The following is a 144,179-nucleotide window of genomic DNA, read 5'->3' on the forward strand; positions in this document are numbered from 1 at the left end:
CTTTAGTGCAATCAAGGGGTACAATGTGCTGGTTTCGTATACAATCTGAAATATTCTTATCAAACTGTTCAACGCAGCCTTTATGGCATTTTCTTAGTTATTGTATGTAGACATTTATATTCTTCCTTTAGTAAGTTTCGCGTACCCATTCTAAGATGCACCATAGGTGTGGCCCCACCTATGACCCTCCCTCCACCCTAACCTCCACCATCCCTTCCCCTTCCTTGGCCCTTTCCCCATAGTCTTATGCTATAGTTGGGTTATAGCCTTCATGTGAAAGCTATAATTTAGCTTCATAGTAGGGCTAAGTACATTGGATACATTTTCTTCCATTCCTGAGATACTTTGCTAAGAAGAATATGTTCCAGCTCCATCCATGCAAACATGAAAGAGGTAAAGTCTCTATCTTTCTTTAAGGCTGCATAATATTCCATGGCATACATGTACCACAATTTGCTAGTCCATTCGTGGGTCGATGGGCACTTGGGCTTCTTCCATGACTTAGCAATTATGAATTGGGCTGCAATAAACATTCTGGTACAGATGTCTTTGTTATATTGTGATTTTTGGTCTTCTGGGTATAAACCTAGTAAAGGAATTATAGGATGGAATGGCAGGTCTATTTTAGATCTCTAAGTATTCTCCAACATCCTTCCAGAAGGAACATATTAGTGTGCATTCCCACCAGCAGTGTAGAAGTGTGCCCTTTTCTCCACATCCATGCCAACATCTCTGGTTTTAGGATTTTGTTATGTGGGCTACTCTTACTGGGGTTAGGTGATATCTCAAAGTGGTTTTGATTTGCATTTCTCTGATGATTAAGGATGATGAGCTTTTTTTCACGTGTTTGTAGATCATGCGTCTGTCTTCTGTAGAGAAGTTTCTCTTCAAGTCCCTTGCCCACCTGAGATGGGGTCACATGTTCTTTTCTTGCTAATAAGTTTGAGTCCTCTGTGGATTCTGGTTATTAGATCTTTATTGGAGGTATAACCTGCAAATATTTTCTCCCATTCTGAGGGCTGTCTGCTTACTTTACTTACTATGTTCTTGGCTGTGCAGAAGCTTTTTAGTTTGATCAGGTCCCAGTAGTGTATTTTTGATACTGCTTCAATTGCCTGGGGAGTCTTTCTCATAAAATATTCACCCAGGCTGATTCCTTCAAGAGTTTTCCCTGTACTTTCTTCAAGTATTTTTATAGTTTCATGTCTTAAGTTTAAATCTTTTATCCAGTGAGAGTCTATCTTAGTTAATGGTGAAAGGTGTGGGTCCAGTTTCAATCTTCTACAGGTTGCCAGCCAGTTCACCCAGCACCATTTGTTAAATAGGGAATCTTTTCCCCACTGAATGTTTTTAATTGGCTTGTCAAAGATCAAATAACGGTAAGTAGCTGGATTCATCTCTTGGTTCTCTATTCTGTTCCAGACATCTACTTCTCTGTTTTTGTGCCAATATCATGCTGTTTTGATCACTATTGATTTATAGTACAGTCTCAGGTCTGGTAGCATGATTCCTCCTGCTGTGTTTTTATTTCTGAGTAATGTTTTGGCTATTCGAGGTTTTTTCTGATTCCATATAAAACGAAGTATTATTTTTTCAAGATCTTTAAAATATGACAATGGAGCTTTAATAGGAATTGCATTAAAATTATATATTGCTTTGGGTAGTATAGACATTTTAACAATGTTGATTCTTCCCAGCCATGAGCATGGTATGTTTTTCCATTTGTTAACATCTTCAGCTATTTCTTTTCTTAAAGGTTCATAGTTCTCTTTGTAGAGATCTTTCATGTCCTTTGTCAGGTATACTCCCAAATATTTCATCTTCTTTGGCACTACTATGAAAGGAATAGAGTCCTTGACTGTTTTTTCGGCTTGGTTATTATTGGTATATATAAAGGCTACAGATTTATGGGTGTTGATTTTGTAGCCTGAGACATTGCTGTATTCCTTGATCACTTCTAAAAGTTTTGTAGTAGAATCCCTAGTGTTTTCCAAATATACGATCATATCATCTGCCAAGAGTGAAAGTTTGATCTCTTCTGACCCTATGTGGATTCCCTTGATCCTAATTGCAATGGCTAAAACTTCCATTACAGTGTTAAAGAGCAATGGAGACAATGGGCAACCTTGCCTGGTTCCTGATCTAAGTGGAAATGATTTCAATTTAACTCCATTCAATACGATACTGGCTGTGGGTTTGCTGTAAATGGCCTCTATTAGTTTAAGAAATGTCCCTTCTATACCAATTTTCTTAAGTGTTCTGATCATGAAGGGATGCTGGATATTATCAAAAGCTTTTTCTGCATCAATTGAGAGAACCATATGGTCATTATTTTTTAGTTTGTTTATGTGCTGAATTACATTTATAGATTTACGTATATTGAACCAGCCTTGAGACCCTGGGATAAATCCCACTTGGTCATGGTGTATAATTTTTTTGATGTGTTGTTGGATTCTGTTTGTTAGGATCTTATTGAGTATTTTAGCATCAATATTCATTAGTGATATTGGTCTATAATTTTCTTTTCTTGTTGGGTCTTTTCCTGGTTTGGGGATCGAGGTGATGTTTGCTTTGTAGGATGTGTTGGGTAATATTCCTTCTTTTTCTATATTTTGGAAGAGTTTAGTAGTACAGGTACTAGTTCTTCTTTAAAGGTTTGGTAGAATTCTGATGTAAAGCCATCTGGTCCTGGGCTTTTCTTTTTAGGGAGATTTTGTATAGTTGATGCTATTTCAGAACTTGATATGGGCCTGTTCAACATTTCCACTTTATTCTGGCTAAATTCTTGGTAGGTGGCGTACTTCCAGGTATTGGTCGATTTCTTTCAGATTTTCATATCTCTGAGAGTAGAGTTTCTTCTAGTATTCGTTAAGGATTTTTTGAATTTCTGAAGGGTCTGTTGTTATTTCATTGTTACCATTTCTGATTGATGAAATTAGAGATTTTACTCTTTTTTCTTGGTTAGGTTGGCCAACGGTTTATCCATTTTATTGATCTTTCCAAAAAAACAACTTTTGGATTTATTGATCTGTTCTTATTATTAAGACAGAGTCTCACTCTGTTGCCCAGGCTAGAGTGCCATGGCTCACAGCAACTTCAAACTTCTGAGTTCAAGTGATCCTCCTGCTTTAGCCTTTTGAGTAGTTGTGACTACAGGTGCCTGCTGTGACGCCCGGCTAATTTTTCTATTTTTAGTAGGGCCATGGTTTCACACTTGCTCAGGTTGGTCTTGAACTCCTGACTTCAAAGGATCTTCCTACCTTGGGCTCCTAAACTGCTAGGATTATAGGTGTGAGCCATTACACCCAGCCAATCTAGGGTTTTTAAAGGCAGGGGTACATTTCAGGAAACCAGAAGTTACAGGAAAAATTATAAATCAAAACATGAAGGTTATATATTAACTTGACTCAAGGGATGGGCTATCCCCCCTTTGGGGGGTGGACTTATGGGTCATAGGTGGATTTCAGAGATTCTTTGATTGGTGGGAAGGAATGTTATGAGCACAAGTCTCCCCAGGTCCCTTGAGGAGAAGGTTAGGACAAAGGGTGATCACAGTTCAATCCTCAGTTCCCCCTTACCTACATTTTCAATTTGGTAGTCGTAACTGAAAAACAACTCAAGAACCTAGGTTAAGACGTAATCTAAATTTTAGGCTTGGTGCCTGTAGCTCAGTGAGGAAAGTACCAGCCACAACACTGAAGCTGGTGGGTTCCAGGCCTGCTAAACAACAATGACAACTGCAACGATAAATGCCCCAGCCCACGAGGAATTCAACGGGGACTTGGGAAACAAAGGGGTCAGTCAAATGAGGGGACAAGAGACACGAAAGAATGAGAGCAAGTCAAGAGTCTGATCAAGCTCCGAAGAGTTTATTGTTTCAGCTGGGCTTATAAGCATTCAAACGAGGAAGTAACTAAGGGCTATTCCTAACAGGGTGGGGAGGGAGCTAGTTTCTGGAACATTACTAGGAGAAGGACCCTAAGGCAGGGGGTGCATTTTTGAGGAGATATGCAAGGGGAAAGTACCGTTGCTGTTTACGGTTGAATTCCTGAGAATAGCTTGCTCGTAAAATCAAAATAGCAAGGGGCATTTTTGTGATATGTTTTGGCTCCCGGCATCTCCTCCCTTTTAGTTTTTTAAATTGTTGGGGTCTGTCAGTTGTCGGTGTAGAAGAGAGGGCATTAACCTTTTGGGGGGAAGTATTGACCTGATTCCTCCCACGGGCATAATGACCGCATGAAAAGTTTGAGCGTCTTTTGGGGAGGAGAGGAGAAATTTTTATGACACTAACCTCTATGCAAATCAGGTTTGCTTCCACGGGACTCAGAGAGGCTGTTTATGCCTTCCCTCTGCAGTGTCTTTATTGCACCCCGTAAAAAGGTACCCAGGTTGTACTTACATATGATGGTGAGTCAACGTGCATAGCTCTGAGTGCTTATGCAGCTCCTGGAGGAATATCTTCGTTGTTAGGTTCGGTGAGACCCAGGTCTGCGAGGTCGAGTCTATGATAATGGACTTGAATGGGTTTTGATGCCAGGGAGTCAATCTGTGATTTGATAAAATTCATGATTTTGTTAAGAATAATGGGTCCAAGGGTGATTATTAATAGCAAGCTAATAAGAGGACCTGCAAGGGGCATGAGTAAGGAGTACATGGAGGATTTCCACCACTCGCTTGCCTCAGAAGAAAATTTTTGTTTTTGTGAATCTACAAGCGAAGGGCTTGGTGACCGCTGGAACAGGTTGGCCCAGTGCCGGGAGGTAGAAGATCAGGAGATAAGGCAGCATCATGGATGGAAATCCGTGGTTCTGGAAGGGAAAGGAGAAAGATAATCTCAGGAAGGTTTTTCTCCCTGGATTTTAGAATTGTTATCAATTTGTTTTACTAATCTTTCAGGCAGCCATCTGGCTGCATTTTCTTTGGTATCAAATAGGCATACGGATCCTCGGCCCCAGATAAGAACTGGGTCTGGGTCGTTCCATTTCGAAGTGAGTGGATCCTTCCATAGGACTGTGGCATAATTGTTATTTGTTTCTGGGTGCCAAAGGCGGTCAGCGGCAGACTTGCCTGGGCATCCATATTTAAAAAATTAAGGACAAATAGGGCATGATGAAGAATGTTTCTTGGGGATCCTTTCGTGGGGTATAATTCTCCCTTTTTTAATTTGTGAAAGGTATTTTTAAGGGTTTGATGAGCACGTTCAACAATGCCCTGTCGAATGTTGGTCAAGGAGGTAGTTGCCGATCCCTTGGGAGGGAGCTTTCTCCATGCTTTGAGGGCAGCATTCTGTATTTGGGCCAGGAGGCCGGGGGAAAATTTAGCTTGTGTAATGTTAGTATCATAGGGACTACGTCCCATGAGTTTATCCCTAGTCCATTTCTTGGAGGTCTTATTTTCAAGATTATGGGCTGCTGTTTCTTTGCAATTATCAGCATATTCGGTTCTCCAGAGGACATAATCACTTCCAGGCAGGGTGGCACAGGTTATAAAGAACCAGTCATTTGGGGTGAGCCACCGCTTGCTCAGAGATTCAACTATAGATATAGTGAAAGGGGCTGTGGGGCCATAGAGGGACACAGCAGTTTTTAATTCTTTAACATGCTTGAAATTCAAGTGATGATACTGCTGATCCGCAGTTTCAGCTTTTTCAGCATCTGAGTCGGAGGCCTCGTGGTCATTATCCGAGGCGTCATCTGCTGAGGGGTGTTTGTCCCCATCAGAGGGAGGTTTTGGTTCTGATTCGGGAGGGGAATTCCCTTTTATCTTAGTTACAGGAAAGGCATGCAGCGCCTTTAAAGGTTTTTGTTTTGAGCTATGTTTATGGAACGTTGGGGTGGGGGGGGGGGATTTTTAGCTCCAATTCTAAAGCACGTAACTCTTGAATGAGTTTTAAATGTTCCTTCCTTGTTTGGAGTAAGTCCTTAAGGGAGGAAACCTCTTGACATAATTTGCGTTTGACATTTTTAATTGGAGTGTCTACACCTAGAATTGGAGCACAAAATGGAGGGACAGAAGCATAGGAAGGGGGATGATTTAGGACGGAAGGGAAGGGAGGCCAGTCAGAATTGTGATACTTAGCAGCCTCCTCTTCCCGGGTGGTCATTTCTTCGGGGGAGAGGGAGTTGGGAGGGGGCTCCTCGAGGGAGGGGTATAGGGAATTAATAGGAGGTTTGGGAGGTTCAGGATTGGGGGGAGTGTCAGACTCAGGCATAGGAACAGAAACAGAAGGGCAGGCTGAGGGTGGTCTGGAGTGTTCTTTAAGCACCTTTTCTCCTTCTTTAACAACTTCTTGGATATCAGGCCATTGGTTGTAAGTTTTTAAAATATCATAGATCAAGTTCCAGTAGGAAAATGCCTGAATGGGGATTTTTTTTGGGCCGAATGTTCTATAATAATCTTTTAGACAATCACCGACTCTAGTCCATCTCAGAACATCAATAGTGCCTTCTTGGGGGAACCAAGGACAGATATCACCAATAAAAACAAAAAATTTATAGAGATCTTTTTTCTTTACCCAAATTCTTTGTGTCTTGAGGGACTCCTTGAGTCCCTGAATAAACAAGTCATGTTTACTTAACATTTGTCCCATAAACTTGTTGCTTTCTCTTACCTTGATGGATCAGACTCGCAGGTGGGCAATTCTGCAGCGATCGCGGTGCGGATCTTCACTCATGTCCTTCTTGTGGCGTGGCGATCACAGTGTGGATTTTCACTCACAACCTTCGTGTGATGATAAGGGTACCCTTACTGGCAGCAATGTTCGATGACACCTCCGTACCCTTGCCCCACGTTTGGGCGCCAATTGCCCCAGCCCGCGGGGAATTCAACAGGGACCTGGGAAACAAAGGGGTCAGTTGAATGAGGGGACAAGAGACACGAAAGAATGAGAGCAAGTCAAGAGTCTGATCAAGCTCCGAAGAGTTTATTGTTTCAGCTGGGCTTATAAGCATTCAAACGAGGAAGTAACTAAGGGCTATTCCTAACAGGGCGGGGAGGGAGCTAGTTTCTGGAACATTACTAGGAGAAGGACCCTAAGGCAGGGGGTGCATTTTTGAGGAGATATGCAAGGGGAAAGTACCGTTGCTGTTTACGGTTGAATTCCTGAGAATAGTTTGCTTGTAAAATCAAGATAGCAAGGGGCATTTTTGTGATATGTTTTGGCTCCCGGCAAATAAATAGCCAGGCGTTGTGGCAGGTGCCTGTAGTCCCAGCTACTCGGGAGGCTGAGGCAAGACAATTGCTTAAGCTCAAGAGTTTGAAGTTGCTGTGAGCTGTGATGCCATAGCACTCTATGGTGGGCGACATAGTGAGACTCTGTCTCAAAAAAAAAAAAGATGTAATTTAAATTTTAGTTTCCATAGGGAAACAAAAATACTTCGTGACTTTGTTGGAAGAGTACTGTTATTATTATCAGGTTATTTATATAGCTTTCAAGGCTAGATAGCTGCCTGGAATTTCCTTTGAAAAGACTCGAGATTTTTCCTTTCATTTCCATGCTTGGCAGGCCAGGCATGTCCCTAAGAGGAGTCCCAGTTCCCTCTCAGAAACAGAGTTGCTAGTGCCCGTTTGGCTCACACATGCCCTGATGCTGTCTTTACGGAGCTCAATGCACTGCAATGGCCAGAATCATGTGGTTTTATATATTCATTGCTTTTAAGACTGTTCATTTGTTCAACATACATTTAGCTTAAGTTTTTCTAGTATTGCTAATATAATTCTAAATAATATGCTTTTGTTTCTATTTTTAACATCATTTTTTCCCCACAGTATTTATTGTACTTTCAATGTGTCAGGGTCGGTACTATGGACTGAATTGTGTGCTTCCAAAATTTACGTGTTGAAGTCCTCACCCCCAACGTGCTGAATTTGGAGATAGAGCAGTGAAGCAGTGATTTACATTAAATGAGGTTATTTATTGGCTCTAAGCCAATAAAGCCCATGCCTTATAGAAAAGGGAAGGGAGACTAGAGAGCCATCTAAGGACACAAGGAGAAGGCAGCTATCTACAGGCCAGGAAGAGGGTCCTCACTGGGAAATAAATCTGCCTGCACCCTGATCTTGGACTTCCAGCCTCCAGAATTGTAAGGTGTTGTTTAAGCTCCCCAGTCTATGGCATTTTTTATGGCCATGGAAGCTAAGACCGTTGGGAAGCTGTGTGTACAAGAGGCTTGTTAGGCAGTAGAAGCCAACTGCAGAACTCCCTGAATAGTAAGTAATACTATTACTTACTATTACCATTACTATTACTTACTATTACTATTACTGAGCATAGGCATCCAGGGAATGAGGACGGAAGTGGTGCAGAAGAATTAGATGGGATAGGGGAGTAAAAGGGCTCTGGATGACATGTTAGATAGCCTGGATTTTACCTTGCAGCAATAGGTGAGTTGAAGCAGAGGAGACACACAATCAGTGTAGTGTCTTAAAGAAATTCCTCTGGAAACTAAATGGGAAAAGAACAGGGCTAGAGCTAGGAGACTGGTTGCACCGCTTGAGGCAACCAAACAGAAGGGAATGGAGAAGATGGGGTAGGCGTATAAGCTGTGGAGGAGGCAAGACCAATGGAACTTAGGGATTGATTAGATGCAAGGAAGAGAGGAGAGACATCCTGGTTGACATCTGGGTTTCCAGGTTCATAAAAGCATATTGTAAATTTGTTACTAAAAATCCCACCACTCTAGCCCATCTATGTTATTTCACAGCTGGCAGGACTAGCGGTAGATTTCCACTTTCAGATTTCCTATTGGTAGGCTTCAGTCTGACCAGTTTACACCACAATCCTATGTACCCATCTCTTTCATGACGACCACAGAAAGGAAGAAATTTATTCTCCCATTTTGCATTTTTTGAAAGACCAAGCAGAATATAATATTTAGCATCTGGGAGCTGCTGTGGACTGAAGCAATTCTTTGAATATTTCTTCCGTTAGAAAGTTTCTAGTGTCTTATTAAAGGGTTTGGGAGGAAGAACTGGCTCCTGAATACTTTCCTCTTTTTTTGTTTTTGTTCTTAGACACATTTAGAATGGCTTGGAGCTGAACGATTTTTTCTTGGACTTCTGGCTCATCCCATCTTGGTTCTTGGTGCACCATTTCCTTCCCAACCATGATCCTGGGGGATGCAGGTGCATTAGACACACTGGTGTGGACTCACAAGCTCTTTGTGGTCCATCTCAGGGATTCTCAAGGGGGCTATAGTTTTCTCAAACCTTCTAGACAATTCTGTATATGGGATCTAGGAAGCAGCATGTGTATCCAGTCAGTATTCTGAAGACCAAGTAAATAATGATTAGCACAGGTAAGTGCTGCTAACTTCCAAACCACAGGCAAGGCTTAGTAAATTGGAAGTCAGATATGCCTGATGAAATTCTGAGCCCAGCCTCCTTGGCTCCATCTGTATGTTGTTAAGTAAGTGCTAAAGAAGGAACAGATTGTGGTGTGTGTGTGTGTGTGTGTGTGTGTGTTCATGTGCGTGTGGGGAGAATGCAATGGCATGGTGACTGTTAGGTTGGCCAAGCTGACTACATCTTAGATCTGAAAAAAACCATTCTGTGAGACACTGTTATAGGTGGTCAACACTCAGATAAGAGAAACATGCTGTAGACTCATCATGTCCTCGCACTGGTCCAGTTACAAACCTGTAAGAAATATGCTCACACTGCAAGCCTCTGACACCCTGATAAGAGGAGCTGGCTGGTGAGTCCCAGTCAGGTTATGTCCTTGATGCCCTGAGAAGAAAGACTTGTCTGTAAAGCCAGCTGCTCTTCAGCCTGCCATAAAAACAACTGCCTCCCTCCCTAATGCTGCTGACGTCTCTTTAGATTTCAGCCCATTTGTATTCCAAGTATAAAATAAACTTCCCGGCACATTTGTTCCATTTGGTCTTATGTATTTTGACCCAGCCCTTGTATTACCTATCAGTGACCGCACCACAGAGTGGTCTCCAGTGGGGCAGCATGTGCTCAAGTATGATACAGACACAGGGTACAAACAGGGCTGTACTGGGGGGCTCCTGGCAGAGTAAGTCACTATAACAGAACTGTGTGATCTATTCATCATCATAGCCTGGAGCCAGGTTCAGTGGACAACTCAGAGCATGCTACCTGGGAGGTGGCTTTGGCAGAGCCCATGTGGCATCCATATGATGGAGCCTCCACTAAGCAGTGGGTGTCCAGAGCAGAGACCACTCTCAATTGGATGCGAGAATGGCAGGTAGAGTGAAGGAGGCCTGAGCAGATATGCAGGCTGGAGGTACCCCATGGAACTCCAGAAAGAGCCGAGTGGCTTCAGCAGTGAGGGTGTGGGTGTGGAGATGAGTCTGTAGCGTTCAAGGCACAAGAATCATTTGATCTGAGTTATGTGACATTATTAATACTCTCAGGCTTGGGAGGTCAGGGAAACTTGGCTTAGAGAAAGTATGTAGATCCTTTCATAAACCAAACACATATTCATCTAAAACCTTTACTGAATTAGTAGTGACTTTATCATTCTGCCTTCCTAAAGGGGTACTAAAAGAATAACTACAACTGTGTGGGGAATGGTGCACATTTTCCGTTTGATGCTCCAAACACACTCTCCATCCCTCTCCACCCCACGCTGTGCCCTGGGAGGTTGACCTACATGAATGGCTCCCTAGCCCTCTGGCTTCAAGTTAGTTTTTTGAGACACTCACTCTGTCACCCTGGGTAGAGTGCCTTGGCGTCATGATAGCTCACAGCAACCTTTAACTTCTGGGCTCTTGCAAAACTCCTTTCTTAGGTTTTCTATTTTTAGTAAAGATAGGGTCTTGCTCTATCACCTTAGGCTGGTCTTGAACTGCTGAGCTCAAGGGATCCTCCTGCCTCAGCCTCTCAGAGTTCTGGGATTACAGGTGTAAGCCACCACACCAGCCTTCCAGTTGGGTTTTTTTTTTTTTTTTTTTTAGACAGAGTCTCACTATGTCATCCTTGGTAGAGGGCCGTGGTGTCACAGCTCACAGCAACCTCAAAATCATGGGCTTAAGTGATTGTCTTGCCTCAGCCTCCCAAGTAGCTGGGACTACAGGTGCCCACCACAATGCACAGCTATTTTTTTGCTGCAGTTGTTTACCTGACTCGGTCTGGGTTCAAACCTGCCACCCTTGGTGTATGTGGCTGGAGCCATAACCACTGTGCTATAGGTGCTGAGCCCTTCAGTTGGTTTTGATAGTGGAAGCGCCAGCAGATGGAATAACAGAGGAAGGTATGTTCAGTGTGTTTATTCAAGTCATCCTCTCCATTCTACTATTCCCGTCTGCATCCTCCCATTGTATCCTTAGGCCCATGTGTGAGGGCTGCTGTAACAGAGTATCAGGACTGAGTGGTTTAAACAGAAATTTATTTTCTCATGGTTCTGGAGGCTGAAATCAGAGACTGCAGTGTCAGCAGGGTTGGTGTCTCCTTGTAGATGCCCATCTTCTCTCTGTGTCTTCATACAGAGTCTTTCTCTGTGTATATATCTGTATTTCTTCTTCTTAAAAAGACACCAGTCAGATTGGCTTATGGTCCAACCCCAATGATTTCATTTAACTCAACTACCTCTTTAAATGTCTTCAAATACAGTCACATTCTGGGGTTATGACTTCAGCATATGAATTCAGCCTATAAGAATTTAGCCCAGAATGTGCCATCCTGAGTTCTTTTCTTAAACCCTGCCCATAACTTTGTAAATATTATTAACTCTCCTCCACTTCTCCTTTTGAGTATACTTTTTCCTGTCCAGATTCTGACTGATATATTAAGGGTCTCCAAAATATTGCACTTTTTGAAAAAAGGGAACCTCAGGCTGGGTGAGATAATCCTAGCATTCTGGGAGGCTGAGGTGGGCAGATGGCTTGAGCTCACAGGTTCAAGACCAGCCTGAGCTAGAGTGAGAACTTGTCTCTAAAAATAGGTGGGCATTGTGGCTGGTGCCTGTAGTCTCAGCTACTTGGGAGGCTCAGGCAAGAGAATCGCTTTAGCCCAGGAGTCCGAGGTTGCTGTGAGCTATGGCGCCATGGCACTCTATCAGGGGGTGGCAAAGTGAGACTCCGTCTCAAAAAACAAACAAAAAAGGAACCTCATTTTCAAAATGGTAAGAACCACGATATATCTGCTTTTGCATTAAAGCATTAAAACAAATATCCTACCAACCGCCTTTCTATTATCAATACTTTATTCAAGGGATCTCCAGAATTCTTTTTCCTTTTTAAAAAACAAATTTTACAACTTTTTTTACAAGTTACATTTTTATGTGACATGACTCAATGCAGGTGTGATGCAGAGGTAAGAGGATGCTGTTACTGAGCATTAGTAATGTCCCCAACCCCTTTTTATGATTGTCCAACTTCCCTATCCAGACTTGGTGACTACCTGTAGTCACTCTACTCCCAGTGGACTTTTTGCTTTGAGGCCCTGGAACACCTCACCTCTCCCAACCCTGGAATCCCTGGGTTGAGAAGTTCCTGTTTGCCCTGTTTGGTATAGCCACCCCTCATCTCTGGCTGCTGCTTTTCTCCCATAAAGTTCAACTTCTTCTCTTTCTGAACCTATTTGAGAATATCTTTTATCTTTCTTCTTTAAATGTTCCAAGCTAGAATTCTTCTTCTTCATCTTTTTTTTTTTTTCTATTGAGATAAAGCCTCACTCTGTTGCCCAGGCTAGAGTGCGGTGATGTCAGCCTAGCTCACAGCAACCTCAAGCTCTTGGGCTGAAATGATCCTCCTGTCTCAGCCTCCAGAGTAGCTGGGACTTCAGGGGCTCACCATCACCACCAGTTAATTTTTCTATTTTGGTAGAGATGGGGTCTGGCTTTTGCTCAGGCTGGACTTCGAATTCCTGACCTCAATTGTTTCTACCTCCTTAGCCTCCCAGAATGCTAGGATTACAGGCCTGAGTCACCATGCCAGGCCCAAGATAAAATTCTTATCTGCCTCTGATATCTGTGGGCATATAATTAATGATTGGCTTAATGCAATCAAGGAATTTTTGCAAGCCTACTGTATATACCCTGGGTATGTGACAGAGGGGGAGGGGAACATAAATTATGATCTCTAGATCTCTAGTCTTCAAGTATTCACAGACCTTGCCAAAATCAAGAAAAGTGACAGGCCGAGCTTGTTGGCTTATGACTGTAATGCCAGCACCCTGAGAAGCTGAGGCAGGTGGATAGCTTGAGCTCAGGAGTTCGAGACCAGTCTGAGGAAAGGCAGACCCCCCTCTCTACTAAAATAGAAAAACTGAGGCAAGAGGATCGCTTGAGCCCAAGAGTTGGATGTTGTTGAGAGCTACGGTGCCACAGTACTCTACCCAAGGCAACAGCTTGAGACTCTGTCTCAAAAATAAATAAAAAAAGTGACAATGCTCACTCCACCTGGCTGTAGGCCAAAATGTGAGGCCCACTGCCTTCCCCAAGCTGACTTTCTCTTTAGGATTCATGGTTAACTGTAAGTATTTACATTCGCACCTCTCTGGAAATATCTTTTAATTGTTATAAGCGCCTTACTAGAGAGGTTATTTTTCACTCGGGGTGATGCGCCAGCACCAATCTACACAGTTGATTGTGGCCGTCACAACACTTCCACCAGCTAGCAAGCAAATTTCTTCAGCAAGGACAAAAGCTCCTCAATCGCCACAAACCACGTCGCTGGGCGGGCGCTTAAAAACAAACCCAGAAGCCTTGCGCATGCGCCAGTCTCACCGCACAAGTCCGAGCCGGAGTCGCTGTTGGGGGCGGCGCTTACGGCCGACCGACGGCGCATGCGTAAGGCCAGTCAAGCCGGGTTGTAAGGTGGCTGGCGGCGGCAGCTTGGTCTCTTTTTCCGTATGGGCGGCCGCGCGGCGCTGTGGTGAGTATTTGGGTGGCTCGGCTGAATTTCGGGTGGAAGGGTATCTGGGTCCGGCTCAGGGTACTCAGGCAGCTGCGACCCCCCGCCCTGGTCTCCGCCCGCGGTGAAAGAGCCAACCAGTGCGGGCAGTCGGGGGCTGATCCTGGGGCCAGGAGCGCGACTTCTGCGCGATTCACCTGCGACCGGAAGTAATGTCGCGGCGCGCGCTCACCTGGAGCGGCTGGAGCCTTGGTTGCTTCTCTGGCCCCGGCCCTGCGGTCTAGAGACCAAGCAGCAACTTTTCAGTCTTGTATTAGGTTCCTGCGCGCAGGCTCATCTGGGCCCAGTTTGATATCGGTTAAATATCGGAGTTGTTATTTGAAAGAGAGTATCGGAGTAAATATATTCCAGACGCTTTGGGCCTTGATACAGTCAGGTTGGATGGACTATGCGAAGGATTGAGCGGTCCACATGGCCTTGCGGTCCCATGAGTGCCCACGTAGGGTCCATCTTCACTGTTGTCATCTTGTTGCAAGCTTCCATCGTTTTTCTCCAGAACATATTCCATCATCTCATCGCACTGTTTCCTCCAATCCGTTGTCCATACAGTAGTATTTCAAGTCGTTTTTTACAAACATAAATTGGGTCATGTCAATCTTTTCCTTAAAACTCTGAAAAGTCATTGTATTGCAATCCATGCTCATTTTTAACCAGGCCTTGTGTGATCTGGCCCTTGCCCGCCCCTTCTCAGAACGGTGCTAGCGTAGGACCAACACTCCAAACCAGATCCAACTGGCTCCTGGCCACTCAAGTCCCAGCGCTCAACGGAGAGGACAAGGAAGATACTGGTTCCCAGATGATTAAACCTTGTGGTGTGTTAGACGATAACCTGCGAGATTTACGTAGTAAATGGAGTGAGTCCTTATTGGCTTTTTTTAACTCAAAAGTAAAGTATGAAATTCTCACTGTTCCATCCTTTTTCCACTTCCCCCAACGCACCAGCTCTTTCCAGCCTTAAAAATTACACATGTTGTTTCATTGCAATACTTTTGGCTTGATTAACTCCAGGCTCAGTCATCACTATCAGGGAGGCCTCAATTAGGTTTCTCTCATATTTTGGGAAGAGTCTTGTTTAATACTTTCCTCCTATAGCAGTCACCACAATTACAAATATGTGTGTGTTTTATATATATATATAACATTTTTAAAATGTCTGTCTTCCCCAAGAGATTAGGCTCTGTGGGGACAGGAATTAGTTAACTTAGTGTAATTTTGATTTTTTTTTTGAGACAGAGTATGCCGCCCTCAGTAGAGTGCTATGATGTCATAGCTCACAGCGATGTCAAATTCTTGGGCTTTAAGCGATTTTCTTGCCTCTGCCTCCCTGGTAGCTGGGACCACAGGTGCCCGAAACAAGGCCCAGCTGTTTATTTTTTCATTGCAGTTGTCGTCGTTGTTTCGTCAGCCTTGGTGTATGTTGCTGGCGCTGAGCCAGTGTAATTGATTTTTAGTAACTATTTGTGGAATGTATGATTTATTTTACTTTTGAAAATCTTCTTTGACCTTCTGGTGGGAGCCGTCTGGTTTTCAACTCTCACTCCTAGAAACTTGCTATTCTGACCACAGCTAGATTCCTAAATGGCTTCCTGACCCTTTTCTCCATCTTTAGCCCCCTTTTGGTGCCTTAAAAATTATTTTTTAACCTACCTGGTGTGAACCCCATGATCTGTTAGTTCAACTACTTTTCTCCTCAACATCTTTGATCTCATGACCTTTTGTTCTACCACTTATCTGAAAAACCTCAGTAGTGACATTTGCAGGACCAATGATGAGAGGAGGAAATTTTCCAGCCTTGGGATTGTTGGTAATTTATGGTTTTTTGGCGGGGGCAACCTCAGCTCAGTCCTATACACCCATCATCAGTGTTTGTTTTCCATCAACAACTCCTTTTGTCTTCTACAGAACATTTATTCCACACTCCTAACTCTTCTCCAGCCTATATCTTAACTTTGCTCCCAGACCAGGAAATGCCCAAACTTCTTACTTTATGGGAAATTTTCTCTGTAGTTCACTTCAGCTTCCCTCCTCTGCATCTACAAATTTAGGTTCACTAGGAGTCTTTCTGCCAGAGTAAGAGAAAGACGTTTTGTGCCTTCTTTTCATTTCTGCTCTGGACCTTTCTCTGCTGCTGTTTCTTGTGTAACTTTCTGTGTAAATTATTTCCCTCCTTTCCTTCTAGCTATTATATTCTCTAGTTTTTCTTGCCCTGATATTTCTGTCCACTCCCAGCCCATTATTAGTTTATCACTCCAGTTGTCTCCCTTCGTCACCAAGGATATGCCAGTCATTAAAGGAAAGGACACTCCCTGGTGGCCTCCATTTTCTCATGTGCTCATTTCATAATCCACTACGATCTGGTTTTTGTCCCCAAGCGTCACCTAAACTTCTTTTTTTTTTTTTTTGTAGAGACAGAGTCCCACTTTATGGCCCTCGGTAGAGTGCCGTGGCATCACACAGCTCACAGCAACCTCCAACTCCTGGGCTTACGCGATTCTCTTGCCTCAGCCTCCCGAGTAGTTGGGATCACAGGCGCCCGCCACAACGCCCAGCTATTTTTTGGTTGCAGTTCAGCCGGGCCGGGTTTGAACCCACCACCCTCGGTATATGGGGCCGGTGCCCTACCGACTGAGCCACAGGCGCCGCCCACCTAAACTTCTTTTACTAAGATAACCAAACCCCTGCTGGTATCCAAATTCACTGAACTCTTCCTGATTTCCTTATGTGAACTTACCTTGGCATCTTCTACTTTTAACTGTGCCTTTTCCCTTTATTATTGCTAGAAGTTTCCCCCAATCTTTATTATTCTTAACCTTGTCTTTGTACTACAACACTATTACTTAACATTTTTGGTTGAATTGACATCTTTTTTTTTTCTTAAAATATCCTTGTATGCATACAAATAAGAAAAATGAAAACAGAATTGTTTAATTCCAGCTAATGCAGAGGCTGTGAATCAGAATCCTGCCTCCTCTATTGGAAAGAGCTGAGCACCAAGCTGAACCTTTTTTCTTGAAAACAGAAGGCCCAAAGAGGAGGAAGGTCGTCCCTCTGTTGTTCACTTTTAACCTATTCATTGTTAGCCTCTTCATACCCTGGAAAAGGATATCTGGTACCTGTCATCCTTTGGAACTGGGGAGCTGCTTGTTTGCTGTGTGGAAGCATCCACATTGCCAGACTTTCCCTTGACCTCAGATTTGTATTTCTGACTGCATGTTGCACAGGGCACTGGTGACATAAATGCCTCCCTAGCCTTGCTGGCTGTTTCTCATGGCTGCCTTTTTTGAGAGCCTGATTTTTGTGACTAAATTCACTGGTAACTTAACTGTTCAGATCAAATTTTTCATTACTTTAGTTAGACTCCTCTTGAGCCTTACTTCCTTTCAACAGATATTAAGCATTTCTGATGTATCAGACTGGGAGGCAGGTGTTCAAATCTTAGTTCCTGCATGGTGTTTCTTGGGCTCTGGACATGAGTATTGTTCTAAGAGGTTCACGTGGCCTATTGTCCGTGTCGCCTCTGGCCTACCTGCTCTGCTGTGCTGTTATGGTATACTTCTCCAGTACAGTGTGAATCTCTCTGGGGCAGTTGGTGCTGAATTCTTTGCATCCCATTGCTTGCTTGGTGGGATTGTTTTATTTGATGGGAAAAGAGTGGGGCTAATTGGGCAAACTTATGGTCATTTCACAGAAATAGTTTCAGTGCTGAAAGAAACCTTAGTTTTTTTACAGTTAATTAAAAGCCAAGGCTGACTCCTGGTTATTGAGTTGCTTTTTAATGTGTTTATTAGATGTTATAGTTATGCTGGTAATATAGCGAAAATAACTCTTTTAAACAGCAGTTCCTGTGTGGAGTAGAAGGTGAAAGTTCCCCTGTCCTGCTGCCTCTCAGCTCTTGGCAGGTTTGGTATGTATCCTTCCAGATCTTTTTGTGTGTATTCCATACATGCAGATGCAGACGCACATTTCTTTCAACATAAATGTGTTCATACTATATCCCATGATTGTTTTTTAAACTTAATTGTTATTAAATCATAACTGTATACATTCATGGGGTACTATGTGATGATTTGATATTCAGTGTGAAATGCTTAAATCAAACTGATTAACATAACCATAACCTTACTTACTTACTTTTTGTGGTAAGATAAGAGGCTAGGGCACCAGCCACATACACTAGAGCTGGTGGGTTCGAATCCAGCTTGGGCCTGCCAAACAACAATGACAACTACAGCCAAAAAAAAAAATAAATAAATAAATAAAAATAAGCTGGGCATTGTGGCGGGTGCCTGTACTCCCAGCTACTTGGGAGGCTGAGGCAAAAGAATCACTTAAGCCCAAGAGGTTGAGGTTGCTGTGAGTTGTGATGCCACGGCACTCTACCCAGGATGACAGCTTGAGACTCTGTCTCAGAAAAAAGAAAAAAAGAAATGTACCCTTGCATTGTGCATATTAGGTGAGATCCCACCAAATACCCTCCCTCCACTCGCTCTCAGCCCATTCTTTCCCCTATCCCCTCCCCTGTCTCTCCTCTCCCCTCTTTTTCTGGACTATATTTGTATTTTATCATTTCTATGATGTGTGATTATATATATATTGGTTTCATAATAGTATTGAGTACATTGGATACTTTCTTGTTTTCCCCATTCTTGAGATACTTACTAAAAAGAATATGTTCCAGCTCCATCCAGGTAAACATAAAAGATGTAAAGTCTCAGCTTAGTGCCTATAGCTCAAGTAGCTAAGGCGCCAGCCACACACACCAGAGCTGGGGAATTCGAATCTGGCCTGGGCCTGCCAAACAACGGTGACAACTACAACCCCCCAAAAATATAGCCAGGCCTTGTGGCTGACTCCTATAGTCCCAGCTACTTGGGAGGCTGAGGCAAGAGAATTGCTTAAGCCCAGGAGTTGGAGGTTGCTGTGAGCTGTGATGCCATGGCACTCTACCCAGGGCCAGAGCTTGAGGCTCTGTCTCAAAAAAAAAAAAAAAAAAGATGTAAAGTCTCCATCGTTTTAATGCTGCATAGCATTCCATGGTAGACATATACCACAATTTGTTAATCTATTGGGTTGATGGGCATTTGGGCTGCTTCCACGACTTGGCAGTTATGAATTGGGCTGCAATATACATTCTATTGCAAATGTCTTTGTTGTAAAAAGATTTTTGTTCAACTGGGTAGATACCTAGTAAAGGAATTGCAGGATCAAATGGTACGTCAACTTTTAGTTCCTTGAGAATTCTCCGTACTTTTTTCCAAAAAAGCTGTATTAGTTTGCAAATCCCACCAGCAGTGTAGAAGTGTTCCCTTCTCTCTATATTTATGCCAACATCTGCAGTTTTGGGATTTTGTGATGTGGGCTAATCTTACTGGAGTTAGGTGATATCTCAAAGTGATTTTGATTTGCATTCTCTGATGATTAAGGATGATGAGCATTTTTTCATGTGTGTGTTGGCCATTTGCCTGTCATCGTCAGACAGGTTTCAGTTCAAGTCTCTTGCCCACAAAGAAATGGGGTTGTTTGTGCTTTTTTTTATTGATTAATTTGAGTTCTCTGTAGATTCTAGTTATCAGACCTTTTTGGAGTACAAAAGTCTTCTATTCCGAAGGCTGTCTGTTTGCTTTACTTGCACAGTGCCTTTAGCTGTGCAGAAGCTTTTTAGCTTGCTCAGATCCCAGTAATATATTTTTGGTATTGCTTCTGTTGCTGGGGGGTGGGAGGAGTCCTCATCGTAAAATACTTCCCAGGCCAGGGGAAGTATTCTCTCAAGCTTTTCTCTGCACTCTCTTTTAGGATTTTTATAGTTTCATGTCTTAAGTTTAAATCTTTTATCCAGTGAGAGTCAATTTTTGTTAGTGGTGAAAGGTGAGAGTCCAATTTCAGTCTTCTTCAGGTTGCTAGCCAGTTCTCCCAGCACCGTTTGTTAAATAGGGAATCTTTTCCTCAATGTATGTTTTTCTTAGGCTTATCAAAGATCAAATGACGGTATATGGCTGGGTTCATATATTCTAAATTCTTTACTCTGTTTCATAGACTTTTTTTTTTTAGACAGTCTCACTGTGTCACCCTTGGCAGAGTGCCGTGGTGTTACAGCTTACAGCAACCTCAAACTCTTGGGCTTAAGTGATTCTCTTGCCTTAGCCTCCCAAGTAGCTGGGACTACAGGCACCTGCCACAATGCCTGGCTATTTTTTGCTGCAGTTGTCATTGTTGTTTAGCTGGGGTGGGCTGGGTTCGAACCTGCCAGCCTCAGTGTATGTGGCTGGTGCTGTAACTACTGTGATATAGGCATCGAGCCATGTTTCATATATCTATATCTCTGTTTTTGTACCAGTACCATGCTGTTTTGATCACTATAGATTTGCAGTATAACCTGAAGTCTGGTAACATTCTTTCTGGTTAAATCTAGGAAGGTGGCATGTTTCCAGTATGGGTCTATTTCCTTTATATTTTCATATTTCTGAGAATAGAGTTTTTTGTAGTAATCATCGAAGATTCTTTGAATTTCTGTGGTATCTGTTATTATTTCTCCTTTATTGTTTCTGATTGACATTATTAGAGATTTTACTTTTTCTGGTTATGCTAGCCAAAGGTTTATTAATTTTATTAATCTTTTCAAAGAACCAGCCTTTTGTGTTTCATTGATCTTCTGACCAATTCTTTTGTTTTCAATTTCATTTAATTCTCTAATTTTGGTTATTTATTTTCTTCGCTGGTTTGGGGTTGGATCGTTCTTTCTTTTTCAGTTGTTTGAGATGATTCATTAGGTGGTGACTTTCTGTTTTTTGATGAGGGCTTCTAATGCTATAAATTTTCCTCTTGGGACTGCCTTTGCAATATCCCATAGGTTTTGATAATTTGTGTCTTCATTATCATTTTGTTCCAAAAATTTGATGATTTCCTAATCTCGTCTTAAACACAGCTATCATTCAGCCTAAGGTTATTCAGTTTCCATGACTTTGTTTAGAGTATGAAGATTTCTGTTGCTTCTGAGTTCAACTTTTATTCTATGATTGTCTGAGAAGATACAAGGAATAATTTCTGTTCTTTTAAATTTGTTGAGGTTAGACTTATGTCCTAAGATATGATCAATTTTGGAGGATGATCCATGGGCTGACAGAAGAATGTGTATTCAGTTTTATTAGGATGAAATGCTCTGTAGATGTCTGTTAAGTCCATTTGTTCTAGGGTCAAATTTAAGTCCATTATTTCCTTGTTTAGTTTCTTCTTGAAAGATCTATCTGGAAGTGACAAAGGGGTGTTAAAATTTCAACTATTTTAGTGCTGTTCATGTCCATTAGGGTTTGCTTTATAAATCGAGGAGCATTCAGGTAGGATGTGTCATTGTTAATCTTGTAGAAAGATTAGGAATTGTAGAAATCTCTTCATGTTGAGTGTTTCCCTTGACAAATATATAGTGTCCCTCCTAGTCTTTATCTTTGTTCTCCAAACATCTTTCCAAAAGGAAGGGATTAGTTTGCATTCCCACCAGCAGTGTAGAAGTGTTCCCTTTTCTCCACATCCAAGCCAACATCTCTGATTTGGGATTTTGTGATGTGGACTCATCTTACTGGAGTTAGATTATATCTCAAAGTAGTTTTGATTTGCATTTTTCTGATGATTAAGGATGATGAGCATTTTTTCATGTGTCTGTAGGCCATGTGCCTGTCTTCTTCAGAGAAGTTTCTCTTCAAGTCCCTTGCCCAGCCTGTGATGGGATCACTTGTTCTTTTCTTGCTAATAAGTTTGACAAGAATCTCTGTGGATTCTGGTTATTAAACCTTTGTCAGAGACATAATCGCCCAGGCTGATTTCTTCAAGAGTTTTCCCTGCACTTCTAGTATTTTTATAGTTTCATGTCTTAAGTTTAAATCTTTAATACAATGAGAGTCTATCTTAGTTAATGGTGGAAAGGTGTGGGTCCAGTTTCAGTCTTCTATAGGTCGCTTTAGCAGTTTTGGAGAACATTACATGGGTGTCACTCAGGATTTTGGTTGCTGGCTTTCTTAGCTGGTTGCCCAAATGTTCTTTGTTAATGATACTGCATTTCTTCCTTTTTTGGTCAATTTTTCTTACTTATTATCAGAACTCAAGAAAATATATGGAAATTAATATATGGAAACGTGAATTCATAAAATTGGAAGGATAGTACTTGATCTTTTAAAAAATCAGTCTACTTTAATTCTAAAATATTTAAGAAACTGTGTATGATCTATTCTGTGTAACCAATTGATAACCAGGCATATCAATTTTTTTTTCCTTTTACTCTGTAGAGGATGTCAAATGAGAGGATCCCCTACTCAAGTCCAACTCAGGAGCAAGATTGTTTACAAAGTCAACATGTCACTAATAATGAAGAAATGTCAGTTAATCAAGAAATTGGTGTTGGTGATGTGGATGTGATGGAGGAATGGCTCCGTTATTTCCCTGATGATGGGCCATCCACCTCTGCAGAGTGGTATATGTCAGAAGCTCCAAGGAGGGGACAGGCCATGCTACACATCGACAGACATCAGATTCAAGCAGTGGAGCCCAGCGCGCAGGCCCCTGAACTGCAGGGTTTGGGTGTGGATGTCTATGACCAGGAAGTGCTAGAACACTGTGTGCTTCAGCAAGTGGACAGTGCGATCCATGAGGCCAGCTGTGTGGCCCAGCTCGCTGATGCGGAGAAGGAGTATCGGTCAGTCCTGGATGACCTCACGTGAGTGTACCCCAGCTTCAGAATTTGTATTTAAATGTGTTGGGGGAAATTCAGTAATAAAGATCTCTAGTATTCCTGAAATTTAGGAGATTCGTAGAACCTCTTATCTGGAGGACAGAGTCAATAAGAGCAGTCTTCAATTTCATCTTGGAGCCCCAGCCCTTGCCCTTAGCAGCAGCATTGTAGGCAGAAGTAAGGGTCCCAGTGCAGCTCACAGAAGCTTCGTTCATGTGTAAGTGCCCTAGGACTCACCATCATGTGCAGAAATTGGTCTCAGCACAAGTACACCTTATAGCTAAGGTATTTCTTGCTCAATTTACTAGGAACACATCCCACCCCATCACGTTTTTCACCGTTTCATAGTTACTTTCCAGCTTGTTGTCCCCAAATCAAGTGTTCAGTCCTAGGCAAGTTTTCCAGATTTGCATTTCTGGAAGTAATGAAAAAGAGCTCCCTGGTTTTCCTTTCTTCAGAACTACTTTAGACTGTAAGGAAAGATGAAGTCTCATGAAGATGTCATTTGTGTTTTAGAGTAGAGATAGACTTGAGCTCTTTTGAGCATAGCACATTGCTTGGGAAGGGGGGAGGCCCTGGACCCGTGCCAGGGTTGGGAGGTGAGCAAAAGGGAGGGAAGGAGAAGAGGGAAGGGCTGAGCTCATTCATCACTGCTGATCTGTCCCCAGTTGGGCAGTGTTAGGTAGGTGAGAAATAGAAGGCAAGTGGAGTGGGTTGAGTGGAGGATGGAACAGTGTGGTGAGGGGCAGAGGCTGTTGTCATTTAGAGAACATGTTTTCAGCTAACAGTTCCCTGTTGTGTTCTTTTGGCCTCTTGAGTAGCAGGAGCTCTTGCATACTTGTAGTCTGCCTTTGAGTGTTGAGGACTTCAACTTGTAATGACACACTTTTTACATTTGATCTTGGAGATGTGGCCATAACCTACAGAGGAGAGTACTGTGGTGTCTCTAGATACCCTAGAGGGTGCCACTGGATGGCCAGTAGTGTGTGGTGCCTTTGATGCCTAGTAACTTGAGTCGTTTATCCTGAAAGCCACAAAGGACACAAATGGCAGATTACACAAGTGTTCTTAAAATTGGAAGCTATTATTCTATGGTGTCTATTTTAGGAGTAATTTATTTTACATTGATTTTGTTTTCTTTGGACCAGAAAGTTTAATGCTTCAGTAAATGAATCTTCCAGTTGTGAGAGAAAAATAACGTTATAGATGTATGATTTGTATAAGAAAGTGTTTAAGCAGTTTTAGGACTTTTCCAGACTTCAGAAGGCTTCCATATGGGTTTAAAAAACCCAGGTATACATTCTTTCATATTGAAGGCCAATTTATTGCACATTATTCTAGCACAGTATTTTGAATAACGTAGATACTTAAAAAATCCTTATAGAATAAATGAATCAGCTTACACATGATAATGAGCTGATTTAAATCAGCCAGATTTATTTAAAAAAAAACCACTGGTAGCCATCTCAAACCTGCTTGAAGTTCTTTTTGTGGCCAGTAAGACTATGCATTTTGGTTTACTTTCTTTTAGCTAATAATTAAAGGGGACAGTCTTTAGAATTTTTCTCTTTGTGTTATGCTATAAAAATATTATCAGAGTGGAAAAATAGAAAATTTATCTTATTTTTCAGGTCATGTACGACATCCCTAAGGCAAATCAGTAAAATTATTGAACAACTTAGTCCTCAAGCTGCCACCAACAGAGACATCAACAGGAAACTTGATTCTGTAAAACGACAGAAGTATAATAAGGTGATTCAAAATGACATATAAGTGTTGCATTTTTCTAAAAGTCATCATTTAGGTTCATTTAATAATTTAGGAAATATTCTAATGTACTTGTAAGATGTGAAGCAAAGATATTTATAATAGAGAAATTTTGAATTGCTTTTGTATGTTTAATCTCTCAGCTGTTTCCCTTTAATGTCTTCTGTTTTACAGCATTTTTAACAACACACAGGTACATAGACACACATAGCCATCCATCCATTTGCTGATACATGCATCCATACATAGGCAGATGCTTCTCAACTTACAGTGGTGCTACATCCTGAAATGTATGTACAGACATCGTAAGTTGAAAACACTGTAAGTCAAAAGTACATTTAATACCCCGATTTGCCCATTTTAAAGTCAAAAAGTCTTAAGCCATCATTAAGTCCAGAGGCTCTTTAGCATACTACAGGGTTATGTAGTATGTAGTATGCTAAAGAGAATTTGAGAATAAGTTATTTTTTGGCACTGCTTACCTCCTCACTCGTGTACTCCCTGTTCATCCTTGCTTCACCATTTCTTTCACCTAGCTCCTTCCTGTTGGGCACTCTGGCCTCTGACTCAGTCTTCTGGTCATGTATGAACTCATTTCTGCTCAGTCCTTGCTGCTGTTGTCTCCAGTCTTCCTTGCTGATGCACCCACCACCTCTCACACACTCCTGTTCGAGAGACTGGCCCTTCCTCCCCACTTGGGTATTACAGTCAGCACTCAGCTATACTGGGGCTATGCTTAGGGTTGGAGAACGTAAAGGTAGGGAATATCTGTTACTTAGGAAGTTATTTTTATGAGGTTTGTTTGGAATTGTTTAAAAGGATTTTTGTACAGCTTCATGAGGCTGAAACTTTTTTTTTGTTTTTTGAGACAGAGTCTCACTTTGTTACCCTTGGTAGAGTGCCCAGGCATCAGTGCCCACAGCAACCTCAAAACTCTTGGGTTGAGAATCAAACGATTCTCTTCCCTCAGCCTCCCAAGTAGCTGGGACTATAGGTGCCTGCCATAACTGCTGGCTGTTTTTTTAGAGACAGGGCCTTGTTCTTGCTCAGGCTGGTCTCAAACTCCTGAGCTCAAGCAGTCCACCCACCTTGGCTTCCCAGAGTGTTGAGATTACAGGCATGAACCTCCAGTGCCCAGCCTTGAAACATCTTTTAGGATTTATATACCCCTTTATTAAAAAATAGGAATGACTAGTTTTGATCATTTCAGTTCTGCCATCCAAAATGACTGACAGACGTCCTTGTGCTTATGATTGATTTATTGCAGTGAGTGGAGTCTTTGATCTTTTCTTTAAGCTCTCTTGGGGGTGTGTGTATAGACTCAGTTCATGTGGCACTCTTTCCACTTTTTTTTTTTTTTTGAGACAGAGTCTCAAGCCGTCACCCTGGGTAGAGTGCTGTGGTGTCATAGATCACTGCAACCTCTAACTTTTGGGCTCAAGTGATCCTCTTGCCTCAGTTTTTCTAACTTAGTAGAGATGTGGTCTTGCTTTTTGCTCAGGCTGTTTTCGAACTTGTGAGTTCAAGCAATCCACCCACCTTGGCCTCCCAGAGTGCTGGGATTACAGGTGTGAGCCACCACGCCTGGTCTCCACTCTCTGTTGTCTTCTCTTACTCACTTCTGAAATTAGCAGCCCTAAGATCAGAGCTAGGAGTAGCTAAAGGCAGCAGAGTCCCTCCCCACCAGAGAGGGGACATTTGACCTTTTGTGGAACTATGTGAAATTGATGTGCAGAGACCTTTTTTGACCTTGGGCTTCTGGTAGGCTGGGATTTCAGGGGCCCAATTTCATAGGCCTCTAAATTATACATTCCTATCTTTATTTAGTAGCTCCTTGATATTTAAGAGAGAAAGTGTTTTAAACAGAATTTTGTTGAAAGACTAAGAATAAAACCTGATTGCAAGTCACTGTGGTATGGTGTTTATGTCCAGGATTTCCTCTCACCTCATGCTCATATTTGGAGTTGAAATATTCCTGACCTTGGGAAGATGAACCAGGAACCATAAGCCCAGTTAATTAGGGAAGCCCTAGGAAGAGCCAGGTATCTAAGTTCTGGTGATATTGAAGGTAATGGGAGAAAGAGGAGTCTGGGGCGGGCAGAGTAAAGAGGTATAGCAAAATACACTTTTCTTATAAAGTTTGGTGATGGTAGAATATTGTAAAGGACCATCATAAATATGGTAGGTTCTCAAAAGGGACTGACTTTTCAACGGAACATTCATGTTTTTTTTACCCTCACCATCTGTTTGCCTCCATTAGCCCTTTGGGTGCTAAAGTCAGAGGCAGGTTTAGTGATTGACCTAGTGTGTGATGGGGAGCACTAAGTAGAATAGTTCTGCCTTGTGAGTCATTACACATGTACTTAAGTGCTTGGGCACATACAAAGCTGTCTGCTGCCCAGGCAGGAGAACCTATGGGGTAGGGCTGCCTGCCTGCTGGGAGTGTCTGAGGCACATTGTAGTTGTAGTTGCTAAAATAAGGTTCTCTCTAGTAATAGCAAGAATTTATGGGGTATCTTTATTTGACTTTTGACCAAAATTAAAAAATTTTATAATGCTTTTATATTTAACTATCACTTCATTGCTGTTTTCTGTATTCAATATTTACCATTAAAGGAGCAACAGCTAAAAAAGATTGCTGCAAAACAAAAACGTCTCCAGGCCATCCTTAGAGGAGCAGAGGTGAAAATTGAACTAGATCATGCCAGTCTGGAGGAGGAAGAGGATGCAGGTGAGGATGCTGTGAGCAGTTTCTCTGTGTTCCTGAATTGGTGCCTGATGGCTGTGGTCATCAGGGGGTTTCTCTTTAACCTTTGTCTGGGTTTTGAGAAAAATACATTTTTTTTGCCTTAGTATAAAAATAGATTCAGGAAAATTTTATACTCTATACCCTCAAAACCAAATTCTTCTCTATAAAGAGAATGAAAGTAAATTTTTAACTCAGTTGATTGGAGGCTGCTGGTGCACATTTATTATTACATTTAATAAAGTGGAAAACTTAAAACATTCTTACATATTTAATTTGATCAAGATAACTAACATCTTGATTGAATTACATGTTGGAAACCCAGCATCATCAATCTATATTCATAGAATTGCTTTCACATGTCTTTAAGGAGTGTATTTGGCAGGCTTTCCAAGCATCAATTGTGTTGTTTAAGAAAAGACATCTTCATTCAGGTTATACTGTGGCCATGATTTCATTTATATTATTGTCTGGGATGATTGTCTTTTGGAAAACCTTTTGGGAAAATGCATAAGTTCTACAACTAAAGAGCGTTGCAGTCATTCTGTGTGTGTGGATGGTGCATGCATGTGTGTGTTTAGAAATTGTTGGTAGCTGCTCATTTACTACTTGAAATACAGATTAAGGCTTCTTAATTTTTAAGCTTTTCTTGTCTTCCTTTTTTTTTTTTGAGACAGTCTTATTTTGTCACCCTTGGTAAAGTGCCATGGAGTCACAGCTCACAGCAATCTCAGACTCTTGAGCTCAAACGATTCTCTTGTATCAGCCTCCTGAGTAGCTGGGGACTACAGGCACCCACCACAACACCCAGCTATTTTTAGACACGAGGTCTTATTCTTGCTCAGCTGGTCTTGAACCTGTGAGTTCAGGGCAATCCACCCGCCTCAGCCTCCCAGAGTGGTAGGATTATAGGTGTGAGCCACTGCTCCCAGCACCCAATAAATATTTTCTACTAGCTCTAGAACTTTACTGAGTAAAACAAGAGAATTATTAAGAAGAACTTATTGAGAATAGAAAAAATATTACAGAATTATGTGCTTTTAAAGTTCAGTCTCTCAGAATTCATTAGCCCTATGACCAGTACTCAACAGATGTTTGTTCCTGGCTGGCTATTGCAAGCCTGCTGCTGTCTTGTTGCTAGTTTGGTAAAACTTTGCCCAGAGTTAATAGTTCACCTCCCCAAATCCAAAAGCCCCGTCTCACTCATACTCCATTTGGCCTGTCTGCAGCAGCTGATGCTTTTTGTGCTTTCTGGAATCACTGTCTGTCTCCTGGTTTCCTTTCTCCCTTTGACTACTTCTGTTTAGTTAGTTCTGCTAGCTTTCCTGGCCTTCCATTAAATGCTAATGTTTCTCAGGATTTCTTGCTGAGCCCTCTTCTTTTTCTACTACCTACCCTTGAATAATCTAATTCACTTGTGAATGGCTTTTGCAGCTACCTAGGTTCTAGTAGGGCCTTGCCCTTTTTTGAGCTTCTGGTTATTGCTACATTTCTACATCTCTCCAGGCAACACTTGAGACTTTTTTACTGTCCTCCCTCCTCTGTCAGTCTGGGGAGGTAGTATAGCAGTGTGCCCGAGAGCTCAGGCTTTGTGGGCCCAGTCTGCATTGCCTAGGTAAGGACCTTGGCTATGTTCTCTACCTTTCTGTTTGAGCCTGAGCAATAGGCATAAGTGCAGTAGCCTCCACTTCTCTCTTGCTTTCCCCTGGTCTCTATGTGGTAATCCATTTCATAAGGTGGTGATGTGAATTACCTAACAAAGAATCCTTCCCTGGAAGTAGGTGGGAAGAGGACAAATTACAAAGAAAATGAAACTTTTAGGCCGGGCATGGTGGCTCATGCCTGTAATCCCATTACTCTGGGAGGCCAAGGTGAGTGGATTGCCTGTCCTAACAGGTTCAAGACCAGCCTAAGCAAGAGCGAGACCATGTTGCTAAAAATAGCTGGGTGTTGTGGTGGGTGCCTGTAGTCCCAGCTACTCAGGAGGCTGAGAAGGGAATTGCTTGAGCCCAAGAATTTGAGGGTGCTGTGAGCTGTGATGCCATGGCACTCTACCAAGGGCGACATAGGGAGAATCTGCCTCAAAAAAAAAGAAAAGAAACTTTGGCTTCACCACTATAGTCTGGGAGGAGGTGAGGGTACTCACTATCACCTTTCCTATTCAGCATTGTACTGGATAGTCAAGTAACTGATGAGAAGAAATTAAAAGCACAAGGATTGAAAAGGAAAAATAAAATCATTATTTATAGAATACATGATAATTTATTTAGAAAATCCAAAAGACTTAGTGGACAATCTGTTGGAATTACTATGTGAATTTAGCAATATCATTGACTACAAGGTCAATATGTAAAACTCAGTCATATTTCTGTATGCCAGGAAAAAATTAATATAACAGAGATGTCAATTACAATCAATCAAATTCCTAGAAATAAATCTTAGCAAAAAACATTTTTCAGCAATGTTTTCCACATTAAGATCTTCCAAATGAGGCTGAGCGTGGTGGCTCACGCCTGTAATCCTAGCACTTGTTAGGCCAGGGCAGGTGAATTACCTGAGCTCACAGGTTTGAGACCAGCCTGAGCCAGAGCGAGACCTCATCTCTAAAAATACCCAGGCGTTGAGGCAGGTGCCTATAGACTCAGCTACTTGGGAGGCTGAGGCAAAAGGATTGCTTGAGCCCAAGAATTTTAGGTTGCTGTGAGCTGTGACATCACTGCACTCTACCGAGGGCGAGAAAGTGAGACAAATAAATAAAATTAAAAAAGGATCTTCAAGATGTTACTGAAAAGTTAAAGAAGAACTTAATCCACAGGAGGTATGCCAGGATTGTGGACTGGAAGATGCAGTATTATAAAGGTGTCAGTTCTATCCTGCTATGGTTTCAGTGCAACCCTTACATACATTTCAGGGTTTTTTTTTTTTTTATTTTTTTTGAGGGGAAAAGCTATAAGATAGAAAGTATAGGATGAAGATGGGAGGGCATTAAAGATGTATTGGGCCAAGAATAGCTAAGGTAACATTGAAGAAGAAGAAAATGCCAAATACTTACTTTTAAATTTGGGCAGTAAGACAGTGTGGTATCAGTGTAAGAATAGACACATAGACCAATTGTTGGAGTAAAAGGTCCAGCAAACAGACTCCTGTATGTGTCATTTGATTCATTTCAAGAGTAGTAAGCATAGAAACTTGGGAGATTGCTTCCTCTTGGCCTACTCCTCAGTCGATAAGGCAACAGTTAAATTTATTTATACTGTAATTTATATAGTAATAGGTCTGTCTTTGGATGTACAGAGTATATTTATAGCATGATATTTTGGAGAAAAGTTACTGAGAAATCGCCTTTTTGGACAAGAATCTATTAAATATGGTGTGATTAATGCTATAATAAATTTTACTCTGTCTTTTACTTGTAATATGCTTTAGTATACTGATGATGTGAGTTTTTTTTTATGAGTTATTTGTAGGTACCTGTAACTTATTGAACAAGTGAATATTTCTGGTGTGTTCTTGGAAGGTTTTATGCTGGTTTTATGCTGGCAGTGTCCTTACTCTTTCAGAACCGGGGCCGTCCTGTCTTGGCAGCATGCTCATGCCTGTCCAGGAGACTGCCTGGGAAGAGCTCATCCGCACTGGCCAGATGACACCTTTTGGTACCCAGATCCCTCAGAAGCAGGAGAAAAAGCCTAGAAAAATAATGCTTAATGAAGCATCAGGCTTTGAAAAGTATTTGGCAGATCAAGCAAAACTATCTTTTGAGAGGAAGAAGCAAGCTTGTCATAAACGAGCAGCTAGAAGAGCTGCAACCTCGGTCACCCCTGAGTTGAACCCAACACAAAATGAAAACAAACCAAAGAAGAAAACCCAAGTTCTTTCAAAAACAGATAAGCGCTTGAAAAAGAACATCAAGAAACTCCAGAAGAGGGCTCTGCAGTTCCAGGGGAAAATGAGATTGCCAAAGCCAAAAAAACTGTGGGAGTCAGATATGATGCCCAAGGCAGAAGGAGACTCTGAGTCTGAGTACTTCCCCACGGAGGAGGAGGAGGAGGAGGAGGAGCAGGAAGAGAAGGACGAGGCAGATTGGGCAGGGGCAGACCTGTCCAGAGACGGCAGTGACTATGAATTGAGGCCTGTGGTCAAGAAAAGGAAACGGCAGAAGCAAGTGTCAGTGCAGGAGATTGATGATGACTTTTTCCCAAGTTCTGGGGAAGAATCTGAGGCCACAGTGGAAGGAGGAGGAGGTCGGAAAGTAGCGAGGTGCCGAGATGATGGAGATGAAGATTATTATAAGCAGCGGTTAAGGTCAGTCTGCAGGGATTGTAAACAGATTGCACTGCTTGCTTTATTTTAGGCAGCAGGCTTGTTAATACTTAAGCATTCTAGATCCAGCTTAATGTGTTAGACCCCCATTTGGCCAGAGGGGGGACTTACCACAGCCTTAGCCTGCTGGAACCAGTGAGGCCCCTGAGTCCTTAACGGAGCTGGTCCTAAATGCTTGTACCTCTAGGCCCATGTAGGGGTATTTGTAGGCACATGTAAGATGAAAAGCATAAGGGAAGCTGGAGCAAGATGCATATACAGTGTACTGAGCATGAGGGGTGTGGCCTTTACACCCAGAGTAAGTGTCACCCTGGAGTAAACGTCAGGAAAAAGAAAATGATAAGATATATCCTGTGTATTGGGTAGGGGTCTTTGCTTTTCCTTTTGAAGTAGGAAAGTAATTTTAGAGAACTTACCTTTAAAAAAAGAGCTGAAGAAAAAAAAAAAAGCTGAAGCTTAAGCTTGCTTTCTTATTTATTTATTTATTTTTGCAGTTTTTGGCTGGGGCTGGGCTTAACCCGCCATCTTTGGCATAAGGGGCTGGTGCCCTACTCCTTTGAGCTACAGGCTCCGCCCTAATTTATTTACTTACTTATTTATTTATTTATTTATTATTTTTTATTTTTTTGCAGTTTTTGGCCGGGGCTGGGTTTGAGCCTACCACCTGCGGTATATGGGGCCGGCGCCCTACTCCTTTGAGCCACAGGCGCAGCCCTAAGCTTGCTTTCTTAAATGCCTCTTGTTTTGAAAAAAATAGTTATCCATATAGTTATAAATCACTGTTGTGCCAAAGGATACTTTGGTGTACTTTTCATTGTCATTTTTAATGCTGGAAGCTGACTTTGGCTTTTATCTCCATGAGTTTGTCAGTGTATGATGCAAGTGGGATAAAAGGGACGGTGAACTTGTGGAATGTGAAGTCAAGATCGTGTATCGCCACATATTGCTGTGAGCCAGCAAAAGCAATTCCTATACTGTGGGCTTCCCCAGAGTGTCCCATTGAGCACTCACTGCACTGCCACTGGTCTCAAGTCTGAGTTAGCTCACCAGGAACTCTCAGGAGAGAAGAAGGAATCTTATTACTTTGTAAATGCTTAATAGTGGGTGGCTTTTTCTTATTTCTCAAGGTGGGTACACCTAATTTGTTGTATTTACTGTAGCTTTCCCCTGGCCTGTGTAAGTGAAGGTTGATCTGATAATTTTTCTTTTCTTGTTTAAGAACTGCTCATGGCCCATATCCAGACTGCCAGACAGACCCATCTATAACTTTTTCAAAGTAGATGCACCAGAGAGCTCTTATAAAATAATTTGAGGCCCTGTGACTTATATCCATTCATTAGTGCTGTTACACTCAGAGTCTAGTAGCATAGCATGTTAGAATAATACATAGTGGAGGAGGGTCTTATATTTGTCATTTCTCACTGAAACTTTAGTCCCTATGCATACTTAACTATCTGTAAAGTTCCTCGAGGAATTAACTACTCCTGAAAAGTGAGCAGTGTCAGTCTTTTTCTTAACAAGTATAGAAAATTAATAAAAGCGTTAATCTCAACATATTGATTAGAGTGGAGCAATATAAATTCTTCCCATTAAACTGGATCAATATTAAATTTATTTTAAATATATCATATTTTGATCAAGAGCAATTTATTTTGATTGAATTTTAAACGTGGGTTTAGTTTAATTTCATGGCAATATGTTTTTCTTAATAATGTTAAGATTGTAAAACAATTTATTATTTCCAAAGCCATATCATAAGCCAGTACTTTGCTAAGTTACAGTAAAATCTTAAATGAATTTTAGAAATATCAATAACTTTTAATTGGTACCAAAATATGATAGCTCTTAAAATTTTATAGCTGTAGTTATTAAGGCTGTTAAACTGCAGATATCCACATTGAAGTGTATTACATCTCCTTTGGTGCTCTTTGGATTGGGGAGTGTTAAACAAAAATAAAATGCTCAGGTTTGAGAAGAACAGTAAGAACATTTTAAAACTGCCAGTCACTAGGTTTTGATATTTGTTGCTGATCTTTGTAGATGGATTGGAATTGTAATCGTATTCCGTCAAGGAAAGAAACAGACTTTTAGGAATGCTTGTCTTAGCAATAGTTTGATGATGGATGATCAGAATAAAGTTACATGGTTTACAACCTAGAAAATGAGTTTTTCTTGGTTAGAACCCAGGCTAGACTGTCTGACCTTTTACTGAGGTTATAGCCTGTTAGTTATAATGCTTTTAAAGTTGTGGGAGTGAGGATGGGTGACTCCTAAGACATCCCATCTGCTTTATTCTCTTAGCTGGAGAGTCACAGGCCTTTCATTGGCTCTAGATTTGTCCTGCCTAGTATCTTTGTTGGAGTTGATGCTTAGTGGGAATTTCCTACCAAACCTTTTCTGGAACTGGGCAGTAGCACTCAGGATCCTGTTTCTTTGATTTGGCCCAAGACTTCAGCTCTATCTTTGACGTTTTAGCCATTTTTCACACTGTATTTTCCCTTCTTGTATGTTTATTGTGCCTCCTCCTGTGTGTACATGGCGTGGGGAGGCCGGCTTGTCAGTTGATGTTCCTGATTTTCATACCTTTTCGTGTCACACAGGATGGATGAGCCCCTGCTGAGAAGTAAACATTCTGTTCTCATTCTTTCATGTCAGTCATATGCAGATCTTAGAAAATATACATTATTTTTTCATTTTAATTTTGTGTTACCAGGGTTTCCATTAGAGTATGGGTCTTGATAGTGGGGGTTAGTGCTTTCTTAAAATATATTGCTGCTTTAGAAATTGCTGGCCTGGGAGCTCCAGGAGCCAAATAAAGACTTAATAGAACTAATGTACCTTCCGTGTTTGAGTGATAGGTGTTCCTGGCCATCACCTGCATGCTCCTTACCTAGTCCAGTTTGTGCAGCCAGGACAGCCCAGAGTGCCCAGAAAGCTACACATTTCACTTACATGTTCCCCCTCAGGGTCATCAAGATCAAGATGTTTGTTGTCAGTCCTTGTCACCTCAGTGTTGTTGATTCACTTCCCAGTTGACATATGCTTGAGGTCAAGTCCTGTCACTTCAACTTTGCTTCCATGGCAGGAGTATGTGGAATGAGGGCTGGCTTCAAGGATTCCCAGCAAAGAATTGGCAGTCTGTCAGTGGACACAGACACAAATAGGACCTAAGCAAGTGTAAACGGAATAGTTAATTCAGACTGAAGTATTTGGGGGGAGATTTTAGAGGCGGAAGTTCACCCAATGCAGAGCCTTGTCTATTGGCCAGATTGATAGGGTTGGTAAAAACTTTGCTCATTTGCCGTAAAACTTTGGGTGCTTCATTGACAAGGAAATTGGTTTGGTTTGAAGGCGCATTATTTCCTCAAGAGTTTCTGGGTTGCCTCGGAGATTGGTATGGTGGCCATGGTGGTGCAGAGAGGCCCAGTTTTTAAGCTGTCCGTGTTATGACAGCTAGGGCATGTGGATTTCACCTCATCAGCCAGCTCTCATCCCTGGGGAGTCTGTTTGGGTTGGCTAGGAAAGTCTTGCCATGGTCCCTTTATGACGTCTGTTGTGGGGATGGGGTGGGTGGACCAGCAGCATTCATGTCAGGCATTTGCCAGCCCTGTCCTGAGCAAGTAAAACAAAAAGTATCACTGACTCTTGTCTCTTTCCCCAGCAGTGGCCAGCCCTGCGTGGTTAGGCTATGGGACATAGATCAGGTTGCATCCTGGGTGAGCAGTCACATGTGGAAAGAAGTTTTTGTCTCTCTTTAACGGCAATGCTGAGGTTAGCATTTATTATGTGATGTAAACCCATTCCCGCAGGCTCTTCTGTTTCCTTTTGCTTTGTGGGAGTTTAAAGTTGTGACCCTCACAGTCTGTGCTTTTGAGCAAAGACCGAAGCAGAGCTTCTCAGCCCACACTGATTCTATGTGATTACTGGGCTCCCCCCCGGGTTCAGGATGTCTAGCTGAGGGGCAGTACTTTTAACAGGTTTTCATAGGTGATTCAGACACCTGTCAGCAGCTATTGGATGTATATATATATAAGTCTCTTAAATGCTTTTTCTTTCTGAGGCTGTAGTTTGTGGCTGATTCAGTTTATTAGTTTCTTTAGACTCCTCTGCTATGTGGCCTGCACACAGTTGTGTTTACACAGGAGAGGACCTGGAGGGGGGCCTCACCTAGGTGCTGCAGGTCATAGATGGTCTGGTTTTTCTGGAAGACTATGCACCAGAATTCTCTTGGGGAACTTCTTCTGCACAGGTGCCTGGGCGTGGCCTGGAGAGCTGGAGGCACAGTCAGGGTTGGGAGAAGCCAGGGACTGCCCTGGAGCTGTGACTGAGCTCCCCTGTTCCTGAGGTGAAGTTGTCATAGGCCCCTGTTTGTAAAGAACTATGTTCCCATTCAGAAGACCTTTGGGGTGGTTCAGAAAATTGTTGGTAAGGAACATAATGCTTTTCCAAAGTCAGCAAATAATTGCCTCTGGGATAAATCCCCACCCCATCACTACCCCTAATCAGTAAAAAGCAGCAGAGGTTCAGAAGCAGACTCTTCAGTAGGTGGTGGCCGAGTCTCCTCAGGGGACCCTGGTATGTTGGACTAAGCTGCTGAGATCACAGCCTGAAATGGATTTGAGTTGGTGCTATTGAAAGGTTTGAAAGTTCTCCCTACCAACCCCATCTTTCAGCCTTCTGATGATTTCCTTTTTACTGTGAAAATATAATATTAAGATTAGAAATCCACCTCTGTTTTTTGTTACTATTATTCTCTATGGAATTCCAGTTTTTGATCCTAAGCATACATATCTTTACGTTGTTATAATCATGGCCCTTCCATGTTAATCAGCTTGCTCACCCTCTCATTGTTACGAGGTAGAGCTGAGTTTGAAGTCCTGCAGGGCTGTGTAGATGTGGGCTTAGGTGGTAGGTGCAATATCCAGGTGTGACCACGGGGTGGTGCCAAGAAACAACACATAGCTGCCTTCACCTTCTGAACTAAAAGCCAAACCAAAAACCCAATCCTGGGATCTGGGAATTGGATGAGGATTTGGGGAGTTGGTGGCTTAGGAGTCCAGGAGACCTCTTGATGCCTGTTGATGTACCCTGCACAATTGTTGTTTTTAATATACTTTTGATTCTGGCTGGTGCCATGGCTCACGCCTTGTAATCTTAGCACTCTGGGAGGCCGAGGTGGGTAGATTGCTTAAGCTCATGAGTTTGAGACCAGCCTGAGCAAGAGCAAGACCCCTGTCTCTAGTAAAATAGAAAAACTGAGACAAGAGGATCTCTTGAGCCCAAGTTGGAGGTTGCTGTGAGCTGTGACGCCATGACACTCTGCTCATGGTGACAGCTTGAGACTCTGTCTCAAAAAGAAAAAAAAAATACTTTTGATTCTAAACACTATTTTTTCTTGTGCCCCATTTTTTTGTTTATTAATTTACATGAATAACTGAGCTAAAGAGGGCTGATAAAGACTCCTTTCATTGTGTAAATCTTATGAAGTGTCTTTTAATAGTCTGTAAAGTCTGATCATGTGGGAAAATAATATTCTTCCTTGTCTTCCCCCTGAGCATTGGCCTTCTGTGGCCAGGGGCCATTTGGATCCTGGTTTGGAGGGTTTGGTTGCACACATGCACAGTTCTGTGAAGGGGTAGGCAGTTGGCATTTTCAGGTCCCGAGAGGGATCTGGCCTGGTAGGATAAATGTTGCAAAGAGTCTTGTGGGTTTGGAAAGTTGGAGGCCTCCATTTCCTGAGCAAGGGTGGCATCAGATAGGGGTCAGGAGGAGTGTATATACACAACAGTGATAGCTAACGTGTGTGGACACTTATCACTTGGTGGTGCTTTTCCTTATAAGGGTTAGTTGGTTTAATCCTCACACCCCGTAGTAGAGATGAAGTAATTTGCCCTTCTCCTAACTCTTCAGTGGAGAAGAATGGGTCTGAGTTGGCTCAGTGGCTCATGCCTATAATTGTAGCACTCTGGGAAGCTGAGGTGAGAGGATCCGTTAAGTCCAGCACTACAGCAAGAGGGAGACCCCCGTCTCTACTGAAAGTAGAAAAATTAGCTGGGTGTAGTAGTACATGCCTATAATTCCAGCTGCTTGGGAGGCTGAGGCAGGAGGATCACTTCAGCTTAGGAGTTTGAAGTTGCTGTGAGCTAGGCTGAGGCCATGGCACTCTAGCCTGGGGCAACAGAGTGGGACTGGGGCAGGTGGGAGTGATCTAGCAGCTTGTTTTGCCACAGTGGACTTAGGTGAGCCATTGCCTTTGTGAGTGGTTTTTCCCTTCCTTGAGGGAGGCCAACTCCATTCCATCTGGGGGGCCATTCCTAGCCTGCAATGCTAAAGGCTGTGCCCCCAGAACCACTGCTCTCCCAGCCTCTCCGTATCCGTTTTATTATCTTCCTGGAGCCTGTTTGTTGTGCTGGGATTGTTCCATCTGTCCTTCCATTGGATTTAGCAATTTTATGCCATCCTTAAGCAAAGGCCAACTTACATTGTGAAGTTTGATTTGCTTGTGCTTTTTTTTTTTAAGTGCCCCCCCCCCCAATTCCCCTGAAAATCTGAATTTAGTAAAAGTTTAATCTAGATTTGATCTAGAAACCTAAATAATAATTTGAAGAGTGTTCTTATGTCTTTCTGGGAGTTCATTTCCTTTTCTGTTGTTCTTTTTCTTCTTCTTTTTTTCTTCTAGAACTATGTATGTATGTATTTATTTTTGTTGCCCTCAGTGGAGTGCTGTGGTGTCATAGCGCACAGCAACCTCAAACTCTTGGGCTCAAGTGATGCTCTTATCTGACTTTCCCAAGTAGCTGGGACTACAGGCTCCAGCCACAATGCCTGGTTATTTTTTAGAGACAGGGTCTTGCTTTTGGTCAGGCTGGTCTCGAACTCATGAGCTCAAGCAATTCACCTGCCTCGGCCTCTCAGAGTGCTAGGAGTACAGGCATGAGTCACTGAGCCCAGCCTGGAATCTATATTTTAAATTGAAAAAAAATTTTTTACTCCCTTAAGGAGTTTTCTAAGAGAGCACATTGGGCTTCTTTTAAATGACAAAGCTGAGACACAGATGAAGACTAATTCTGCTTTCTGCTCTGCACACACCTTTCCTTCTCGGCTCCATGCATACATGCATAATTGTCAGCATCAGTCTTAATTTACTCTGTGAGATCTGCAGTCCTAACTGAGGCTATTTCATCTACTCAGATGTGCCAATTAAGTCCACCCAGATAGACCATAAAAAGGCAGATAGAAAAGTAAAACACCGAGCATCTCAATTTAGCAAATTAGACTAATCTATAAGGGATTCTTAGCTGTCTGAAATAGGAAACCTATTGCACTACAGAAATGCAAACTGTATTAAATACCCAGCTTGGTGCCTGAATGTATTTTTAAAAATCAAATTGTACTCATTGTGCTTTTCTTGTAGAATTTCTTTCATGGATATTACAATAAGTGGAGAATAATCCTGGTTGAAATTTTATTCTTTTTTTTTTTGAGGGGGGGGGCAGTTTTTGGCCGGGGCTGAGTTTGAACCTACCACCTCTGGTATATGGGGCCGGCGCCCTACTCCTTTGAGCCACATGCGCTGCCCTGAAATTTTACTCTTTATTAAGAATAACTGTATGATGTGTGGCTTTTCCCTTACAGACAGTGCACATTTAAACTGTTCCATGTTCAGTGGCCCTTGCCACATAAAAAGATAAAGACAAAGCCGTAAGGTCAGTTTTGAATTTTAAGCACTTGCGCATGTGACTTCCTTGAAATTTTGGGACGGGCATCTTTATTTTTTTAATATATGATCTCAGGCTACTAATATTTGACAATTCCCATTAATAGGTTTATTTTGTCCCCTTTGAAGGTTGGTATAGGCAGTTATGTACATCAATTTGTCTTATATTAAATGTATCTTATGTGATTGTTAGCTCAGATTATCTTTTGTTAAAAAATAGGGTCCTCAAACTATAGCCCGCGGGCCACATGAGGCAATGTGATTGTATTTGTTCCTGTTTTGTTTTTTTACTTCAAAATAAGATATGTGCAGTGTGCATAGGAATTTGTTTATAGTTTTTTTTTTTTTTTTTGAGACAGAGCCTCAAGGTGTCACCCTGGGTAGAGTGCCATGGCATCACAGCTCACAGCAACCTCCAACGCCTGGGCTCAAGCGATTCTCATGCCTCTGCCTCCCCAGTAGCTGGGACTACAGGCACCCACCACAATGCCTAGCTACTTTTGGGCTGCAGCCATCATTGTTGTTTGGTGGGCCTGGGCTGGATTCGAACCCACCAGCTTAGGTGTATGTGGCTGGCACCTTAGCTGCTTGAGCCACAGGCACTGAGCCCATAGTTTTATTTTTGAACCATAGTCCAGCCCTCCAACAGTCTGAGGGACAGTGAACTGACCCCCTGGTTAAAAAGTTTGAGGACCAAACTGTTCATGGAAAAGTTTGCAGGTGTCTAGTGGAGAGTGAGTTTTATCTTACCTGCTTGGTATTGATGGGAGGAAGGAATTGTTATAACAAAAAACAAAGGTAGTCTTTTTCCTCTTCAGAAACCTTAGCCCTGATATTTTCTTGGACAGAATTTGAATGAAAGTTTTAGAACTTGGTTTGCTCTTGTACAGTTGTTTTCATTATGTGGCAATTAAAGAGGTGATTTTTGACCCTTTGGCTGGAACTGTGAGAGAATGGGGGAGAGGTTCTAGGGAGTTTGGAAAATAACTTTTGAGAGACAGTATTTTGAAATAGGTAGGGTGGTAGGATTACAACACATAAAATAGGTAAGATGTTTGACATATATCAGGCATTCAATAAATGTTACCTCTTCTTGTAATTTATATGTCCACTAACTAAAACAGTCATGACAAAGATTTTGTCAAGCCAATAAAATGCTTAAAAAGAGGGTCAGTGGGAAACCATGAAACCTTGAAGAAGAGCCTATAATTAGTAACAAATATGAAAAGTGAACTGAACAATTCCTGAAAAAGGCAACTGAACAGTTGACATTGCAGGTTGACCATCTCTAAATCTGAAATGCTCTGAAATTTGAAAATTTTTGAGCACCAAGATAATGCCACAGGTGAAAAATACTACTTTTGACTTCACATGACAGATCTCAGTCAAAACACAATCAAAACTTTGTTTCATACATAAAAGTGTATGAAAAGTGTATACAAAATATATTGTATAAAATTACCTTAGAGCTCTGGGCATAATGTGTATATGAAACACAAATGAATTTGTGTTTAGACTTGATCTGATCCCTCAGATATCTCATTGTGTATATGCAAATATTCCAAAAAAATATGAAATACTTCCAGTCCCAAGCATTTCAGGTAAAGGATACTCAACCTATTATATGCATAGCCAGTGTCTGTATGAATATAAATTATCAAGTTTGGTGAGAAATAAAAAAAAATTATTTTTCCTTTGAATACACTAGGGGGCACTAGGAATCTTTCCAGGGGACAGACTTCTCAACCTGCTCCTTGGTTCTATGTACAGGGAGATCAAGGTTATGCTGTGGTTCCTCAGGGCCTATTCTCAGGTAGCTGTGCCAGATCCTTCTGTGCGCTTTTCCTGTGTTCTCTTAGGACCTGATTTCCAGACCTTTTCCTTGCTGCTCTGGATAGTAGGATGTCGTGACTAGAATGTCCTGTCAGTCTTGTCTAACCGGTAAGGCATGGAATAGCATGACAAGCAGTTGTGCTTTGGGATGGAGTGGAATTTCTACCTGCTCAACAGTGCAAGAGGTGTTTTGATATTTGTTATTTTTTATTCCACACTTAATCTACATTAGCTAATATTCCTCAATTTTACTTTTTTTGTGTAATCTCCTGCCAACAATTGTAAGATAGCACCTGATATTTGTGTAGTTTTCAAAGCCCGGTGTACATATCTCATTTAGTCCTCATAAGAACCCATTATTTGGCCCATTTTGTGGTCAAGGAGGTAAGTTCAGCAATCTTAAATGATGTTTTCTAAAGTTCAGGCCTCCCTTTACCAGTTACAGGGCTATAATGTACCTCTTCTGCCTGTCTCCAGTTTTTACTTTTCTTTGGGTATCTTACATGTGTGTTTATTGCTGGGTTTTTCTCCGGTGGCCACCACTGGAGCCTGACAGGGTCCTTAGGAGTTAGAATATGTCCAGGTGAATAACACACTCAATGCATTTTATTTGGTTGCAGCTGTGAGAATTAACACATATGCATTAAAGAAAGAAATGAAGGAGGAAACATGGAAAACATTATTTCCTTCCTAGTTAGTGTAAATATAGTTTAGGGCTAAATTGTTCCTGTCATAAGAATTCTTTCATAAGAAGTCAGATCTTTTCCCTTGCCTTTGCTGCCTGATCCTGGGGAAGCTTGCAGCCAAGCCCAGGGCTCCTGATTCTTCCTATCAGCTGGTATGCAAGAACCAGTCTCTTTACAAAGTGGACTCACTGGTGAACCAGAAAATGGAGCTCAGACATGGAAGTAACTTACATGATTTTTCTTTTCTTTTTTGAGATAGATGCTCACTATTTTGCCCTGTATAGAGTGCCATGGCATGATTGTAGCTCATGGCAACCTCAAACTCTTGGGCTTGAGCAATCCTCTTGCCTCAGCCTCCTCAGTAGTAGGGACTATATGCCCGGTTACTTTTCTATTTTTGTTTTTAGTAGAAACACTGTCTCATCTGGCTCTTGCTCAGGCTGATCTCAAACTCCTGAGCTCAAGCAATATACCTGATTCCCAGAGTGCTGGCATTACAGGTGTGAGCCACTGAGCCACTGTGCCTGGCAATTTACTTATTTTTAATTATCCAAAACAATGAGCTTATCTTCTTCTCTTTTATTTTATTATAAGATTCTAACAAAGAATCTGATGTAGTGTTTGCCTACTGTTGTAGGTCATTCTTTGCAGTGGACCATGACTATGTTTATCCAGTGGATAGACCTGAGATTAGTGCCTTAAAGTCACACAGATAGAAGGAGTAGGGAAATGCAGCAAGCGGCAGGCCTAAGTGAGACAGAACAGAATGCTGCTAGAACACATTTCCAGATAACCCACTAGGATGCCTTGTCAATGGAAGAACCCTAAGAATACACTCAAGATAGCTGCCACCATTTAAAGGTAATTTATTTTAGAAGAATTTCCAGTTTTCTAAGGATGTTCAAAATATCTAAGCTGAAAAACAAACCATGTTTTCAAACCGTGCTTCTCTGTCCCTGTGTCTTATCCCTAGCCCAATTCTGAACTTCCACAATGCATACATTCAGCACATACTGAGTGTCTGAATGGGCCCTTGAAAGACAGGATGCCTGAGGCTGGCTGGTCAGGGAAGGTTCCCCAAGTGGGCATCTCTTTGAGTGAAGGGTGGAGGGTCTGCTGAGCATGTGGATGTGTGTGTTGGGGAAGGCACTGGGGGGAGTGTGACCATGTGCCTAGAAAGGCACAGTGGTAGTAGGTAGCTGTGTTTTTCAGCTTAGATATTTTGAACATCCTTAGAAAACTGGAAATTCTTCCAAGATAAATTACCTTTAAATGGTGGCAGCTAGTTCTTAAATGTATTCTTAGGGTTCTCCCATTGACAAGGCATCCTAGTAGGTTACAGCTGGAGGAAGCATAGTTCCTGGTGCAGTTCAACTGTTTATGCTAGGTCCGTGTTGCTTCTGATAGATGATCATTGTAATATCAGCCCCAGGCCACACTGCCTGGGCCAGGTCCTCACTCCTGTATGAATGTAGGGAAGCTGGGAGTATTTTCTCTGCCTGCATCTGCCTGGAATTGTGGGTTTATGTTTGTTCCTGGCTTCTCTTGTAAGTGGCTGCCAGCAGAGTCAATGGCAGGCTGATTCTGGCAGTCGTGTGAGGAGTTGGAAACTCAGCCAGAGAACACCATGCTCACTTTGTTTTATGTGGCTGCAGCTGTGACTATTACGTGTGTGGATTTTTTTAATTGAGAGAATAGAGAATGTGAAAAATTTATTTCTTTTCTAAAAAGGTAAATGTTGGACTATTTAATGCCCCCTTGCGCCTTTTCTTAGTTAATGGGTCTATTTATGGAAATAACTGATTTTAAACATTTGGGGGCCATTTCTGATTTTTAAGATTTCAGTTCACTTGGGCCCAGATCTTAACTTTGACCCATTCCCAACCAATTTTAAATCATCTGTATCCATTTTTGTGGGTATCATATAAAAGTCTGCCATACTTCATGACAGTTTACTATTTACAGATTTGTGACAGAACTTTTAAATTGGGATATTCCAGCAGGTACTTTCTGAAGGCCAGGTGTCTTTATTCATATAGAGACAACCTTATTCATAATAATTTACTGAGTATCCATTTGAGAAACTGTCACAGTTTTTGTTCAAATATAAACGTGTGTGTGCCTCTGTTAAACATTGTGGTGTGCTGCGTCATCACCTGCAGGCCGTGTTGGGCCACATGCATGTTGTGTGTTTCCTCCTCTAATTTAAGTGAACATAGCAGTGGCACCTGCTATGGGGTGCAGGTGCCACAGGTTGTCAGGATTTCAGTAAATGTATGTGAGTATATATATAATACTGTATCCGTTAAGCATTTCTTATATTCTAGTTGATTCACTAAGTGCTTTACCTGGGGCATCTCATTTAATCTTCCCCCAAACCCAGTTTAGTAGGTGCTGCCCTTGCCCACATCTCACAGTGGAGGAAACTTAACGTGCTGACAGAGTTACTTGCTGAGGGTGAAAGAGCTCATAAATGGCACCAGATTGACGCTGGCTGGTCTGCGCCCAGACTTTTGTGCTTGGGCCTACACCTCTCTGTATGTCAAACCCAGTGTATTCATAGCACGGACTCCCCCTTTACCTCTGCTGGCCAGGCGGACTGCACAGCCCGCTAGGCTACAGGACAGACTGGCTGAACACACTACAGAGAGCACCTTTAAATCTATTGGCAGCAGGTAGGCTGGGAAGGCATGTTTCTGTGTGTGTGCAGGTGAACTCCCCTCTCCTCCATCTCCCTTGTGTCCTGTGTCCCTCATTCCTCTTGTCCACCAGCATCTTCCTGCTGCGCTGCTTCACTGGGGCTCTGTCAGATGGTCAGGTCGTTTGGCTCCAAGCCACATGAGGAAGTATTGCTTATGTAACAGGAGAATTTCTTAGCCGGAGCCCACATGCATGTGGTTTTACAACCCTAGTGTTTTCTGTCTTTATTATGTATATATGATTCTACTGGGGCAATTTGTCTTCACAATGATACACATACTCGTAGGCAATAATGATTTTTTTGTACCACCTTTAGTCATCCGTTAGCCAAACTGAATAAATGTTTGGTCCTTTTCATCTTTCTTTATGAAACGGAAGGCATTGGAATGCAATCATTTCTGTAGTGGCTTATGTGGTTTCCTACGCGCTGAGCTCTGTGGTAACACGACGCCTGTATATTTTAGGAGGGAGGGAGGAGGAGAAAGCTGAAATGACATCGATGGATGCAGTTTGAGGCCGTGGGAAGTTTAACAGCTTTAAAGATTTCCTGCCTAAGTCTAAGGAAATAACCATTGTCTATCAGTGAAGTTTAATATGTGATACTCCTGTCTGTGCCGTATTTTAAAGCCAATTTCTTCTGGTGTTTTTCTTTCTTTCCTTGTAAAATTACCTTTGGGAAATTGCAAAGATGAAGTGTTTTTAAATGGCCATGATAGTTTTTGTGATTCTTCCAAATTTCATGTTATATACAAATTTGCTGAATACATTATCCTTTGTTATGCAGACGTTTGGTTCTGAGTTCAGAGTGTGAGAATTTAGATACTGAAGAATATCTTATCTGAAACTGCTTGATTGCTAAATTTCAGAGTGAGTAAATCTGCATCATGAAAAATGTGTGTATCTTTTTAGTTTCTAAGTTCTGATAGTAAGGGATACCTGTATACCAGGATTTCTCAGCTTCAACACTATTAACATCTGAGACTAGAACTTTGCTGGGGGAAGGGGGCAGTCCTGTGTGTTGTAGGATATTTGTCAGCATCCCTGGACACCACCTACAAGATGCCAGTAGTAGTAATGTGACAACCAAGAACATCTCCAGGCATTATCGGGTTACCTGGGGTAACTTGTGGGGTGGGGTGTGGTGTGGGAGCAAAACAGCCACTGCTGTGTTTCATAAAATTTGTAAAACTCAGAAGACTGTTATGGCCACCTAGAGATAACTTCATTTTGTCCATTGTGTGGAGATAATTTTTAAGGGAGAAAAATAAATACTAGTAAAAGAGAAGAGATTGCCTTTAGAAGTTAAGTGCAAAAAGGACATTAAATTTTTATATATAAAGTATCACATATTAAACCTTAGGGTTAGATGATAGATAAGTCCTTAGACTTGGCCATATACTGACTCTTCCATTTGCTGTTCTCTGGAAATTACCAACAGTGCTTCATTGATTGTGTTTATGGGTTCTCTTACTACCCTGCAATGCACTTTCACATCACAAACTAGTGCTTTCTTATTGATCACAAGTAAATTTTAGCTGGCTCTTTCTTTTGTTAGTTTGAAGAGCAGAAATTTTCAACAAGGCAAGAATTTATCAGAGGCTATGTTTTAAGGTCCGTCAGCAGCTACTTAGATGGCATTGCCTGTTACTCTTGCACTGGCCTCTGCTGGTTTTGTAATGGATATTGGAAAATATACCATACCTCTAACCAGGCAGAGTATATAGTATTATTCTTTCATTTTCTCTCTTGCTTTCCCTCAGACATTCTCCATTCTTGCATAGAAAAAATGCCTTTTTCTGTATGCTGCTGCTCTCATTCCCTTCCCATGGTCTTTTAGTTTCAAGGCATTTATCTGTATTATTGTTTTATTTCTACCATTTTGCGCAGTTCAGAATCTCAGTTACATGCATGCTGAGAAAAGTTGTCCTTTTATTTTCAGAGTGAATAGAATTTGAGGCTATTGACTGGTAATTTTTTTTTAAACTTAAGACCTCAGGGTCCATTATAGTCCTATGCATGTGCTATGGTTAAATGGCAGCATCTTCCCCACAACCTTGGTGTGTTGCTAAGACTTTAAGATCTTTATACAGTTGACATTTCTTTTGTTAAACATACTTAATGACATCCTTCTGAAATATAAAATGTTCATCTGATTTTATATCTGAAAAGCATCACATTATTAAATTTGTAACTTAGACTTTATTCAGTGAACACGTTTTCTGAGTGATATAACTATTAGTATTTATATATTGTTGTGATCTCCCCCCATAGAATAAGGAGTGACATGATTCAAATACAGTGGTTTTGACCAAAAATTTGCTTTGTGTCCAAGATACTATGCTGCTTTATTCAGTGACTATCATATCTTTGGCACAGAAAGAGTAATTATAAGTAAAATCTATTTTTTGTTGTATTGTATGGTTTTGGAGATACATCAGTATGTTGAAATTTTTGCTGAATCTTTAGTAGAACTAAGTTCATATATCTTAGGAACTAGCAGAGAAATTTCTGCCTTGGGGCATGCCAGAAGAAGAGCAGGTAGTTTTGATAATGAAATGAGGCCTTACAGAAATATTGCTAGAGCAGCTATAATAATTCAAATAAGAAATGAATTAGGAAGGCAGGAAAAGAGAATTGTTTTTCTTTTTTGAGTATCTTTGCTTTGGATATAATGATAGCAGAAACCTGAAAGACTTATTCTTTTTTTTTTACGTTTTTTTTTTTTTTTTAATTAAATCATAGCTGTGTACATTAATGCAATTATGGGGTACAATGTGCTGGTTTTATATACAATTTGAAATACTTTCCTCTTCTAATTTACCTGTTTTTTTCTTGGGTATGATCTGGAACTATCTATTTTAATCTGTCTTATAACCAAAATAATGGAAATACGATTTTTATTTTCATTATAGGAGGTGGAATAAATTGAGACTGCAGGATAAAGAGAAGCATCTGAAATTGGGAGACGATTCTGAGGAAAGTGATGCTGAATTTGATGAAGGTTTTAAAGTGCCAGGTTTCCTGTTCAAAAAGCTTTTTAAGTACGTACCATGTGATCTGATCTTTATATTTGTCATAAGACATTATGTGCAAATTAATATTTTAGGAATTACACAGTAGTTACCTGTAGGCCCTTAAGGTACTTGGAGCAATTTATTGCAAAAATAGACACTGTCAAATGAAATTGTAGCCACATGCTGTTCATTAAAATTAGATGATAATAAATTGACTGAAGTGCACATCGGGTATGTTTGTGTACTGATGAATCTATATGGACCTATCTTGGCCTACTAAAAGCATCACATTTAAAAGCCATCTATGTTGAATTGGTGTTTTGTTCTTAGTCATCATAAGGTGCCAAACTTGTATATTAATATTGGTATTGGGGAGGGTTTTTTTTTTTTTTTTTTACTCCTGTGTGGAAGTAAAAAACTCAATTATTTTCTGAGAGTCTTACATTGTACCTGAGGGTATAATACTTTTTTGCTGACCAAATGTGTGTCTGAATTTTTTTTTTTTTTTTTGAGACAGAGTCTCACTATGTCACCCCTTGGTAGAGTGCTGTGGCATCACAGCTCACAGCAACCTCAAACTCTTGGGCTTAAGCGATTCTCTTGCTTCAGCCTCCCAAGTAGCTGGGACTACAGCCACTGCTCGCCACAATGCCTGGTTATTTTTTGTTGTTGTTGTTGCAGTTGGCATTGTTGCTTTAGCTGGCCCAGGCCGGGTTCAAACCCGCCAGCCTTGGTGTATGTGGCCGGCGCCCTAACAACTGAGCTACAGTTGCCGCTGAGCATCTAAATATTTTATGTAGATATCATTCTAATGTCAAAAGAGAAGATACAGGCAACACCTTGAGGATTAAGTTGCTATTTGAAGCTGCCCAAATATCGTGTGTAAAGCAGGCAAATGTTGCAGATGCCTGATGTTGCCTGATAGATGCTTGCTCATGGTCTATAATGGCTGGCCAGTCTCCTGTGATGAATGTGAATATGGAGGAACATTTCAGTCTCATCACTCCTGGGATTTACTTAACAAGATGCTTTACAAAGGCTTCTTAGATGAACGTAGGAAGTTAAACCATTAAATACCTTCTTTCTGACTTGGTATCATCAATTTGTAGTTGGGAGCAGGATGCAAACTTCATTCTTTGAGATGATTAAGTTTAATCTCCTTTATAGATTTCAGCTGTCAGCCCAGTCCTAAACTTGTGGAAGAAGTCTACTTAAAAACCGTGCGCTCTTTATATTTCCTCTCAAAGAGCTCACTGTATAGTTTTAATTTTTCTCTCTATGGAGAGGCTGGGGAGTGAAGAGTATTTTAACCCACTAAACACAGGAGAAGCCACATCCTAAAGATGTGAAGTGACTTGGTTAGATGCCATAACTGGACAGAGGAAGAGCTAACTATGGAGAAAGTAAAGTATGAATCTCTAGCAATTTTTGCAGAAAAAATAGCTCAGAGAGTTGTTTACCTTGTTTATTGCTTTTCCCAAATGAAAATTAACTATGACAAGGTAAATAAAGACAACATTTATTGGCAAGTCTTTTCATTTTCTCTAAGGTGATTGCTTATTAAGGAACAGGCAAATAGTATCAGTGTTGAACTAGCAAAAGTAATAACCAAATTATAGATTAAATTGATTTCACAAAGACAGGATATTTCTGCAAATACAATAAGTGATTTGGCAAATATCAAGAATTGAGTGTGCATTTGTGTATAAATGTCAGATTTTCTAGCAAAGAAATTTTGTAGTTCATAGAACCAAACTTGCTGTCTAAGAGTGTATAGTATTCAGTGTATTGACAATTAACTCTACAGTAGTTAATATAAATACTTTTTTTTTTTTTTTGCAGTTTTTTGGCTGGGGCTGGATTTGAACCTGCCACCTCCAGTATATGGGGCCGGCGCCCTACTCCTTTGAGCTTCAAGTGCCGCTCAATATAAATACATTTTTAAAAATCATTTTTTTTTTTTTGAGTCAGAATGTCACTCTCTTGCCCTGGGTAGAATGTCATGGTGTCATAGCTCTAAGCAACCTCAAACTCTTGGGCGTGAGCAGTCTTCTTGCCTCAGTCTCTTGAGTAGTTGGGACTATAGGTGTGTGCCACTGTGCCTGGCTTGTTTTTCTATTTTTAGTAGAGATTAGGTCATGCTCTTGCTCAGGCTAAAAATTAATCTTAACTGCACATTCCTGGAAAGTGTTTTGTTTTCATCTCTACAAAAACAGGATTTTTAAATACAATAGAACCTCTGTTAGTTGACCACCCAAGGGACCGTAACAAACTGGTCAACATACAGAGGTGGTAAACATAAGAATCTAGGCCCACTGGACTGCTGTGTACATGTGGTGTATGTCCAGTCTCTGAAAATTAGGTCAACTGAAGGAGGTGGTCGATTTAGGGAGGTTGGTCAACTATAGAGGTTCTACTGTATTTTATAAATGTCACAAAACTTACGTTCCTTTTCTTCTGATGTATGAAAAAAATTAATAGGATTGATAGAGTCTCTGTTTTTCTTTTATGATCAAGTTTTAGCCAATTTAATTTTGAACTGTAGATATAGTTTTTTTACTGTATTTACTGCTCTCTGTGGAATCAAATTAACAAGGTTTATGGTTATACACAAGAGAGTTAGAAGGTACAATTAGCCATTTAAGTGCTATTTTCTGCAAGATGATGTTTAACTTTTAAATTTGTTTTGAAAGTTTGCCCAGCAAATGCATTCATTTGTATAATTTAGCAATCAAATGACAAACTTCATTCCTTTGACCTTACTTTCAGTCACTCTAGTAAATGTGGTCTTTGGTTAGTAAAGCAATGCCAAAATACACCAATTATCTGTGGTCACATTGTGGTGCTTCATTTTCTGGGGATAACAGGATATAGTAATTTCCTTATTGTTGTATAATAGTTTGTACAAGTCTTTAACTTTTCCTAAGGAGAAATTTTTACATGCTTTTCAGTTTTTGAAAAGTAGATTCTGCAACATGTTTTCATTTAAACTATGTAATTGTTTTACAGTGTTTATTATTAGGAAAGTCAAAGTCAGTGGGTGGCACTACTAGAACCAGAGCTGTTCCTTCTCCATCAAAACATAGCTGTCGACAGGGTGGCTGGTGCTTTTGAGTGTGCCAGTGAATTTCCTTGATTGCAGTCTGAGGGCCTTCATGTGTTGTGGGTGGAAAGAAAGAGTCACTCTTTGCTTTTTTTGGACACTATCCCTAGTTGTTAGGGATTTTCCAGAGTATGGCCATGTAGAGATGTGACTTACAGGGCTGCTTAGTAAATATGTTTTAGAGATGAGACTTACAGGGCTGCTTAGTAGATATGTTTCCTTAAGTCATTTTTAGTGCTAATCATCTGCTTGTAAACACACAAACTTGTGCTGTTGGAAGCTAGTAGAGATTAGATTTGTAGATGAGGAGACACATAACATGCTGTTACTGACTGTCCTGGGTGGCACAGAATCCAGATGTCCTAATTCCCTCCCAAACTCTCCGGATACCATACTGATTGCCATTTCTTTCATAATTTCTCAATTGCTCCTTTCTAGTTTCTTTTCACTTTAATTAAGTGGCTGGGCTTCAAACAAAGAAAGTTGTTGGACCCACATTGAAAGAGGACAGTCAGACACAGTGGTAAAACACCAACCTGGTCACAGAGATTTTGGTCCCTGCCTGGAGGAAGTGGTCCCATGGTCATTCTGAACCCCAGTAATTGACTAGAATTTAGTAATGCTAGATACTGATTGCACATCAGTGATTTTTTGAGAATGTGTCTTTTTTAAAAGCTGAGATTATATAGTATGTAGTAATGGCAGTAGCAAGGTCAGACTTTTAAAATTTGTTTTGCAGAAGACTGGGGGAAAAGTTAATTATGATGTATTTATTGAGAGGAAATTAAAACCAGTTCAAACGCAAGAACTGAAGTCCAAAATGAGATTTTTAGATAGACATACCAGGTACCAAATAGTAAATATCTGGACTGCAAAACAATAAAACCACTTTTTAAAGTTGAGTTAAAGGGAAATTACCAAGGTAACTCAGCCTTGGTATTTTCTTTGGAAAAAAAATCTTTAGCTTTTGTTGGTGGTTTTTGCTTTAGATTTTTTGATTTGTCATATAATCTTCATACCATTGCATGATGGCTAAATATTTCTTTCACTTTCAGAAATGTTTTTTGCATTATTCCTTTTTTAACTTCATTTTTAGGTTATAAATTAAATACGCTATTGATGGAGAAAGGAAAATAACAACTCCTATTTTTTATAGGGAGAAGGAGATGTTATTTCTTTATTTAAAATCTTAGTAGCTCTGATCTTTTTGTACCTGTGATAAAAATCCCCTAATCAATTTCTGTTTTAAAATATTGAAAAGACTTTTTATATTATTGAGTTTTTAAGCTATTCCTTTTTGCATCAACTAATAATATTACAGAATCATCCATTATAGACTAACTTTGAGAGCAGTCCTATTATTTAGCCTTGTTTATGGCTTTAAAATGTAATTTAATTTTTCTTATAAAAAGATATGATTACCAAGTGACTTTTCAATAGTATAAGCTGTAAATTGTGGTGTTTTTCTTTGTTTGTTTTATGCAATTGAGATAAAAAAAGTGTTAATGCCTCTTTTTTATAGGAAAATTAATGGAACTTTATATGTTAAAAATATTTGGGATTATTTTTTCCCAGAAAGAGAGTGAATAAATGATACAAAGTTTATGCTTGTTTACCAAGCTATTTCTAATGTTGAAAAAGAAATGAGATAGTCCCTAATTACCCCATCTATCAGGTTAATTAGAAATGTGTTAACATTCTGTAAAGAAAAATTTGTGATTTTATGCCTAGGTGATCAAAAATGTATGACCTTATAAATAGAGTACTCATGTAAAACACACATCCGGCATGTTTCTCTGACTGGTACTAGAACCTAGCCAAATGCTTAATTCATGAGTACTTTCTGTTATGATCTGTATTATCCACCATTTGCCATTTTCTCTTTTCTTGTTGGTGTTTTTGTTGTAGGTACCAGCAGACAGGTGTTAGGTGGCTGTGGGAATTGCACTGCCAGCAGGCAGGAGGAATTCTGGGAGACGAAATGGGATTGGGCAAGACCATCCAGATAATTGCCTTCTTGGCAGGTCTGAGCTACAGCAAGATCAGGACTCGTGGTTCAAATTACAGGCAAGTGCTCCTCTGCAGACTGTCAGTCTGTGGAGCTCAATTAATATTTCATCAGATGTATTGCTGTGGAGGAGGGTCTTGTGAATTATTGATGACATTTCAATTACAATATTCCTTTAATTCTTTTAGTGGGGGACATCAAAGGAAAAATTTTACGAGACAATGGAGCTGTAGGGCAGGAGAAATTAAACATGTAACACTTTTAATGAATTCCAGGCATTGATGCTTCATTTTGCAGATGAGCCCCACTAGATATTTTGGGTCAATATGATGTCTAAGGTTAGCTTCTACAAATGGATTGTTTACAAACTCAATTATGTTAATATCAATAGTTTACACAATATAGAATTTTAAATTAGACATAATACCTTTAGTTCCATTTATTAAATTTTACATTAAAATATTTGTTCTGGCTGGAGACCAGGTAAGCATTACAGTAAATACGAAGTCTATTCCTGGGGAAAGTTGGAGCTTTGAAGAAGCCATTCTCCCTAATTTCCTTTATAATCATTGTGCATGATAGCATTTATAGACAGCTCTCATCTTTTTTTTTTTTTTTTCTGAATGAAGTTACTTGTCTGCTTATGGTGCTTTCTGCCCCCTTCCCATCTACAAATTTTATATGTATCCTAAGGCCAAAACCTAAATGACTGTCTAAAATGATAGAAAACTGTTATGTTTAGATTTTAATCTTTGTTCTCTTTAGAAATTTAAACTTACTAAGGCTTTAATAGTCTCAAAAAATAAGGATTAATCTGTTTGGTATGGTAAGATAGAAATAGTGTATCTTGAAAGAAATAACCATGAGCATATCCATATTTAAGCTGCAAATTGATAAAAATATTGCTAACTAAATTATGTGGGATGTTTTTAATTTTGAACCCAGATAATCCAAGAATTCCTTGTTCTTGGTTTATCTGATGAATAAGAGCAATATATTTTCAGGGGTCCTCAAACTGCGGCCTGCGGGCCACATGAGGCGGTGTGATTGTATTTGTTCCTGTTTTTGTTTTTTTATTTCAAAATAAGATATGTGCAGTGTGCATAAGAATTTGTTCATAGTTTTTTTTTTTTTAAACTATAGTCTGGCCCTCCAACAGTCTGAGGGACAGTGAACTGGCCCCCTGTTTAAAAAGTTTGAGGACCGCTGGGTTAAACTGTCCTGAAAATCTCAGACACACCATATGATTTGGAGATACCTTTAAAATGGTGTTGATGTAAATAAAAATAAATAATGACTAATAAAATAAAATAGGGTCAATTGGCCCAAAGTCAGCAACTGCAGAAAGTTTCTATCCTATGTTCCAATTGGTTGGCCAAGAAATGTTGAGTAGAGAGCCACATACAAATGGTAAACTATTGAGTCAAGAACTTTTTTTTAGTCTTCAGAGTTTATTGCTTTGTTTTTCTTTCTTTCTCTTTCATAAATTTAACAGAGCAACACTTCTCTATGTTGGAAGTTTTAGAATATTTTATAATCTCAGTTGCATTTATGTGGATGTAGGAAGGGGGAGGAATTTGGAGATTTTTAAGTGCTGAATGTTTTGTTGTTCTTGGTGTTATAAGAAAGTTGCATTGAAGCAGAGAATTTTCTTCAAATATGAGAGTTCTATTACATTTGGCCTGGAAGCATCTGAAAAAATTCCAGCCCAGGGTAAAAGTCAGAGTTGAAAATGGGCATTTAATGTTTTCTTATCTATGAATGTTAGTTTAGCATTAAATTAAATTAATTAATTAATTAATTAATTATTTTGAGATAGAGACTCAAGCTTTCGCCCTGGGTAGAGAGAGGGCTGTGGCATCACAGCTCACAACAACTTCAAACTCTTTAGCTCACAGCAACTTCAAACTCTTGGGCTTACGCGATTCTCTTTCCTCAGCCTCCCAAGTAGCTGGGATACAGGCGCCCACCACAATGCCCGGCTATTTTTTGGTTCTAGTTCTCGTTGTTTGGCAGGCGTGGGCTGGATTCTAACCCGCCAGCTTCGGTGTATGTGTCTGGTGCCCTAGCCGCTTGAGCTACAGGCACCAAGCCCGTTAATATTTTAAAACATGCTTTCCCTGTTCTTTTTTTTTCTTTCTTTCTGTATTCTAAATAAGTTCTTTGGTTGGCTTGGTCTCTAAGCTTCTTTCTGTATTCTAAATAAGCTCTTTGGTTGGCTTGGTGACTCTGGCGGATTTTTTGATGGCTAGGTTGCCCTAATCTGCCCCAAATGTTGTCTAGGACCATCTTTCTTTCCTTAAATGATTTCTGGTCTTTTCTTTTTTCCTGTCTCTTTTCTTCCCTTCTCTTCCTATAATCATAAAATTTATATGGAGTCTGATACTCTGGGCCTAGCAAACTTAAAATGATTCTTGCAGTGTAGTTTTGATCCAAAAAATTAAAACATGCTCTCTTGAGTGGTGGCGGTCCTACTTGGAGTTAAGTCAGGGCTAATAATGAGCAGCAGATGTAACCAATTAGCTATCAATGCTCATGTCCTTTTTTTCTATAATGAAATAGTGTGGCATATTGGACAATAGCCCAGATCCTCTTTATTAAAATAGTAGTGGTGGAAGTGGCTTTCAAGAATGTAATTTATCAGCCAAACAGTGTTCTGAAGCAAATTGGATAACATTTTTCTTTTTTTTTTTGAGAAGTTGTCTTGGGCTCAAATGATTCTCTTGCTTCAGCCTCCCAAGTAACTGGGACTACAGGTGGCCGCCACAACACCTGGTTATTTTTTAGAGACAGGGTCTGGCTCTGGCTCTGGCTCTGGCTCAGGCTGGTCTCGAACCTGTGAGCTCAGACAGTCCACCCGTTTCAGCCTCTCAGAGTGCTGGGATGAGATTTTTTTTAACAATTTTATAATATGAAACTAGATGAACTTGGGAGTCTATGTTTATGAGAAAAGTAATCAGCACTTGAGTTAGCACTTGAGCTGCTTTTGCTTCATTGGCTGTGTGCACTTCCTCTGAATGCTTACAAACTGTAGATCATTGGGCCCTAATTTGAGAAACTGAAGTAGTTTAATCTGTCTCTACAAAAAAACTTAATAGTAAAAGAAGTTTGGTTTGTTGTTTTCTAAAACATGTGTTGTATTTGTTTTTAAAAGAGAGAGCAAGAAATTACATGTGGTTAATAAAAATCTGTACTGATTGTTGTGTTCCCGGTTTGTAATGAATACCCAACCTTTTTTTACTTTGCTATGCATTTTACAATGATAGGCCCCTGAATTTTGTGATGGAGAGAAAATAAATTAACCTTTTAAATTTCAGTTAAAACTTTAAAGTCTTGTGGTTAGTTAATTTCTAATAATTAATATCCTGAAAAAGTTACTAAACTTTCAAGGGTCAAAATGTTACTTTATAAAAATTCCTGGTAAGTTCTAGATATAACTGGCAGGTTTCCAGTCCTGTAGGTTGAAATATTTGACCATGGAGCTATTGGCTTATCCTAAATTCATTAGGTAATCGATAATAATCAAAGATGAAAGGCATTGTAGTCTGTTTGGTAATTGATGCTAATCACTCTAGTACATTTAGCCATTTGTTAAGCTCATCTCACTGTTATTGAGGGTAGGAAAAGGGTGATTAAGTGAATGTGACTGTTAATGGATTTGATTGGGTTTGATTGCCCCTAGATTTCAACTCAGCATGAAAACCTCCATATTCTTCTAATAGAGGGAGAATGGCAGAAATTAAAGGGCATGGTAATGCCAGATAGACGTCAGCCAGTAGAACTTTATCTTTAGGTGACAAAGTATGATTCATCAGTGAAGCATTTTTGAGAAGAAAATGCTGTCTAACCTGAAAAAACTTATATATGTATTTATGTTTATATGAGTTTGTTTTCAATATTTTAGACAGCTTTTGATTGGTTGTTTTTTAATCCCTGCTAAGTGCCTATTGATAATGACTCTTTTTTTATTCCCCTTGGAGGACAGAAAGAAGCTGGTGCATTTAATCCTTTTAGAAAGGAATACTGTCTTGGAAAGGGCCAGAGCAGAGTCCTACTCTCCCTGGGGGACTTGAGGGGCACCTGTTACAGGTCATGCTCTTGGTGAGAAGCACAGCTTGGAAATTCTGTAGGAAGTGTCAGAGGCTGTTGTAGCCTCTGGCTTCTTATAGTCTAATCCTTTCCAACCCATTGAGGGCAGAGACAGTGACGGACTATAGCTAGAGGCAGGGAGGGTTTCAAAGTGGACAGAAGCATTTCATCCCATTAGCATGTAAGGGTTTAAGGTAGGCCTTGGCCATAATCTTGTTTTTCTCTGAGAACTACACATACAAATTATCTTTTAGTTATTTAGAAAATGATTTTTAACATTTCAAGTACTGTATGAAATGTTATTTATTTTTACTTATTTATAAAAATTGTTTTTAAGTATAAGAATCTTTTATTCAGCTATAACAGAAAAATAAAAATTTAAGATCCCCCAACTCAGAAATAGTCTCTTTTAGCATTTTGACGTATTTTCTACCTTTAAAAAAGTTTTCATTTAATAAAGCCAATATTAATAACTTGCTGTCAGCTAGGCATTGAGATCATTTGAAGAAGAGCTTATCCCTGTTCTCAGAGATCTCACAGAATTCTAAGAAGGGCGATACATATTACGCCAGGGTTGGTAGGGGGTGCACAAAGAAAGGGTTCTTAACTTGTCTGGAGAGAAAGGGAGGGACAAGGAAGCTAAGATCTGAAGAATAAGTAGAAGGTGGCTGAGAAGAGTAAGATGTTAAGTGGACAAGGTGAAGGTTGTAAGGTGAGAGGAGTATGAACCTTGTGGGATTTTTGTTAAATAATATTTGATTTTCTTTTATAGGTGTTATCTTTTAGTGTTTTCCCTTGATACTTGCATCCACTAATTGATGAATAGGATCCTGGAAATTTCACTTACTGGGTTTTAACCTCGATAGATTATTTTTTAAAGAAATATCACTACATTTCTATAGTTGGCATTTTCTTGTTCAAACCATTATACTTTGTGGTTCGAGTGGAATGTTTTTGGCTGTTGATCACTGTGTGCGCTTTCATGGTTGTGTTTTCTTCTTGGACATTTGGCTACAGGTTCGAGGGGTTGGGTCCAACTATAATTGTCTGTCCGACAACAGTGATGCACCAGTGGGTGAAAGAATTTCACACGTGGTGGCCCCCGTTCAGAGTGGCAATTCTACATGAAACCGGTTCCTATACTCACAAAAAGGTAACATTACAGTATTTCAGTACCTTTTTGTTTTGTTTTAAAGCCCTCCATTTTACATATTTGGTTTTCCTTTGATCTGTGTATTTTCTCAAATGTATGTTCCTGTTTCTTTCATGCATTTATTTTATTATTATTGACTCTGGAGCACTCTGTACTTTCAAAATAATGATGAATATATATACTTTTAATACACTAATAATCTGAGGTGGTGTTGTGACATGTTTGTTGCCAGTGAAATACAACTGGGCACAGACAGTACCCCAAGCCTGAAGGGTGAGTGGGATCATAAATCAGGTGGCTTTTGGAGCAATAACCTAGGGACTGGGGCATTGGCAGCAGTAGTTTTAGGAAGATGGCTACAAAAAGTGATATAATAGCTCTTAATTGGTAAGTGCATTTGTTAACATTCATTTAAAATGTTTTTGATGACTGACAGAAACACTCTGCCATTTTGAGAATTTTATAAGTATTGTTGCTTTTTAGTTGAATTTTGTTCCCTGAATCCTTGATTATCATGTACTGAAAGTTTTATTTCTTCACTTGCTTGTAGGTTTATTAATGGTCACATTATCAAAACGGGGCTTAATCCGTGCTCCTGTGGGTAGCATAGATAAGTTATATTCTGCTTTTTTTTCTTATCTGTCTTACCATTAGACAGTGAGTTTAGTAGAGTATGGACTGTATCTATTTTTGTATCCCCAGTATGCCATAAGCATTTGTTGAACAAACAGCAATCGCCTGGTTTCAGTGTAGGTTTGCAGGCTACATTATTGAAGTAGCAGTTTGTTAGGAGTTGATTCTGTCTTTTTTCCTGAGTCTTCTGAGCTCTTGGGTTAGCTCTCCTGCACCAGGAAAGCACTGCCAGCTACAAGGGCTGTGGAATGTCCACCTGGCTGAGACAGGCACACAGGAGCCACAGAACTCCAGAGTCTCCATGATCTTTCCCATACCCTTTTCCTTCAAATTCTTACTGTGTCCGTGATTGTGGGTAAGTAGAGCTTCTGATGAAAATGAATCAGGGATATCTGTGATTTGGTAGCTCAAGTAAGGTGAGATGGAGCCGTGCTCATATTATTGTAGTTGTTATTGCTAAAACCAACTGACTTTGCCCAGAATTGTAAATGATAAATGAAGACCGACTGAATTGAATGATAATTAATGAAGTAGAGTAAATGCTGTGGTTTTTAAAAAGGATTTTTAGCAGTGTGAAAATAACAGTATAGATTGTTTTTCTAGTCAGACTCTGAATTGTAACTATCCTGTCTTCACCCGTATTAAACATTCGTGATTCCTCTTTTCATTTTCATTATCTGTTGATATCTCTTAATGCTTTGTGTTGCAATATCCTGTAACAAGATTTATTAGTTGACCTTTGTCTTGAAGGGGAATTTTTCATGTTCTTTATCCTTTTATTTTCTTTTGGGGTAGTGAAGGGTATGTGTGTCACACCTTTACCTGGATCGTGGGTTACCTGCGGTCCCTTTGTTTTTACAACCTGAAGAACTACCTTCATGTAAACCAGATACATTAATTCATTAATGGAAATAGAATTGATAGTGAACTTATTGGCAAAACTTGCTTCCTTAACTGCTTTAGGGGGCAAAACCTGAAAGAAGAGATGTTTCTCTGGGTTACAGTGAGTGGCTCTGTCTTCTGAGGTTGCTCTGCATGCACAGAACACGTGCATCACACGGTTGATTCTAACTTTCTCAGTGCTTTACAGTTTACGAATGACTTTAACTTGAAGTCTCTTATTTAATTTTTGAGGAAAAGCAGTATTAAAGTTTCCCTCTGTTTTTAGTCAGATGCTTAACTTTCTACTATTTCTTTTCCATCATAAAGTATGTCATCTCTCAAGATGCAAGCAGTTATGCTAAAGATAGAAAAGATACACTTTTATATCTGTCAAACCACATTCTTGACTTAAAACAGTTTATTTTTGTTAATATTAATATCAATTTGTTATCTGATAAATAATAACACATTTAGGATATATTGACACATTGAGAATGTATTAATAGTTCTTTTGTATGGGCTTTGTTAGTGACATTTTAAAGATCATAACTTTGGCCTCTGGATTCAGGCACCCAAGTTGTATGTGATTCTTCTGCTGCTTCCTTTCCTTTCTGTGTATACCGATTTTTGTCACCACCCATGTATACTTACTGGCTCATAAATGTGTATTAGATTGTAATAGAGTCTGTATTTCTTACACAGATTTCCAATATTCTGTCGGTAATGCTAGTTTGTCTTCTAACTCAGTATCTAATGCCTGACTTCCTTTCCTTCCTTATCAGCAAAGATGTCTGTGCCCACTAGCTGTCTTGTCTACATTACAGTGACACTCTGACATAGGAATATTCAGTACTAGATAAAATAGGGAAGAGAAGAGAATTTCTCTTTAGAAATTTTTTTTTTTTTTTTTTTTTTTGTAGAGACAGAGTCTCACTTTATGGCCCTCGGTAGAGTGCCGTGGCATCACACGGCTCACAGCAACCTCCAACTCCTGGGCTTAAGCGATTCTCTTGCCTCAGCCTCCCGACAGAACAGGCGCCCACCACAACGCCCAGCTATTTTTTTGATTGCCGTTCAGCCGGGGCCGGGTTTCAACCCGCCACCCTCGGTATATGGGGCCGGTGCCTTACCGACTGAGCCACAGGCGCCGTCCTTTAGAAATGTTTTTAAAAGTAATAATGCCAGAATTGTTTTGCTTATTATTCAAATAGATTATTTTCCAAATGTTTTGTTGTAGCTGGTATGGCATAAAATTTTGAAAATGTTTTGATTAGAAAGCAGATATCAAATGATCAAATGACTTCTGCATTGAGTGCCTCTATCATTCTTCCCCAAATTGCCTTGTACAAAAAATTCTATATATCTGAGGCTGGGCACAGTGGCTCATGCCTATAATCCTAGCACTCTAGGAGGCTGAGGCGGGTGGAGTTTGAGACCAGCCTAAGCAAGAGCAAAACCCCATCTCAAAAAATTAGCTGGGCATTGTGGTAGGCGCCTGTAGTCCCAGCTACTTGGGAGGGTAAGGTAAGAGGATTACTTTAGCCCATGAGTTTGAGGTTGCTGTGATTCATGATGTCATAGCACTCTACCAAGGGTGACAAAGTGAGATTCTGTTGCCAAAAAAAAAATATATATATGTATATATATGTATATGTACATTTATATATTTAACTATATATAAAAATATATATATATATCTGATAGTTTCAACCAAGTGATCAAATCTTATAAAGAAATTTTCAGGCTTCTGAATGTCCTTTTTTTTTTCCTTTTATAGAGACAGAGTCTCACTTTACTGCCCTCGGTAGAGTGCCGTGGCGTCACACAGCTCACAGCAACCTCCAGCTCTTGGGCTTACATGATTCTGTTGCCTCAGCCTCCCGAGTAGCTGGGACTACAGGCGCCCGCCACAATGCCTGGCTATTTTTTTGTTGCAGTTTGGCCGGGGCTGGGTTTGAACCCGCCACCCTTGGCATATGGGGCCGGCGCCCTACTCACTGAGCCACAGGCGCCTCCTTGAATGTCCTTTAATTGCTTTAATTGTTAGTTGAAATCTCATTTAATAGGACTCAAAGTTTTCCTTTTTCTGTTATATTTTATTATCATCTTTTTCTAACTCAGAAAATTTTTATGTGAGTTGATTAGTATTTATTTATTGAACAGCTATAAATACCATATTCTAGGTGTTTAATGTTGTTAGGGTTGCAAAAAAATGGATATTATGTTTTAAACTAACTTTGACAACTAATTTTTTTTTTTAGAGACAGAGTCTCACTCTGTCGCCCTCGGTAGTGGGCCGTGGCATCACAGCTCACAGGAACCTCCAGCTCTTGGGCTTTAGGCGATTCTCTTGCCTCAGCCTCCCAAGTAACTGGACTACAGGCGCCCGCCACAATGCCCAGCTATTTTTTGTTGCACTTCGGCTGGGACTGGGTTTGAACCTGCCACCCTCGGTATTTGGGGCTAGCGCCCTACTCACTGAGCTACAGGTGCTGCCTGACAACTCTTTTCTTGAGGAAAGAAAATCAAACATATGAAGAGATAAAGAAAGAAAGGCATTCTTGTGATACTTACCCCGTAACTCACATCTTTAGCACTATGTTTTAAATTAAGGATCATTTTTTCGATTTCTTTGAAGATGTATAATGAAAAATTGCTTATATCCTGAAAGAGTTGTCACTTTGTCTGCTATGTAGGATCTAGTAATTCTGTAATATTTTAGATAATTTAAAGAGTTTTGTCTCATTTTGATCAGTTCATGCTATTTAGAGGCCTAAGAGTGGGAAAAGCAACAATAGCATATAGTTTAAGCGCATAGGTTTTGTGCTTACCAGACCAGGGTTTGAATCTTTGATCTGCCATTTGATAACTTAGCTTCTCTGACCTGGTTTGATGAGAGTACTATAAAATGAGTATTTTTTTGGTAGTTTTGTGAAGATTTACTGGGCTAATACGTATGCATGAAGAGTTTAATGTGGTCCCTGGTATTTTAATATTTACTTAGGCAATTCTTACTGTTGGGAACGAAGGGAGGTGTTGCTGATTGATTCAGGATGTGTTCTAGGTAGAGATACACACCTGTGTCATCAGAGTTCATGATCATTCAGTGTCTGGGCCTTTTTTTCTCATGTCCAGGTACATTTTGCTACAAATAAAGACAGTGAAATAGAATGTTAACATTCATTTTGGGAAGTGCAGAGTGTGTTTAATCAACAAAAAGCAAAAATGACACAAAAACGTGGCCACCTGATGAAACTGCCATCGTGTTCTTGAAAAGTCCTGTTTTCTGAAACACTATAGCAAAAAGACATGGCTTTTTAAAAAGCTAGAGGGAAGTAATAAACACATCCAATAAAAATAAAAGAGACTACATTGTCCCTCAAGCATCCTAAGTATTTCAGACCTATTCCAGGTACATGAATTATAATGCAAAATGATATAATTCCCATTAACTTTCTAGTCAGTGAATATACCCAATACAAGAAATGATAGATGCTGGGCTTGTTCCGTGAGGTATATTGTAAAATTATGTTGCCAGAGCCCGTTTTTCTTCATTGTCAGCACAAATCCTTGTTTATTAAAGATTTAGCTTGAAGGAAATTTTAATTAATTACAGGTGCAGTAAATCCTGCCTGGGAAGCTGCGTGCTGTGTTTCTCGTGAATGGCCTTCATGTGCCTGTGCTTCACTCAGCTCTCCCTGCTGCCTGACAGTGTGATTTATGGCTGTTGTTTTCTACCAGTCCACTGTTTGCCCTCTAGGAGGGATTGGTCTCCTGAGCCTCCATAATAACAGCAGCACTTTCACAGACATCTTTTAATGACAACAGCACTACATTCAGTAAGTCAGGCTAATTGCAGATGTACCCTATTAATTGCAAAAACTAGAAGAGGTTACATATTTTACAAGCTTTTAATTTGAAACCACCCGAGATGATTTGTCTTAAGTGTTTGGATAGAGATGTCCATAATATTCACCAATTCACCATTATTGAAACTTCAGTCTAGACAGTTACAGAAGTCTGGGATTGAATCAGGTGAAAACAAACGGTGTTAGATGTGTTTTTACCCAGTGGCTATTAAGTGGAGATTATATTTTCAATGGAGACATTTTGAACAATTGCTTGCTCTTTTTATAAAAGAATCATCTCAATTCTTGTTAATTGTTAAACATCTTTCTGAACACAGTAGAAATTCTGTATTTCTGTAGCTAACATTACAGAATTTTCCAAATAAACTTTAATCCTTAAACTAGCAAAAAAACAGCTACTCATGGTTCTAGTAGTATATATTCAAGAAGTTTGGCACATCATTGATCTAATGACAAAGAGATAGGAGTGGTAATGTGGGAGTAATGTCCAGAATTCACTTTTGGGTTGTATTTTTTTGGAATGACCAAGGCAAGTCTGTGCGTCCAAGAGTTAGGAATTCTGGGGTCCATGGGCAGATGGACCCATGTTTGCAGGGTTTGGCTCTAATACAGTGGAGATTTTATAAATGTGGGTGGTCATTGAACTTCTCTGTTTCCAGCCCAAACACTCAGTTGTTTTCCCTTTCTCTCTGGGTGACTCAGGCGTAGAGTGTCCCCTGTCTCAGTTTGCTGTCCTATCATGCTGCCATGGGCTTCTGGCAGCCACTTGCTCTCCTGGAGGGGAACATAGCGGCAGAATCAGGGTAGTTTTCCTGTCCAGAGACTCGGTAGAAAATTTAGGTATAGAGAAACTAAGGAAATCAACTGTGGCTGGGTAAGTTGTCGTAGAAAGTGCTGCTTTGGGCTGACTGCTTTTTTTCACTGGGCACCAGCAGCTGAGGTGGGAATGGTGGTGAAGGAGTGCACGTCTAGTCAAAGGAAAGTGAGGTATAGACAGGTCCGGAGAGAACCTGTACACGTGTTTGGAAGGCTGTGCACCCTGAGATGTTCACTGCCCTGTTCCCCTAAGGTCACACATCAGGAACTGGTTACATGACATGTGGCCTCAGTGTGGGATTGTGCTATCATTGAAATTAGTCACTGGGAGGATGGAAGAAGAGTAGCCATAATAATACAGCACTCACCTGTTGAATGCATAACAGGTCTCAGGCAGTGTGGTTATTTTTTATAGCAGTTTATTAAATCTTTGAATGTCAAATGTATTATGACATATAGAAGACAATTTCTCCCTTTTTATTTTGCTTCTTTAAAATTCTTTATCTTTTTTGTACCCTTTTATACTCTGTTGAATTAAAACTATTTTAATCCTAGTTCTTTAAGATGATATTGATGAAAGTATCATTTTGCAGATGTTGAATTTTATAAAATTTGTATAAGGTGATTATGATTGCATGAATTATGTTATTAGGCTTCCTAATATTTAGCTATTTGGTGAGGAACCTGCAGCTCTCTCATTTCAAGATTATTCTTTTTAAGCACCCAAGGAGGCAAGAAAAGCTGCTTCTTCTTTTTTTTTTTTTTTTTCTGAGACAGTCTTAAGCTGTCACCTTGGGTAGAGTACGTGGCGTCACAGCTCACAGCAACTTCAAACTCTTGGGCTTAAGCAATTCTCTTGCCTCAGCCTCCCAAATAGCTGGGACTTATAGGCACCTGCCACAATGCCCGGCTATTTTTTTTTTTTTTTTTTTTTGCAGGTATCAATGTTTTAGCAGGCCTCAGCTGGGTTCCAACCTGCCAGCCTTGGTGTATATGGCTGCGCCCTACACACTGAGCTACAGGTGCCACCTGCTTTTCTTTCATAAAAGGATTTGTTCTGTAAAATTTAGATTCACTCAAAAGATCACACTCAAGGATCCAGGAGGCCACAAGTTCCCCGCGCCATTAGATTTGTAACAGTTATTTGGAATGCAGCTTTTCCCTGTATTTTGGAATAATTTAAATAACAATTTATTCTTACTTTACTCTTGAAATCCTTTGGGTTGGATAGAGTTTTGGTGGGAAGAACATAAGATCTTTTCAATTATTACTGGTTTATTTGGTCTAATTTTTCTTGTGTCCGTTTTGGTGACCTATTTTTTTAAGAGATTTTTATGCCGTATTTCACAGTTTTGTTTTCTCTACACTTGTGATTGTGTTCCTTTAATGTCTCTAATGTTGTACATCTGAGTCTGTTCTTTGGGCTGACTTTTCAGAGGTTTGTTTGGTTTTCTTCAAAGACCCTTACTTTCCCTTTATCAGTTCCACCAAATTTTTCTCAAAGATTCACTAGTTTTTGTTTTTATCATATTCTCTTCATTTTTGGTTTTTAGCAGGTGAAGCTGACTGCTCCTTTTGATTCCAGCCTCTCTTAAGAGAGTATTTGTAAAGAATCAGTATTCTTTGTGTGGCCTAAAGCCCTGCTGATAGCTGTTAAAAGGATCTCTGATGCTGATACTCAAATCCGTTGTATTTCAGTTTTTAAACTGGTCCTTGTCTATAATCTTGTTCTCTGAGGGAGTCTGTGGTCCATTCTGCAGGTGGGCTGTGGGTGTGTCACTGTCCGACAGCTCTCAGGGCTTTGCTTTGGTTGCAGTGCTTTACGGAAGGCTTTTCTTAGTGTGTCGTCCCCTTTTAAATATGAAATATCCCTTTTCTTTCTGCTCATTTTTTTTTAGTCTCATATTTATAGTGCTATTCCTGCCCCTTTTTGGTTTATATTTTTTTGGTATATCTTTGATTATTTCCGTATTTCATTGTTATTGTATTTCAGTTCACTGTATTTCAGTTCACCATATCATATGGTGACTGACCCCTGATGTATTCAGTCTGAAGCCTGCTGTCTTATTTTCTCTTATTCTATTTTCATGATTTTTGCTATTTTCTATTACTTTTTCCCTCATAGGGGTTTGATAGTTCTACATTCTGCTTCATTTTTAATATTTATGTGAAAGTAGCAACTATTAATCAGTAATAGGGTTGAACTTTTGACAGGCATATCTTAATGTGTTTTTCTCTTATGGTTAAGAATTAAACATTCTCTACAACAGGGTAGGATTTTTAGTCCACTTTTGTTTTTTATTTTTCCCCTTATTTCAACTCCAAGTTTTATTACACAGGAATTACAGTAATTCTGATTACCTAGGTTACTTAAAAATATATGCCTTTTAATATTTTACATCATTTCTTAGTAGTTTCATTTATATTTTAAAGTGTTTAATATTTAGACTTAATTATTATGTTTTAATAATTTAACAAATGGTATGTCATTACCTATAATTTTTCCATTTATTTGTTTATTGTTTTTTGAGATAAGGTCTCAGACATCTGGTAAGATGTGCCTAAAGATCTATGTCTGTTTTCAGTGCTCCTGTCTGACATTTTGCTCTGTGGACTCAAGTCTTCCCTTAGTTTATGGGGTTTCTTTTTACTATCATTTTAAAAACCAGTGTCTTACAGTCTTTCCGCTCTTTTCTCGCAATTCGTGTCATACAATGTTAGAGCTCCTAGATTTGTCTTCCATGTCTCCTTGAATTTTCTCGTTTTTGTTTTAAAGTAATATATCCTTTTTCATCCACCTTGTTTTAAGTTTAACAAGGATGGACACACAAAATGTTTTGGAAAAATACTAGGTAAGTATTTACATGTTTTATTTCATTTTTTTTTGAGACCCCCGCCAGTAGTGGCTATGTTAATGTTTACAACCATTCAGGTTAATGACATGTAAAGTACACTTCCAGTCCTGATAATGTAGAATTAGGATTGTATGGATTATGCTTGTGTTTGTACATTTTTAAGACACGCTTTAGATTATGTCATGATTGACAAGGTATCATTTTAAGTCATGCTCATTTAATTTCACTTCTTATTGAAATTTGGCTTTATCCATTTTACTGTGGTTTTAGGAGAAACTAATTCGAGATATTGCTCATTGTCACGGGATTTTGATCACTTCTTACTCCTACATTCGACTGATGCAGGATGACATTAGTAGGTATGACTGGCACTATGTGATCTTGGACGAAGGACACAAAATTCGAAATCCAAATGCTGCTGTCACCCTTGCTTGCAAACAGGTATGGCCTCTCATAACAAGGGGGATTTCCAGGTAGAGAATGATATTTAATTCAGAATAAACTACCTGCTTTCAGTAGCACATTTATTAAATCTTTCCTTGTGTCTTTGCATAGAGAATTAAAAATACGTATTTTGCCTTAATGCAGAAAATTTTTCATTCTTGCCCATAATTATGTTTTTTTAACTGTGATTGTTCATATTACTTAATGTCTCTTTTAGGCATCAGTTGCTAAAATGTAACCAAATCCAATTATAATTCATAGTGTCAGCTTGAACGATAAACTTTTTCCCCATTTTTTTCATCTAAATGTAATTGAAGAGTTATATCTACATAAGGTATCTGTGTTTTAGAGAAGACCAAACTGTGCAGGAACTGAAATGATGAATGAATGTGTTAAGTAGCAGTATTGCATGGGAGTGCTTTGGGGTAGGGATGGTGATCATCTGTTAGAAAGCGAATTTAACAAAAAAGATATTTTCTTTCCTCAAATAGTTCCGTACTCCTCATCGGATCATCTTGTCTGGCTCACCAATGCAAAATAACCTCAGAGAGCTGTGGTCACTTTTTGACTTTGTCTTCCCTGGAAAGTTAGGCACATTGCCTGTGTTTATGGAGCAGTTCTCCGTCCCCATCACCATGGGGGGATATGCAAATGCTTCCCCAGTACAGGTAATGGATCAAGCAGATAATACTTTGGCATTTTAATATTTTAGACATTCTTATTAAATAATACATTTTTTAGCCAAGTCCTTCAGAATTTAAGGAAAATGTCCAGGCTTATAAGTTAGTATCTGGTAAAAAGCACAAAATTATTTTTAGATCGTATTTTTTTACTTAAAAAATCATGAGACATATTCACTTAAATGAAAGTCCTTGAATAATAACTTTTCCTTGTGTAATAGAAATTAATCAGTTTGTTGTTGGTTGTTCTTGGAATGTTTCAAACAGATAAATAAAAATAAAATGTCACGTGTGGTTGGAAGAGCAGTCAGAATATGAAACAAGTGAATCAGTTGTGGGCAGCATATAAATCAGTTCTGCAAAATGGGGTAGTGCACTTTCCTTTTAAAGTTTTGTGTGGTTTTTATAAGATCAAAACTTATTTCTCTTGACGGCATTTGGGGTAGGTATAGGGAGACTCAGGATACCACCCTCACCACCCCCCCTCAGTGTTTTTGGGCTTTTTCTGAGATGGGGATCTCACTTGGTAATCCAGTCTGGAGTGCACTGGTGTCACTATAACTCACAGCAACCTCAAACTCCTGGGCTGTATGGATCCTCCTGCTTCAGCCTCCCAAGTAGCTGAGACTATAGGTGTGTGCTGCCATGCCCAGCTAATTTTTTATGTTTGTTTGTTTTGTTTATTTTTTTTTTTTAGGGACAGGGCCTTGCTCTTGCTCAGGCTGATCATGAACTTCTAGCCTCAAGAAATCATTCTGCCCTGGCCTTCCAAAGTGCTAGGATTACAAATGTGAGCCACTGTGTCCCACTAGGTAGTGTATCTTACAAAGTTGTGGAGAAATTTAGAAAAGGGGACAGCAGGAATTGTTTAGGGAAAACTTAATGAGAAATGTGTCCTTTACCCTGATTCTGGGAAAATGGGCAATGAAAGTAAGGGCATTCTAGATTAGAGCAGCAGTGTGAATGTGGCCACCTTATGTGTCTGGGAACAGCGAAGAGACACACTTGATTGGCCTACAGATGCTGTGGGGGTGGTGAGCTTGCTGCCACTGGAATGGGGTTGTCACAGGCAGGAAGATGAGGAGATGAAGCCAGCCCAAGGGCAGTGTGTGGCATGTGTGGCAGGCTCCAGCCTCACAGGAGGCAGGGTGTGTGTATAGCCCTCAGGCAGACCTGCACCTGCCAGCCCTTGGCTGAGCCAGGGATCACGCCTTCCACCAGAATAGACAGACTCATTTTTTAGAATATTAGAAAAAGAATTTTAGACCTTTTAAATAACAGGATTGTCATAAACAATTTTAATATCTTTTACATTTTGATATTGATTTTTTTTTCTTTCTTTTTTAAGAAACAGAGTCTCATTTCATCACCCTTGGTAGAGCGTTGTGGCATCACAGCTCACAGCAACCTCTAGCTCTTGGACTTAGGCGATTCTCTTGCCTCAGCCTCCTGAGTAGCTGGGACTACAGGCGCCTGCCACAAAGCCCAGATGTTGTTGCAGTTTGGCCGGGGCCGGGTTTGAACCCGCCACCCTCGGTATATGGGGCCAGTGCCCTACTCACTAAGCCACAGGTGCCACCCTGAGATTGAATGATTTAAACAGTTCTTTATTTTTAGATAATTTCAAACTTAATGAAAGTTGCAAGAATTGTGAAAGAACTCCCATGTACGCTTTACCCAGATTTACTGATTGTTAATATTTTGCTAACATTTTGCCACATTTGTGTTATCATTCCTTCCCTCCCTCTCCCCTACTTCCCTGCATACATATATACAAATTAATGCTATTTTTCTGAATCATCTGAGAGTAAGTTGCAAATATGATTGGGTTGGAAGATTAGATTTCCCCCAAATTCTTCAGTGTATCTTCTTAAGAACAAGGACAACTCTGACACACCCATAGTTAAACTTCAAAATCATAAGAAAATTTAACATTGATGTATTTCTTTAATCTGTAGTCACATTTTTCCAGTGATTCTAGTAGTTTCCATGTCTCCCTAGCCTCCTTTAATCGGGAACAGCAGGTCTTCCAAGCTTTCTTTTGCCTTTCATGACCTTGACACTTGTGAAGACTACAGGCCTGCTAGTTTGTGCAGTGTGCCTCAGTGTAGTTCTTGTATATTCTTCATGGTTGGATTTGGGTTTTGCATCCTTGGCAGGAATATCACAGAAGTGGTCTTTCTTTCCCAGTGCACAGTATCAGGAGGCACATGCTGTCGGTTTGTCCTGTTATTAGTGCTATTAACTCTGATTACTCAGGTAAGGTAGTGTTGGCCAGATTTCAAAGCTCTGTGAAGTCACCACTTCTCCTTTGGAATTAATAAGTTGTTTGTGGAGAATTGCTTGGAGAACATGTCATTACGGTCTGTTTCTTCCTTGAAGTTCTTGTTTCAGGAGTTTGTGGTCTTATCTTTATTCTTTATCTAGATGGTAGGTCCTTGGAAGCAGAGGTGCTGGTTTCATTTGCTCATTTTTGTTTAAGACCGTGGTTGCCATGCATTATCAAATCTTTAGGAGATTGTCCACAGTGCCAGGCTTGGGCTAAAATGATGGGAGGGAGCCAGAACCAGAGCCTTCCCTTGACTAGTATTCCCAGTTGAGTGGGAGGGGTGGCCTGGGGGCGAGTAGTAAATAAACCTGCCTTCAATACAGGGTCCTCAGGACTATCCCCAGGAGAGATACTCAGTAGCAGAGCTTGTGGGGCTCAAACAAGGCTTTCTGGAGAAGGGAGACTAAGCCCAGGCCTGAAAGGCTGAGGAAGGTGAGGGGACAGCATTCGCAGACTGCTTCAGGGGCTGGTGTGCTCAGCTGGGGCAGCCAGTGTTGAGCTGAAAAGAATCTGTGGGGATATCTAGTTGAACCTTCTCATTTCATGCTCAAGGTTATTGAGACTCAGTGTTTTGGGGGCTTGCCTAAGGTCACTCTGCTCTGGAAGAGGCAGGGTACCATGTTTGGAGGAACAGAAGCAGCATGGGCAAGCTCAGCAAGGGGTCTGCTTTCCACAGCTTTGGGGGGGTTGGGGGTGAGAGAGAAATCCTAATGGATAGTCTCATGTTTTTACTGACAGAGAAAGAGACTCGGAGTCAGTGGGAATTAAATATAAGATCCTCATGAGGCAGGGAGCAGGAGACCAGCCACTGGGCTGTTTATTCCCCAGCTCAGCCCTGGTTTCATTGACCAGTTCCCCAACCAGTGGGCTCATTTTTGGGGGGGAGAGACAGTGGGTAGAGGGAGGGTGCAGGGACAGTTTCCTTAATGCATTACATATACTTGCTCCCTTGGTGGAACTATAATGTGGTGTTAAATTATGAAATTTCATTATCTCTGCATCAGAAGGTAATCTTAAAGGTAATTTTTATCAATGAATGCTACATTTAAGGGGTTATTTGTAATTAAAAGTTGATTAGTTGAGCTTTGTTACTATCTATTATTCCAAGAAAATGTGTTTTTTATATTTATGCACAAACATTCACACTACAATCACACATATGTACATACATGTGTACAGACTTGGGTGAGGTGTAGTTAGAGTCTTTGAAAATGTTTTTAACATGCTAATTTTTTTTTTTTTTTTTTGTAAAGACAGAGTCTCACCTTATCGCCTTCGGTAAAGTGCCATGGTGTCACACAGCTCACAACAACCTCCGAATCCTTGGGCTTAGGCGATTCTCTTGACTCAGCCTCCCAAGTAGCTGGGACTACAGGCGCCCGCCATAACGCCCAGCTATTTTTTTTGTTGTTGTTGCAGTTTGGCCTGGGCTGGGTTTGAACCTGCCACCCTTGGCATATGGGGCCGGCGCCCTACTCACTGAGCCACAGGCGCCACCCAACATGCTAATTTTTTTTAACTTGTGTTTTTCTATACGTATTGTGGTCAAGCTTTTTTACAGCTGATCATTTTACAGCTGATTTTCTTAAAGTTTGATTAGAATTGTTTTTCTTTGAAATAGCAATTTACTAAGTTGTTAAGGCTTAGTTTAGTTTTTTTCTAAGTATCAATAATTTATTGAATTCTTTGTTTGCCTGTAAGTGAATTGCAAATGGAGTGGTTTCCTGGGTGGTGTTTTTTTGCATACGGTTAGCCCCATCTCACACGGCTATCCTCCATTATGGAGCCAGATGCTCCATTTGAGGGCAGAGTGACCTTTGTTTCTGGGATCAGAGGGCTCTTCTTGAACTTACTCTCCTAAGTCTCCAGTGGGCAATAATCTCTCTTATTGGATGCTTGCTCCCCTTGTGGCAGCTTTTCCCCAGAGTTAGCTTTTGATCTTCAGTCTTGTGGAGTAAAAGTTTCTTTGTAGCTTTTGCAGAATACAAGATTATAAGCAAAGATTCATGTAAAAGCAGTTTTTCCCCTAGAGGGTGGTCAGAAACCAAATAAATGTCTACTTTAGGGTTTAACTATATAGTAATAATCAAAGCAAAGTATAGAATCAGGCACAACAGTATCAGGGTTTATTTTGTTGTTGTACATTTTGGTTAAATAGGTTAATTTTTATTTTGACTGATGATGTTATTGTGAAAGCTGCCACCCCCGGAATGGAACTTACACTAGATTTTCCAAATCATTTTCCTGTCATTTCCTACAATTTTGTACAATCATTGGTCATTCCTTTATTTTTTTAAGCAATCAGGTTGAGAGGGAAGAACATTCCTTAAATACACAGTAATGTTTCCCCTTTGCTCTTATTAAAGGTTAAAACTGCTTATAAGTGTGCATGTGTCTTACGAGATACAATAAATCCTTACCTGCTGCGGAGAATGAAGTCAGATGTCAAGATGAGCCTGTCTTTGCCGGATAAAAATGAACAGGTCTGTAAATCCAGGAGATAATGCAGCATTTCTAAAACACAGGCGTGCCTGCCCCATCACTGATTTTTCCTGTGCTTACGAGAGACACAGCTCACAGGTGTGGTCCTGGAGCTGTGGGCAGGCTGGTCTGTGGCTGGGTGCACCTATATGGGTGGTGGACTCTTTCTAGTCCACAGGCTTTTATCTGTCTCTTATTAATACATGGGTTCCTACAGCTGTTCTTTGTAAATCTCTCCATTTTCTTAAGTTCCATTTATTCACACTACACATTGTATTAGGGGCCACTCACATGCCTGATGTGATTCTAGGCTCTGGGATATAGCAGTTCTCATGGAACTCACATTTATTCTTGAGGGGGAGAGAGAGTCACAAATAAAACAAATGATGTCATGTGGTAGGGAGTGTGGAGAAAAATGAAGCAGAGCTGAAGGATAATCTGGGAATGCTGAGGTCAAGGATTTGAGGAATTGGGCCTTTTACAAGGTGGTCAGAGAAGACCTCTGATTAACTGACATTTGAGCAGAGGCCTGAAGGAGAAGAAGCAAGTCACACAGGTTCTGGGGGCAGAGCATTCTGGGAGGGGGACTGTGGCAGTGCAGGGGACATCCACAGACAGCAGAGAGGCCAGCGTGGCCAGGCCTGGGGCAGGGAGGAGGACGGCAGGTGAGGAAGTTGGATTACTTGTTGGAGGCCACATGCCAAGGTCACGTGCCACGGCCCACTGATCACACAGAGACTGGATTTTGCTCTGAGTGATGGGAAGGTACTGAGCAAGGGGGTAGGTGTTAAAGGGTTATCCTTTTCAGTTCCATCTTAGTGTACTGTAATCTCGATAGACAAGCACCCTGTTCTTAGTGCCTAAAAATAAATGGATTGTAGATTCTGAATGTCAGAACTGAAGGATCTGGAACATGTGTGTCATTCCCCTTCCTGCCTGTTCCTCAGGGCTGCCCTGTCCCTGACTCCAAATCAGCCAGGTGCTCCGGGTTCCGCATGTTCTTTTTCCTTCTCACGTGCGCGTCTGTTTCACATCGTGTGTCTTTCCTCATAAATGAGTGCAGTTGGTGTCTAGCCTCCCACTTGAGGCTCCCACTCCATTCAGTTCTGCACATTGGTTTTGGGTTATTTTATCCAAGGCTCGTCTTCCTGTCAACATACCTTTGCTGTTCCTCACCCCACTGCCTGCAAGAGAAGGCCATTTAGCTTATTTTTTACCATTTTAGTTGCACTGCAGCCTCTCCAAATGTCTTCTTGTATCCCGGGCTGTGTGTCCTAGCCATAGGCCACTTCTTTTCCCTTGGTATGTGATGTCCCCTCCACCTGGAGGCTTTCCCACAGCACACTCTGGACTTGCTGTGAAGATCCTGCTAGGAGCTCTCGGAGTTCGGGACGACTTACCTATCTAATAGTCCCTCTTAACACCTGATATGGTGATTTGCAGGGACTAGGCACCTGGTGAATAATTTATTCAGTTAACTTTGTGCTTGAGAGGAAAGACTTTCTCTCTGTTGCCATTGTAGTTAAAGGACTGTGATACAAATTTAAGAAATTAGGAATTAAAATCCTCTTCAAGTTTATATTTTAGAAAGAGTTCTCAGGCAGCGAGCGAAAGCATCGGCAGGCAAGGAGAGTGAGGCAAAGGCTGAGTTAGCTGGTCCTAGACAGTCCTTGGAGAGATGGGGTGGGCCTGGGCTAAGCCAGGACTGGGCCGGCAGGAGGGCCTGAGGGGCTTGGTGCCTCCCAGGAGTCTCCTTCGGATGCTGGGAGGGATCTGGCACAGTGGACGTTTCCAAAGGACATACAGCATGGAGGGGATGGCTGATGGGATTGTCTGAGGGTCTATTTAAGTGCCTGTGGGGCTTCCACTTGCCTGAAAGTCAGTTGCCCAAGGGCCTTGAGCTCTGAGGAGAGTTTTAGGCTGGGCCATGAGCAGGAAAGATGCTACAGTCCTGAGCAGGTGTAGATTTGCCCGAGGAGGATGTGTCAATTGAGCAGAAGTGTGCAGCCCAGGTAAGCAGGTGCAGCAGCATGTGAGGGGAGGGCAGAGGAAGAGGAATGTGCTGGGAGTTGGTTGGGGAGGGAGTGCTGAGGCCAAGGGACCGGGGGTGGTGAGGAGAGGCTGGGTGTCAAGAGTAAGGATAAGTGCAGTGGACTGTGAGGAGCCTGCTGTATGTGGCAGCCGGGAGCTTAGTGCCGTTGTCCAGAAGAGCTTCTGTGGCTTGAGTGCAGGTGCTTGTCAGCTGTGCATGGGTACAGGCTTTAGGAGTGACTGGTGGTAAGCAAGTGGAGTTGGGGACAACCCCAGCATCGACTTTTGGAGAGTCTGATGGCTGGGGCACTGCCCTGAGGAAGGTGGGCAGGTTTTCAGATTTGGCACAAAGGGAAAGGTTGCCCTTGATCTTGTACGGAAGCCTCTCCCTCTGGGAATAAAGGAAAATGAGGTGAGGTGATGGAGAAGAAGAGATATTTTTAGTTTTCCTTAGGGAAAACTAGGGAATCATGCCTGAATCTGGTAGTTTGAGGTTTGATTTTGGTTGTTTTGTTTTTATTAGTTTGATTGTTTTTCAGTAGAGATTGAGACAAAGGTGGGTGGGTGGTTTGGGCAGTGAGGAGTGTCTAACAGCAGGAGGGTTTGTGGAAGGCACTGGGGGACAGGGTGTGTGTGGAGGGGTGGGTGCTGGATCCTTTAGAACAAGAGTGGGCGGTGGCAGGATGCCGCCAAGTGGGGGCTGTCCTCCAGCAGTGCTCAGCGCTGACCACAGGAATGGAGAAGGCAGATGGTTGAGCTGATGCCCATTTGGAAGTTTACAGGTTCTGTGCGGGCAGTTGAAAAGGGTCTGCATGGGTGGCAGAGGGGTGGCTGAAGGAACATCTAGTGGGAATATGACTGGCCAAAGAAGAAAGTCAAGTCTTGATGGGGTGGTGGTGGACTTGGAGAAAGAGAGGGTTTAAGAGGCAGAGCATTAGAGAGCACCAAGGCACAGAGTGGTTTGTGCACTGGGGCTGGAGGGTCAGAGAGCTTAGAGCTCCAGGCAAGGGAGTGTTCTGCGTGAGGTTAAGGCTCCTGGTCTGGTCTGCGGAGTAGAGCACAGGTGAGCGTCACAGGAGGTGGGATGGTCCAAGCATATCGAGCCTAGCCTGGAGAATTAACTTGCTGGTGAGCAGGAAGCTAGTCTTCAGGCACAGGTGGAACGGTGGGGCGAATGGGTGATGGAGATGGGAGTGTTGAGCAGGGGTGGGGGGGGGTCTGTGCTCTGTGCAACTACCAGAGGTGGTGTTGTGTTTTGTTGTTTTAATAAGAGGTGCATTGTTAAAATCCCATACGTTAGTTATGCTCTTTTGGTGAGGAAATTTTATTGATATTTTAATTATTTTATTCTGTTAAATTATTTCTGAAATTATAGTTTCTTTGTCTTTTTTCTCTGTAGGTCTTATTTTGCCGGCTTACAGATGAGCAGCATAAAATCTACCAAAATTTTGTTGATTCCAAAGAAGTGTACGGGATTCTCAATGGAGAGATGCAGGTGGGCTAAAGAATAGAAGCTGCAGAAATGAATTGTGTGCCCAGGAAAGTGTGGGAAGAAAGGAAACTGGGATCTAGAATGTGCCAGGCCTTTCACATAATGTCATCTTGGTTCATTTATGGTAGATATGGGGTCAGCTTACAGTTTGGAGGTGTAAGATGCAGCGGAGTTGGTTGACTGGTGGCAGGTTGCAGAGCCATGAGCTATAAAGCTGGAACCCAGTTGCAGGTGTGACCACCAAGCTGTGTGTAGCCTGCTCCTCCTGAGGTTCCTGCCTTGCAGGTGGGTGGGTGTTAGGGTCTTTCCCAAAAATTATGACCAGAATCACATATTTGTGGAGAAGATCATAAGGATTCTTAAGTTTCATTAGCTTCTTAAAGGAACCCATACTTTGATAAATGTTTATGAACCACTATGATATAATTCTGATTCAGATGTTTCTGACTCTAATTCTCATTGTCCCTGGTGTGTGAAAGGCATTTATTTATGGTCATTCTGTTGTCCAGTACTGAGAAAGCTCTCTTTCTGCTGTTGTCCAGCATTCAGACACTGGTTAGTATCTTCTCTGAAAAGCCCCATCATATATATAATATGAATGTGGTGGAATTTGGCTTTTGGAACACCTGTGCCACGGCAGAGTATGCCCAGACACTGAAGTGAGAGTGAGTTGCTGGGACTACACAGTTGATGGAGTTATCTTGGGCTAGCCAAGGCACATGTGCTAGAAGCTGGGCTTCATTTCATGCGGGTGGCATGTGCTGACCCTGGGCCAGGGAGGCCCTTTGACCCTCAAGAAAACATTTCGGTGAGAACCCTTACTGAATTTGAAGCCCTTCCAGAAGTAAGAGAACATATGATAAAATTTCAGCACGCTCCCTTTTCATCAGGACAGTGGTACTGCACACTTGAAGCCCGCACTGTGGCCTGGTACAGCAGGATGGGCAGTGGTGAGCCCTGCAGGGACCGGCGATCCCATGCAGATGAAGGGAACAGCCCCAGGCACACTGAGGAAAGGCCATTTTTAATGAATTTTAATGACCTTTTAGCTTTTGGCAATACTTGGTACCAAATGTGGGTGTATGGCTGCTCAGTAAGCATATATAGTAATTTATAATCAGCATTTAGTCTACAGCAGTGGTTCTCAACCTTCCTAATGCCACGGTCCTTTAATACAGTTCCTGTGGGTTGTGACCCACAGGTTGAGAACTGCTGGTCTACAGCTTCAGGTAGATTGTTTTAACCTATGAGTTGTAGCTTACTGATTTAACATGTGAGATTCCACAGTGATCTAGCACATGCCCTCCTCAGTGTCATCCTGGGCAGAGCTGTCTTTGTGGGGTGCTTTCAAAATAGACCCTAGCACCCCAGGCCCTTTGGTGTCGGGCCTTCCTGCAGTGAACGCATGCTGGTGTGCCCTCGATTCTTGTTGTGCTTTGTGCCTGTGATCCTCCCTCTGTGCTCCTGAGGGCACAGCTGAGTGGCGCTGTGTGCCAGTCTGAAGTATACCCTGGGCCAGTCACACATTCGTGAGGAAGTGAAGAGACCAATGGGTGACAGGAATGCCTGTGTTCATGACATCCAGGTCCTTTTAGTTCCAGACTAAGTCATTTCAATTCTTTTCACCACCTCTCACAATTTCTTACTTCATCTTCGTTGATGTCTACAGGTGATTTTTCAGTCATTCACATTTATTCCTCTCCCAGAATCTCCCCTTCTTTTTAGGATGATATGACATTTCTATTTAATATACTTAAAAGATGAGTCAGTTATAAAACATTATACGCAGTTTATAATGCTGTGAATTGCATACATTTTTTTTTTTAGACAGAGTCTTGCTATGTTAACCTTGGTAGAGTGCCATAGTGTCACAGCTCACAGCAACCTCAAACTCTTGGGCTTAAATGATTCTTTTGCCTTAGCCTCTCAAGTAGCTGGGACCACAGGTGCCTGCCACAATGCCCTGCTACTTTTTGTTGCAGTTGTTTACCTGGCCATGGTGTACAGGTGCCTCAGTGTATGGGTGTATAAATGTTGGCATACATTTAACCCTGTAAACCTGTCCAGTCCAATAGAATTTTTCTGTTTCCAGAGAAACTTGTCTTATCAGAGAAAGAGGATGAATGAAAGTTAATTTCCTACAGCTCCTGATAACACTGTGACTAGGAAGAAACTAAGAAGCTAGTAAAGAGTTATTTTTTAATCTTACATGTTGAATATCCTCCTTCCTTTCCTTCCTGAGTGAATATTATTTTACATGGGGTAATCTGAGTACACATATGATTCTTTCATACCATAGATTTTCCCTGGACTTATAGCCCTGAGAAAAATTTGCAACCACCCTGATCTCTTTTCTGGAGGTACCAAGAATCCCAAAGGTCTTCCAGAAGACGAACTAGAAGAAGATCAGTTTGGATACTGGAAACGTTCTGGGAAGATGATTGTTGTTGAGTCTTTATTGAAAATATGGCACAAGCAGGGTCAACGAGTGTTGCTGTTTTCTCAGTCAAGACAAGTGAGTTTATAACCTCGTTTAAGAGACAAGTCAGTTCTTTATGACTTACACCCATTACTTCAAAAATAGGATATAATCTAAGAAAATGATTCTAAAGAGAGTCAGCACAGATGCTGAGGCGACAGCCTGTGGATGTCTTTGGGAGTTTGGCCTTTCCTTAGTTCAGAAGTTGGCTTTATAAAAAAAACTCACCATCTGATTCTTGTATGTAGGTAAATTTGGGCTTCAGCTCAGGCTGTTACACAAATTGTAAGAATTAAACCATAAGGAAATGCCAGAAGTACTCTCAAAACAGTGTGTTTATCTTTCTTAAAACAAGAAACCCCTTTCAACACAGGCCTGTTGGGGAAGGTGTGACAAACATAGAAGAACTCACTGGGAGTGCGTATTTGATTGGAAAACTCTTATCCCTCACTTCCCAACAGATGCTGGACATATTTGAAGTATTTCTTAGAGCCCAGAAGTACTCCTACCTCAAGATGGATGGTACCACTACAATAGCTTCAAGACAACCACTGATTACAAGATACAATGAGGTAACCTGGGTGAACAGACAGAGAAGTTACACGGTGTTGGTGTAGGTGGAGAGGAAGGAGCAAGCACACCCATACCCACAGCACTTTTGGATTATTATTATTACTTTTTTTTTTTTTTTGAGATGGAGTCTCACTATGTCACCCTCGGTAGCGTACCATGGCATCACAGCTCACAGCAACCTCAAATTCTTAGGCTTAAGTGATTCTCTTGACACAGTCTCCCAAGCAGCTGGGACTATAGGTGCCTGCCACAATGCCTGGTTATTTTTTTTTTTTTTGCAGTTGTCATTGGTGTTTAACAGGCCCTGGCCAGGCTCAAACCCTCCACCTTCGGTGTATGTGGCCGGTGCCCTACTCACTGAGCTATGGGCACCGAACTGTACTTTTGGATTATTGAGAGGTGCATGTTTAAACAAAGAATTTATTTTCCTTCTTGAAGACCCAATTATTTTTAAATATTGCTAATGTAATTAACATTAAAGGTAAGAACTGTGACGTAAGATCTTGATTTCCTGAAGGTCTCTAGGATAAACCATTCCTTGTGTTGTTAACAGCCCAGTGGCTCCGGGGTGGAATCTGGGTGAAGGCGGGGGTGAAGGGCTGTAACTAGTCCTACTGAGTGCCCTGTGTCTTGCCTCTAGGACACATCCATATTTGTGTTTCTTCTGACCACTCGGGTGGGTGGCCTTGGCGTCAACCTGACTGGGGCAAACAGAGTCATCATCTATGACCCCGATTGGAACCCAAGCACTGACACGCAGGTCTGTTTTTTGTTTTTAAAAAAGACTGTATTAGTAGAAATATAGTTTCAGGGTTAGCACTTGGGATTGTCCTTTGATGTTCTAGTTGGCTTTAGTGTCTACTTCACATTTTGGTTGCTTCCTGTTCTTTAACATGGAAGAAAATGCCCCTCAGAGTCAGGCAGACAGGACCGTCCTCAGCAGTTTGTCTGTAGCATCCATTCCTAGATTTGGGGTAAAAAATATATGTAAAGTCACGAACTCTTTTCCCACGTAGAGCGTCTTTGTCACTTGGCTGTTTATCTTCCTTCATAGCCCTTAGGTGTATCTGGCCTCATTAGCCAAAGTTGTACCTCTGAGAGTGAAAAGAGGTGACCAGCTATCTTTGTTTCCTTTAGTCAGAAGCGCTTGTTGCTGGCGAGGGCTCTAGTTGTGATGTCTCTCTGTGCTGCAGGCCCGGGAGCGAGCGTGGAGAATAGGCCAGAAGAAGCAGGTGACTGTATACAGGCTGCTGACTGCTGGCACCATTGAAGAAAAGATCTACCACCGGTTAGTGCACGTGGCTTCCACTCTTCGACTCTGTGACCAGAGTTTACAGCAGGAATTTTTTTGAAGTGCCATTTTAAGTCTTCCCGTCTTAGGGTAATAGTTACTGTAACTTGAAGGATATAGCTGTCGTTTTTTGTTTTGTGTTCTTTTCTTTCCCATTAAAATAAACTTAGATGGCTTATTATGTGTTTTTAAGAATTGTTTTTGAACCTGATAATGTTTGTGTGTTGTTCTGCTTTAAGGATCACTTATGTGCAAACTTCATATTGATTATCCTTTGAGAGACATATTCCATATACTCTCATGTGCCACTTTCAGAAAAATTTTTAAGAGTGACAAAGTCATATGCTACCATACTGGTTTTTAATTAAATACACCATGCAGGTGTGATCATGTGGGTGTCTTGGTGGTCTTTGACTCGGAGGCCCCTTAGGGACACCCATTTCTTCCTCTGTCTTTCTGTATAATGGCTAGGGGATTTTAGGTGATAGTAACTTCAGCAGTAGAGGCAAGGCATTGCCAGCTTCTCTTCCTCCCCGGTCATGGCTTCTGCAGGAAACTCCCTGCTCTGCACCATGCACTAGGTCACTCCTAGAACGTTGCATGTTCTTCAAGGGCCTGTTGTGAGAGAGAGCAGGAGAGGAGTTGAATCCTGTGAGAAGAGAGCGTCCTCTTAGAGATATAGGCTTCAGCCTGGAGAATAAAAGATAATGACGCAGGAAAAGTGACTCCCAATGCTGGGAACCACTTGAAATCCAAAGAACTGCTTGGCTTTGCTCAACAAAGAATTCAGGAACAAGCCAACAGTATAAAGTGAAAATGAGGTTTATTTAGAAACTATGGAAAGTCTACTTCAGAGACAGAGCAGAGACTGGCTGTCCCTGCAGAAGAGAACCAGTCCCCTGGTTCCTGTTGTCTTTCTGCTTATTCAGCGGGCTAAACAAGAGAAGGAATAGTCATGGAAGGGGCGCTATTCCTCCACCATCTTGGTTCTAACTAGTTGGAACTTGCCCTGCCTCCATTCTGTTTTGATCAGGACAATTTGAAATTTCGTCTTGAGACTTCCTGACTCAGGTACTACTACAGTAATGCCCAAGGCATCACCTGTGGCAGTGCTGTACCCAAAGCAGCACCTGTCACTTCCCTGTCTCAATAGGGAGGGGACAGTGCTGCCTTGCGGAGATCCCTGTATGATAGTGATGATGGTGTGGTGTCAGGAGAGTGGACCAGCAGGTGGAAGCTAGAGGGGACCGGTTAGATTGAAAATATTGCAAAGCTGATGTCAGGGAGTTTTCTGAGCCTCACCACAAGCAGGGAAGGGCAGGGGAGGGCACTCTTGGTCTGAGAGTCAGGGAGGCTAAGTCCTTGGAGCTCAGAGAGGCTGTGAGTTACATGTGCCAAAGGTATTTCTTGAAATGTGATGGATCTCAGAGATTAAAAAGGCTTACTGGATGTATATAATGATGTATTATTTGTTTTTTTTTTAAGAGACAGAATCTCACTTTGTTGCTCTTGGCAGAGTGCTATAGCATCACAGCTCACAGCAACCTCCAGCTCTTGGGCTCAGGTGATTCTCTTGCCTCAGCCTCCCGATTAACTGGGACTACAGGTGTCTGCCACAAAGCCGGGCTATTTTTTTTGTTGTAGTTTGGCCAGGGCTGGGTTTGAACCCACCACCTTTGGTATATGGGGCCGGCCCCTACTCACTGAGCCACAGGCACTGCCCAATAAGGTATTATTTCTAATTTAAGTTTTGTAAAACATGCAAGACCATCTGATTGTTATATACTTCCCAAATTGTAATTTTCCAAGGCTGAAAGTTTGGGAGCTTATTTAGCCATTCATGCAGCTGCTATCACATTTCTCTGATATTGTTTTATTTTGAATTTTGAGGTAGACCTCCTCTGAACATTGTCTTATACCAGTTTAATTTTTATTGTTTTAGACAAATCTTCAAGCAGTTTTTGACAAATAGAGTGCTGAAAGATCCGAAACAGAGACGGTTTTTCAAGTCCAATGATCTTTATGAGCTGTTTTCTCTGACTAGTCCAGATGCATCCCAGAGCACTGAAACAAGTGCTATTTTTGCAGGTATTACATAAAATCATTTAATATGAACTAATCAATAATATAAGAATTATGAATATATTAACCATGTTATTCCTCTTTACAGGAACTGGTTCAGATATTCAGACACCCAAACGGCATTTAAAAAGAAAAATTCAACTGACCTTTGGAATAGACCATGATGTTCCCAAATGCAAAAAGTTCCCTCATTCTCACACATCTGCAAATGATGCTACATCATCTGAAGAGAAATCTAAGACCATAGAAGCTAAAGTAAACGCAGTGACTTCTAATCAAAGAGATCTTTTAAAAGATGACCCTCACATGAGCAGCAGTGTAACTAGCAGCAGTAGGCTTGGAGAAGAGACAAACACAGTGTCTAGAACAGAGGAGTCATCAGTGATAAGTGGAAATGGGGAATGTTCAAATTCTTTAAGGATCAGTGGCATATCCAGGCCATCTGGTGAAAAAAGCCTTGATGAACAGCAGGATCTTTCTAATAAAAGAGAGAGTAGTCAGGTTCAGACAGAACCGCTTTGCGATAATGAACAAATGGAAAATAATTTTTATAAGCATAAGTCAAAAACAAAACATCAGAGCGTGGCAGAAGAAGAGACCCTGGAGAAACATGTGGGACAGAAGCAAAAGCCTAAGAGCTCTAAGCATCGCCGAGATGCCAGGTTTGAAGGAACTCGAATTCCACACCTGGTGAAGAAAAGGCAGTACCAGAAGCAAGAAAATGACAAGAGTGAGGCCAAGGAACAAAGCAATGATGATTATGTTTTGGAAAAGCTATTCAAAAAATCAGGTAATCCTTTTGCTGCATTTCCACAGGGGTGCTAGCAACAGAAACAAGGAGGCTGTTTCTAGTAGTAGCCTGTCACTGACAGTGCACAGTGGGTGGTCACCCAGCAGTGCTTTTCTTCAGAAACTCAGATTTAAAATGTATTGACCTGAAGACCTTCACTTTCTTGAAGTTATCCTGTGAGAAAAATAGTTTTTTTTGAGACAGAGTCTCACTATGTTGCCCTCGGTAGAGTGCAATTCTTGGGCCTAAGTGATTTTCATGCCTCAGCTCCCCAAGTAGCTGGGACTACAGACACCTGCCACAACATCCAGTGGTCTTGCAAAATAGTTTTTAATGCTATGAAGGTAAATTTCTGTTTTTTGGTCTTGTGTCATCTGTGCTTTTATTGCCATATCCAAAGGACATGAATATTTACTCATGTGTTTTCTTCTAAGTTTTAGTAGTTGTAGTTCTTACATTTAGGTTTTGATCCATTCTGAGTTAATGTTTGTGTTTGGTGTGAGGAAAACAATAGTACTTGACTTATAGCCACTTACAGGAGGAGTAAGATGTGTACTCCCTGAATACCAATGGGTGCTTTCATTATATGTGGTATTTATCTGGTTTTTCCAACCACAGGAGGTTAAAGTGACAGATCATGGGGGAGAGAGATAGGAGTATGGCTAGAGGCAGGCATCCTAGAAGAAAAGCGGATAGCTAACTTATTAAGGGAGGAAAAATTAGGAGTAGTTGCTCAAGACCACGGAGGACATACAACCCTGCGCAGCTTAGCCATCCCTGGAAATGCCATTTTGTTCAGCCCTTAGCAGTCACTGTGTTCACTGTGATGGCCTTGAGTTTCCAAAGATTGCTGTTCATGTCATTCATAAGTTTAGCAAGGCAGGTGTATGTATGGTATTTCAGAAAGACTTTTATTTAGCATTGTTAAATCTTTTTGTTAATTTATTATTCCGAAATAATTTCAGACTTAAAGAAATAAGATTAATAGTACAAAGAACTCCCCTGTATCCTTAACCCCAGTTGTTGACATTTTTCAGCATTTGCTTTATCATTCACGCACACGTACGTTCACGCGCACGTCTTTGGCAGGACTGCCACAGAAGTGACGTTGTGTCTTTCTCAGGATAGCTATCAGGAGGCATGTGTTGTTGGTTTGCCCTGTTGTGGGTTAGCTTTATGATCACTGGGTTAAGTGAGGTCTGCCAGGTTTCTCAGCACTGAAGTTAATATTTTTCCCTTTTTAATTTATTTGTGCTTTGAAGGATTGTACTTAAAGACTGTAAATATCCTGTTTCTCAGCAAACTTTTATCCATTAGTTAACGTCCATTGATAATTCTTTCGTCTGTCAGTTATTACTACAGTGGTTGCCAAATGGTGCTTAACATTCAAAGGAAAGTTTTCCTTCTCCATTATTTATTTATTCATTTATTTTTATATCAATATGGATTCACGGATTCTTTTTTCTTTTCATGACTATGATCTATTAGTCATAGTATTGTGATTACTCACATTATCTAGGATTTGCCTAGTGGGACCTCTATCAGGCTCGCTTCCTTGTCCCTCTGACATGTCCTCAACTATACCTTGAGCACCTCTTTAACTTCCTGGCACACTAATTTGTATTTATTCTGCCCCTGCCTTAGAGTCAGCCATTTCTCCAAGGAATCCTGGAGAATGATATTTAGGAATAAAGATCTCAGTTCTTAAGAGTGTTGATTGCTACTAGTGTGGGTGACCATCACATTTATACAAGGGAACTACCTAAGGCTGGAAAAGGCCTCCCAGAAGGATGAAAGGAAACATGCCTGGTACTCACCTACAGCAGGGGATAAAGCCTCTTCCTACCATCCAGGCTGGAAAATATAGTTTCATAGGGCATTGGGTATAGTGCAGAGTAGAGGTCTTGCATCAATAGTAGGAAATGATTAGCCATACAGGGAGCACAGCTTCAGCCCCACCTGAATGTTAACAGAAATACTTAAATACCAAACACCCAATAAGATAATATTCACTAATGTTTGACACCCAATTAAAAATTGTTGGACATACAAAGAAGTGGGAAAATGTGATCCAAAATGAGGAGAAATCCTCTAGAATGGCTGGAGTCAAAAAAATACAGTGGAACCTCTAAGTTGACCCACAAGAGACTGTAACAAACTGGTCAACATAAGGTCAGGTTAAGGAACTAGGCCTGCTGTACTGAAACATACATGTGGTACATGTCCAGTCTGTGAAAATTAGGTCAACTTAAGGAGGTGGTTGATGCAGGGAGGTGGTCAACTATGGAGGGTCTACTGTACTAAGTGTGGTAAAGATGTGCAGAAATTGGATCTCTTATACGCTGCTAGAAATCTCCAATTAAAAATCTGATGCAATCACTTTTGACAGCAGTTTGGCAGTTTTTGCTGCCGAATTGGTATCCAATTGTGTGCTAGATCAAAAGCATACATAGGGTTTTTTTTTTGTTTTTGTGTGATAATGCCCAGCTTCCCCTCTGTAAAGTTTGTATCAAATTTGTCACCAGCAATATACACATCTATTGCCAAGCAAGTGTTGTTATACTTTTCATTTTTGCCAGTGTGATAGGTGAGAAACTATCTCATTTTAGTTTTAATTTGGATTTATTTTAGTATGAGTGAAATTTAACAAGGTTATTCATGTCTTTTTGTGTGTGTGAATTGTCTGTTCATGTCTTTTACCCTTTTTCTGAATCAGGTTTTTGGGCATTTTTTCCCTCCTTGATTTTAAAGAGTTTTTTATGGGCCAGGCGTGGTGGCTCACGCCTGTAATCCAAGTACTCTGGGAGGCCGAGGTGGGTGGATTGCTTGAGCTCACGAGTTTGAGACCAGCCTGAGCAAAAGTGAGACCCCGGTCTTTACTAAAAATAGAAAATCTGAGGCAAGAGGATCACTTGAACCCAAGAGTTTGAGGTTGCTATGAGCTCTGATGCTATGGATGACAACTTGAGACTGTGGCTTCAAAAAAATAAAAATAACAGTGATAAATAATAGAGTTCTTTATGGATTAGGCATGTTAACTTTTCATTTTTAATATCTATTACAAATATTGTCTCATAGTTTGTCTTTTTTACTTGTGATTTTTTGCCTATGAAACATTTTAAAATATATGTAATCAAATTTATCAGTCTTATCCGTTACTAATTTTGAGTCATTGTTCTGACTTTTCTACATATTCATATTCTACAGAATTCATGTACGATAGGAATTCACCATGTTTTCTTGTACTACTTGTATGGTTTTATTGTTTACATTTAGATATTTGATCTGTTAGGATTATGAGATATGGATTTTGTATTGCCTTGTTACAATAACTCCCCAACTTTCCTAGCATCATTTATTTAAAATTTGTCCCCAGTGAGTTAATATGCTACCTTTATCATGTTATATCCTTCCATATGTAGTGGGGTCTATTTCCAGACTTTGTGACCCACCTCCTATTTCATCTATTCCTGCTGCAGCACCAGACTGCTAGAATTTAAGTGTTCTGCTGTTCAGTAGGGTGTCACTTTGCCTTTTCAGTGTTTTCCTAGCTATTCATGCATGTTTGTTTTTCCATGTGAACATTAGTATCAGTTTGTCTAGCTTTATAGAAAGGGTTGTATTTGTATTGGGATTGCAATAAGTTAACTGAGGAAGAATGGCTATTGTGTCATTCCAGTTAAGAACAAGGGATGTCTTTATATTTGGTCAAGCCTAATAATACGTCTTTCCAGGAGTACTTCTAAATTTTCTCAGTGTAGCCTTTACATATTTCCTGGGCTTAAAGAGTTTCATCTTTTTTATAAATGGAATTCTATCTTTTTATTGGCATTTGTTTGTGAACAGAAAGGTGGGTTATAAGTTTCTATATGTTAATTTTATATCCTTTTATTTTTATGAATTTTATTTTTTAAGTTTTATTGATTTTTCTAGGTATACTATCATTAAAGGACTCAAAGTTTCACTTTTCCGTTTTCAATTTGTCTTTTAACCAATCTACCTTTTCTAATTTCACTTGGTAAATGTGAAATAAATGTTAAAGAGTGGAGATAATGGTATCTGATCTTTCTCATTCTTGGTGGAATAGCCTCCAGTGTTTACCCATTGAGTGATAGGTAAGACTGTGGTATATGTTTTATTATATTAAGGAATATCAATTCCCAGTTTCCTGAGTGTTTTTTAGCAGGCATGGATGTTGAATTTTGTCAAAGGCTTTTCAAGATCTATAGAAAGTTTATCTGTGGAGTTAATAAACCATTTTAGGTTTATCACATACTAGATTTTTAAATATTAAACCAACTTGAATTCCTAACTTGAATTCTTAACTTCTACTTGATCTTATATTTTGTCTGGTATTATATTTTGTACTTTTCTCATTTATGTTCATATGTTATGTTGGTTTATAGTTTTCTTTGTACTGGGTTTTTCAGGTTTAATTGTCAGTATTACACTTGTTTCATAAAAAGGACTTGGAAACTTTCATTTCACTTTCAGTTCTCTGAATTTATGAAGCATTGGAACTATCTGATTTTTTAAGATTTGTTGAAATTCTTCTGTGAAACTATCTGGGCCTGATACTTTTTTGTAAGGTAGTTCCTTGGTAACTTCCTCTATTGCTTCTACCGTTACTGGTCTGTTTTCCCAGGATATGCATATATTTTGTCTAGTTTTCAAGTTTGCATACAAGTATGTAAAGTACTCTTATAATGATTTTTAAAAAAATTTACTTCCATTTCAAGATAAGTTCCCCCTGGTCATTTACAATTTTGTAAATTTATTTTTTCTTTTTTAATTGTTTAAGCTAAGCTAATGGGTTGTGTGTTTTATGATTTTTTTCAATAAACCAGGACTTGGATTATTAATTAGATCCATGATTATTCTCTGCCTCATTTGATTTTTGCATTTATCTTTATTACTTCCTTCCTTTGCTTTTATTTTTGCTATATTTAGGTTTTTTTGGCTTTTTTTATGGCTTTTTTACTTGGAAGTTTAATCCATTTATTTTTATTCTTTCATTTTTATTGGTATAAGTATTTAAGGCTTTGAATTTGCCACTAACACTACATTAAATGTATCCCAGTGATTTGGGTGTGTAGGATTTTCATGGTTATTATTTTGTAGAAATTCTAGCATTTTCATTTCTATTTTTCCCTTTACAAAAAAGTTTATTGATAGAAGGTTTTTGCTTCCTTTCCATGTAGCAAGAAAGAGGTTAAATGTTAAAGTTCTTGTTAAAACATTGTGCTTCAGTTGCTTTTAAACAGGGATAAGTGGCTACCTCTGCCTTAGGGTCGCTGTGAGTGTAACTAGAAATGGCATTTGTCAAGTTTCTGGGCCATAGTAGCCCCTTGGTAAACAGCACCTAAAAATGTTCGTTATTTTTCAACTATCACAGCACTAGACTATACAGAGGAGAAGAGTACCTTGTGTACAGACTGAGCTGTTTCCTTTGTTGTCGTTAGTTGGTGTGCACAGTGTCCTGAAGCATGATGCCATTATGGATGGAGCCAGCCCAGACTACGTGCTGGTGGAAGCAGAAGCCAACCGAGTGGCCCAGGATGCCTTGAAAGCACTGAGGCTCTCTCGTCAGCAGTGTCTGGGAGCCGTGTCTGGTGTCCCCACCTGGACTGGCCACAGGGGAAGTTCTGGCGCACCAGCAGGAATAAAGTAAGGGATTGTTGCCCACAATGCCTGTGACAGTCAGGGCCGGCGTGGGTGCTAATACTCTGTTGTACCTGCAGTAATAGAAAATCCCGCCGGGAGAGACTGTGTATGCCAGACCTGGGTGACTTAGGCTGCCTTCTTCCTCGCTTTTATCTCCTTTTTTCCAAAGTGACTTTTCATGGGAAGAAGAAGTTATCAGTTTTGTTTGAGAGATAGTGTCATTAAAAATAGTAAAAGATACAGATAATGATTACATTTTAATAAGATAATTAGCTGGTTTACAACAATCAGTAATTACTGTGCCATTCAGTATGCTCTTAGAATAATTTTCTAAAAGGGTGATTTCCATTATATGTTGAATGAAGCTATTGAGTGGTTCCCATTCAGAGATGCAGAGGTTGCTTCCCATGAGGGCGCAGTGCAGGGATCTGGGGACTGGAGCAAAAATGACACAGCTGTGAAAGAACAGCCGTGCAGATGACTGTGTTTCCAGGAGGAGGATAGTGGTTGATAGGGTGTTATGATCTCTAAGTCACAAAAAGAAACATTTAATCTACTGTGATTCTTCTCTTTATTTAGGAGTAGATTTGGTCAGAAAAGGAATTCTAACTTTTCTGTGCAGCGTTCTCCTTCGACCTCTCCAACAGAGAAGTACCAGGTAATGTGATAGCTTTTCTGCTTTTTGGGGTGAGACTGGCTTGATTGAAGTGCCGTGAAAATTTTACCTGATTTCAGATGTGAAGAAAAAGGGTATTGCTGGTGTATTGACACCTGATACTGTGTGGTATGCTCTGATTTGTGATACACTTTGATTTTAATTTCAAAGAGCCACCTAACTTCCCAAGAGACAAAAAAAACCTTTAACCTGAGATCCGTGGCAGTTTGTGTGCTGCCCTCAGTGCCTAACACAGTGATCCGATGTCACTGCTGGCACAGCCTGCCCCATCCGGAAGGGAATTGCCAGCTCCAGATACCACTGCCCTCTGGAAGGAAGGGCCAGAAAAGCACACATGCCAGTAGCTGGAGCAGCGTGCCATCTCCCTGTTCGAGCATGCCCTGCGGTACTGCAGTGCCCTCAGTACTCCAGTGAGGGAAACTGGGCTAGACTGCATCACCATTCAGTACTTTTGTTGGTCTTTCTGATTAAGGATTATGTTAGAATTCCCTGGTTCAGACTCCAATTTTAAATTAATATTAGCACATTTAGGAAAAGAGAACCTTTTTGACTTCCAATGTTAGGTGCTTTTAGCAGTAGGGATTTGAGGCCCTTCTATAGTTTGTTTTGTGTTGTTTTAAAGAAACTCACTTTAGGTGTGAATAGGAAAAAGATAAAGTAGGTAAAGGATAAGAAGACTTAAAAGGGAAGGAGAATAAATACACCCTTGATAAGTAGATAGTTCCCTAACCACAGCATGTGGGTCAGGGTCCATTTGAAAGGAAGAACCGCCCACAGGCACTGCAGGTTGTCCCAGGCCTCCTAGAGACAGATTTCCCAAGAACCTTGCTTGGGAGCTGGCCTCTTCCACTCTGTCTTTTCCCTCTCTCCTTCGACAGAATGGTGACAAAGGGAATGGCTCAGTTGTCCTTTCTTTTTATTTTGATTGTTTTTAGGACGTGCCTTTTAACAGTGGGAGGATTGAGTGTTTGACTCTCCTCCTTCCCTTTTGTGATAGATGGAGTCTCAGTCTTGCCCCATCAACCTGTCTACCCTGGCACATGTGGTATCTTGTGGCCTGTCACAGCCTTTAGGGAAGTAAGTAGGAGCATAAACTAAAAACTAATTATATCAGTGTACCGATCTTCTTTTTCCAGGATGGCACAATGAAAAAGGAAGGAAAAGATAACGTTCCTGAGCATTTTAGTGGAAGAACAGAAGATGCAGAGTCTTCATCTGGGGCTCTCACCTCATCCTCACTCTTGGCAAGAATGAGAGCGAGAAACCACCTGATTCTGCCAGAACGGTTAGAGAGTGAAGGTGGGCACCTTCTAGAGGCTTCTGCCCCACTGCCCACCACAGAGCATGATGACCTTCTGGTGGAGATTAGAAACTTTATCGCTTTTCAGGCCCACGTTGATGGCCAGGCCAGCACTCGGGAGATACTGCAGGAGTTCGAGTCTAAGCTGTCTGCATCTCAGTCTTGTGTCTTCCGAGAACTGTTGAGAAATCTGTGCACTTTTCATAGAACTTCTGGCGGTGAAGGAATCTGGAAACTCAAGCCTGAGTACTGCTGAACGTGTTGCTTCCTCAACTTACGGTTCACTTTTTCTGATGGAAATTTGTGATTATTAATCTCATTAATAATCATGTGTTTGTTGACTGAAGTTGGCTCCACTTGATACTTTACATGATAACTACCTCAAAATTAAAACTTTAAGGAAGAAGAAATTCTTCTTTGAAACTCAGAAGTTTTAATAATGGTAACTAAAGGAGAAAATACTTGGATTTTTTTTTTTTTTTTTCTTTTTGGTACTCTTAATTATGTTATAAAATCAGGAACCTAGCATTTATTCCTCGGAGCACCTTTGTTCCTTTACCCAAAAGACGCTGCCAGGGAGCACATTTAGAAATCTGCAGAACAGAAATCTCAAGAATTCTTTTTATTGGTGCTAAAAACAGGTCTTATATTCAGTCAGACTCAATTCAGTGATTAATTCGTCAATATCTGGTAACATCGTTATTTCAACATATAACTTTTAAACATTTCAATGTATAGTTTGCTGTCCCAAAAAGATCAGATTTATCTGTTATTTATAAAGGATCCTCTTTTTAAGGTATTGTTAAAGTACTGTCAAATTGGCAGGTATTTTTGTCATAAAACATGAAATAGTGGGGTAATAAATGATAATGATATGTATTTGTGGAAAGTTGTAGTGTATTCAGTTTACTATGACTTTATTTTAAGCAAAAGACATCCTTTATCCCCCGTCATGACTCTTGGTTTTAGGAAAATGAAACGTGTTATCATTTAAAAAAATCAGGCAGAACCAACAGTAAGTACATAAAACCTCTCAAATGAATGCACACAATCACTGCAGACGAGAACAGACACAGCCATCGTGACCATCAGATGACACAACTCCAGGCCCCTGTGTCTGTAGCTGGCAGGCGTCTTCGACCCTCTGCGCTTTCTTTCTGGAGCTAGCTTTGCTGAGGGTGCTGATCGTGTCCTGCCTCCTCTCTGGTTGCCTCCATCTCGCACCTGGTTTTGTGACAGTCACTGTGTCGTCGCCGTGATGCTCGTTCCTGTTTGTGTGATGTGGTTTTCAGCTGAGACTTCTCTCTCTGACTGCAGTTTTTGTGTTATGGTTCTGTGATGGTGTTGCCTTGAGCCTCTGTTTATTTTTTTACCCTTGTTTTTCTTGTTTCCTTTTAATGGTTATCTTACGATCTCATCTCGGAAGTCTTGTTTTGTTGAGTTCACTGTATCTTTTAGATTTCTTCTGTAGCTACCACAGTGCGGTTTGTTTCTTGGATTTGTTTTCTCTGGCTTCCTGTTCCTCTCTCATTTTCCTGCATCGTGCTTGTCTTCCTCTCATGCCATTTCTTTACATCTTTCTCAGACTTAAAGTGGACAGTCGTGTCCCAATCTTCTGTTTGCTCTTCCCTCTGACCCAGAGAGAAGGGGTCTGGTCTGCAGAGCCTCGCTGGGTTGGTGAAGCTTCGGAGGGAGGGCACAGGATGTGCTTTGTCTGCTGTGATATTTTCTTAGGTCAAGAATCTTTTCTCAGACAGAGATGTCTTAGAGACATGATTCTTGCCAGGATTTTCTATTTTTTTTGGATTCTAGCTTGTTCAATTTTTTTCTATTTTTAGTTTGGTTCATATATATGGAAGGAGGAACATTATATTGTTTTTGTCACTTTGGCATCATTATCTAGAAGCCATAGAAGGAATCTTTAAACAGGTCAATAAATCTTAAATCTGAGTATTTGGCTGAGAAAGGAGTCAAAACTCATGACTAGTTTGTTTCTGGGGACCTCTTTGTTTATTTTTAATTTGGTAGTAGTTACTGTGTAAGGAAATTGGTCCCCATTGTTCTCAGGGTAAAGTACTGACCCAGTTTACTAGCGTCACACATGTGGGCATCCTATCTATGGTGTCTGAGCTAGAGAAGACGTAACTTCTTCAAGTAAAAAATACTGTCTAACATCATAATGCAGTCAGAGCAAGGTGGTCCTTGTTCCAGTTCTTGTCTCAGTTCCGCCACTGCCGCTCACCCTTGAGTAGGTTGTGTCTTGGTATGGAAGTCTGTAGGCATTGTCATTATGCCTCCTCGATGGAGGGACTCAAGAACGATGCTGCCAGCAGCAGGGTTTTTAACAATGCAGATAAACTTATTCATTTAGATAAAATCTTAAGTTGAACTTTAAAAGCTTTGTACAGTGTAGATAGACTTAATGTGTTCAACATGTTATATCAGTACAAATAAAGGATTTTAAAATTTTGTCAAATTCTTTAAATTTCCTATATGAATATGCCGTCATTGTTAATAAATTGTAGGCAGTACTCTGCCTCCCCACCCCTACGCCAGTCCTGCCCCTCTTCCCGAGCGGAGCGTGGTACTATATTTGGTGTGCGCTCTTCAGGGCTAGTTTCCATGCATTTATAATGTCTTTCCCCTTCCTTTACTGAAAATTCTCGAGTTTTACCTGGACATGTGGCTGCTTAGGAAGACTGTACTTCTCAGCCTTCCTTAGGGTTCACTGTGGCCACATGGTTGTTTTAGGCAATGGGATGTGAGTAAAACTTCCAGATTGGGCCCTTAAATAAGGAATTGGGTGTACACTTTGCTGACATTCCCCATTTTTTGCTGGCTGAAAGGCCAGTTTGAAGTTCTGCAGTACGGCATCTCGAGAGATGGAAGTCACATGTTGAGAATGAGCACTTGGCCTGCCGGTCTCAAACCGCTTTACTTTGACCTGTTACTCGTGAGTGAGATACATAACTGACTTGTTTAAACCACTGTCTTTTAAAAAGTCAATTATATCAGCTAGTTTGTTTTATATATGAAATTTACATTGATGGGATTATACCATCCTTATTTTGCAACCAGCTTTTCATTTGTATACGTAAGATGTTTTCATTCTGGCAAGTGTTAACTCTGGCTTTATGGAATTGTTGTATTTAAAATGATGTAGATTTTTTTTTGAGACAGAGTCTCACTTTATCGCCCTCGGTAGAGTGCCATGGCATCACACAGCTCACAGCAACCTCCAACTCCTGGGCTGAAGCGATTCTCTTGCCTCAGCCTCCCGAGTATCTGGGACTACAGGCGCCCGCCACAACGCCCGGCTATTTTTTGGTTGCAGTTTGGCCGGGGCCGGGTTTGAACCCGCCACCCTCGGTATATGGGGCTGGCACCTTACCGACTGAGCCACAGGCACCGCCCAAAATGTTGTAGATTTTTAAATGTTAAGGGGTACAGTGAAATTACTTCCTTTAATTCATATTCCATGAAAGGACCCATTTCTTTATACCCTTGCCAACAGTAGTACCAATCTCATAGATTGGGTTTTTTTTTTTTTTTTAATCAAAGTGTTTCTTTTTTATTTTTTATTTTAGAATATTACAAGGGGATGAACATTTTGGTTACATAATTTGTATTTATACATTTTAAATCAATGTTATAAACGTGCCCAGAATATGTGAATTGCACACATTGCATACATTGTGAGTTTACACTACTCTACCTCCCCTCCTCGTTAAAAGAATGAGCAAAGCCTCCAAGACACCTTGGACTACATAAAGCACCCAAACTTAGGAATTATTGGTATTCTTGAGGCATACGAGAGATCAAAAAAAATTTTTTTTATTTTTTCTCTTTTTTTTTTTTATTGTTGGGGATTCATTGAGGGTACAATAAGTCAGGTTACACTGATTGCATTTGTTAGGTAAAGTCCCTCTTGCAATCATGTCTTGCCCCCAGAAGGTGTGGCACACACCAGGGCCTCACCCCTCTCCCTCTGTCCCTCTCTCTGCTTTTCCTCCCCCACCCATGACCTTAACTGTCATTAATTGTCCTCATATCAAAATTGAGTACATAGGATTCATGCTTCTCCATTCTTGTGATGCTTTACTAAGCATAATGCCTTCCACTTCCATCCAGGTTAATACGAAGGATGTAAAGTCTCCATTTTTTTAAGTATTCCATGGTATACATATACCACAGCTTGTTAATCCATTCCTGGGTTGGTGGGCATTTAGGCTGTTTCCACATTTTGGTGATTGTAAATTGAGCTGCAATAAACAGTCTAGTACAAGTGTCCTTATGATAAAAGGATTTTTATCCTTCCCTTCTGGGTAGATGCCCAATAATGGGATTGCAGGATCAAATGGGAGGTCTAGCTTGTGTGCTTTGAGGTTTCTCCATACTTCCTTCCAGAAAGGTTGTACTAGTTTGCATTCCCACCAGCAGTGTAAAAGTGTTCCCTTCTCTCCACATCCACGCCAGCATCTGTAGTTTTGAGATTTTGTGATGTGGGCCATTCTCACTGGGGTTAGATGGTATCTCAGGGTGGTTTAGATCTGCATTTCTCTAATATATAGAGATTTTTCATATGTTTGTTAGCCATTCGTCTGTCGTCTTTAGAGAAGGTTCTATTCATGTCTCTTGCCCATTGATATATGGGATTCTTGGCTTTTTTCATGTGGATTAATTTGAGTTCTGTATAGATCCTAGTTATCAAGCTTTTGTCCGATTCAAAATATGCAAATATCCTTTCCCATTGTGTAGGTTGTCTCTTTGCTTTGGTTGTTGTCTCCTTGGCTGTACAGAAGCTTTTCAGTTTAATGAAGTCCCATTTGTTTATTTTTGCCTTTGCAATTGCCACGGCAGTCTTCTTCATGAAGCCTTTCCCCAGGCCAATATCTTCCAGTGTTTTTCCTATGCTTTCTTTGAGGATTTTTATTGTTTCATGCCTTAAATTTAAGGTGGCACATTTCTTTTCTTTTTTTTTGTAGAGACAGAGTCTCACTTTACCACCCTCGGTAGAGTACCATGACGTCACAGGACTCACAGCAACCTCTAGCTCTTGGGCTTCCGTGATTCTCCTGCCTCAGCCTCCCGAGCAGCTGGGACTACAGGTGCTCGCCACAACGCCCATCTGTTTTTTGGTTGCAGTTCAGCCAGGGCTGGGTTTGAACCCGCCACCCTCGGTATATGGGGCTGGCGCCCTACTCACTGAGCCACAGGCGCCACCCAGGTGGCACATTCCTAAAACTGATTGAAGCTATCTATGACAGACCCACAACTAATATTTTACTGAATGGAGTAAAACTGAAAGCTTTTCCTCTTAGAACTGGAACCAGACAAGGTTGTCCTCTCTCACCTTTACTATTCAACATAGTGCTGAAGTTCTAGCCAATACAATTAGGCAAGACAAGGAAATAAAGGGAATCCAAATGGGAGCAGAGGAGGTCAAACTCTCCCTCTTTGCTGATGACATGATCTTATACTTAGAGAATCCCAAAGACTCAACCACAAGACTCCTAGAAGTCATCAAAAAATACAGTAATGTTTCAGGATATAAAATCAATGTCCACAAGTCAGTAGCCTTTGTATACACTAATAACCGTCAAGATGAGAAGCTAATTAAGGACACAACTCCCTTCACCATAGTTTCAAAGAAAATGAAATACCTAGGCATATACCTAATGAAGGAAGTGAAGGACCTCTATAAAGAAAATTATGAAATCCTCAGAAAGGAAATAGCAGAGGATATTAACAAATGGAAGAACATACCATGCTCATGGATGGGAAGAATCAACATTGTTAAAATGTCTGTACTGCCCAAAGCAATCTACCTATTCAATGCCATTCCTATCAAAATACCAACATTGTACTTTCAAGATCTGGAAAAAATGATTCTGCATTTTGTATGGAACCGGAAAAAACCCCGTATAGCTAAGGCAGTTCTTAGTAATAAAAATAAAGCTGGGGGCATCAGCATACCAGATTTTAGTCTGTACTACAAAGCCATAGTGATAAAGACAGCATGGTACTGGCACAAAAATAGAAACATAGACACTTGGAATCGAATAGAATACCAAGAAATGAAACTAACATCTTACAACCACCTAATCTTCGATAAACCAAACAAGATCATACCTTGGGGGAAAGACTCCCTATTCAATAAATGGTATTGGGGAGAACTGGATATCCACATGTAAAAGACTGAAACTGGACCCATACCTTTCCCCACTCACAAAAATTGATTCAAGATGGATAAAGGACTTAAATTTAAGGTATGAAACAATAAAAATCCTCAAAGATTGGGGTTTTTTCAAAAAAACCAGTCTTGGGATCGAAAATACCTTGTTTTAACTTGAATTTCTCTGATTTCTTAGAAAACCAAACATTTCCATGTTTTTTGGCCATTCATCTCTACTACAAGTTGCCTGTTTGTGTAATAAATTGTCTAGTTTTTCTATGGTTTATGTATCTTTTATGGTTATTCCCCAAACAGAAGTGAAAGGCTGTCAAGAGATAGTCCCTTGGGTTATTCCCCAAAGAGAAGTTGTTCTGACTGTCCAGAGATAGTCCATTCTTTTCACCATCAATTTGAGATGCAACCTCCAACTTACCACGTTAAGTGTCTGTTTTGACCAGTGGACCCAGATTTTAATTTTAACCACACTTTCTTCACATTGTCATTTAGCTTTGCACTGTTTTTTGCTTTCTATGAGTAACTCTCTCCTTTTTTCCTCCTCTTTGCTGTTTTATTGTTGTGCATTTTCTGCTCTACCTGAATTGAAGAATCAGTTTACTAAGTTATAGTAAATTTTTTTATATTTTACATAATAATTCGAAGGTAATAGACTTCTTTATAATTAATACAATTTTTCTCATGAGTATCATGATAGTCCTCGTTTTATTAGTCTTTTGTTTTTTGAATACAACTTTCTTTTTTTTTTTTTAGAGACAGAGTCTCACTTTGTCACCCTTGGTAGAGTGCTGTGGCATCATAGCTCACAGCAACCTCAAACTCTCGGGCTCAAGTGATTCTCTTCCCTCAGCCTCCCAAGTAGCTGAGGAACTACAGGCGACTGCCACAACACCCGGCTATTTTGTTTTAGAGATGGGGTCTTGCTCTTGCTCTTGCTCAGGCTGGTCTCAAACTCCTGAGCTCAAGTGATGCACCTGCCTCAGCCTCCAAGAGTGTTAAGATTACAGGCATGAGCCACTGCACCCGTCTGAATAAAATTTTAATAACTTTCTTAAAGGGCTTGAACACTTCATATTAGGCTTATTCCTATGTGTTTTATAGCCTTTTAGTTTTGGTTGGGGGTCTTTTATATAAAAAATGTGGACAATTAGAACATTCATATATCTACATTGTTTATAATATTTATCATACAGAAGTTTTAAAATTTAAGCATAGTAAATGCAGTCTTTCCATGTTTTGTTCTCTTTCTTTAAGAACCCCTTCCCTAAAGTAAGGTAGTGAATACATTCTCATGGAGTCTCTTGTTAATTCTCTATGGATAGCTAGTTTCCTTAGCATCTTTAAAACAAAATGTTCATCTTTTCCCTCTTGACTTATAAAGCCACCTCAATCGTACAATTATGGAGAGATTTCTGGGCTTTCTATTTTGTAAGTTGGTCCATTTATCCAACTTAATCAATAACCCACTGTTTTAATTATTGGGGCCTTATAATTGGTTATCATAAATGGTAGAATGGTTCCCCTCATCTTCTTAAAAATGCCTGCCTTGTTGTTGGATATTTGTTTTATATAAATTTTGGAATCAGCTTGTTACATTGCTTGTTTGTGCAATTGTAATGAATTGTAATGAACTAATACAGATTAGTTGGGAAGTATTGTGTTTCTCATCTATGAATAGACCATACCACTCCATTTACTTATTATATATTTACTTACAAAGACATAATTTCACTATGCTTTATGTTTTATAATAAGGTCATGTACATCTTAGGTTTATTCCTATTAATAATTATCCTAATTTTTGTTGCTATGGTAAATGACATTTTCATTAATCACATTTTCTACTTTAAAAGTTGATTTTTTTACATATGAGGTCAGACAATTAAGTTTATAATTATCCGAGAAAAAGTGGTACATAACTCTGCTGAATATCACTATGTGTACTGAGGTACGCACTGATGCCGGTGCCTAGTCCACCCTTCAAAGCAGTTTCGGAACTCTTTCTGGAATGGCCATCAGAGCTGTTGTATGAGGTCTGACAATTAAGTTCACAAACTTATACTAGAAAAAGTGCTACATACCTTACTCACTGCTGAATATCACTATGGTCACCAGATGGCCAACAGGGGTACTTTGAAGGTAACCATAGTGATAGTTCAGCAGTGAGGTAGCACCTTTTTTAGGATGAGTTCATGAATTCAATTGTCCAACCTCATACTGTTCTGGTACACGTATCCAGCAGCCTTGCTGAATCCTTTTATCCTAATAGTCTGTAAATTGCTTTGTGTATAATGGTCATGTGAACTGCAAATAATAACAGTTGCATTTCTTCCATTCCAGTTTTTATACTTTACATATTTCCAGTACGATCATGAATGTAAATGATGACAGTTGGCATCTTTGTTTTGTTCCTGACAGTCAAGATAAACTTGTAAAGTTTTACTATTAAATATGCAATTGCTGTTGTTTTTTAGTAGATGGTCTCTATCAGGTTGAAGAAACGTTTTTTCCAGTCTTGAATTCAGTGCTGAACTTTATTAAAGGGTTTTCCTGTATCTATTGATATGATGAATACTTCTTCTCCGTTAATGGCTCTCTTAGTGTAGTGAAGCTCACAAATTTTCTAACATAAACATCCTTTAGACTTCCACTTCCAGAATGGCAGTACAAGGGGCCCTGTGGACCCATTATCAAGGAAAAGTAGTAAAAAACAATCTCCCTGCCCCCACAAAAATATTTAATGTCTCTGGAAATTGTCCTAAAAGTGTACAGCAAATTAATATTTACTGTATTTTGCTATGTAAAACTATAATGCATTCCTGTGTATAATGTGCACCATATTTTTGGCCCAAACTTTCAGGAAAATAATCATTTTAATTTTTTATTTCAAAATTTTTTTATATTAACGTACTTTTTTGTATTATAAAGGAATTTTAGCATTTTTTTTAACTTTATGGTACAAGAAATTTTATGTAACAAATAAATATAAAATACAAGTACAGATACAAGGTACAAGAAGTTTTATGTACTGATAAATTTATGATATTTATGCGTCATAGAAAGCCAATAGCTCATTACTATTCAAATCAGAAGTATCGTCATCTTTGATTTTTACATTACCGGTGTCCTCCGAAGAGTCACTTTACTACTACTGGTATATTTCATTGTCCTAACTTCTATCCACAGCATTACTGATCATCCCACATTTTGTGAATGATTTCACAATCACTTCCTTCTTAACACCATTCCACAATCTTAGGATCCAGTAACAAGCCTGGGAGTTAGATTCTTTGATTCTGTCAGTGTTAAATCATTATAAGCTGACTGTATCCACGATATCTACTTTTCTTCATTAGGGCCTTAAAGGGCTTGTTTACTGACATATCAAGAGACTGAATTGGCTGGTTAGCCCACCAGGTATTGCAGCAAATTGGGTTTTCAAGTCCACTGCCATTGCTTTTGTACTTTGTGTAACACGAACTTTCTTCACAAGTTTGTCATAAATTTAACAAAACTGATTACCATATTCCAGGGTAGTATTTTGTATATGGATGTTATTGCTTTCTAAAGGTACACTTTTAACGCATAAGCATAAATGAAAGAATTAATATTTATATAGATACAGAATTAGTACTGCCCATGTAATGTGCATCCTTATTTTTTCCTCAAAAAGGTGGGCAAAAATGCTCATTATACACAGCAAAATAAAGTATTCAAGAAAATCTAAATCTTGGTAAGAACAGTGAAAGTCTGTGCACGTGAGCCACAACCCACTCTCCCCACCATCTCAGTATGATGACAGAAGCCTCAATGCAGGAGAGTGTAGCCAAGAAAATAGGTTCTTTCTTCCTCAGCTCTAGTCTAGGGATATGGTATCTAATTGGGAGGGGCAGGCTGCCAGCATTTCTCATACCTTCTATTCCCAAGTAGCAGAGGCTAAATTCATGATATTAAAGAGTATACCAACAAAAATACACTAGAAGTACCCAACCAGAGATCTTAACTGACCTAAGAGATATCCAGGCGGTGCCGGTAGCTCAGTGAGTATGGTGCCGACCACATACACCCAGGTTGGTGGGTTCAAATCCAGCCCCGGCCAGCTAAACAACAGTGACAACTGCAACAACAACAACAACAAAAATAGCTGGGCATTGTGGTAGGCACCTGTAGTTCTAGCTACTTGGGGGGCTGAGACAAGAGAATCACTTAAGTCCAAGAATTTGGGGTTGCTGTGAGCTGTGATGCCACACACTCTACCAAGGGCAACATAGACTCTGTCTCAAAAAAAAAAAAAAAAAATAGAACTTGCAGAGATTGAGAAGATAATGCTATTCAAATAATAGGTAAAAGTATGAAGAAAAATTAGCAATGCCTCAAAGAAATGTGAGACACCATTTAGTGTACATGCAATGGGAACATAAGAAGAGAAGAAAAAAAATATACTAAGAAATAGAGGTTAAAAAACTCTAAATTTATTGAAAAACACCCATGAAGCTCAGGGAACTCTAAGTGTGGTAAATGCAAAGGGACCTGCAGACACATCATAGTAAAAAGTGCTGAAATCAAAGAAAAGGAGAAAACCTTGAAAGCAGCAAGTGAAAAAAAGACGCATCGCTTAGAAGAGAGTAAGATTTAACACCTGCATCTCAGAAGAAACAATGGAGGCCAGAATGCAGGGGTAACATTTAAAGCACTCAAAAAGCAAAGCAAAACCTGTCACTAAGAATCCTATACGCAGCAAAGGTATTTAAAAAAGAAAATAAAATAGACTTTCCCAGATAAACAAAAACAGAAAAAATGTTCCTAATGGGCCTGCCTAACAAGAAATACTGAAGGAAGTTCTTAAGGCTGAAAGTTTAAGTCTTCAGATCATAATTCAAACCCATACAAAGAGTACCAGTAAAAGCAACATACAATTATAAAAGGCACATAAATGCATGTTTTTTCCTTGCCTTGCTAAACTAACTCAAAATGCAATTGTTTAATATGTATATAATGTATTGTTAAAATAATATGTATATAATATATTATGCTATAACATTTGTTTAACAAATGTAATATATGTGTAACTGCTAAAACAGCACAAAGGAGGTGGCTGGGAGCAAAGCTGTAATAGTCTGATGAAATTATGTTAGTGAAGTAATAATAATACAGTGTGTTGGGGTTGTAACAATAGATGTAATATCTAAACCAAAATATTGCAAAAAGAGGAAAAGGGAATAGAGCTTTATGAAAGTAAAGTTTCTATGTTTTGGAGTTAAGCTAGTATAAATCCTTAATAGATTCTGATAAATTAAGATGTATATGGTAAACCTTAGAACAACAACTAAAAAAATAACTCTCAAAGTACAATGGGAAAGCCATCAATGAAATTAAAATACTACCTTAGAAAATATTCACTCAATGCAAAAAGAAACAGTAGAGGAGGACGAGAGGAACAAAAACCACATGGGACATAGAGAAAATAAAACAAGTATATCCAACTATCTCAATAGTAAATGTTAATGGATTAAGGAATCCAATCAAAAGGCAGAGATTGTCATACTGGATTTAAAAATAATGATCTAACAATTGTTGTCTGTAAGAGATACACTTTAGACTCAAAGACAAATACATTGAAAATAAAAGGATAGATAAAGATAAATCATGCAAATAACTGCCACAGAAATGTTGAAGTGGCTATACTGATAACTGGGAAAATAAAAAAAAAAAAATGCAGGGTGGCACCTGTGGCTCAAAGGAGTAGGGCACTGGCCCCATATGCCGGAGGTGGCGGGTTCAAACCCAGCCCTCGCCAAAAAATGCTACCAGAGGTAAAGAGAGTCATTCTCTGATGATAAAAGGATGGACCCATTTAAAAAATACCTTTCAAGCACATATATGTACCTAATAATAGAGCACCAAAACACATGAAACAACACCTGGTGGAAACAGAAGACACCGACCACAATAATAGTTGGAGACTTTAATACTCCATTTCTAATTATGGAGAGAACAACTAGACAGAAAAATAACAATGAAATAGGAGACTTGATCAACATTGTAAACCAATTAGTTCTAATACTTCACCCAATGATTACTGCTATACTCCAGTGTACATGGAACATTTTTAAGGATAAGCCATAAAATTTCAATCAATGTAAAAGTGTAGAGAAAAAGTGTGTTCTGTGATAACAATCACAGAGTTCAATGAAGAACCAAAAATGGGAAAACCTGAAAAATTCACAAATAGGGAATTAAACACCACCTACTAAATAGCCAATGGGTTAAAGAAGAAAACAAAAAGATTATCAGAAAATACTTTGAGATGAATGAAAACAAAGGCACAACATATCAAAACTTATAGATATAGCTAAAATAGTGCTTAAGAGAGAAATTTATAGGTGTAAACCTATTTAAAAAGAAATATCTCAAAGCAATAACTGAATCTTCTACCTTAAGTCACTAGACAAGGAAGAGCAAACTAAAAGCAAGCAGAAAGAAGGAAATAATAAAGATTAGGGTAGAAATTAATGAAATAAAGAATAGAAGAACATAGAAAAAAACATAAAGACAACTCACAGAATTGAAGAAACTGCCGGATGCAGTGGCTCATGCCTGTAATCCTAGCACTTTGGGAAGCTGAGGTGGAGCGATCACTTGAGCTCAGGAGTTTGAGACCATCCTGAACAAGAGTAAGACCTCATCTCTACTAAAATAGAAAAAACAAACAAACAAACAAACAAAAAAAACAATAAGTTAGCTAGGTGTTGTGGCTGATGCATGTAGTCCCAGCTGCTTGGATAGCTGAGGCATGAGGATCTCTTGAGCACAAGAGTTTGAGGTTGCTGTCAGCTATGATGATGCCATGACACTCAACCCTAGGGTGACAGAGTGCAACTCTGCCTCAAAAAAAAAAAAAAATTGGAGAAACTATTTGCAAATCATACATTTGGTAAGAGACCTATACATATGTATACATATATATTTATAATTGAAAGACTAATAAGTATTAAAAATGGATAAAAGTTCTAAATAAGCATTTCTACAAAGAATGTATAAAAATGGCCCATAAGCCCATGAAGTATGCTTGACATCATTGTTCATTAGGGAAATGCAAATCAAAACCACTATCAGGCTATGATAAAATGTTTTAAAAATCAAATGTGTTGGCGAGGAGGTGGAGAAACTGGAACCCTTATACGCAGTCAGTACATTGTTGGTGAGAATGTAAAATGGTGAAAGTTTGGTGGTTCCTCTAAACATAGACTTACCAGATGACTAAATAATTATACTCCTAAGTGGAATATTCCTAAAATAATTGAAAACATATACTCAAAGAAACACTTGCATGTAAATATTCATAGCAGCACTGTTCACAATAGCCTAAATGTGGGAACAACTGAAAGGTCCATCATCAGATGAGTGGATAAACAAAATGTGGTGTATCTATACGAGTGGGATATTACTCAGCCATAAAATTGATAACGTATGGATGGGTGCTGCAACATGGCTAAACCTTGAAAATACTATACTAATTGACAGAAGCCCGACACAACAGTTAACATGTTGTATGATTCCATTTATATAAAAAATCCAGAACAGAGAATTCTATAGACCTGCAGTCCCCAACCACTTCGGGCTGCAGATAGGTACCAGTCCACGGCCTGTTAGGAGCTGGGCAGAACTCTGTCTCCACACCACTTCACCCTGTTGGTGGAAAAATTATATTCCATGAAAGTTAGGAAGCAGGCTGCAGAATAGGAGGTAAGCGATGGGAGAGTGAGCTAAGCACCTTCATTGGTATTTACAGTTGCCAGCTGCTCCAGATGGCTTTTATCACCCCGTGAGCTTCACACCCCTATCCCCAATTGTCTTCCATGAAACCAGTCCCTGGCATCAAAAAGTTGAGGAAAAAATAAATAAAAAAAAAGGTTAGGGACTATGTTATAGACAGAAAGCAGACAAATTGTTGTTATTGGCTGAGGGTGGGGAAGGTGAATAGGGATTGATTTCTTAATGAATGAAGAGTTCTTTTTTGAAATGGTGAAAATGCTTTGGAACTAGGTAAAGGTGGTGCTTGCCCAACATTGTGAATGTACTAAAGGCCACTGCATTGTACACTTTAAAAAATATCTTCAGGTGTTACATTGCACAGGTGTATGGCACAGTAGCTGGGTGTAGGACACATTTGCTAATTGGACTTTATCTTACAAATGCAAACTGTGGAATCTAATAATTTGTATCCCCACATCAATGTGAAATTAAAAAAAATTTTATGTGCTCTATTGCTTCTAATTAATTTTGCTGTGTTATACTTTTCTAGAAAATCATCCATTTTTTCTCAGTTGTTGATGTTGCTTCTTTATGAGCATCATCCCTTTGCCCTTGGTGTTCTGCATTTTAACTCTGATTTGTGTGCATTTATTTATATCTTGTACGGGACTGTACTTTCTGAATTTAGGGATTCATGTCCTTTAAATTCTAGAAAACCATAGGCATACCTCTTTGAATATGGCCTCTCCCCATTTGCTTTTAGCCTTCTGGAATTTTTTTCTTCCTAACTTTCTGGTTAAGCTATTCACTGAATTTTTGATTTTATAACTGCTTCCCTGTAAGCTTCTTGATGTTGTCTCCTATTGCTTTTTTTTCTTATTGAATTTTTCTTTTTATGGCTACAATAATTTTCAATATAATAATATTATTATCAATAACAATATTATATATTAATAATAATATGATAATATTATATTAGTATCAATATTATTATTATTATTATTATTATTATTGAGACAGAGTCTCACTTGATTGCCCTGGGTAGAGTGCAGTGGTGTCATAGCTCACAGCAATCTCAAACTCCTGAGCTCAAGCAATCTTCTTATCTCAGCCTCCGGAGTAGTTGGGACGACAGGTGCCCTCTACAATGCTTCTATTTTTAATAGAGACAGGGTCTCATTTTTGCTCAGGCTGGTCTGGAACTCGTCCTCCCAGACTGCTAGAGTTACAGACATGAGCCACCCAACTTGTTATTGTCTTTATTCGGAAATTAAATATGGTTTAAGAAGGTGCCTATGGCATGTATTTCTCTTTTTATCATTTCCGATACTGGAGGTATAAATTGTATAGAGACTTCTAGAGAGTTCTAATTTGTTTTATGCATTTTTTTGCAAATTTGACTCCATGGAAGTATATTCTGACAGCATTGAGTTTGTGCATAGGCATTGGGTATGTACATAAAAATGTTGAAACTTCTTCAATAAATAAAGAGATCTTTTTTTACATCTGCATTTGTAAAAGATAAAATTTCTCAAGATTTTGGCTTTTTGGGCAACTGCATATGTAGTGGTGACACACCACAGTGTTTTAGTGATCTTATCAAAAGACTTAGGTTGTCTGTCTTGGTATTTGAGATGACCACAGTTATAAAACTGGGTGCATGCCATTATCAACCATAGCAAATGAGTTTATACATTTCCCTTTGGCTGTATTTCTTTAAGAATATAGTTCTTATGCTCATCATTGTTATACTTGTGTGTGTGTCATTGATATGCCTGAGTGTTTGTGATCGCAAAATTATGTATGCTACTATTCCCTATTTTATTGTGTAAGTGACCTGTGAAATGTTTTGTTGTGTTTTTATATTTCTCAAGTAAACCCTATTTTTGAAAATGGGAATAAAAATTTTCTAAAGAAGCTTTAAAGTTATTTTTTCAAGAATTATATTTTCAGAACTTTGATCTTTCAGGATTGCGATTTTCTGGATTTTAGAATGTAGGAACTTTAATTTTTCAGGATTTCAGTTTTCAAGATTATGACATTCAGATTATGCATATTTTGGAATTATGATTGGCTCTCAGGAATTGTCGCAGGTGACAATAGAAATGTTCCAAATACATGTATGGATCTTCTTCAATATTAAATCGTGGCAAAATGTCCACTTGCCTGGGAAGGAGATAGTCACACAGGAAAGGCACTACCAGAGCTGTGGGCATGTGCCTTCTGCCTGGGGCAGGTGCTGAGGGGACGCAGGGGATGTCTGTGCAGGTAGGAGCTGGGGACAGCATCTAGCCCTGCTGCACTTTCCAATATGGTAATCGCCAGGCATAGGGGGACTGCTGAATACTTGCCATGTGGCTAGTGGGGATTGAGATGTGCTTTAAGTTAAAAATAACATGAGGAAAAAAATGGGCTGAGTGCGGTGACTCACATCTGTAATCCTAGCACTCCGGGAGGCTGAGGCGGGTGGATTGCCTGAGTTCAGGAGTTCTCCAGAGATCAGCCTGAGCAAGAGCAAGACCCTGTCTCTAAAAATAGCTGTGCATTGTGGTGGCCACCTGTAGTCCCAGCTACTTGGGAGGCTGAGGCAAGAGGATCACTTGAGCCCAAGAGTTTGAGGTTGTTGTGAGCTATGACACCGTGGCAGTCTATCAAGGGCAACAGAATGAGACTCTGTCTCAAAACAAACAAACAAAACACATGAGAGTTTGAAGGTTTGTGTGAAAAAGAAAAATGAAACATTTCAATACCTTTTTATAAGAACTACATGTTAAAATGGTAATGGTTTGATGTGCTGGTTTAAATAAAACATAACATAGCTTATCTCATTTTACTCTAAAAATGTAGCTTCTAGAGTATTTATGATTCAATAAATATCTGTGGCTCCCATTGTATTTTTCAGAATCTTACCATTGTTATTCAAAATGAAGTTCTAGGACCAGCAGCTTTGACATAACCTGGGAACTTAAGCTCCAGAACATACATTTAAACAAGTCCCTCAGGTGATTTGAGGAGAGCAGTGGCTCTGAAACTTGAGCTGACTTCAGTATCACCAGGGAGCTCCTTCAAGAACAGAGTTCCAGGTCCCACCTCCAAAGCTCCTGATTCAAAGTAGGACTGGATTGGGGCCCAAATTTTCATTACTACTTCTCTATACACTTGAGAATAAGGGCAGGATTTGTCTCTAGGACATAGGTTTAGAGCAAAGTCCTGGGAATAAACTGCTCTGTGTGTTCTTTAAGGAGTAGGTTACTGTCCTCCTTCCAGGCTCTCTGAGAAACGTCTACTCTTTCAAGTGCAGTGGGAGGCAAAAATCTTGTGATGATAGATAGGAAAATCACAGGAATATGAAAATGTCTTTTCTTCTTCTCCTGAGTGGGGAAGAGCTTTCCAGTCTCCTCCACCATTCACCTCCATAAGCCATCAGCCATTCACCTCCACTGTTTACCTCCATTCACCTTCCACCATCTACCATATGCAATTTACCATTCATCATCTACCATATGCAATTTACCATTCACCATCCACCATCCACCATCTACCATTCACCATTCACCATATACAATTTACTATTCACCATCCACCATCTACCATATACAATTTACCATTCACCATCCACCATCTACCACATACAATTTATCATTCACCATCCACCATCTACCATGCAGTATCTACCATTTACTACCCATCACCTGCTGTCCACCACCCACCATTCACCATCCACCATCCACCATCCACCATTCACTTCCATTTATCATTCACAAATCATTCACATCAGTTCACTTTCATTCACCATTTACCATTCACCTCCATCCACCATCCACTATTCACCACTATTCACCACCCACATTCATCTCCATTTACCATTGTCCACTCATCTCTTTACTCCCTTCATTCTTGCAACCTGCATGAATGTGTTTTCATCAAAATAAGGATGAAGAAGCCAAGGCTGTGTCCCAGGGGTGAGTGGCCCACCTAATACAGGGCAGACTGAGCATTCTTTCTGTCTCTTCAGAGACTCTCTTTGGCTTCACTGCCGAATTTCATTGCAGAGACTTAATTCCATGCTGTGACTTCCTGGGCCTTCCTCTGCCATAAATGAAAGGTTATTGTTCTAATGACAATGCTTAATCTCAGCCATGCAAAACCCCGGTGTACTTGAGAGATCTTAAGGCTGCTTGAAACTCTGCATTCTTGGCTTACAAAAGTGGTTACTCATGTCCAGAGAAGCTAAGAGACATCTGTAACAGAATCACAGCAATGTAGTAGATGAATCAGAGACCTTCAGTAGGAAAGGGAGATTGATCTTACACTTATTTCCCCTCCTTCCTAAAACTTCGTGGTGTAAACCCATAAGGGCAAGAGGATGAGAAATAGCAAAAATATTTGTAAAAGTCAGGATTCAGATGAAGGAGGAGCAAATAAGTTAGCAGAATAAAATGGAAGTCTTTTGCCCATTTCTCTTCTACCATGTGGGGACACAGCAACATGGTGTCATCTTGGAATCAGAAAGCAGCCCTTGCCAGACACTGGACAGCACCTTGAACTTGGACTTACCAGCCTCCAGAACTTATCTCTGCAGAGGTAGATATGTTAAGGATCTGCAGGTGAGATCATTCTGGATTACCAGAGTGGGCCTTGAGTCTTTGTCTGAGGCAGTACAGGAGATACTGACACACAGGAGAGGACTGTGTGGAGGCAGGTGCAGACGTGGGAGCTGGGTAGCTACAGGCTGAGGGACATCTGGAACCACCAGAAACTGGAAGGGGTAAGGGTTGATTCTTCCCTAGAGTCTTCATGGACAGTGCAGTCCTGTTGAAATTAACACTTTGATTTCAAATGTTTGGCCTGCAGAACTGTAAGAGAATAAAGAAATTTCTCTTATTATATTTTAAAAAGGATAAAGTTGAAGGAGGATGAAGGCAATGTGCTGTGGATGGCCAGAGACTCAAGAGTTGGAAACGCCAGGAGACCTGAGCACAGGGGCATCACCTCCCTGTCTAAAGTTCCAGATCCCCTCTGCCAACCAGAGCTGGGGATGAATGTTCACCTCTGTGGAAGTGTACTGTGGAAGTGTATTTCCTTCCAGTTTTTTTTTCTCATGAATTTTTTTTTTACAGTAGATTATATTATATATGTATATGTTTTCATTTGGTTCCTTAATCCAATCATTTTAAGAAGTAATTTGAACACAGAACATTGTATCATGCACATGTATCATAATTTCTTTAACATCTGTTTCCCATTTTCTCCTGGTATGAAGTTTCTCTCCCCTTGTCTTCCTGTATTAGTTTCTCAGAAGGTTTCCCAGGTCACAGGCCCTTGACGGCCCAGGTCCCTGCTGGTGTGGCAGCAGGGCTGGTTTCTCCTCTTCTTTTGGGAATGGGAGCTGAGCTCACTGTCAGACTGCTGGGTCCCAGAGGGGCCCTCAAAGACTCTCAGATCTACCAGAGTCAGAGACAGGGAGCCTCTTCTCAGCCGGGAGCCTGCCTCTGGCTTGTCAAGGCTCATCTTGTTTGATGTCTCCCAGACTGTACTGTGACAGGGAGGGCCTCGGCTTTCTGGGCGGGAGGGACCTAGGGGTGAGGGATACTTTCATAGGTGTCAGCACAGATGGGCCTTTCCAGCCTCTGGCTCTGATTTCCAGGTGTGGGGTTCAAGCTGGGGGTGTACACAGACCTCACTCATGAGTGCTGGAGGCCAGATGCTATTGGCCATCCCCTTTTGTCACTCATCTGGAGGTGCCCAAAGCAGGACATCTGGATCAGCACACAGACAAATACCTTTCCTTTAAAAAAGTTTTGTTTTGAAATAACTTCTAACTTACAGAAAAGTTATGAGAATGGCAGACAACTCTCACGTCCTCTTGATCTAGATTGCCCAAGTGTTTACATTTCTGCCCCATTTACTTTACCATTGACTCTAGTTCTTCCCCCCTTCCCTCCTCCCCTACACAGCACACACACACACCCTCTCACTCATACACGTATATTTCAGTGTGCTTTTCCTGAGAACAAGGACAGGCCCTTAGAGAACTCCAGCACAGTTATCAAAACCAGGAGCTGTAGCATGGACACAATACTATTACTGATCCATATTCAGATTCTGTTGGCTGTCCCAACACTGTGCTGAGCAGGTCCCCTGCCGGCCTGTCCTGGACCACAGGCTACACTCATCACCCAGCCCTTTCATCTCCTGTAACTGGTGGTCCCCAGGCTGTCTTCAGCCTTCACTCACTCTTTTCATAGTTTGGAACTAGCAGGTTGTCTCTCAGTGTGGGTCTGTCTGATCTTTCCTCACCATCAGGTAATGAATTTTTAGCCTACGTGGTGTGGTGCCTTACTTGTCCCTGGACTGGTGACATTGACTTTTTTTTTTTTTTTAGAGACAGAGTCTCACTTTTATCACCCTTGGTAGAGAGTGCTATGACATCACAGCTCACAGCAACCTCCAACTCCTGGGTTTAGGCGATTCTCTGGCCTTAGCCTCCCCAGTAGCTGGGACTACAGGCACCTGCCACAATGCCTGGCTATTTTTTTTGTTGTTGTTGTTGCAGTTTGGCTGGGGTTGGGTTTGAACCCACCACCATCGGTATACGGGGCCAGCGCCCTGCTCACTGAGCCACGGGCACTGCCGGACATTGACTTTTTAATCCCTGGCAGGGTGGTCTCCCCCACTGCAGGCAACACTTGTCTCCTTTGAGCTCAGTAAGGCATCTCTGGAGAAGTACTTCTGAGATTTTATGAATAGCCCGTTCCTCATCAAGCCTTTGCCCACGGTTTTAACCTTCATTGATGATTTTTGCCTGAATCCATTACCACCGTGATAGCTGCCAGAGGATTTTCTGACTCCATAATTCCTCCTACATTTATTATTGGCATTTACTGGAAGGAAGAGCTGTTCCTACTTATTTATTTATTTACATCAGAATGGACTCATGGAATTTTATTTTATTTAGTAGATTATAACCCATTAGTCTCATCATTTATTTGGATGTCAGATCTTCCTGAACTTGGCCAGGAGCTGCTCTGAGATAGCTCCCGAGGCCTTTTGACAGCTTCCCGTTGCTTTTGGCCACTTCCTCACCTCCTGGCACGGCCAAGCGGCAAGGCAGTTAGAGCTCATTGAGCACTTTCCCCACCCTGGCCAGCATCCGCTGCTTCTCTGAGTAGGTCTGTCCCTCCCTCTGCACCGTCCACTTTTAAACTCTTAGTTCTGAAATAATTTCAACCTTGTATGACATTTAAAAACCTGGCTCTTGTTTCATTGGGGAAGGGTATTTATTCTAGAAGCCAATGAGCCTTTTTGGGTGGGTGGGGGGGTCATTGTTACTGGAGTGTCATTTGTATTATGTATTTATTTTATTTGTAGCCTTGTGGGCATAAGAATATTGGGGTTATGATAGTGCTGCAAAACATCCATTTAAAATATGTTTTTGGTTACCAATGTGAGGCAATTTATAGACCAGTATGAAGTTAATAGTAGGCCCTGAACACAAAAGTGAAATGCAAATGACTGAACTCAGGGACTATGAAAGAATGAAAACAGGGAACCCATATTGGGCTAGACTTAGGTTTGGACACCTAGGGGCACTTTGGTGTCCTTCTGAAACACTGAATGCCTGGCCCTTGGGAAAGTTGGCTTGGGCTAAGAGAAAGTTCATCCACACCAAGTTGTATGAATTAAATACTCTCAGCAAACCTATGAGGTTTTTACCATTATTACTGCTATTGTACAGATGGGGAAACAGAGGCACAAAAGGCTCCTCATGCGGGTGAGTATCCTTGGTGCTATAACGGTGATCGGGAATGCTGACCTCTGGGTTCCTACTTTGGGGGGTGGGATGTTGGCATAAAATTTAAGGTCTTCTCCATTCCTAATATTCAAAGACAAAATGTTTATTTGGATTGTCTTTCCATTACAAATATGCACTGGCTTGGGTCTGTTTAGGAGGGAAGACTTGCTCATTCAATTGTCTTAAGTGGAATCGGTAGGTACAGTCGTGCCTCGAATAACAACTGGAATGTTTTGAGAAGCGTATCATCGGGCAATTTGATTGTTGTGTGCATGTGGCAGAGTGCACTTACGCAAACCTAGATGGTGAGCTACCACACTCCTAGGCTGGATGGTATAGCCTATTGCTCCTAGGTCACATACCTACAGAGCACCTACTTGCCTGTACTGAATATTGTAGGCAAGTGGAACATGATGGCGAGTATTTAAACATATCTATTTCTTTTAAGACAGAGTCTCACTCTGTCTCTTAGGCCAGAGTGCCATGGTGTCATAGCTCACAGCAACCTCAGTCTCCTGGGCTCAAGAGATCTTTTTGCCTCAGCCTCCTGAGTAGCTGGCATATAGGCACCCACTATCATGCCCAGCTAGTTTTTCTATTTTTAGTAGAGATGGGGTCTTGCTCTTGCTCAGGCTGGTCTCTTAGGCCAGAGTGCCATGGTGTCATACTCACAGCAACCTCAGTCTCCTGGGCTCAAGAGATCTTTTTGCCTCAGCCTCCTGAGTAGCTGGCATATAGGCACCCACTATCATGCCCAGCTAGTTTTTCTATTTTTAGTAGAGATGGGGTCTTGCTCTTGCTCAGGCTGGTCTCAAACTTGTGAGCTCAAGTGATCCACCCGCCTCAACTTCCCAAAGTGCTAGGATTACAGGTGTGAGCCACTGCATCTGGCCATTTAAACATAGCTAAACTAAGAAAAGGTACAGTGAAAATAAATATTGTAATCTTAAAGGACCTTTGTTGTACATGTGATCTGCCATTGACTGAAATTGTCTTATGCAGCTCCTGACTGTACTAAAGACCTTTTACTTATCTATACATATCTAATTTCTAAGTCTTGTATTCTTTATATGTGGAGTGGGGATAAATACTGTACCTACTTCATGAGGCTATTGTGAATAGTTTGAGATAACACATGTACAGTATTGAGCGCCTGGCATATAGTGAGCTTCCAATAAATGTTAACTACTTTTTTTTTAAACAGGGCCTCTCAGCTAGTCAGATCCAGAGTTTGAATCCAGGCAGAGTGGCTTCAGGGCCACCTTGCCTGACTCCTGCCCATTTGGACCCTGGCCTTTGGTTGACTGCTAACTGCCTACACCCAGAGGAAGGCCCCAGCCAGGAGCTTTCTGGTCCTTACCACAAAGAAGGTGGGCAAGCCAACCAGAAGTGGGGCAGCCCATCTCGGGTCCCTGAAGCTCATGTCCATCAGTCTCCTCTGGCTGGGCTGGCAGCAGACAGTGGGGCTGTGGCCGGGTGCAGACCCATTGGTGTGTATATGTGTGGGGGGAGTGTGGCTGCTGGGTCTGCCCTGCCAAGGGCTTCTTTTGCCTGAATAAGGGGAGCAATGGGAGGGCTGTAGGAAGAAATGATATCCACTTGGGGGCCTGGAGCACCAAATTCACTTAGCAATCCATTGAGTTCCCTGTGTGATCTTGGACAAGGCATAGATTCTCCCTAAGCAAGGGTCTACCTATCCTGGGGAAGGCACAGGTTCAGGGATATAGGTGGGGAACATGAAGGTCCCTCTGAGAGGCTTGCTGCTTGGGTCATCCTCTTCCATAGGAGAGTGCAACTGGGTCCCTGGGAACCACACCAGCGCAGAACAGAGTCTGCCCTCAGTCTCTAGCGAATGAATAGTGAATGGATCAGAGGGTTCTGTAGCCACTGCTCTCAGAAGACTATGTCTAGTTTTTCTAAGGTAGGGGAAGAATTTTACATCTTTCCTGCCTTCTTCCACCTCTCTCATGGCTTAGGTCCACAAGTCCTGGCTTGGGGCACAGCCAGAGCTCTCCTGGCTTGTTGACTGGTGGCTTGTGGGGTTGGTCAGCTTAGCAGGTGATCAGCTGTGAATTTATGAAGCTTAGAGAAACAGGTCATCAGAGAGCTGGGACGTTGCACCTGCATTCCTATGAATGTGGGACAGGCAGTGGAGGGAAAGGCTTCTCTACTCCTCACTCTTCTCCTTAACAACCCTCCCAGATCCCAGGGGCGACCATTTGAGATCCAATGAAATCAGAACAAGAGCTCTGTCTTGCCCATAAGCCGTCACTGTCAACCAGAATGGTGGAAAGAGGACGACTTCCTGTTGTCCACTGTGGATGTGTGGGATTGCTTAGAGTAAAGGGAAGCAAACTTGACAAAGAAGAGACTCCTAACAAGGAATCCTTTAGTATATCATCAGTGAGAAATCATTTATTTGAAAATTTTAAAACAGATGTGACATAAATGTCCATCTATAGGAAACTGATGAATGAAGGACCATTTATCCACCCGCCCACCCATCCACTCATCCATCTATTTCTCCATCCATCCATCTATCCATCCATACAAGTTATGGAGAAGACACTGAAGATGACGTTCATAGCAACATGTTCAACAATATTGTTAGATTTAAAAAACTGGTCACGGAAGTCTTCCCATGAGCTTATTTTTTTGTTTATGATTATCTGCGTACCAGCCAGGCATGGGTGGCTCATGCTGAGGTGGGTGGATTATTTGAGCTCTGGAGTTCTAGACCAGCCTGAGCAAGAGTGAGACCCTGTCTCTACTAAAACCAAAAAACTGAGGCAAGAGGATTTCTTGAGCCCAAGAGTTTGAGGTTGCTGTGAGGTGTGATGCCATGGCACTCTACCAAGGGCGTCAAAGTGAGACTCTGTCTCAAAAAAAAAAAAAAAAAAAAATACACCAGAAGGAAATACATTATTGTCAGCACTGTTTTTTCCCTCTGGTTAGTGAGAACATGTGTGGTTTTCATGTCCTTCTTACTTAGCTATTTTTTTTTACATTTTCTGCACTGAGAGTATTAACTTCATTCAAGAGGCAATAAATCCAATTCAAGTTACTTTAGAAAGAGAGCAGGTGATCTGGAGAGAGGGCTGTCTGGGAAGGGGGGAGGTGGGGAGGGCCTGGCAGGGGCATCTCTGGGCCTCACCTGTTAGGTCATGGAGGGCTCCTTCCTGGTATGAATGAGGTTATGGTGACCTCAGAGGCTTCTTTCAACCCCGGGCCAACCTAAGATGCCATTTAAGGACAGTTTCTTGGTGCCCTGCAAACCCGGAGGTGAAGGTAGGTAGGTCCCAGCCCTTTGTGTACTGAGGGTGTAGGCACAGTCCTGTGTTTGAGCCTGGCTCTGCCCCAGCCACCTTACTGTGTGACTGTAGGAAAATTGCCTGCCTTTCAGAGCAGCAGCCTTCTTATCTGTAAAGAACGGGAAATACATCTCTCAAAGGGCTTAAGGTGGAGTAAATAGCACAGCAAGCAAATGGGAAGGAAGAGATGCTTATCTCTAGTGAGGACAATGAGATAACACCAGAAGTGCACACAGAAGGCAGCCAGGAGGGTGGAACTGGGCTGGGAGGGCCTAGGGGTGGATTTTGCCAGACCTTCTGCAATGCCCAAGCCTGGCAGACAGCTGGTGTTTGGGACATGTCTGCTACTTAATGAGGTTGTGGGAGAGGTAATGAGACCACAGGAATGAGTCTATGAGAGCACAGGCTGTTGGCAGCTGCAAAATGGGAATGAATTCCTTGGTGGACCTGCAGAGCTGGCTGCCACATTGCTATGCAGGTGCACCTGGGCATGCCTGGGCCCCCGTGGCCTCGTAACTGTTGCTGGAATAGATGGAAGCACAGACAATACCCACTTGCTCCCAGTAACCCCAGGGCCAAAATTAGAAGCTAGACAAGTCCTCCACTTGCCTCAGGTCCCCTCCAAGTTTTTGTGTGTCCAGGGATAGCCTCAGGGTGAACCAGGACATCCCAGAGGGGGGGACCTGCCCCTTCCTCCTGGGGCTTTTCAGGCTCTTGAGGGTCAGCATGGCTGGTAAGTGGCCAGATGTGACTCTGCAAAGCCCAGGGTCACAGTGGCTGGCTCAAAGTTCCTCTCACTTCTCTGCATCTGACACAGCGTCCCAGATCCCACTACCAAATTGTCCTTTGAGGGATGAGGGATTTTGAAAGGAGCCTCAACCTACAGACCCAGGCAGGAGAGCAGGTGCCCTCTGGCTTGTGAACGGGTCACTGCAGTATTTAGAAACCTTTCTAAGATAACACTTGAGGGAAGACTGGCCATCACCTAGGCACGCTCTGGGACTCTCTATGCCATGTTCCTGTAGGTTTCCTTCCCCCTTCATTCTCTCTTTGGTGCCTCAGGGTTGTTTGTCCTCCCCCAGTCTTATCCTAAACAGAAAGAAAGTCAATGGAGCCAGCAGCCTAAATGCAAGACTAGTATAAAGCACCTCCCCCACTTCCTAACACTGAATGCCGGATGCAGGAGGGTTGGGTGGAGAGGGACCTTGGGGTGTGGTAGGTGAGCTGGGTCCTCCTGCAGGCTGGGGAGGAGGGTCCTTCTCTTAGGTAACCAGAGGACCAGTGCTGGGTGTCATCTCCCTTGATTTGTAGATGGTGGCCCTGAAGCCCCAGTGCTCCTAAGGCAGGGACCTCGTGAGACACAGGGGCTGGGGAGGGAGGTGGCTCCCATCCTCACCAAAAGGGTTGAGGAGGTTGGGATTATTATTTGAGTAGACCCACAGCCACTGCCGTACAAGAACCTGGGAAAAGATAACATTGATAGCTCTTACAAATTGTGAACCGTCCATTAGGAATCCTGAAACCTTCAGTAGGTAAATAAGCACAGAAGATCCCTTCTCCGACCCAACCCAGGAATGGATTAACAAACTGTGGTACATGTATACCATGGAATACTTACTATTCAGCCATTAAAAGAGACGGGGACTTAGGCCGGGCACTTGGGAGGCCGAGGTGGGTGGGTTGCCTGAGCTCACAGATTTGAGATGAGCCTGAGCTAGAGCGAGACCTCATCTCTAAAAATAGCCAGGTGTTGTGGCGGGCACCTGTAGTCCCAGCTACTTGGGAGGTTGAGGCAAGAGAATCACTTAAGCCCAAGAGTTTGAGATTGGTGTGAGCTATGACGGCACGGCACTCTACCAAGGGTGACAAAGTGAGACTCTGTCTTAAAAAAAAAAAGATGGAGACTTTACGTCTTTTGCATTAACCTGGATTGAGTTGGAACATGTTCTTCTTAGTAAAGCATCACAAGAATGGAGAAGCAAGAATCTAATGTACTCAATTCTAATGTGAAGGCAGTAGATGATCTAATACAAGGTGGGGGGTAGGGGAATGAGGGATGGAGGAGAGGGGAGAAGGGAGGGGGATGGGGGTCCATTGGGGACATGGTGGGACACAAATATAAGAAGGGCTTTACGTAACAAATGCAATCCCTGTAACCTAACTCTTTGTACCCTCAATGAATCCCAAACAATAAAAAAAAAAGAAAGAGGAAAAGAAAGAACAGAATATTTAACTTCCATACTAGTTGAAGCAAACAATAAAATGGAATATTTTAAAAATTAGTCCAATAAATCAAATCATGATTAAAAAAAGAATGTCCCTACTTCAAAAAATCTCCAAAGAAATGCAATGAATTATATTCAATATATGAATGACAAACTGGATAAACCTGTAAAAATGGGGGGGAAACCCCCAAGATGAAACAAAATGCCTTTTTGTGTAAGTGGCTTATCAGACTGTCTGAACTTATTTAAAAGTTGCCTGCAGCCGGTATGGGTCCTGGGGAGCAAATCCAGGCACTGGCTATATGGGGAACTTCCACTGCCCCCTGGTCCCTGGGTTCCTGATTGCTCTCCAGGAGGGTGGACAGCCTGACGGGGAGGTGGGCTCAGAGCCAAAGGCAAAGGCAGATGAATAAGTGATGGGATTTCTGGGCACCCAGAGGCAGCCAGGATTACAGTAAATGAAACCTAAACATCAAGGCTCACACTTGCCAGCAGCCCTGGCACCCGCGGAGTCTCTGAGTGATCACCTTTTGTGCACCCTCACCATCGTTTCATTATGGCCCATTAAACAGCAATAATTAAAACAAAATAAATTGGATTTGTTTATCCTGGACTTTGCAAGGAAATGAGGTTTGCAATGGTGTTGGTGCAGAGTCGAGGACTTCAGGACTCCTAATTAGTAGGGTAATTAAGAAGTGGCCTTTGGACTGCAAAGGTGCATTGCTCAGGGATAACAAACTCTCCTGGAGGAGGCAGTCCTGGCTGGGGGCAGCCCGGGGTATGGGCATGGCCAGGGTCCCAGGGGTCGTTCAGCGCTAGTCCAGCCATGGGAGGAGCTGGGTTCAGTCAGGTAAAATTCTTCACGCCAGGTGCCGCCTCAGAAGCCAAGGCACCCTTGGAGGTTGCATGCGAGCAGGGAGGTAGGCGTCAGGCTCGTACCCACCAACAAAGCGTTGGTGGTGATGAAGGAAACAAAAGCAGAAGGGGAGAATCGTGGTGGAGAGTGAGGGATGGGCTGTGAGGGTGATCTAGAAAGTCTCCTCTTGAGGGATGACTTTGAGCTGAGAATAGGATGAATGAGGATCAGAGGCATAACGGCCATCTAGGGCCATCTTCACAGGCAGAGGGAAGAGCAAGGACAGGTGTGACGGCAGCTGGGGCTGGGGCTAAGGTAAAGGAAGGGACATTCTCTTCGATTTCCCCAGGCCAGATTGAGAGTGTGAGGATGCACCTCTTGCTTTTTACCTCCAACACAGAGGGAGGACCTAGTCCCCACTAATTTATGCAATACAGACCTTGTGCCCAGGCTGTGGACCTCAAGTGTAGCCAGAGGCAGAGGCACTTCTTGAAGGCGACTTCTTGAGTTGGAGCTACTTGTGGGGGTTCAGGGCACATCTCCAGCTTCCTCTACAGTACCCACTTAAAGGAGAAGGGTTACCCAGTTCCCTCGGGAAGGAGGAGGAACAGGGCGGAACCAACACCATGCATCTGTCCGTCCATCCATCCATCCATCCATCCACTCTTCAACCGGCAGACATTCACACATTTTTGCCTCCTGCCCCAGTGCCTGGGACTTGGTGGGAGCTGGCAACACCTGGACAGATCATCCCAGGCTCCTACTTTGGATATGAAGCTGTTTACAGCAGCAGAGTGACTCCCTTTGCAGTTTGGTGCCACCTGGTGGCAGTTGTTGGCTCTGGCTGAAATCGAAGATGATACTGAGTTGGGTGGCTCTGCCTGACTTCAGAACAGTGGCACCCATTTCAGAAAGTGCCCTTTCTCAGCCAAAGCTGGGCTGGGAGGTTACAGGGAACACAGGGACAGCTCTTCCCCCCCCCTTCCCTGCTTCCCACGATGATGCAGCCTAGGTTATCTGCCTTCCTCCTGTTTCTCTTGTTCTCCCTCTGAGGTACTAGTTGCTCTTCTGAATTAATATTTTTTGGCACAGTACTTTCCAGTGACACAGGAAGCATGACCCCTGACGGGTCTCTCTGTAGGGTCACAAGCTGAGAGCCCCTTTTGCTGGCGATAGCCCTGCGGAGAAGCTGAGTGGTTTGGAGCAGGTCCCGAGGACCACCCTGTGCCATATTCTTGATGACTCTGCCAAGGAGAAAAATCAGCCAGTGGGCCTGTGTCTTGACTTACCTGGTATGTAACCTGTGATATCTTTCCCCCTGGCCCTGGAAGAGAAAGCCCTGACCTTGTGCCCAATTATTCTAGGATCTGCCTCCCCAACCCTTCAGCTCCACTTCAGCGTCCTTTGGCCTCGGGTTTTCTGCTGGTGACCTGTGCCCCAACTGGCCTCTTTATCTAAATGTCTGTCTGCAGGCGCAGAGGCTTCCTACCATGCAGACCTCTTTCCCTGACCTCTAGGTCCTTGCTGGCAGTATCTGCTATCCCAGACTGTCCCTGAGACCCTGTCTGGATCCAACTTTGCCACCCCCTGACTAGAACAGCTGACTCAGAAGCCTGTGGGATTTGCATTAAGAATGTGGTTTTCAACATGGGTTATGCTACCCACAAAGATGGGCCCTCCTCGTAAAAGATGGGGAGCCAAAACATGCTCAAGGCAGAAGTGAAGAGAAAGAGGCAAATATATACGTGGAACATGGTCACCAATTGGCTTTCACAGAATGGGACAAAGTGTGAGGGATTCTCAGGCATCTTAAATATGTTTATTCTTTGATCAAATCATTTCTCTACTGAAAGTTTATCTTCAGAAAATATCCACAGATGTATGAACGTCCCACAGGAGTTCCCCAAATACAACATGATCATGGCAGATCCTGACAGTTGTCCCAAATATCTATCCTTTTTTCTCCTGTTATAGTACAATCTGCTCTAATTATCCGGGCATGTGGATGCCAAGACAAAAATGTTTTCTAAGCCTCCCTAACAGCTGGGGGTGGCTGTAGTTCTGGCTAGAGGGGATGAAGCAGAGGTAACATGTGCCACGTTCGGGTCTGGAAATGAGTGTGCCCTCCTGCTACTTTTTTTTTTTTTAAAGACAGAGTCTCACTCTGTGCCCTGAGTAGAGTGCTATGGTATCACAGCTCACAGCAACCTTAGACTCTTGGGCTTGAGCAATCCTTTTGCCTCAGCCTCCCAAGTAGCTGGAACTATAGGCACTTGCCACAATGCCCAGTTAATTTTTCCTATTCTTAGTAGAGATTGGGTCTAGCTCCTTCTCAGGCTGGTCTTGAACTCCGGAGTTCAGGCAATCCACCTGCCTCATTCTCCCCAAGGGGCTAGGATTATAGGTGTGAGCCATGGCTCCCAGCCTTCTGCCTGCTTTCTAACTCCCCTGATGGCTGCACTGGACCATGAGGACAAGGGCCACACCCTAGGGCTGGCGAAGAACCCAAACTGAAGGAAGCTCTGCTGTCCTCAGCCATCATGCCACCAGATGTCACATCACTGGGAAATAAACTGTCTTAACTGTGGGTTTTATTGGCGCAACTGGATATATACCCTGACTACTTACAGAACCACTAAAAATATTGTGGGAGAATATTTAATAACATGGAAAAACATTCACAAGTGAAAAAAGATCTCTACAAAACCCAATAGTGCTAGGATCTCATTTTTTTCTTTTAAATGACACATATAATAAATTCATTAAAAATATCAGTAATCTTTATGATAAAATGTTGATGACGATTATCTTTAGGTTGTGAGATTATGGATCATTTTAAATTTTTGGCTTATGTGCTTTTAAAAAAAGTCTTAATATTTATTCACTGATTGATTTATTTTCCTTTAGACAATTTTTTTTCTGAAGGGTACAATAAAAGGAAAGTCAGCCATAAACCCACCACTTAAAAAAATCTATTCAGGGATTATAAATTCAGATGCCTCAGACATGAGACTAAAATTGTCATTGTGTGAGGGGTGAGATGTTACAAGGGGCAGGGTATGGACCATGGCCAGCTGCCTGCTGTGCAATTGTTTTTCACATTTTAGATAATATAAAACGAAGTCAATACCGATTCTGGCCAAACAAAACAACTCTTACTGTGGCTGGATAGTCAGGTGGTAACCTCTACCTAAAGTGAGACATGAAGGTCTCTTCTTCACTCTTTCTCCAGTCCTACCCGCTTCCCCACTGCAGACACTATTTCCTAGTTAAAGGGATGAAGGCAGCAAGAAGCAAGGCAGGTGCTTCTGGGGGAGAGAGCAGGGAATAGGCACCCCTGGGACCCAGCAGAGCTTAGCATAGGCATTGCCAGAAAGAGGCTGGACTAGGGGGATAAGAAGGGAGAGAGGGAGGGAGAATGCCCATAGAAAGGGGAAATTTCTGGAGTGTGGACAGATGTGCCGATATGGAAAGGTTATCACCCAGTTTTATGAAAGGGCTATCACTCGCTAACCACCACCACAGATGGAGTGTTTTACCATTTCCTGAAGCACTTCTTCTGAGAAGGGAATCCTTTTCCCTTTGCAGATGGGAAAATGAGGCACAAAAAGGGAAGATGACTGGAGAGCTGGGAAGCAGCAACAAGGACCTGAAACAGCGTATCCCTCTGCTACTGCAGGCTGCAGCGTGAGGAGAGGCAAGTCAGCTGGTTGTGGGTAAAGTCGGGAGAAACAGAGAGAGGCCCTTTCCCCTCTCCTCCTGCAGGACCAGACAGGTGTCAGCCTTGCTCTGCAAGCTGTGGGTCCCCATGACCATGTTGAAGGTGTCTCCTTGTGACTATTCAGAAGCCCTCAGCTACATTTAGTGACAGATACAGGAAAGAAGAGACAGTGGATTGTCCCTCTTTAATTCATGTGCTTGTTCAAGCCCAGACTTGTCCCAGAGAGCTCTGAAGGACACCAGGCCAGTACTGCGGGGAGGCACTGGCTTCGTTCGCTGTCCGAAGCAGATATCCTGAATGCTTTGTTTGTGGCTATGTCCTCTGTGACTGGAGACTGCAGATCTTATCTTATTAACTTACACACTCACCAGATCTCTACTGCCTGCCTATGAGGTGCCAGGCACTGATGAGCCCCAGCCGACCTGCTTTCTACCTCCATGGTGTTGACAGTCTAGTTGGGGAGATAATATTAGTAAAAAAGACCATACCCCTCCCTCACATACAAATATTGTGTTAAAAGGTTTAAGCACTGTGTAAGAAAAGATGTATTCTTTCTCTTGTCCCTGTGTAAGGCTGGCACAGACTTGGTTCTCAGTGAGCTTCTGTTGGAGGGACCAGTGTGTGGAGTGATGATGCTGGGCCACTGTCTCTGGGTGGGACAGCTGAGGTCCTCTCCACCTGCTGCTGGAGATCTGGCTTTGGCAAGCTCTGCTACGGTGGCCACAGGGGGTCCTCTGGACACCCCGACCTGCCCAGGGCCCTGGGGTTTTCTTTACTCCTGTATCTCTTATGTGTTACCTGGCACAAGACTGGTGCTCACAGCCAAGTATGGAACAAATGGAGAAGCAGGTGGGTAGGTTGGTTGCTGAGAGCTGTTCTCACTGTGTCATGGTGCGTCATGTTCAGCTGTGCCCTGGACCGGGGTGGCTTGTGGGGGCTGCAGGCTGACTGGGGGCTGAGGAATGGATTGCTTGGACCAACCTTGCTTAGATGCCAGGTAATTTCACTCAGCAACTATTTCTGTAGGGGTCTAAATGTGCTCTGAGACCTTGCCACTGTGTGAGGCTGAGGCCACAAGGAGAGAAGGGAGGCAGTGCCCCATACCCAGAGTGTGCTGAGAAGTTTTGCTACGTCCTGGCCAAGCCAGACAAGGTGATGGTGAACTGAGTCACTGAGAGAGTAAGTAGGAGCTGAGCAGTGGCGTGTGGGGAGGGTGGGGCAGCATCCTGGGACAGGGTCTGCGGTGAACGGGAGTGGGCTGGTCAGATGGGAAGAGGGAGGGCCCTGCAAGTCCAGGGTTGCAAGAGCGTCACAGTTCTGAAGCACCTATTGTGTGTGTCTGTATGTGTAAGGGGGGAGAGAGAGAGAGAAAGAAGGAGAAAGAGAAAAAGAAAGAGAGAAAGAGAGTGAGGGAGAAAAAGAGGGGGAGAGCCAGACAGAAAGAAAGGAGACAGGGACAGGCAGAGAGAGAATAACTTATTATTGATGGCCGGATCAGGTCCTGACAGGTAGGCATTGCCAATAAAGGGAGGGTTCAGAAGCCAGACTTGACCCCAAGTCCACCTGTTTGAAAACCCACTTTCCTCCCCCTGCAGCTGTTTACATGATTCCAGTCTGTTAGAAACAGGAAGGCTTTGTTGTATTTATTAATCGTTCATGTAGTAAACTTATTTCATCCCTTCAATAGTCATTTCAATTAAATGTCACACATTTATTGAGCACTTAACATGGGCAATCGACCGTGGGTTTTGTTTCAGGGGAACCGTGTCTTATTTGGGAAGGTGCAGCAGATAATGTTGAGCTGGGGTTCGGGAGGCCTGGACGCCAGCCCTGCCTCTGGGGACATTCTCAACTCCATTCTGAGAGTCTCCTGGAGAACTGCTTTGCACCAAGAGCTGACCTTGAAAGTTATCTTTTTTCAAGAGGTTTATTGGTGAAATATTTTAGACTTGGAGACTGAAATCTTTCTCCTATTTTTAGCTGTATCTGATCTGAGATTTCCTTGGATTGATTTGGTTTCCTTATTAGTGATTCCTTATTACATGTTAATAGTCAGCTAGCCTTACCAACTAAATGCTTATAAAAAGATTTTTCAACAAGTCAGTAACTCTAAGGGATCAATCAGAACAGTCTTGGATGTTGGGATATTAAAAATCAAACCCAGTAGGTGCACCTATAGGATGAATCCAAGTCCGATGTGAGGTCCAGCACCACAGAGCCTCACACTAGGAGGCTGGTGGCTGATGCCAAGCCCTGTCAAGACCTCTTGACTCTGGCGTGAACTCTGGAGACAGAGGAGAGATTTTGACTTTGGGGTCTCCCACCTGTGAGGCCGCAGGAGGGCGTAAGAAGATGAGAGCCCCTTCCCAGCAGAGGCTGGTTGCTTTTCTGACATATCTGTCCATAAGTCCCTCCAGGGCAGTGGAGAGAAGGCCAGTGGATCCAGTGCCTTCCAGTGTGGTTTCCGTAAGGTACCAGTTTCCCTTCTCTTTGCTTCCCTGTCTCCTTTCCTAGCCAGAATCTCTCAGGCCTGGCTTCTGTGGCCACAAGCTCAGGTGTCCCTTGCCCTCAGCACAGAGTAGGTGCTAAAGGTGGACTGCGCTAGACCCTGAAATGCCAGAGGCTGTGGACTTTGTCTCTCTCAACACACCCCTTTCTCATCCTAACATTTGACAAAAACTCATGACCAGTCTGAAAATAATGAGAGCCTCACACAGAATTCATGTCAAGGGTAAGAACGTCAGCAGGAGCAGTGTGGGTCACACAGATGTGAGGGGTGGCCTGCAGGAAAGCAGTGTGGATTAGTGAGACCTGTGGCCACGTGTGGTTGACATGCCCAATCTAAAGGCAACTGATTTAAATTTCTAAAACATTTCTGTTGGCCAAAAAAAAAAAAAAGAAAAGAAAAAAATACCTTTGATCTAGCTTAGAGGCCCTTGGTTTAGGTTTTCTAGCCAAATAGCTGTGCTGAGTAAAGCTGAACAAACAAGGCAACGACAGTGTGAAGAATGGAAAAATATCAGCAAGCTAGCGGGTAGGATGAGGAGCCACGGAGGGCTCACCCATGGGTGGTGTTACTTTGTCCCAGGGGTGATTCATCCTGGAGGCAAACACAAGTGTCAGATTCTGCTTGTAAGGACCCAGGCAGCTCATGGTAATGTCTCTCCAGGAATGTTTCTACCTACTGGGGGAAAGAACCCTGGAGAGTTAGACACCTATAGTAGTAGCAAGACAATAATTAGGTTAATACCAGGGTCATAACTGGTGTACACTGAGTGATTGCTATGTGCTGGGCACTGTGTTTGGTACTGGCTTAACATTTTTTCCCTTCCTTTCTAGCAGATTTTATTTTATACAGCAGTTTTAAAAAATTTTTAATTTTACTCTACTCTTGTGATAGATTATAGAGCAGTTTTCTATGCACAGTAAAATTGAGCAGAAAGTGCAAATGGAACATGTGTCCCCAGCCCTGCCCCCAGCCTCTCCCACTACCAGCATCAGCTCCAGAGTGGTGCATTTTTACAACCCGTGAGCCTACATGGGCACATCATTACCGCCCTGAGTCCAGAGTTCGCATTAGGACTCACTCTTGGTCTTGTACATTCTACAAGTTTGAACGGATGTCAAATGCCATGGCATATCCATCATTATAATATCATGAAGAATAGTTTCACTGTTTTAAAAGTGCCCCAATACTGTCCTTTGATCCTTCCTCTAAGCCTTGACGTCCCACTTGATAGAATGAGTCAGGGGGGTCCTGAGAGAATAAGCGACGGGCTCAAGTTCACCTAGCTCCGGAGGAGTGGAGCCTGCTTGAGTGGAGCTAGGGATGCACAGACTCTGTGGACAGTGGGATGCCTACTGGGCTTTTTTTCTTTGTGAGAGTTAAGTGGCCTTGAGCTGCCCTCCAAGCTCAGCAGCAAGGACAGGGCCAAAGACTCGAGCTGAGTTGTGAGATCCCATGGGAACCACATGGGAGCACACTTTGTCTTGTGGTCACCAGACAATACCAGGCATAATTATTGAAAGTTGGCTTGCATTGGAGCAGCTGCTATTACTTTTACATGATGGTAAAATTAGTGAATTATAGGCAATTTTCAAGATAATAAAATGGGTATCTGTCCCTTGTTGTGGATATATATATATATATATATATACATATATGTGTGTATATATCCAGATGTGTGTATATATCCACAGCAAGGGATAGGTAAGCATTTTATCTTGAAAATTCCCTGTAATTTACTAGTTTTACCACACACACACAACACACAAGCACATATATTTTTTTCTGTTCACAAGTCCCCGGTTCATCTGGAATTTCCTTGAACTGCTATTTTTCTCATATATTCTATCCTGCTTGAGTAACCCAACCTTTTTGGGCAGTTTCCAAAACTACAAAATAACAATGGATTTGCCGACAAAAAGAGAATGTGCTCCATTCACACCAAGAGGCACTCACTGGGGGTTACACTAGAGTGGCTTCAAAAAATTAAAATAACCTTGAAACAACAGTCAAAATCATTTGGGTCCATTCAAAACACATAATTAGAAATTCAGTGTGGAGTTTTTTTTCTGCATGATAATTGACATACATCGACATATATTGACCCTATTGCGATGGGTTTAAGCCATGTTTACTGAGATTGTTTCTGCTGTGAAAAGTTTTAAGGGAGGAAGGAGGGGGTTGGGGAGCTCCCATCTAATGGGCACAATGTGAGGGTATACAGCACACCTCCTGGGTGCAGGACACAACTACAACAGGGACCTCACCTAACAAATGTAAACATTGCAACCTAATCATTTGTACTCTCATGTTAATGTGAAAAAAAAAATAACATTAAAAAACTTTTTAATAGGAAGGTTGGGAAAATCCCTTCTGAGGACAATTGAGATGCCAAGTTCAAAATACGTTCATGTATTTGAGCTCAGAAGATGAGGACAGTGGTGTTTCTTTTTCTTTCTTTTTTTTTTTATTATTTTTTTTTTGTAGAGACAGAGTCTCACTTTATTGCCCTCGGTAGAGTGCCGTGGCGTCACACGGCTCACAGCAACCTCTAACTCTTGGGCTTACGCGATTCTCTTGCCTCAGCCTCCCGAGCAGCTGGGACTACAGGCGCCCGCCACAACGCCCGGCTATTTTTTTGTTGCAGTTTGGCCGGGGCTGGGTGAACCCACCACCCTCGGCATATGGGCCAGCGCCCTACTCACTGAGCCACAGGCGCCGCCCGACAGTGGTGTTTCTAAATGTTTCCCCAACTTTCCTGAAAGAGCAAATGGTAAGAAATGAATACGATTCTAGAGCACCAAGCCTTACACTTCCCAAGGATTTGAAATTCTTTTCAGGAATCAATTTAAAACGACTCATAATTCAACTGAAAATGAACTGAATATAACATGTATAGATGCTCCCATTTCCAGCTTTTTATTGCTGCTCTTGGTGTTTTTGAGATGACAATTTTCCCTGCATAGAACCAGCTTAAAATTAGAAAAATCAAACACCCATTAGAGAAAGCAGATTTACTCTGCTATTAATTGATAAAGAGATGTAAAGCTCCCATGATCTGGGCGGAAGCCCAGTGCGTCCCCTGCAGACGTTTTCAGGGCCATAGATTGGGCCATCACCAGCCCACTGGGCCTAAGCCGGGGCTGTCTGCCTTTGTGAGCTGATCCTGGAATTTTTCAGTGTGAGGGATGTGCAGCACTGGGGGTTATTTCAGCCTCTGCAAAGGCATCTGGACACGAGTCTTGGTGTGTGACTCTCTTCCCACTTTATTTGTTAAAACATGCCCAACCTTGAAAGTTGGACTCCCTACTCTGACCTGGCTTTTCTTTTTCCCTGCTGGACAGGAGGCAAAGTAGCACGCCCTATTTAGTAACCAGAAAATTATTTCTTCCAGGGAATGCAGACCTGGTGGCCGAGTGCATTAACTAGGAGAGAAGGAGCATTGAAGACCGCAGGATTGACTCCCTGCAGAAGCTGGAAGCAACCCAGGTGGGGGTGGGGAGGGTGGGGATGTTGAAATACGACCCTGTGATTTTAACTTTAAGCATTTCAGAAGCCCCCTCTAATGTCTCCTGCAGCTTTGATTTTGGAACACGTCACATTCCTCATTAAAGCAATCACTGTTAAAACATAAAGCAACACAGGATTTATTTCTTCATTAAACTGATGATCCGTATATGAAGCCAATTAACATTATGAGTCTGGTGAACATCAAGTGTAAAGAGGTTAGAGAAAATTAAAAGCAGTCACCTTGGTCTTTAGATAAAGAAAGTACACTTTTAGGTTGTAAATTATCAGAGTGTCCAAGCGGGACAGATCGGCGAATTTAGTTAATTGGAAAATACATTTTACCACGCAAGAATTAAGGAAAAATAACCTTTTTGTTTCTAACGCCCTTTTGGGGGGAGGGGAACAGACCGTAGCGAATACCTATTAGTCACCTTCTTCTGGGCCTGAATGTCGGAGGCAATCGGAAAAAAAAAGGGGGGGTCTCGCGTCATCAAAGTTTGCTGTAGTCCTTTCGGTCTAAGGTTGTTTGGTTGTTTATTCGCTGTTTTGCCAACAGGAAAGAGCCCAGAGTAGCAGCGCTGGGAGAGGAACGTCGGGAGAGGCTGAGGGTCCCGAACTGGCTTAGAGCCCCGCGCGAGGTGGGTGTTTTTCCGGGACTCGGCTGGTTGTTCAGCCAGGAAGCCGGAAGGGTCGTGTGAGGGGGCCGCGGATGCTTCCCGGCTGGAGCCGCGGGGAGGGTTTGGTCCCTTCTGCGAGCGCTAAGCGCGCGTCCCGAGTAACTTTCACAGATTTGGACTGGGAGAGGTTGGGGTCAAATGAGTCTCCCTCCCGAGCAGCGCCGCAGCCCAGCGAGGGCTGAGACAGGCTTCTTTTTGTGTGGCGGCTGGTGGTGGGACGCGCTGGGACCTCGGCGCTGCTGTCCAGGGTCCTGATCGGCCGGGATGCTAAGGGAGCGCGCGCTCCGCAGACCCAGGACAAGCCGGTCTAGTCCGGAGGCATCTCTGGGCCTAAACCCGGCTGGTGGGAATCTGTTTTGGTCGATGTCAGGGATAGGAAGCTGAGACTGGGGCTTGGACCTATTGGTTTCTGGGGCCAGCGCAGCGGCCAGCGCCCAGCGCTGGGCTTCTAGTGCTGAGGGTTCCCGCACCAGGTGAGCCTGGAGCATTTTGGTGGAGCTGGCCCCCTGGTTTTTCTCATTTTACTTCTCAGCCACTCAGTTCCTGGAGCGCACAGAGCGCGCAAGACGGGGAGCTGCAGACTAAGGCAGGAGGGAACCTGAGGGGACTTTTCGAAGACCCAGGTGCCCAGAGGGCTCTTGAAAAGCAAGGGCCCTCTGAAGGAGGCAGAGAGAGCCAGAGACAGCACGCGGGAGCCCCCTTCTTGACATGGGCTAAGATAGGGTCGGCTCCTCCGTCTTCAGCCCTCTCTGCAGGAAATGGAATGGCGCTCTCGGCTTCCCTGCCTGCCCCGCCTGCCACGTACCCGCCTCTCCGACCCGCAGTCGTGCGCCTCCAGAGCCAGCGCCCGGACGCGCGGAGCCCTGGCCCTGGCGGAGTTGGCGCCGCGAACTCCCTCCACTCTAAACAGAGCAGGAGTTTGCAGCGGATCCTTTTTCCGCACCCAGGCCGGCTCCCCGCATCTGGGCTATTGAGTTTAGGAAGGGCCTCTTCAGAGAAACGGGTCCGACTTGCCTCCACCAGAGCGCTGCCGCGGCTTCCTCGGGGCTGTTTTTGGAGGGGTGTTCACCAGCAGGCCAGCGCCCACCGCTCTCCCTCCAGCTCGGCGCTCCTCACCCAGGCAGATGTCCACGACTGGGCCCGCCAGGCCTTTTGTTTCCAAAGCGCTGCGTCTTTAAGATCAAGTCTGGATATTGGTCTGTGCAGGGACCCGACCCACCACCTCGCCAAGGCTCCCAAACACAGCATTATAATGTTTATAAAATATTCAATTTATGTAGTCTGTCCAAGAATCCATAGTCCCAAAATAAAATCAGCAGTCTAGACGGAACACAGACACCAGAACTTATCAACAGTTGTCTGACGTGCATCTTCTGATGCATCTTGAGTGGGTCATAATACAACTTTATTTTCAGTGGTGCATAAATTAATTACACGCATTTAATAACCAAAATATCATTATATTCCCCCTTTAATATCATAAAGGCTTTCCGCCAGGGAAGCACTTAATAGTGCAGGGGGCCGTAACGGGCTATTATCCTGGTGTAATGCTATTACAGAACCAATTATGCGCCATTAGACTTGCTTTTTTTTGCAGTTTATGTGATTTGATCCAATCCCGCGCCCCTGACTTGAAAATTTCAACCCGGTACTTTAGAGTTTAATTTTCACCCAGGCAGAGAGAAGGGCGGTCTCTCTCCGTTGAGTGTCTGCCTCAGATGCATTTTAAAAGTAATTGCGAAGGGTCCCACCGCATATCATTTGCATCGAGAAGCGAACATAAATTCAGGGACCCCTTGCTGAGAACAAAATCAAACTTTCCTTTTGTACGATCGCTTGGAAAGGGAAGCCGTGTGCAGAGTCCCCCCAAAACCCATCCGGCCTGACAATTAGCAGCGCTTTTTCAATTCGCAGCCTGGGAGTCGCCAGGCCTTTGACAAGGGCAGACCAAATCAAGCTCTTCCGCAGAAAGAAGGTTTGAGTCTGAGGGGACCTGGGGTGGATGGGGTGGGGCTGAGTGTTCAGAAAATAGTCTTTTTTTTTTTTTTTTTTTTTTTTTTGCAGAGATGGTCGTTTCAGTTTTTTTTTTTAAAAGACAAGAGGAAACACATTCCTGATGTTTGCTGAGAAATGACGGATTTTTTTTTACACCACGTGGGCCATTTGTAAGGCCCAATAGACCTATCCAAGTTACTCGCTGTAGACAGCGCTGGAAATAATCAGATTAAGGCCAATTATGCGTGAGATTATAAAGGCGAGTGCTGAGCGGCGGCGCGCGCTGTAGACAGACAGCAAGACATCTGGCCACTTCTCGAGTCACTTCTGTAGTCCTGCGGGCGCCAGCCGCGCGGAGCCCCGCCCGCCGCCAGCCCAGCCCCGCGTGCGGACCGGAGGCGGTCGCGCTCTGGCCTTCTCGCACTTGCAGTCCGCCGAGGTACGCGCGGTTTCCGACCTACTTCTTGGGCCCCTTGCATTTGGCCTTGGGACTAGGCTGCCTTCCCTGCCTGAGCTGTTGCGCGCACAGACGGCCTTTCGCGCTGCTAGACCGGGCTGCGGTGGCCCTAGTGGAGGGCTTGCCGCAGGGACCCTTGAGATCCTGAAACCACATCACGCGGGTTTGGTGTTGGGGCCGGGGTGAGGGCATGGGCTTTCTGGGAGGTGGACCCACTAGAAAGTTTGCCTGTGGGGTCCTGGCTTGGGGCAGGGGTGCCACCTCCGCTCCCATTCCTGCAGTGCGCTTCGGACATTAGGAGGGGGCTTTCCAGGAGGGGAGCGCCTGGTGCGCCCCAGGGCCGGCGGGAGCGCTGGCAGAGGGACTCAAGCTCTGTCGCTGTTTGCTTTGCAGCCAGGCCGGAAAGCTACACGCGTCCGTCCGTCTCACGCCTACTCTCTCAATTCCCAGCCGTCCAGCCCATCCCACCGTCGGCGATGTTTTATTTCCACTGTCCGCCACAGCTAGAGGGTGAGTAAGCGGCGCGCCTGGGGCGCACCGCGAGGCCAGAACCGGCCAGAAAGGGCTGCAGCGGTGGCAGGGTTGGCGTGCGGTGGGGTGGTCCTCGCTAGGTCCTCGCGCAGCTGCCTGGCGGTGAGTAGGGAGCCCCTGCGGCCCCCCCGCTGCACCCCGCTCCAGCCTCCCCCTACCTCCGTCACCACCTGCCTCCCATCCCCATACCCGACTGGGCCTGGGAGCCCCGGGCTACGCGTGCGACAGGGACCAGCCGGATCCTCCCAGCACAGATGCTGGTGTCACGCCTCTAATCGGGTTCCCCAGCCCAGGGGGCCGCATCAATCTTTCACGGTGTTTTTGCAAACATCCCAGAAAGCAAAGGCGAGTTGGCCCGATGCTGCGTCCTGGGCCCCACCACCAGCAGAGAAGGGCCCATTGCCCCACCTCTGCTCTCACCTGGGGCAGTTGAGAGAGTGCTCCAGGGGCTTCGCTCGCAACGAAATTCTGGGCAGCTAAGCCTCTGTCCCTGGTCGTCTGGGCGTCCCTGGAGCCATGTGGTCCTGCCCAACACCTGCCCCAGTGCCCTCGAAAGGCTCCTCCTCTATGAATAACCAGGTTTTTGACCCCAAATGTCCACCACTCTGCACTCCCCACCTTTGAGGGTCTCCATGCCTTTGAGAAAATTACCCCTCCAGATCCTATTTGGTCTCTGCTCCCAATTGTCAAGTGGGAGTGGGTGGGAAGACAGGGGCAACTGGAACCTCTGGGTGCCCCCACTCAGGGCCTGGGAGATCCAGGGCTGGACCCTTAGCATCCTCAGACCAACGTGTGGTCCACACTCTGGGCTGTAACAGTGCATTCCTTGGAGCAGTAGTCTCAGGGTTAGGACTTTTGCATATGTGGGAATAATACTAGGGCTGAGCTTTGGCAATCGGCTTCTTTGATTTATTCCTGCCATGGGAGAATTTTGGAGACCAAGTCTTTGAGGGGGGCATGTGGCCCAGCAAAAGGAGATGAGGCCCTGAGGGACCTGAGGCAAGAGAAGATGCTTGTCTATTTTGCCCGGGGCTACCTTCAGCACAGCCGAGCCTCAGATGGCCAACAGACGGGAATTTCAGAAAGTTTGTTTTTCTTTTTCTCATAAAAGTTCTTCTGAGTCCGGTAAGATTTTCTAAAGGAGGTTAAGGAGGGTCACTGTTGAAGTCCTGTTAGCTCTGCCTTCCTTCTTAGGAATGTCAAACATATACCTCCATTTCACCTCCCCCCCCCAAGGACCCATACAGGGTGGGCTTTATGGAAAGGTGGGAGAGGTTCACCCCCTGACACTGTACCCCAGGACAGTGTGGTGGTTGTACCTTCCTTGTGCTTCTGAACCTGGGGTGTGGACTGGTTGTCACCTGATATCTCACCTTACTGGTTGAAGTGGGGGCAGACAGAGGTTTGGTTGAAATTTAGCAAGTAGTGAACTTCATGGGTAACTTAAAGGGTAAGCTCTGTGTGCAGGGGTGGGTTGCAGAGTCCTGGCTGCATGCTGTGGCTGCAGCTCTCAGCTCAGGTTGGTGGACCTCCTGTTCCTCCCCATATCCCAGGCACGTTCCATCTCCTCACTGACTCTGAACTGACCTGAAGACAAGGAGATGAGTGGAGAAATCTTCCACCCTCTTGTAGATGCGTGTGTATGCCAATTTTGCTGGAAGGGGTGTCTTGGTTTAATTTAATGTTGCTGGGGTGAAAGTGATCTCCTCTGCAAACGCAAAAGCTGAGAACAGAACTTTGGAATATGACATCTTATGATAGTCTATCATCTTTTTAATTTTTATTTTCTATTTCTATTTTTATTTTTAAATTTTATTTTCTGCATAAAGGAGAAAGCAAAGCATGGCTCATGATCTCACTTCTCAGATAATTTTGCTGATATTAAATTAAAAAGTACTAATTGTCCCTACTTGAGAAGTTTGAACACAACAGAAACTTATATGCTGAAAAGTAAAATCTTCCTCTACTTCTTGTTCTGAGAGTACCTGCTATGGTTGGTTTTTCACGATCCCTTCCAGAAAAAAATGTTTTTATTCTCATTTTATGTATTTTTCTTGTATATGTTATGCTTTATTTGCACTGAGATTATAATGACACACCATTCTGAACTTTCCTTTTTTAAAACTTCATAATATAGTATCTTGGAGATTTTTTTATGTCAGTTTATGCAGATCTGCTGATTTCTTTTAAACGGCTGTGTAGTATTCCATTGTGTGTTGTGCAGAAAGTGTCTACTGATGGGTATTTTCATTGTTTCCATGTTTTTTCAATTACAGTGTTTCCAGAAAAATTCTTTTATTTATATTTTGACACACTTTACAAGTGTAGTCCTAGGTTGACTGCTGACACGTGCACTTACATTTTTGATGTGTGTGGTCAAAATATCATTGGCTGTACCAGTGATACTCCTACAAATGAAGGTACATGAATATTTTATTACACTCTTACCTGTGGTGGGGATCGTTACACACCTGATTTTTTTTTTTTTTTTGCCAAAATGATGAAAATAGTATTTCATTGTTCTGTTGTGTTTGTTTAATTATCTGCAAGGTTTAATATTTTTATAACATTATTGACCATTCTATTTATTTTTTAAGTAAAATGCCTGTATTCATCTTTTTAATATTAGATTGTCAATCTTTTTCTTATTAATTTGATGAACTGTCATCCTTTTTTAGGATTCAATTTGACATGAAGCGTTTTGCTTAAAGATACTGTATGTACATGTTGTGAAAAAATTTGGGATAATGAAATATACATTAAAAGACTGAGGAAGATTGTGATTGGAGATCCTCAAGAGATTGCATTCCATCCTCACCATTCAAAAGCTTTGTTTCCAAGGGAGACAATTTGGTTTCCCACAAAGTAATGGAAATAAGACTGCTTTGAGGCCATTTTTTTTAAGTTTCCAATTAGCTGAAGAGAAACATTTGTAACTAGGGTTTTGAGGAACAATGCAATTTGGATAGAAAGATGAAGGGATAAAAGCTTTAGCAGAGAGTGGCAAAGGATTTGGCCCTGGAGGGTAAAATAATAACTAGAAGGGATTTCTTTTGGTAAATAGGATTTTAAAAAGCCGAAAGGACTTTCACTTTTTTGGGACTGAGGGCCTTCTGAGAGATGTCGCCTGGGCAGTGTGGTTCAGCTCTCCTAATCCTGAATGTGCAATGATTATGACAACAGAGCCCATGGCAGGTACAGCATTCACTGGTTAATGACAATTTGCTCATTTGTTTTCCTAAGAAGCCATTGTGGACTATCAAATAAATAGTGCACATTTGGAAAATGATCTGAATATACTTTTGGGGCCAAACTCTGTTCTGGCTTTATAATGCACTTTAGAGGCTGCTGGGAAGGACAATGTCTCCCTTTTCTAGGGAAGTGGAAGCTGTGGGTGCTTTATAAGACCTGGCCTGAGGGTGGGGTGCCCGCTGAGAGTGGCCTTGCTCACGTCTGCTTGACATTCAGGACAGTCGCTATTGGTGCAGCTCTCTTGTTAATTGACATCTATATAACAGATCCACTATGGTCCTGATGAGCTGTGACCAACGGTAATTAATATTCATTTATAAACTTCTTATCTCCTCATGTTTTGCACTTCCAGGAGGAAAGTGTTATAAAAGACTCTTGGTGTTTCCTTTCCTCCCCCAGTCTCCCCTCATCCACCAGCTTTTAACCCTTCTTGTTTATAGAAACAAGGGAAAGTAAATTTGACCAGGCACTATAGAGGATCTGAGGCAGGGGATGAGACAAAGGCGCATTGAACAGAGGTGCAGCTGGGCACCAAGGGCAGATGAAGGCTGTGTTTTGGCCCCTGACCCTTCCTGGCTCAGAGTCCAGAATTTCACAAGAAGTAGACTTGGCCATTTTGAAGATTAAGGTTGGCACCTGCCCTAAGCTAGGATAGCTAGGCCTGAAGCCAAAGGTTTTGGGAAAAGAAGGTGCCTCGATAAAGATGCTTTGGGACAGACAGGGATGCCTGTCTTGGGGTGGGGCATGGCTTAATGTTCTCTGAATGAACATGCGAGGCCAGGCCACTGTGGTGGTGGGAGGCCCAAGAAACTGGGGGTCCTGTATGCCTGGGCTGATCTGATTTGCTTCCTGTAGGCACTGCGCCCTTTGGCAACCACTCTTCAGGAGATTTCGATGATGGGTTTCTGCGTAGAAAACAGCGCCGGAACCGGACAACGTTCACTCTTCAGCAGGTAAGAATGTAAATTCACTTCCTGAGAATCAGCTATTTCCTACTTCCCCCCAAAGCAGAGTTGAGCCTCTCTTCCTTGTCTTTATGATAAGGCCAACTGATTATGTTAACTGGATCTTTTTGTTTCCTTGAACAATTTGTGTGTCAAGGAATCTGTCTGGAGGGCGGGCCAATGCCTTTGACCTTGTGATCCCAGATAATAAGTGAAGAGGTAACAACAGTCTTCCATTTGCCTTAGGTTGGTAGTTTGGGGGAATATTTCCATGTCAGCAATGTCATTTGAAGTCACAGTAGTCCTTGGAGGAAGGCAGGTCACACATTCTTATCTCTAGTAGATAGACGAGGAGACTGGAGCCCAGCAAGTTGACTTATCATGTGTATGTGGTATTGTCACCCATAAGTGAAGGGCTGCAACTGGAATCTTGATTCTTCGCAGAGCTGGGTTCTTTCCTTCGATCAGCCTTTGTCTTATCCCTGGAGCAAACGGCAGCAGGTGGGAAGGCAATCCAAATGCCCCTACAAGGTTTCTGTGAGATGACATAGCTATACATCATTTCCACCCTCCTACATCCTATGGGGGAAAGCTATACAAATTATTTTATTCCTAAGGCCACCCTTAGATCTTTGGATCCCTATGACAATATTTAAATATAAATGCACATAGATATTCGTATTATTCATACATGTCTGCTCATTTCTACTTCTTGGAGGAGCACTGAAGTTGTTAGTAAATCTTAGCTCTTATGGCATCCTTGGTTGAAATTCACATTCTGTGGAATCCTTTCTAAGAGCTCTTTTCTCCCTCTCCTTCCTCAATCCGATCTGTGAAACTGCTTCCTCGCCACTCATAGCTGATTTGAAAGATGCATCTGCTTCCCCTCACTTAGCCGCAGCCTCTCACCAGTAAGTATTTTTTTCCTTTTACCAGCTGGAAGCTCTTGAGGCCGTTTTTGCCCAAACACACTACCCAGATGTCTTCACCAGAGAAGAGCTAGCCATGAAAATAAACCTCACAGAAGCCAGAGTGCAGGTAAACATTCTTTTTAATTATTTAACTCTCTAATATTAAAACTGGCAAACTTTTTTTTTGACATCATGACTGCAGAGTGCACATTTGGCCAAAGAAAGCAAATGAAGACTATCTGTCATTTTCATGATGCACTTTAATAACATCAACATAATGTGGAATATTAGATTAGGTTGATTAATCGGTCATTCATAATTAACTAGTGATAATGTTCTACACTAATTTGTCCGCGTCTCTAAGGTACTAAATTACATCAATGCACATCCATTTCCTTGCTTTGGAAAAAAAAAAGAGAGAGAGAGAAGAGAAAAGAGCTGAGATGCTATTCTCAAAGCGGCTCTGACCGCTCTGGGGTAAGGCCGGTCAATTGCAGAGAACGGCGTTTTTAGATGGGAAGGAGGGTAGGATCTGCTTTCCAGAAATTGCATCATGTCCAACTTTTCCCCATGCACTCGGACTCTTTTAGTGAAGTAGATCCAAAGAACGTGGGCAATTTAAAAATCTTTAAACGGCAGCAGCGATAGGGCTGCCTCAGAGATGAGCATGGCCCATGGTGACCGGCTCTAAAGGAGGATTTCATTTTAGAAGCTACACAGTGATTACAATTAAGCGCACAAACACACCAAGCCCAGCAGATGTGCCCAAGCATGAGAGGAAGGAATTCACAGTGCTGCCTCTCCAGGCGAGCTATTCTTTGAGCACAATTATATATTCATTTTATTTATGGGGTTTCCTCCATGCTGTTGCTCTTCTTTTTTTATGTAGGGGCTTGGGGTTAAGACTATGCAAAGATCTAATTGTAGGAAATATAATAGTTTGCTTTCTGTTCCCCTGGGTCATGTTAGTATCTCTTAAAAACCAATGGCTGAAGAGAGATAATGGAATTCTGAGCAGTAAATTGGGGGTTGTAAACAAATTATTTCCCCTATAATCAGATTATGTGATCCTGATTATTAAATCTGAACATGAATCATTGGTCATATGCAGGCAAATTAAACTGATTATTATTTGGAAATGAAAATCTCCTTTGGCCAGGATATGGTCTATCCTTTCTTTTTTTAATGCCAGCTTGCCAATAGCTGCCTAAAGACTGAACTGCAAATTGAGATAAATGACACAATTATTGAGCATTCAGAAGTGGGAGATCATAACTTCTCCCTGAAAGGTGCAAGGGTAAGATAGGGGTGGTGACAATTAAAGCCGGGAATTGTTGTTCAGGCTGTTGTTGGCTATTATGCAGACAGACAATGGCCGTGGAACGTTTGTTTAGTGAGCCTTCATGTGGGGACGTGGGCTTCGGTGGCGGGAAGGGAGATGTGTTTACATTTATACCCCTTGCTCATTCAAATATGATTAATGTTCTATAAAGCAGGGTCTTAATCGAAGCTGATGTTGTCAAACAATAACTAAATAGGGAAATAAACGACTCCATCATGTCTTTCCTCAGAAGCAGGCGAACTGTCAGTGCAAAGTCATTAAAATATGATAATGAAAAATAGCTCAATTAAATGTTGTTATAGCTGTGACCTTCATTCAATTAAGACGCAAGAAAGTGTCTGCATTTTGCTTTGCATTTAACTGCCCTAAATTTAGAATATAGATAAAATCATTATTCAATGGTTGCTGATATGTGCAATTAAAAGCCAACTAGATTAAAAAAGAAAGAAAGAAACTCAGTTAAAGGAGAATGAAAATTAGGAGATAGGGTGGGCTGGCAGAGGGCTGAGCCTCTAAGACCTAGGCTCTCTCCGGGGCCAGTGTGCTGGCAGCCTGGGGAGGATGAGAGGATGCCTAGGGAATAGGAGGCAGGTCTAGCCAAGCATTTTTTTTTTTTAGCCAGAAATTATCTCCCAGGAGAGGGGGAAGAGGTTTTGCTGGAGAGAGTAAAGAGCAGCAGAATTTCACTGACCTTTAGGAACACCTTGAGCCTGGCTTCTATGAGGCTGTTCTTCCGCAGAGGCAGTTTTGGTTTTTAAGGCTTAAAGAATCAGACACCAGCCTACCAGAAGGTGCTTAGATGAAGGTGAATCAGGAGCCTCCTCCTAATTGAGAATGATGGAGATGATGACACTTCTCGTGTTTGTGGAGAGATTGATGGCAGGTGCACCAGGCCCTGTGTTTAGTGCTTTGCAGGCATGTCAATCTCCCTAACAATATTGGGGGTAACAATGCCAGTATTATTACCCCCAAATTGTTTCTAGCCAAGCCATTGGGTTTCAAATGGAGGATCTGGCACTTACCACCTGAATCACCTTGGGATAGTTAATTAACCTTTCTGCACTTAATTTTCTCATCTGTAAAATGGGAACGGCAGGACTTCTGTCCTCATAGGGTTGCAGTGGATTCTAAACTACATTCACTGAGGTCCAGAATTTTAAATTATGTGGACTCTAGAGTCCATATTTCTAATGTGCATTCTGGGTTGCTGGCCATGAACTTGTCATGATGGGTATCCTGGTGATTTCAGGGATAGATCACAGGTGTGAGGCCAGGCACACGCAGGTGCTCAGGCCAAGGCTGCTGGAAGAATGGGTGAGTGAGCGATTTTTGATGATAATCCCCGAGGCAGGGTTTTTAGAGGCTGCTTTGCCCATAACTCCCACCAACCCCCATAGGAAATACATTTCATATCAAATAAATGTACTCATGTAACTTAACAATGAGAATTTTCACAACCTTTTTACTTTTGCTATGGGCAATGCATTTGGATACTTTCTGCTATTTAACATTCATTAAAAAATTCTTGTCATAACCTTCTAAACTGATCTTTTCACCTGTGCTTGGGCCTGAAGCTGCAGTTCAGAGAGCACAGGGTAGAGAGGAGGTGGCAAGGGGAGCTGTGGGCACCAGCATGGCGGCCAGGCATCTGTGTTTGGATTCTGGCTCCTTCCTGTCTGATTTTCGTTGAATGTATGTTTCCATGGGGAAACTCAGGTTTGGTTCCAGAACCGAAGGGCTAAATGGAGGAAAACAGAGAGAGGGGCCTCTGACCAGGAGCCGGGAGCCAAGGAGCCCATAGCAGAGGTGACACCACCTCCGGTGAGAAATATCAACTCCCCGCCCCCTGGGGACCAGGCCCGGAGCAAGAAGGAGGCGCTGGAGGCCCAGCAGAGGTGAGGAGGCTGGACCTGGGGTCAGGGGGCCCATGCACAGCCCCGTAGACCTGAGGTGGGAACTTAATGTGATTTCCTTTCTTTGCCAGCCTGGGGCGCACAGTGGGGCCCACAGGACCTTTCTTCCCCTCCTGCTTGCCGGGGACCCTCCTGAACACAGCCACTTATGCCCAGGCCTTGTCCCATGTGGCCTCCCTGAAAGGTGAGTTCCAGCTGGCCGGTGGGCGCAGCCTGGTGGGACAGTGGAGATTGCCACCGCTGTCTTGGCTCAGTTCTCCTCCCTTCTCCTCCGGGCGGTCACAGCCAGGGCCAGGCGCCATGGTTTCCACACAGCCATCTCCTCAGATTTTGGGGTTGCTCAGCATTGTTCTGCGGACAGGCATGGGGCTTGTCCAGGAGTTCGCTTCACAAGTGAGTGCTCCGTGTTCACGGCTTCCTCCCTCTTCCTGGTACCAGTTTTAGCTTCTAACCCACAGCTCATGGGGAAAGGACCCTCTCTGGATGTGTGGTGGACCCTCTGCCTTCCCAGGAACTCCTGACCCAGAGGAAGTCTGAGTGGTCAGGGTTTGTGGCCCTGCAGAGGAGGCAGGAATCCCAGTGTGCTCATGAAACTTGGGCACATCCGTGTGCACTGTGGGGGCCCTCCTTGGGAGCCTGCCATATCCTTCTTGACTGCCATCAGGGACATGTTAGGGCCTGTGACACACTCACGTCTCCGGATCCAGACAGGTGATGAGTGAAGTGAGTGTGTGGGTGTCGTCTCTTATTCCCCAAACACAAATGAGCTCTTGCTCACTTTTCTTGAAACATGCCGCCCTCTTGGTCTAGTTATCATCTTCCCACTCTTGAGAGAGGTGTGGATACAAGGCACTTCTCTCTACCATCAGAATCAGTTATGCATGGGAGGCCGCTGAGGAACCCCTCAGAGGAACCCCTCAGACCTGGGTTGGGCAAGGTAGGTGGGAGTGGTGGTTGTGGGAGGGCTGGGGAGCATTTGCCCACTCAAGGGTTGGCTGATGCTCAAGCCAGCTGATTGTGGTCAAACAGGAATGTGGATGCAGCATCGCCAGAATTGCTGAATTTTCAGGAGAAGCTTGAAATCTGGAGTTATATTTGAAGTGTTCCTGTTTTAGTTCAGGCTGCTATAACAAAGTCCCATAGACAGAGTGGCTTAGAAACAATAGCAACTTTTTCTCACAGTTCTGGAGTCTGGGAGTCAGAGACCAGGGTGCCAGCAGAGTTGCAATCTGTTGAGAGCTCTCTTCCTGGGTTGCAGACTGTGCAGACTTCTTGTTGTGGAGAGAGAGCACGGTCCTCTTCTCATTAGGGCACTAATCCCATCCAGGAGGGCTCCACCCTCATGACCTCATTCTTCCCAAAGGCCTCACTTCCAGGTACCATCACAGGACCCTAAATGATATGACTTTTGGGAGGGCATAAGCATTCAGTCTCATCTTTTAAATGTTGCCTCTAAGTCTTTGGGCCGAACTGGTACATCCTTGGTCAGATCTACTGGGGGCCTGCTGTTTTGTGACCCCCACACTGGGCTGCGAGGGGCTCTCTTGCCACCCCTCCCACCTCTGCATACAAACCTCCTCTTCAGCCTCCAGCAAAGTTCTCCCTGGGCTCATCCTGACACCTTCACGGCCACCCCCTTTAGACTCATTTCCATCTGAACTCCCAGACGGTTGGCTTTTTGATCTCTGACGTTCAGAGTTGTGTTGGAAAGGGAGGAAGATGAGCCATTATTGAAAACTGCTTCTGTGCTCCTTCAGGTCATCTCCTATCATAGTCCCGTTTAATTCTCACAATAACACGGTCAGCAATGTACAAGGGCACAGTTAGTGAGTGGAGCTGGGTTTGCTCTGAGATAAAGGCTGATGTGGGTTGGGGTAGCTTTGTATTCTAAAAGCACCCAACCCCATTGTGGTGGCACTTCTGCAAGTGCGGTATCTGGTTCTGTGAGCTGCCAGTCCCTGGGGCTGCCTCTGAGTCATGGCAGTCTTGCGCTTCTCCAGGCGGGCTCAGTGGCCCTTGAAGGTGAGTCACTTTGTCTCATGACTCTGGGTGACAGGTGTGTTCTTGCTGCACAGCCAACTTCTAAACACCCTTAGGGTTAAATGTTTGACTGCTTTTTGGAACACATGTGAAGCGATGTGGGGCTAGAACACTTTTCTGACTCTTGCAGCCCAGTCCCCTCCTTTGCCCACACTTCCACATGCTGCAGAAATTAAGCATGTAGCCCAATATAAACCCAGGACAGGAGTCACCCCCAGTTTTTAGGGTCTGGCTCAGTGCTCAGAGCTCTGAGCTGAGATCCAGGCTCCCTCACTTCCCCTGTACCCGAGTGGTGACTGGGCTGCCAGATGCTGGGCAGAGCTGCTGGCTTAACCCACTCTCCTTTCCTTGGGCCCGCACTCTGCTTCCTAGGGGCCGCTGGTCAGCTAGGGGACCACCTCGGCTAGCTGGGCGATGCATCATGCATGCTGGCACCAGAGGACACCTGATGGGGCTCTTCTCACAAATGAGAAATGGAAGCTCGAAAAAAATCACCTGCTCCACCTTACTGATTCAGCTGGGTTTCCCTCTGAGGCTGGGCTGCCCTGGGGGGATCTGTCCTCTCCTTGCCTGGTGTCACCAGTACAGTATTCATTCACTCCTTTGGATGAGCACTTGTAAGGGCACAATAAATGGTCCCGAGCCCCCACCTTACTTCTTCCCAGCAAATGAGGACAGCTATGAGTCCACTGGGGACTCACCAAAGGCCACCTGGGTCAATGTGAACTGAGCCCTGTGGCCCTTTCCAGCCCAGAGATCCCAGCCCACTACTCTAGGCCCATGACAACTTGCATCTGACCCAGAAGAAACATATCAAAGGTAATTTCAGCTCCCAGACCCAAACCAGTACTGGTCTCGTTCCCCCAGGCTTTGTGGTTGTATTGGGATCAGGCAGCCCTGGACTGAAGGCAGCAAATGTCTCTGGCCCAGCCCTAGATACCTCCCTATGACTGAGGATCCCAGCCGTGGTCACTGTGTGCTGCACCAGCACACAGCCAAAGCGTGAGGCCAACCCAGGGCTCCCAAAGCCCCAGGGCAAGCAAGCAAACAGAGCATCCACCAGAGAGCATCAAGTGTGGATCTGACCTGGCTGGATCTGTCCTGGGCTTTTGGTTGCAGGCATGGCTGTGACGGCTGTGAAGGCCTTAC

At 42.1% G+C, this 144,179-nt stretch overlaps 2 protein-coding genes across 4 annotated transcripts in view; both read left to right on the forward strand.

Moving 5' to 3' along the window:
- The first annotated feature begins 13,726 nt into the window (after positions 1-13,726).
- Positions 13,727-91,509, forward strand: ERCC6 (ERCC excision repair 6, chromatin remodeling factor). Of its 3 annotated transcripts, none has more exons than XM_053584274.1 (22): positions 13,758-13,841; positions 14,572-14,734; positions 22,154-22,581; positions 24,228-24,348; positions 26,980-27,094; positions 30,670-31,411; positions 47,278-47,406; positions 52,391-52,549; positions 57,597-57,732; positions 67,058-67,228; positions 67,723-67,899; positions 72,607-72,723; positions 76,152-76,247; positions 78,544-78,759; positions 79,185-79,295; positions 79,937-80,056; positions 80,490-80,584; positions 82,530-82,675; positions 82,758-83,459; positions 88,922-89,126; positions 89,703-89,781; positions 90,936-91,509. In XM_053584274.1, exons 3-22 carry the CDS (start codon positions 22,157-22,159, stop codon positions 91,353-91,355), a joined length of 4,482 nt encoding a protein of 1,493 aa, XP_053440249.1. In that variant the 5' UTR covers positions 13,758-13,841; positions 14,572-14,734; positions 22,154-22,156; the 3' UTR covers positions 91,356-91,509. The 3 variants fall into 3 exon arrangements, with proteins under 3 accessions (XP_053440250.1, XP_053440249.1, XP_053440248.1); XM_053584273.1 differs by lacking the exon at positions 14,572-14,734 and adding an exon at positions 17,717-17,784 and having other exon boundaries at positions 13,785-13,841; XM_053584275.1 differs by lacking the exon at positions 14,572-14,734 and having other exon boundaries at positions 13,727-13,841.
- Positions 91,510-131,939: 40,430 nt separating this feature from the next.
- The window catches only part of DRGX (dorsal root ganglia homeobox), a 26,172-nt gene continuing 13,932 nt past the window's right edge, over positions 131,940-144,179 (forward strand). Inside the window, exons 1-6 of the mRNA XM_053584290.1 lie at positions 131,940-132,079; positions 132,491-132,607; positions 136,736-136,833; positions 137,761-137,862; positions 140,794-140,972; positions 141,062-141,174. Of these exons, the coding sequence (XP_053440265.1) occupies positions 132,574-132,607; positions 136,736-136,833; positions 137,761-137,862; positions 140,794-140,972; positions 141,062-141,174 (526 nt within the window). The 5' untranslated portion in view covers positions 131,940-132,079; positions 132,491-132,573. The remainder of the gene's footprint in view (positions 132,080-132,490; positions 132,608-136,735; positions 136,834-137,760; positions 137,863-140,793; positions 140,973-141,061; positions 141,175-144,179) is intronic.

The sequence above is a fragment of the Nycticebus coucang genome, chromosome 3, assembly GCF_027406575.1.
Source record: "Nycticebus coucang isolate mNycCou1 chromosome 3, mNycCou1.pri, whole genome shotgun sequence".
In the NCBI taxonomy this organism is placed as follows: Eukaryota; Metazoa; Chordata; class Mammalia; order Primates; family Lorisidae; genus Nycticebus; species Nycticebus coucang.

Excerpts from the sequence above, each read along its gene's own strand:
- ERCC6 (XM_053584275.1), top strand. The coding sequence starts at position 22,157 with ATGTCAAATGAGAGGATCCCCTACTCAAGTCCAACTCAGGAGCAAGAT. Across the intron at positions 47,407-52,390 it reads CTGTTCAAAAAGCTTTTTAA|GTACCAGCAGACAGGTGTTA; the intron begins GTACGTACCATG and ends TTTTTGTTGTAG. Across the intron at positions 78,760-79,184 it reads TGTTTTCTCAGTCAAGACAA|ATGCTGGACATATTTGAAGT; the intron begins GTGAGTTTATAA and ends ACTTCCCAACAG.